This window comes from Triturus cristatus, chromosome 8 (assembly GCF_964204655.1).
Source record: "Triturus cristatus chromosome 8, aTriCri1.1, whole genome shotgun sequence".
Lineage (NCBI taxonomy): Eukaryota > Metazoa > Chordata > Amphibia > Caudata > Salamandridae > Triturus > Triturus cristatus.
Window position 1 is genome coordinate 435,465,396 of NC_140591.1, and position 144,179 is coordinate 435,609,574.

A 144,179-nucleotide genomic window follows, 5' to 3' on the forward strand; every position below is an offset into this window, starting at 1 on the left:
CCTGAAAAATAAAGTACCTCCAAAAGAAACAGACTGGGTTAAAATAGATCGAACACATCAGGAAGCAAAAGAATCAGTTCATGCTTTTTACGAGAGGCTGATACTGGCATTTAAGCAATTCAGTGGAGATGAACACCTGGGTGACAAGGATTTGAGTCATTTTGTATACAGATTTGTATATGGCCTGAGACCTGAGATTAGTGAAAGAATTCGTGAGCATACTGTGGATTGGCAGAGTAAGAAAATAGATGAGATTCTGAGACATGCAAAATACTTCAGTGATGAGATTGAAGCAAAACAGAGAAAGCTGAAAGAGAAAGCAATGTGGGCACAAGTGAAAGTTGCGGAGAGACAGGAAGCACAGTTGGTGGAACAGGCGAATAATGCAGGAAATAATGCAGGGAATAGACCTAGGTATGCAGGGAAAGGAAAGGGGAATCTTGAGGAAGCTAAAAAGAAGTTCCCATGTCACAACTGTGGCCAATTGGGACATTGGAGATCTGAGTGTACCAATCCACCATTAGTGAATAATGAGGGAAAATCCTTAAATCAACAGGTGCAGAACGAGGGGAATAATCAACAGCAGCAACAGCAGAAAGTTGTGAGACAGCAGAGTCAAGAGCCAAAACCGCCGTTGCCGCAGAATAGAGGAGCACAAAAGTATAATCCGGAATCGGGATTCTACAAGATGAGCAGGTAAACAAACCAAGGCGTTCTAACCAGGTACAACAGTACTTGTTAAAGAATGATGGGAGTGAGTCTGAGGGTGATTATTGACGGTGCCGAAGAGAGGAGGAAGAGTGCATACTTGGTGCAACTCTAGAAATAGACCAGGCAGGACCATTTGTGGATGGCAAAATAAACGAAGAAGGTGTTACTTTTTTAGTAGACACAGGTGCGACAAGATCAACTGTCAGGTCAACAGATATTAGAAATCTTCCTCTCTCGGATGAAGCAATCCAAGTAGTTGGTGTAGCCAATACACAAATCAGAACACGTCTTACTGAACCAGTAAGAGTACAAATAGGGAAATTCTCAGACATGCACAGATTTATCGTCTGTGACACAAGTCCAGTGAACTTGTTAGGTAGGGATTTGTTATGTAAGATGAACTGTACAATTTTTTGTACACCAGATGGAATAGCTTTTGAAACACCAGATGAGGATGTTTTGTACCGAATGACTCTAGAACATAGAGAGAGTGAGTTAATTGGTGTATATGCTGTGTTTGATCCGGAGGATTTGCCTCAAGAGCTGAGAGACACAGTGAAAAGGACAGTTTGGGATTTTACTGGAGAGGATGTGGGATTGATGAATAATGTAGATCCTGTGAAAATTTCAGTGAAAGAGGGAATTACTTATCCTAACATTCCTCAGTACAAAATGACACCAGAAATAATTGAGGGAATAACTCCTATAATTGAGAAAATGATTCAGCAGGGAGTTCTGAGAGAACTACTGAGTAGTCCGTGTAATTCACCGATAATGGGGCTAAAGAAGCCTAATGGGAAGTTCAGGATTGTACAGGATTTGAGAAAAGTTAATCAAATTGTGGTGGCATGTTGTCCTATTGTGCCAAATCCATCAGTGATGTTGTATCAGATTCCACATGATGCTGAGTGGTATACAGTGATTGATTTGTGTCATGCTTTCTTTTCAATTCCATTGCATCATGACAGCCAGCCGATTTTTGCATTTAGATTTGGCCAGCGTATTTTAGCATGGTGTCGTATCCCACAGGGGTATACGGAGAGTCCTTCAATATTCAATCAGTTATTGAAAAAGTCATTGGAGAGTTTGATCATGCCTGAAAACTCAGTATTAGTGCAGTATATTGATGACCTACTTGTGGCATCAAAGACACGTGAAGCTTGTGAAGTAGATACTATAGCTTTACTGAATCATCTGGCAGATGGAGGGTTAAAAGTATCTCCAGCCAAATTGCAATTCTGCAAGAAAGAGGTGCATTATCTTGGACACAATATTGAGAAAGGTCTGAGAAAAGTGACTGATGACAGGATCCAAATTATCAGGGAAATGAAAGCCCCAAAGACCCAGAGGGAAGTGAGAATGTTCCTGGGAATGGTGGGTTATTGTCGTCAGTGGATAATTAATTTTTCGCTGATAGCAAAGCCACTGATTAAGCTGACTAAAAGTGAGATGACAGACCCATTGGAACTAGATGGGGAACAAATGGCAGCATTTGAAGAGCTGAAAAGCAGAATGTGTGAAGCCCCTGCTTTGGGTATGCCAGATTATGAAAAAGAATTTGAATTGTACTGCAGTGAGAGAAATGGATGTGCACTTTCAGTGTTAATTCAGAAGCATGGATTACTGAGAAGGCCTATTGCGTACTTCTCATCGACACTTGACCCTGTAGCTGTGGGTTTACCAGGTTGTCTGAAATCTGTGGCTGCAACATGCAGAAGCCTAGAACAGAGTGAGGGAATCATAATGGGATATCCTGTAAGGGTATTCGTACCTCATAATGTGGCAATTCTTTTGACGAGAAGCAGAACTCAGTACATGTCACATAGTCGGTTGACTAAATATGAGAAAGTCATTCTGGGAGCATCAAATGTGACTCTTGAGAGATGTGTGAATGTGAATCCAGCGACATTGTTGCCGGATATTGAAAATGTGGGTGTGAAAACAGAAGATGATCACAATTGTTTGGATGTGCTTGATTACTGTACAAAACCGAGACCAGACATAAGGGATCTTCCCTTGCATGAGAGTGATCATGTGTTGTTTGTGGATGGATCATGCCTGAGGAATGATGAGGGTGTGCTATGTGCAGCATATGCAGTGTGTAAGGTTTCAGAAGTAATGGAAGCGTTATCATTGAAAGGAGTGAAATCTGCGCAGGTTGCTGAATTAGTGGCATTGACAAAAGCTTGTGAAATTGGGAAAGATTTGAGAACGACTGTGATGACTGATAGTCAGTATGGATTTGGAGTTGTGCATGACTTTGGCCAACTTTGGCTACAAAGAGGTTTCTTGACGTCGAGTGGGACTCCAATAAAGAATGCTGAAGTGATTGGGAAATTACTTGAGGCGATACAGCTGCCTAAAGAATTAGCAGTTGTAAAATGTGCTGCTCATGGACAAGGAGATGATTTTGTGACAGTGGGCAACCGTTATGCAAATGACATTGCTCAATATTGTGCTAAAAATAACCAGTCCATTAATCGGGAACGAGAGAGTGAAATGTCTTTTTGTTCTGTGATGTTTACTAATGTCTTAGAGACATGGGATGAAGTGAAACAGTTGCAGGATGAGGCAGAGGAGGAAGAAAAGAAAGATTGGATTAAGGCGGGTTGTGCCCCGAGAGAGACAGACCATGTTTGGGTCTATAGAGATGGCAGACCAGTAATGCCGAATTCCATGCTGTCAGCAAGGGCAAGGATGTATCATGGCCAGGGACATTTGGGAAGGGATTCAATGATTAGGTCTTTTAAGCAAACCTGGTACAATGCAAAGTTCAGGACAATTGCAGAAAGTATCTGTCAAAGATGTTTGATTTGCCAGCAATTTAACACTGGGAAAAAGACAGTGGTGAGTCTGGGAACAATAGGCAGAGAAGGAGGTCCTTTTACAAGAATGCAGATTGATTTCATTGAAATGCCCCAAGTGAACAGACTGAGATATGTACTAGTTGTAGTCTGTTTGTTTTCAAGATGGGTTGAGGCCTATCCGACTAGGAGAAATGATGGAGTAACAGTGGCAAAGTTACTGTTAAGAGAGTTGATTCCTAGGTACGGATTTCCGGTAACGATTGAGTCTGATAGAGGTGGACACTTCTATAATGAACTCATGAGTTTGATTTGTGAAGCATTAAGCATACAGCAGAAGCTACATTGTGCATACAGACCAGAGGCTTCTGGTGTGGTTGAGCAGATAAATGGCACAATCAAGAACAGGATTGGTAAGATGTGCTTAGCCACTGGCATGAAATGGCCGGATGTCTTACCTCTAGTGCTAATGACTATTAGATCTACTTCAGATAGAACTACTGGTTTAAGTCCGCACGAAATATTAATGGGACGTGCAATGCGACATGCATATGTACCTGTCAATAAGTTGATGACAATAACTGATGACATGATTTTGGATTACTGTAAAGGCCTGGCTGACGCAGTTCATTCTGTGTTTCACCAGATTGGAGAAGAAGCTACTACACTTGAGAAGAAGCAAGCTCATGATCTGAGTCCAGGAGACTGGGTGAGGATTAAAGTTCACAGAAGAAGAAATTGCTTGGTTCCGAGGTGGGGAAGACCAAGACAAGTCATTCTAACTACGACGACTGCAGTGAAGTGTGATGGTGTGAAAAACTGGGTGCATGCAAGTCATACTCTGAGAGTTCCAAACCCAAAGGATGGGACTGGTAGAGAGTATTTTGAAGAGTCAGATTCCAGTGATGATGAAGACCCAGAACCAGTGAGAAAAAATCAAAGTTCAGGAAAAGAAGCAGAAAAGGCTTCAAGTTCAAGAGAACTATTGAGAATCTCAGAAAGGAGATCAGATTCTGAAAGAGAGCCTGAAATTCCAAAAAGCAGTGGAGGAAAAAGAAAAGAAAAGAGCAGTTCCACAGAAATTACTCCTGAATCAGAAGAGGAGGAGATTGAAGAACCACTTGAGATTATATCTGAAGAAGTAGGGTCAGAAGAAGATAGAGAGGGACAGATTGCGGAAGACCCCCGAGGAGGTGTAGGGAACACTTCTAATAAGCTAGGTGAAGGGACAAGTAGACAGCAAGAAGATTGCGTGTCGGAGACCCGAGGAGGGAAAGAAGTAGGGAAGTCTCAAATAGTGGTGAAAAAGACTGTGGAGCGAAAGAAAACTGCTGAAGAACAAGAGGCATTTGAAACAGAATCGGATGAAAGTGAGAATGGAAAATCAGAGGGTCGAGTTCTGAGAAAGAGAACTTGGATTGGAGAAAGAAATAATACAGAAACAATACCGAAAAAGGTCGTAAGAGGAGATTTTTGGCCTAACAACAGAGTAAAGAGGCTGAGATACAGACTGATAAGAGGGAATACATCAAAAGCTGAACAAGTGAATGAAGTGTCGAGTCAAAACGAAGTAAGAAGAAAGGAGCAAAAGGAGTCAAGAGAACCTGAGGAAATAAAAAGAATTAGAAGACCCAACCAAAATTACAGATCACCGGAATGGTCTTATGTGGCACTGTCTGAAGAAGGAGAAGAAGAAACAGTGACTCGGGATAATCCGGAGGGGATCTTGAGAAAAGTGGTTGAGGAAAAGGAAGAATCTGTTGGAATCTTAAAAGTTATCCTGACTGACATTGGAGAAGAGTCAGATGCACAGGATGTTGTTGATGATCTGATACAATTTGATGTTGCTGAAGAAGGAGGAGTGAAAAGTGATGAATATCCAAATTGAGTGAACTGAAGAAATCACTTGGAGAAAATGAAAAGGGGAAAGTCTGAAATTCAGCTGTCTGAAGTAATCCAAAGTTTGAGAAATTACAGTAGTGGAGTAGTAGAGGCTAAGTCAAAAGACAAGGTCAAAGTAGTAAAATGGCTAACATAGAGAATAATCAAAGTAGATGTGCCTTCTTAAAAAGATGGTGTAGAATGTGCTGCTGCTGTACTGGATTATTAATGCTACTATGGGGTATTTTAGCTTTATTAGTTACATTTAGAGTTTCAATAGGTACATTTGAGATACATACTGAGAATGAGACAAATGTAGAAAAGAATTCGCACAAAGTAGTTCCAACTAGAATTAGTAATACTTACATGCATAAAGATAGGTCAATTAATGATTTTTCTAGTAATGTTTTTTCAAAGTTGTTATACGAATATGTGAAAACAATGGAAGTAAGGAATTGCTACGTTTGTATGCAATTACCTGCATCCGTTTCAGAGGGTGTTACTTATCACCATTTACCAGCTACGTATGGAATTTCTTGTAGTGTATTAAGTAGTGTTTTTTATTTGTTAGGGAAAATAGATTATAAGATGTCTAACAAAGATAGTATTTTTGGGCACTTGTCAATGAATAAAGAGCTGAATCCAGCTAAAGAAGCTAACATTTTTGGTGAGATTTTTATTGAGAAAGAAGAATTAACATTAGATTACATTTTTAAGAATAATTTAACTTGTAGTTTGGAGAAGAGGAGAAAGCTTTCCTGAACATGGTGGAGGAAAGGAGATTGAGTATGCATGAAAAGGCAGGGAAATATAAAGTGAGTGAGACAATTTGGGACATTGAGATGGGAAAAGAATTGGAAAATGGAGCTAGTCCAACTTTAGCTTTAGATGCACCACAGAAGGGTAAGCTGTGCATTACAAGAGGGAAATCCCAATATGATACATATTTTGTTGGGGCTAGTGAATGTCATGATACATACTTCATTGCAACAGGATGGGGTTTCAGAGGTGGAGAAGATACAATTTTTTCAGGAGTGTATTATGTTTGTGGGAACAAGGCTTATTACAAGTTGCCTGACCATTGGTATGGCACGTGTTATGTGGGCCTGGTTTTTCCAAAGATTTTTCATATAGATAGAATAGAAGATGTAGAACATATTAATTTACTAATGCGCTTCAAGAGGGAAACTTGGTCTGAAATAGTGGGTGACATTTTTGGAGCTTTAATTCCAGCAGTGGGAATTTCTTTAAATGCTAATGGGATTCGGAAACTGTCAACAGTGGTGGATCGCTTATCGACAAATACCGCTGGAGGGTTTCTTTTGGTGAATACGGAACTAATTGCCGTACGTGCTATGTCTATGCAAAATAGACTTGCTCTTGATATTTTATTGGCTAAGGAGGGTGGAGTTTGTGGAATGCTGAAAGTTCAACATTGTTGCACTTACATTCCAGACGAAAGCAAAGACCTGAAGGTCTATATCAAAAATATTACTGATTTGCATGAAGAATTAGTACCACTTGAAGCTGAAAGTATCTGGACTAAAATAGCTAATAAGGTGATAGCTGTTAAGAGTTTTATTGCAAAAATAGGTAGTACTATTATAGGTAAGATATTGTTTCCTTTAACTTGTATAATTGTTGCTTTATTGATATTGAGATTGGTGTGTTTGTGTTGTAAAAACAGGGGAGGGAAAAAGAAATTAATTAAAAGAAATAATGAAAAGAGAAATAAAAGGTTGAAAAGAGAACCACAAGAAATTGAATTAGAAGAATTAAGGGAGAGTGTCTATTTAGAAACAAAGAGGGATGATGAAAGAGTGTCTGGTGTGTAGTGTTGTGTAAGGAGGAAAAAGACATTTCCAATTTCTCCTAAAATGGGACTAAATTTCACTAAAAAATTTTTTTGGGGTTATTTGGTGATAAAATCACCAAAGGGGGGATTGCTGGAGCAGGATTTTCTAATAAAAATCTATAGGGTTTTGAAGCTCTGGTTTGTCTATTTGTCATAAGTTAACATTATTAATTATTAATTACTAATTATTTGTTTTGTGTAAGTGTTTTACTTACCAACATGTATGTATGTATTAACAAGAGAGAACTACATGTGGGAATGCGTATGTGTTGCTATTAACAATGTGCATGTTTTATTAAATAAACGTTGCTGAGTGCTGTTTATTTTAAAGCACGAAACGCTTTTGAATTAATGCTTTTCTGTGTTGCTAAAGCTAGATAATTACATACACATAAGGGTATTAGTGGGGTTAACACTGTTTAATCACTATGCTGTGGTAACGTTGTTTTGTCTCAATTAAGATGGTCCATTTTGGCCTAACCAAACATGTCCGCCGTTTGCAGCCTGGCCTCGAGTGAGAATTTGTGATGAGAAGGCCTTGCTGAATATGACGAGATATTTGATCACAGTCCTTGCCTGGTTAAAACTTTCCGTGAGGACAGCAGCAGTTCTGGGCAGGTTTCCAGATGTATTGGACAGCCTTGGAGGACAAAGGAACTGTTAAGAAAGAACTCTGAGCATTGTGTCATCGCTGAAGAAATGTGGTTGCTAAAGGATACATTTTTATTTTTGGTTCCTGTTCTGTCTTTTTATTTTTGTGATTTCCTGAGCGGAGATTTTCTAAATGTAGCGATGCTATATCCTTTCCTGCTCGCTCTGCTCAGCGGTTCGGCGGACGTGTAAAACATTTAATGTTTCTTTAATATTGCAAGTTTCATTATAAATATACTAGACTAGAGAGGGTCCGTGTCATTGCATTCAGGATTTTGAGGCCCAAACCTGCGTTGGTGAGGATCGATGCTGAGAGGACGGTGACTTGGGAGATTTCTACTGAGAGACTTGTCCTGATGACCCATTCTGACATTTAGCTAGAATAGGTAATTATGAGAAAATGATTTATTCTGATTAATTTCTTTTGACTAATTTTAGATAAAGAATCATAATTTTAAATATGGTGTTGGTGATTATTTCTTGTCAATTATTGAGTATTCTATTTTGATTATTGTTGTATAGATTGTTTAGATTATGACAATTGTAATAGCTAGGTCTTATCGACCTCGGTGTAGTTGTGGGGTTTAGGAGTTTAGGAGTTTTCTTTCTACAGGTTCAATGCTGATGGAGTATTTGAGTGTATGTTAGTAAAATGGGCCCTAGTGTATGGTGAGTGTATGTGCGTGTAACTGTGAAATTACTCTATCCGTGGAAGTAGGGAGATTTTGTACACCCCAATCTGCATCAGTGTCTCTACCGCTTCCTCAACATCGGAACCCACTATCGTCCCTTTAGCAAATTCAGACTGATCATTAAGCAATTTCAGTGGAATTGAACCCAACTCATTACCTTCCCACTCCTGACGAAGGAAGGTACACATGACATCAAAAACATACCTTTGTTTTGGTGCCTCCCACTGTAGGAAGATATCCATAACCACTTGTGGACAGTACTTGGAGGTATTCAAAACCCATCTACGAGCAAGGAGATCTAACACTGCCCGCTCTTCGGGACCAGGGAGCTGACTACGTCTCTGCTTACGTTCAGAAACAGGGGTCATATTCAGTGACCCAAAGAAAGGAGACAAAAGACTAGTGACAGTCTCAGTCATTCGTTGCCGTGCAGAAGGAGAAGAAGTTGACATGAGGACAGGAGACAAAGTGTTTTGAGGTGACAGAGACGTAGGGACAGAAATAGGAGAAGTCGAAGATAAAGGAGTGTAAGGCAAAGGAGTTTGAGGCAAGGCTGGTGTCAAGGCTGGCGGCCCTGGAGGGGGCTGCGCCGGGGGAGGAAGAACCACCTGTGAAGCAACGGGTGGCTGAACAACAACAGGGGGTTGAACGACAACAAGGGGTGCAACAACTGGCGGTAACGGAGATGCAGTAGCACTCTGCACATAAGAGGGTGGTAATCTCAGTAAATGTGACATCAAAGGATCCTTTTCAGGGTCTACAGTCACATTTGAAAGGGGAGGTGGCAAAGCCGGGTAACATTTGTCAATGGCCATGCAATGTTGTCTATCTGACACTTCAATTGCACGATCTTCTTCATCTTCCTTAAACTGCCAGCAGCTTGCATTACCAATATATTCCTTTCCTTCCTATCTCTCTTAGCTTGCTTAATTTCTCGCTGTTTGGCTTCTTTACGCCAAAGGCGGAAAGAGTCAAACATCGCCGGCCGGGCTTTCTTCTTAAATAGCGCAACTTCTAGGTTATCTAAAACATCTGATTCAAAACTACCATGTTGGGGCCATCGTAAAACACCATCTTTCCTTGTATAACGGACCCATACTTCATTAAAGGTAATGGGACCTACATCATGCTTTGAATAGAGCTCATAAGTTGGAGTTCCAACCGGAGGTATCGGACATAAGTCCTCCAATCGGGAATCCCTATTACAACTACAACAAAACCATTTCCTAAATTTGCTAAAACCAGGCATCTTTTAGCTCACTAGTCTTGCTTCAAACTTCAAGGGGTTATCAAAAATGATACACTCGCAAATATATGAACCCCCCGGCTTCGACTATTGCAATGGCCGAATCAAAACCAAGAAACAAAACAAAGTCGTGGGAGCGACCCACTTATACTTAACCAAAATGTCAGTCACGCCACCAGAAGACCGTCTAACGTCTCGCCTTACAAATAATCACAAGAGGGTCCAAGACAGGGCGACAGTCAGGGCAGCAGTCCTTCGCAGCCGTCGGAAAGGGGAAGCCTCGCAGAAAAAAACCTTCGGTCCATGTCGACATGCAGGGGTCGATGAAGTGGCGGCCGTCCTCCAGAATTTCCTCACGGGGCTCCTCACAATCTTCGGGCTTGGACCAGTACCGCTGAAGTCGTCCCACGTTGGGCGCCAGTTGAAGAACCGGGGTTTAACCCAGCGGCATCAGGGGCACGCCTAAAATCTTCGAGTTCACCTGTCTTGGTACACAGAGACGCGGAATACTTCTGGATGGCATCAGAGATCAAGTTTATTAACTGCAGCTAGTAACAGTGATACTAGAAATACATCACGGTGTAAATTCTCAGGAGGCTGCTCATTTTACTAAGGCGAGACGTCTCCTTTTATACCCAATATTCACATTATAAATGTACACCCACTGCACAAAATTCTAGCCAATAAGGTACATTTTCAAACAAAGTGTCACATAACAAAAACTCAATTTACAGTATCCTAACCCAAAAGTTAATTATTAGGAATGTCCCAAATTCAATCTCCACAAGCCGGACAAACCTATAATTGAAAGCATAACCCATGTAAAGAAGAAACATAAAAAAAGAAACGGTAACAGATGCTGAACCAGATAAGGCATTTGCAAGGAAACTAAAAATTAACGATGTCCTGAACATTGATTGGCAATCTCAGACAAAGATCGATCAGGGAAATTGGCTTTGCGGGGTCAGTTTCAGGTGCAGAGGTCAGTTTCTTACAGTTCATTTCAGAGTCAAAAAGAAACCTAGTTAATGTATACATGAACTAAGAAGGCCAGGCCTCTTTATTCGTCAGGCTACCTTCACAGGCCTACGTGAGGGCAACACAAAATGGTGGCACAGAACAAAATGGAGTCAGACTCCAGAATTACAGAACCTCAAGGTGTGGTGGGCACAGTTGCCACCGGGGGCGGTATCAGGGGGGGTATAAATGGCCGGCGATGGAGTCGCCCCCACCACTAGTAGCTGCCCACCCACAGCTGAGGGGCTAGCCAAGGCCGACCCCACAACCTGAGCAGGAGATGCGCTAGCCGAGCTGACCACCCCACCTCAGACTTGCATGATGGACGGGACCCCAGGTGCCCCAACAGGAAGAGCAGGAACGGTACCCCCCCCTATTGGGCGAGCTGGCCAGGGCTAGGCCCGCTCTGACCTCTGACATGAAGCTCCGCAGAGTGTCTGTGAGCTTACCCAGGTCTTCAGTTGTAGCATAGTCCACTGAGGGCGGGCTGCTGGCCGGCGGGGGGGGGCGCTGGTCCAGGTCCCGGGGCCAGGGGCACAAGAAGGGGGGTGGTGCCATGAGGGGGGGCCATGGCCCGGCTCTTCGCTGGCAGCTGTTCAGCTGGGAAGTCTTTGACCGTAGGTGTGTGTGTCCTCTTAGAGCTAGTGGGGCCTGCCTCATCACTGGGCTCGTGTTCTTTGGATGGGACCTCACTGGCGATTCCTGAGTCCTCTGGATTATTGGCCTTCAAAAGTTCGGTGGCCCAAGCCAATCCCTTGGTCTTGGCCAGGTCAAGGAAGGCTGCGATCCGCGCATCTTGGGAGATGCCTGGCTGGGTCTCATCGACTTGGGACCTCTGCGAGAAAAGCGGTCGGGATCCCTGACTATCCATCCTGTGTCCTGCGAATGCCTCACAATGCTCAGGGGTAAAAGGGACGGATCGCAGGTGCCGGTCGGAACGAGCTTCGGAGACACTGTGAGTGGAAATGAAGGAAGAGGTTAAGGAGGTACCCCCAAACCTCCCGAGCACCCCCCCTCCAGGCCCCACACCCCGCATGGGCACAGCAAAGACTCTGCTCTGCCACTCTACATGACAGGACAGGGCGAACAGATATCCCTGCTCACAGAACTACGTACGCTGCTCCTTGTGCCTGCAAATTGCCCCTCCCCCTGTGCCCATACCTGCTGCGTGCGTGTCTCCCCTATGGAATCCGGCGTTATCTGTGCTGATCGTCTCAAGAAAACCTGCTATGGGAGACAAAACCAAGGATGAGGCGCTGAAAGGCATGGTACTGCCCTACAATACCAACGTTTGCCAGTGGCCACTTCCATATGCCAAGATACGGTGGAAGGCAGAAACAGCACCCTACATGGCGAGCCTTAGCACCCAGGAGGCCAGCTAACTTCTGGCCCCCTGTCTAGTTACCTTGACCTTGTCTCCAAACGTACGATCCCGCACTTCTCCTCTAGAAACCTACGAAGTGCCACAGCAGCTGAAAAACAAAACGAGCGGGTAGAGGCATGTTTAATGCAGGAGTCTGCCATGTGACTGTTCCCGAAAGGCCTCAGCCAAGACCAGGGAGAGAGCAATGACAGATAAACAGAAGGAGGAGCGCTCGCAGACAAGAGGCCAAACTACTTGAATAGAGACGAAAGAACACTCCCTGCGGGGGGTACCAAGGAATGGCGTGCCAGGGAGGACCCGTCCCCCGCATGGCGCACGGGACCCCATGTGCACAAAGCAGCAGGACGAGGGGCCCAGGGCGAGGATGCAGGAACCCTAAACACAAGACCATGCAACCACGCAAAGTGAAGGCCCAAGGACGTTAGGCCACATAGACACTCACACCAACCCACCGCACGTCGCGCAGAGGGAAGCACACTGCGAGTGCGCCACCCACACAGGATGGGGCGGAGCAGGAACTGGGGCAGAGCGGAGCTCAGACGCGAAACAGGACCATGGCATAAGCGACTCCTTGACCCCAAAATGAGAAGGACCCTTGCCCTGCGGCTGCATGTTGCACGGGGTGCGAACCCTCAGCCACAGCGAAGGGGACCCAGGCGCTAACCAGAGAGCGAGACACAGCACAAGCCAAGGTGGCTCCCGCCAGTGCAGGATGGGGGGACAAACTCGGGAGCCCCCCCGAAGCCCTGGGAGCGCCACACCCCTGCCCCGAGAGCAGGAGAATTCCACAAAATCAAGCAAAGAAACCCTCATGCTTACTGTGGGTGTTGAACCCACGACGTTGAAATAAGTGTCTCATGCTCTACCACTGTGCTAGCTGAAGAACTGCAATGCACCCGATGGGGGGGCTGGGGGGGCGGGGGAGAGCGGGGACCCGCGCAGACAAGAATGAGGACATGGCGCCGAGCGCCACCTGGCCCCTGCCCCCACCCCCACAGGAGTGCTCGAGAGCCGCGCATGGGAGCCAACGAATCAGAAGACGATGGCATCGCAACTGTGAACAATCTGGCCTTGGTCACGTAAGTTACCAAGCTTGCTGCACTGACTGAAGAAACAGAAACACTGGGGATTGGACACGTAACCTAGAGAGCAAGTGTCTCAGCCCTGACCTAGGCCACCGTGACGTCGTGCTCCGTGCAAACTGCAGCGCTGCCCTGAAAGCGGACAAATAAATACCCCGCTCGAAGGCACAAGAAGTGACCTTGGCGGAGAAGGTACTATGGTGCTGCTGGGATAGAACCTGTGTTCATGGGGTCACACGCGCAGATGGAGCCTCCAACCCCAGAGCAAAGGCTGGCTGGGGACCACGCCGCCTGCCCCCCCCGGCCCGGCCACCACGCGGACATCGGCCGGGCAGGCATGGGCGGAGCACCCCGGGAGGGACCCCAGAGCCTACCCTGGCCCGGTGCCGAATGTTGCAGGCTCTGGGGAAGAGGGAACAAGGGAGGGAGGGGGGGCACCGAGAAGCAGCGCACACTGCGAGCGGGAGGGCCTGCATTCCCTCCCCACCCCCCCGCCACTGGAGAGAACAGGCCAGAGCCCACCATGAAGAGCTGGCACCCAGGGACTCGCACCCACAACCCCACAGCGCGGTCAGACCCTAAACAGTCACTGAGCTCATACGACGCCTAGCCAGTCACCGAGCCATCACTCCGCTGGCGGGAGGGGTGCAAACTCGGACCTGGGTTGGCGTCTGAGTCGCAGCCCTCAGGGCCACACAACCAAAGCCAGGCGGAGTGCACCCCGCTGGTGTGCCCCGAGACCCGGCGTGCGCATTAGAGCAGGGCCCCACAAGGACTCCCCCTGGGGCCTGCTGATCCCTGAGGCGGCGAGCGGGCCATTGGCCCCCGTACAACCTGGTACTGCCCAGGGACGGGCCGGGGGGGCAACGGGCAGCACTCACCGTAGAAGATGAAACACATATGGGAACGACAGGACGGCGGGCGGCGCACAACCCTCGAGGCGTTGTAGACAGCATGCATGGCGACAAAGAGGTCACCAACATGGTGGGGGAGGGATATATATCAAAACGCCCAGGAAGTGACGCTCTTCGCGTCACTGCCAGGCAGGAAGTAGGGGGGACTCCAACCGGAGTCCCTGCCCCCAAGGGGGGCCGGGGGTGTAGGGTGCCCAGCGACACTAGAGCCCGGACCTCTCTAGTGGCCCCCTGTGGGCGCCTCGGTCAACGACAAATTCTGCAGAGTGAAACTCCACCAGCTCTGCCCAGGCCTAGTAATGGCCGAATTTTGATGTGAAGGAGGGCTCACTTTAACCTCCAAACCATTAACAATTTTTTTAAGCTCATATTCAAAGTATTTTGTCCATCTTATTCAAAGTATTTTGTCTGGTTAATTGGGCCTGGAAATGTAGGAATCTGCAGCATAATAATTTAGTGCTAGTGGCTATTTTCCAACAATCTCAGCCACTTTTTTTAATGGTTACCAGACTTGAGCTGCTTACATATCTGTTTGTGCCCCTCTTCCATAAAGGTTTGACATAGTGTTTGTGCAACATCAGCCATGGCTTAAAAATACTCTTATACAATGATAGAAAACGTGTGTGATTTGTTTCTTGTCAATCAATTAGCCAACACAACAAATCACATATCGCTCTATGCCGTTGTTTTGGACAGTTAAAAAAGCACTCCAGTTTGCAAAAATGTTGTGCTAAGGGACATGCATCCTCTGGTGTATTTTGTTCACATTTCTGAGGCACAAAAGTTGCAGCTGCCTCTTTTTGATGTTCTACAGTGACACTGTTGGTTGTTTCTTTGCATGACAACATTTTTTTTTTAAAACAATAACTCATTGTATTTTATATTCCTGTCCCATTTGAATACTCTCATATTTGTTATATGTTAATGATTATTACTCAACTATGTATAGTATTTACTTATAGTTTTATTGCAATAAATAGCATGTCCCAAACTTCAAGTCCCAAAATGCTTTGCAATGTTGCTAAATGTGTATATAAATAGCTAGATAGTGCTGTTGATAGATAGTTTGATATTTATATATTCTAACATTTTTATTATGTGCAACAATTTAACTTCCGGACAATTATAATATATATATAAATTCACTGAAAAAACCATAGGTTTCACACACGTTATAGTTAGGAATTAGCATTTAAAAAACCCTGCAAATTCACTGAAAAAACCATAGGTTTCACACATGTTATAGTTAGCTGTACATTTCACTCGTAAAAAACCAATGAAATTCCCCCATTATAGTTAGTGCAGGCAACTATAACTCACGCGACCGCAATCTTCTGCTGATGATATGTGTCTTTATGAAAAAAAAATATTTGTAATATATGTATAGCTAAAATTTAATGGAAGAAGACATGGGCAAATAAGTGTCTAAATACAGTATTAGCATCAGCAGAGGATTGCGGTCGCGTGAGTTATAGTTGTAGTTATAGTTTTTTCAGTGAATTTGCAAGTTTTTTTAAATGCTAATTCCTAACTATAACGTGTGTGAAACCTATGGTTTTTTCAGTGAATTTGTACGGTTTTTTAAATGCTAAGTTACTTTACGCCATTTGTGGCGTGCGCGCCCACTTAACGCAGTACGTTCCGTGCGCGGTGCGCTTCGCGCACCGCGTGCCCACGTTACGCTAGATGGGCCATGGACGCACGATGCGCTTCGCGCACCGTGCGCACATGGAGGTCATATGATGAGCATCGTTGTGACAGGTAAAATATATGTTTTGTTTATCTATGATGGGCCATGCACAAAAGGTCCCCTTCGGGCACCTTTTGCACACGGGGTGGGGAGAATGTGGATATTTTTTTTTTTAATATTAAATCTTACCGTACGCGTACGGTAAGCGTAATCGGCGAAATTTTCGAAAAAATTTAAATTGTCTTTATTCACTTGGGGGATCGTTGGGGACTCCCTCGACATGGCTAGGTGCTTGGGAGCTGTGTAAACAGCCCCTTTACATGATTTGGACTTTGTTTTTCAACCCCCTGTCAGAGTGCGAGAGAGAAAATGGCGGCCGCCGCTTCCTGGTTTCGACCGATTCGAATGTTTACTAAGATCTAAGGGCCAATCAGAATCGCGCTCGCGCACGCCACCGTACGCGTACGGTAAGCGCACCGTAAGCGCACCGTACGCTGGCTCAGATATATATATTGATTTAAAGGCTATTTTCTCAGAATCTACTGAACAGATTTACACCAAACCTACAAAAGGCACTTCCTTGACCTGAGGACTACCTCTCTGCCAAATTTCAAGTAATTCAGTTCAGCCGTTCGGGCTGTAGCTCGGACTAAAGGTCCTATGGAAAAATGCATGGGAAAAACGCGTTTTGGGACCCCCCTTTTATCTCAGCCCCCGCTTGACGAATCCCCCCGAGACTTTCAGGGTAGGAGCGGAGCGTAGCGCCCCATCAGTTTTGAAAATTTCGCGAGGATTCGTCGACCGGCGCCAAAGTTATTCCAAATAGAATGTTACGGTTTTCCTATGGAAAGAGGGTCCTAACTATAACTACCTACTGGCGACCGCCAGTAGGTAATATATATATATATACACATATATATATGTATATATATATATATATATATATATATATATATCATGCTCAATCCCCGCCTTTACTCCCTTACACTCTCGATCGGGTGCTCGATAGTGCGGTGACGGAAACCGCACGGATCAACAATCCACAGCTCACGGCACAAATAAATGGACCAAGCACTCACAGGAACGGATTACCCAAATTTTTAATGGGTTCTTCACACGACCAGACGCGTTTCAGCTATCGCCTTTGTCAATGGTAGCCGGCACCGGTGTGAGACACACTTAAATCAATAACCACTGTTAAACATAAACAAAGGACACCAACCATGCTTTGGTCATTGGTGTCGGCCATTACTGAACATGTTGTTTGTTACAACAAAGCAGAATAGATAAATCAATCACGTAAATTTGTTTCTACAAACATTTAGCCCTGGATGGGCTTAATTGTGCATACTGCTATTTGTTTAAATGAGCACAAGTTTCTACATGCATAACAACCTTAATTTCCGCCCTGGATGGGCTTAAATTCATTATGCTTGTCAGTATATTGATTAACAGTGAAAGTCAATAGTCACATGTATCTCTATTGAAAGATTGATTCTAACCTTAATATGATACTGGTGCTATTGATACAATGAAGATATATTTACATAAAGAACATGCAGCATAAGTAAGTATAAGCCTATTTGTCTTACAGATGCACTGCCATTTCCTCACCACTGTTGAGACCCCCCGGTTTCTTAGTCTGATTGTCAATAATGTGTCTTGACTCTAACCTACGTAATGATAGCTTCCTGTTTCCCCCTCTAACATTCAAAGGTACTTGATCAATACAGAAAAAGCTTAACTGATCCCTGTTACTATTGTGGCACTCTTCGAAATGTCTGGCCACAGGATAAGTGGGATCCCTGTTCTGTATTGCCCTAAGGTGTTCCAGAATTCTTATCTTAGTGGGATGGATCGTACTGCCGATGTAACGTAGGCCACACAGACATACCAAACAGTACACCGTGTGGCTGGTGTTACAATTCATCAGGCTCTTAATTCTTATGGGTTCTTTAACTCCTGGTATTGAGTATTCTAGTATCTTTTTGCTGTTTTTGCATGCCCTACATTTCAGGCATGGAAAGAAACCCACCACACCCCCAAAAGGTGGAATTCTACTCTCATTCCCACAGTGACTCTGGACTAAGGTATTTCTTAGGGATCTTGCTCTCCTGAATGTCATTAAGGGTACTCTTGAAAGATCCTTCCCTATTGTGGGATCTGACCTCAAGATATGCCAATTTGTTGCAAAGATTTTTCTTATAGCAGAGGCATCTTCTGAGTAGTTGGTGATCATCCTAAGATTGTTAGTTGCAGCAGCCTTAGGTACATTGCGATCCCCACTCACTATAAGATCTTTTCTAGATTTCTTGTCTGCTTTGGATTTTGCTTCCTCCAATATATCTTTGCAATAGCCTCGGGCCTTTAGTCTATTCATGCTTTCTACTGCTGCTTTTTCAAAATCGCATTTGCGTGTGCAGTTCCTTTTTATCCTGAGCAGTTCACCATACGGGATACTACTAATAGTTTTTCTTGAATGGCAACTGCTAGCTTGCAGAATAGAATTTCCTGCGGTCGGTTTCCTGTGCAAAGATGTGCACAGCCTTCCATCCGCAGAAAAGACCTTGAGATCTAAGAAATTGACAGTATCCTTGCTGACTTCGCCTGTAAATCTGAGATTCAAGTTATTGTTGTTAAGGATTTGGATATACTCTCTGGCTGACTGTTCTGTACCGTTATAGATGATAAAAAGATCATCTATATATCTACTCCAGCTTATTACATTGCTGGTCCAGGCCACATTACATTCTGCCCAGGCTACCTGCTTCTCCCACCAGCCCACGAACAAGTTCGCGTAACTGGGGGCGAAGCAGGTGCCCATCGCAGTACCGTGGATTTGTTTAAATAACTGTTCCTGGAAGAAAAAAATATTATTTCCCAGACAAAACTCCACAAATTCCAGTATCATTTTGTAGTGTTCAGCCATATTTATCGATCTTGTACCCAAAAACCATTTGACTGCTTCAGTTCCCTGTAAGTGGTCAATGCTGGTATATAAACTTGATATATCAAGTGTGATCATTACATAGTTCACATCCCAGATTAAATTCTCCAATTTAATCAGAAAGTCTTTAGTGTCTCTGATGTAAGAAGACAGTTTCTTTACAAAGTCAAAAAGAAAATAGTCCACAAACCTTGACATGTTCTCTGTAAGGCTTCCTAATGATGACACGATTGGGCGGCCTGGTGGACAAGTTTCATGTTTGTGCAGCTTTGGCAGATGGTAGAAAGTCGGTATGCGAGGGTGTTCCTCTCTGCCAAATTTCAAGTAATTCAGTTCAGCCGTTCGGGCTGTAGCTCGGACTAAAGGTCCTATGGAAAAATGCATGGGAAAAACGCGTTTTGGGACCCCCCTTTTATCTCAGCCCCCGCTTGATGAATCCCCCCGAGACTTTCAGGGTAGGAGCGTAGCGTAGCGCCCCATTAGTTTTGAAAATTTCGCGAGGATTCGTCGACCGGCGCCAAAGTTATTCCAAATAGAATGTTACGGTTTTCCTATGGAAAGAGGGTCCTAACTATAACTACCTACTGGCGACCGCCAGTAGGTAATATATATATATACACAAGGGCAACCGCCCGAAACGCGTCAGATTTTGTGCATTTTCGATTAAATAAATAACATCTTGCCTTATTCCTGGGATTCGTGGTGTCTCTGTTCGCCAAGTTGGAGGTGCAGCGTCATCGAGGTTGTTGAATATATATATATATATATATATATATATATATATATATATATATATATATATTCACTGAAAAAACCATAGGTTTCAGGGGTGTTATAGTTAGCTGGACTTTTCACTTGTACAAAACCATTGAAATTCCCCCGTTATAGTTAGTTCAGCTAACTATAACTCGCGCGCCCGCAATGCACTGCTGATGACGTCACATATTACATCACTCATGACATGGTCAGTGACATCACTCATGACATCACTGATGACATCTCAAATGACATCACTGATGACATCACTGATGACATCATCCAGTGAATATGTGTTTTTCTGAAAATTAAATATGTTTTATATATGTATATCTCAAGGTCGATGGAAGAATAAATGGGTATATAAGTGTCTAAATGGATGATTTGTTTTTGAAAAATTGATTGTGTAACTGAATGATTAAGTGTATCATAGTGAATACATGGCTTAGTGAGTAATGTTTAAATATGTAAATATCTGTATCAGTCTCTCACTTTGTGTATAAGTGGCTGCATGGGTTGGTGAGTAGCTACATGGGTGTCTATATAGGTTATTAGTTGTTTTTTTGAGTATCAGTCTGAGTGTCTGCATGGTTCGGTGGGGGGTATTACGTAGTGCATAGTTGCATGAATGAGTGACTCACTGTTTGTATGTGTTGAAGACAGCATGTGTGCAGGACTGTATGGGTGGATGAGTGTGTGTATGGGTGTGTTAGTGAGTGAAGGACTGTCTCAATAGTGTCTTTATGAGTAACTAGATATGTTTTAAACTAGTATATGTGACTATTGGTGTATATAAGTGAGTATATGTGAGAGTGAGAGATTGAAAGAGTTCCTGTATGAATAAGTATGTGTTTCTATAAGTGATTGTTTAAAAGACTAAGTATGTGTAAGTTTCCGTAGAAGTAAGTGTGGTGGTGTGTGTATAACTGTATATGCAAGTAAATGTATGTTTGATCCTTTATTAGCATGAGTGACTATGTGTGTGAGTAACTCTATGGATGAGTGGCATTGTGTAACAGGATGTATAGGTGTATGAGTACATATGATGAGTGAGTACATGTATGAGTGACTGTATAGGACTGTTGGTGAATGAGTGGATGTGTATGTGGATCTTAGAATTACTGAAGAGGTTGTTGTAACTGGTATTGGTATGTCCATTGTTTTGAAAATTGTAGTCTCTATTTTTGAATGTGTGTATCAAAGGTTATATTAGGGTGAGAGGAGGTCTGCCACTCTATCACAAGGATGATGTCATCAGTGATGTCATCAGTGATGTCATTTGAGATGTCATCAGTGATGTCATAAGTGATGTCACTGACCATGTCATGAGTGATGTAATATGTGACGTCATCAGCAGTGCATTGCGGGCGCGCGAGTTATAGTTAGCTGAACTAACTATAACGGGGGAATTTCAATGGTTTTGTACAAGTGAAAAGTCCAGCTAACTATAACACCCCTGAAACCTATGGTTTTTTCAGTGAATTTCTGAGGTTTTTTAAATGCTAATTCCTAACTATAACCTGCCTGAAACCTATGGTTTTTTCTGTGAATTTCAAAGGTTTTTTAAATGCTAATTTATAACTATGCTTACAGAGATAGGACATGTGAAGAAAGAAGAAAAGATGCACAGAAAGAAAAAAAAGAAGTGCAGAAAGAAGCAACAGAAGTCCTCAAAGACGAAGAAAAGTGCAGGAAGAAGGATAACGTGCAGAAAGACAAAAAGAAGAGCCGAAAGAAGCCTTGTTGCAAAATCATCCTGTACCCTCAACTTTTTCAGACGGATACTGGTGGTAACTGAGTCTGACTAACCAGTCCTAGAGCCAGTGCTATGTTAAAAGACACTTAGAATACAGTGAAAACACCTACATACACTAGGGAACATTATGCGTTGGGGTCCCCCTGTGATTAGCATGACCTCCTCTGTAAGCCCCTAGTATATAATAGGGCAGGGGGATTAAAACTACCTCTTAGAACAGGCCACAGGGCATTTTTGCACACGTTAACTCAGGCCCCGTCCCCTCCCTTCACCACTGTGTAAACGCGCCCTGTGTCCGTTTTTAGTTGGGAGATTAAGTTCATTTGAATCCTGAGGGTCCCTAGGGTCCAACTAGCCCACTAGGTACCTCCAGTAAGTGCCACAGAGCTGCGTTGCAGAGAGGTGTAAAAAGTGGCACGGCCTGGACCACCTCTCTGCAATGCAGCTCAGTGGCGCTTACTGGAAGCACTTGGTGGGCTAGTTAGCCCCCAGGGGCCCTCAGTATTGAAGGGAAATTATATCCCCAATTTAAAACGTGCCATAGTGCGTGTTTGCACACGTCACCTCAGGCGCCGTCCCCTCCCTTCACCACTGTGTAAACGCGCCCTGTGGCTGTTCTAAGTTGAGAGATTAAGTCCCCTTGAATCCTAAGGGTCCCTAGGGTCACTAGACCACTAGGTACCTCCAGTAAGCGCCACAGAGCTGCGTTGCAGAGAGGTGTAAAAAGGGTCTTGGCCTCAGAACACCTGTCTGCAGCGCAGCTCCCTGGCGCATACTGGAGATGCCTGTTGGGCTAGTTGGCCCTCAGGGACCCTCAGTATTGAAGAGGAATTAATTCCTCAACTTACAACTCACCAGGGGGCACGTTTGCAGAGTGCTGCAAGGAGGGGGCTTCGCCTCCGGCACGATGCCAGTCTTTTATTTATTTTAATTTTTTAAGAAGGGGGGCTGTGTGGTTCCCCTTCTTATTCTAATTTATTGGCCCCGATGACCCCATCCCCCAGGGACTGTCTCCTAATTATATTTTTTTGACACTAACAAAAAGGGTATGCAGTTCCTAATAATAACGCAATGTGTGTTAGAATCACTAGGTCCCAAGGTGATGGTGTGAAAACGGTCTGATTAAGCGGAGTAGAAGGTACTCCTTCTGGAAAAGAAGACCCTCACACACCCAACAAGCGGGTGTCTTGCTTCATCACCGGGTCTTTGCCCCTTATCGGGCCGGCAGTGCAATGCCCGATCAGGCACCCCGAGGGGGCCTTCCTGTCGGAGATCTTTATTTCCAAACGCCGGTGAGTAAGGTGTGTGGGGAAAACGGTTAATTGGGATAACTGGTGTCGGTGCAAGTGGAGTGAAAGGTAAGTGTACTAAAACAGGGTAGGTGATCCACTTCAAACAAATTTAATAAAGTATGGTCAACACCCTGATTAAAAACAATCCGCACATTTCTCACCATTAGGTGTATGAGTGATATGTGCTACAAAAATCAAAGAGGTCAACATGTTTCTTGCCTGGGTTTTAATTAAATGGCAATTCTTCAGGACCAATGTATACGGCTACCTGCACCTTTTTGGTGGTGGCCACAACCTCTAAGAGGTGTCAATGGTGGCCACACGTACAGCACCCTAAAAACGTGTGGTGCCGTGTAAACCAAGAACACATAACCTGTGAAGAAAAACACACAATTAAAAACATTGTTATTGTAGACCGGTTCGAGGCATCTGGTTCAGTTAAGGCAACAAGTGATGTCAAACATGAAACCGTGGCATGCGTCGAATGTGAGCAGATATTAAAAGGACTTTATCGAGGCAAACAGCAGAATCTCATCGGAGGATTTAAACTACACTTCTTAGTAAGCATGATACTATTGGTTGTATACAAAACTCACCCCATTAGGCTGTGGAGACAATGTGGCCAGGGTAGGAACACACTAATTGCTAGTGTCCTAAAAGGGAGGAAGATAGATAAAAACAAAAACAGACAGCAAATGCGTCAGAACAATCCGCATCAAGTGCACTCTAAATAAGGTGGAGAACCCATGTGGTGGGATATCTCATGGGGAACAACAGCATATAGAGTTGTTTGATGTGTATAAAAATATATATAAAACAAACTGCCGGTAGCACACGGACGGAAGCTTGCCACAGTCATCACATAAATTTGGAAATGTTAAATCAGTGCCAACCAAGTACTAATCGCGTAGGGGAAGTCGCTGTCAGTGGTACCTGTATAGCATCCCCCGTGTATGGCACTTAAAAGTAGCAGAACTGGTCTAAGCGTGTGTCAAGGAGTCACACAGCGGTTGTAGCAGCCAGTTATTCGACAAATTTGTACAAGGAAATGGTGATTAGAAAGTAAAGCTGGACTAATCTCAGCGTGAGACACGAGAGCACTAGTGAGGCCGCCGTCAACAGAGAGTGTAGATGCTGAGTACGATCAGTCTCTCCTATGAAGCGTGGTAACAACTCCGGCTCAAAAAGCCGCAAACCAACTCTCCCAATCATGCAGCATTTGACGAGTGGAAAGAATAAAATGTACTCACGGTTGCGTTGAGGTAACGTTACCGTAAACCTAGGACCCCGCCAGCCGCTCAAGTCTGGTGAAGGTCCGGTAGGAAGGCTCACAGAAATGCGAGCCGGTCAGCGTGTTGCGTCACTACGTCTAGGGCGGTCACCGGTGTAAGGGGCGTGGCTACGTCCCAACAACTAGACCGCCACCCGTTGCGCCTGATCAGATGGTTTTTGACGCTGAAAGCGATACTCTGGGGATTTTGTATACAAAAAGGGATTCCACTCACACGCGAGCATGAGACAAAAGGGCGGGGACTCCATTAACCAATACGGTGGTCCCCTCGAAAGGATTATCGAAAAATATTAATTAATGTAAAGTTGTCATGGGAGCATATGGATGACGCGTGCTAACAACAAAAAGACATTACACCCATTAGGAAGGTTTGTTGATGTCTAACTGTGCGCTGCGGAGCTCAGCAAGTGCTGAGCGCAACGTAATCTGATGGAACGCAAAATGGATGCCCGCACCCAGTGTTTGGCAACCCTAATGCTCGGGAAAGAGCTCGCGGCCCCTAAGTATGAGTAATAATATCATTCTTTATTGTATGACCACTACCAGACTCTAAAACATCATGAACAACCAGAATCAAGGGCAAGACCAGCAATGGTTGTTAAAAGTATCATAAAGGTCTTAAAGAGTGTGCATTATATTGTGCAGAGGAAAGGCTCATCGAGTAAGGATATATGTAGTAACATGTCAAGAAAAAACTAGTCTAAGTCAAGTTAGACTACTCCACGGAATGTCCTCATTCAGGCCAGTAGTATCAGCTGTCAATCTCAGGACCCAACGTTGTTCGAGTCTGAAGAGGGCGTTTTTTGACATGTGGGGGTGAGATTCCAGAACCACCCATTTAAATGAGGTGGGCGCATGACGTTCCAAGTTGTAGTGGGTCGTCATTTTAGTGTTGGTCTTGGCGCATCTGAAATTACTTTTGTGTTCCAGCATACGAGTTTTAACAGCACGCGTGGTCATACCTATGTATGGTAAGCCACACGGGCACGTCATCAAATAAATGCAATTTGTTGAGTTGCAATTTGTATGCTTATTGATCTGCCATGTAACGTCATTAGGGAGTACCAACTCTTTACTGATTTGTGTCTGTGGACACATCGAGCACATCCCACAGGGGTAATGACCCTTAACTGGGGGTAGGTTCCATAGAAGTCTCTGGGACCCAATGGCTGGTTTCTTAGGCCTAGTGTGTATTAGAAGGTCCTTAAGGTTGCTCGTGCGTTTGAACGCAAATCTGGGGGCTTCCAATTCTAGATCTCCAGTGTTGAGAATACCCCAGTGCTTTTTAATGATCGCCTTAATCCTGTTCGAATCAGGGGTGAAGGTGGTAACACAGGTTAGGGATTGATCAAGTTCCTTAGTGTTACCGTCCAAGAGACTCTCTCTGTTGTTATTTCTCGCTCGTTTGCGAGCACGAGACACAACCTGTGAGGGGTAGTCGCGCTGAATCAAGTCATTCATGAGCGTTAAGGACTCTTTCTGATAATCAGCCACAGAACTGCAGTTCCTTCTGATTCGTAAAAACTGACCAAAAGGTAAATTTTCCCTTAACGCTTTAGGGTGGTAACTGCTGAATAAGAGAAGGCTGTTCCTGTCTGTGGGCTTGCGATACAGACTAGTGGAAATTGTACCCCCTTCCAGGCGGATGAGTAGATCCAAGAAAGGTACTTCTGTATCAGAGATGGTATGGGTGAATCTCAAATAGGGATTGAGAGTGTTGATCCACGTACAGAATTCTGTGCACTTCATATAGTCTCCCTTCCACAAAACCAGGATGTCGTCGATGAACCTTTTCCAGAGCAGTACATTCCCAGAGTAGGGGTTGGAGGGATGATGTATCACCCTACTCTCGAATGCTGACATGTACATACATGCCAGACTCGGCGCGAATGTACTGCCCATGGAAGTGCCCTGGGTTTGGTGGTACAGTTGTGTGTTATACTCAAAGAAGTTTTGTGTCAAAGCCAGGCTTGCACATTCCATAATGAATGAAACTGGTGTATTGGAACTAATCTCACTGCTGCTTAGTGCATCCTCGATAACTTGGAGGGTCGCTTGTTGGGGTATGTTGGTATACAACGCCTCAACATCTAGTGTCAGCAAGAGATTTATTTCCTGTGGGTATTGGAACCCTTCCAGAAGTCGAAGAATATCAGAGGTATCCTGGATGTAGGAGGGGGTTGCTTTGACCAAGGGCTGGATAAAATGGTCAACGAATTGTGATAGTGGTTCCAGAATAGAACCAATGCCAGAAACAATCGGACGTCCTGGAACAGGGGATATTCCCTTGTGAATTTTAGGCAGACAGTAGAAGAAGGGGATCACTGGTTCTTTAGCTATGAGAAAATTAGCTTCTTTTTTAGTAATCCACCCTTCTAGCTCAGCCATAGAGACCATCGAGCCTATGGTTCGAGTAAGGCGTGGGGTGGGGTCTTCTTGGATGGGTGTGTAATATCTGGTATTGGTAAGTTGCCTACGGCATTCAATATATTTTTTTGACCCCAATCCCCAGGGCCGGCCACTGTTTTTTATTATTTAAAAAAAAAAAATATTTATAGACACATCTAGGACATGCTGGACAAACCGTACGTACCTATCACCATGACGATTTGCGTGATATTCATTAAAAGGCGACTATGCATACAATGAATCCACGTGGAATGTATTTACACCACTAGTGAAGCTCTGACATGTCTGATGCCCTACCGTGCCTAATCCCGGTAGACACCCTTGTCGTTTATTTATACAAACATGGGTAGCTATTGACGGGCACATTTAATACACATGCACACCAAGCCATTCAAAGGGGATTCGATAAAAATTCGACCAAAACTATGCAAGAAACCCCCCTCACGATTAATAAAACACACATCCACTGCCGGATGTGTAATACTTTTTATTTTACTCTCTGGAAAGGAGACGAACATCACTTGAGAGTCACAGCGCGCTCCTGGCAGAGCCCAATGCTGTGTTACACCCACCATTGCCTGCTGAGTGCCACACACCTCTGTGTTGTATTCCACTAGCTAGTGCATATGCTATGACACTCTCTAGCCCATGTGCACTATAACACCACCCCGTGAATGTCATGCCACACTTGTCTTCGCACGGGTTATATTGCCCCATCTAACGTGCCTTCCCCGTTGCCTATGTTATAACGCACAGTGCTATGCCATACATATTACAATTTGCGATCCATATCTTTGTCACAGTGCATATGCAACGTTACACTCCCCAGCACATATTTTATATTACAACTTTAGAGACTAGTTAGGTTACACAACACTGCCCTGTGCATATTACACTCCAAGGCGCATATCGCATAGCACGCGCTAGTGCCTGTGCTATCTCGCGCTCTCCAATGAATCTGTCATTGCGCACAATGTATTGCATATTATATTTCACGCCCGGTTCATCTTATATCACACTTTTTGGTGCATAGTTTATACCATACACTATATCTAGTTTTCATTTTCAATCATGCTCTCAGAACTATGTTCTATATAACACTGTGTTCACCTACCCTTTTCACGGGCATTACATTTTGCGATAGGGGGTGGAGGGTCAGGGGGTGTTTCTGCCAAGTGAGCCCGGAGTCACAGTCACAAACGTCCTCTTCTTCCTGAATAAAAGTGAGATTATGCTGCATACTTGTTCATATTTTAAGTAGTTCGCACAGACACACATTTTAAAAACAATAAAGTTCCTAATACCCGCCTTCTCTGAACAGTTAGCTTGCTGCACCATCCCCCTCCTCCCTATCCTCTGTTGTGTGAATCCATGGACTAGCCTCCTCCCTCCTGCCATGCATGGTCTGATGTGCTGCCACTGCCCTCAATTTAGTATGATGTACCAGTCCACTCCTCCTGACCTCCATGGCCCAATTCTATGTCCCATCATTGACCTCCTGTTTAAACTCTGTGCTTAGCTTGCTGCCCATATTCTCCTTCCCCCTGCCCTTCAATGTCTTTGTGCATGCCCCTGCTCCATCCTTTTTGCCCACCATGTTCCATGGACCTGCCACTCTTATCTACTCTGAGTGTTCTGTTGAGCTGCCACTCCCATCCCACCTGCCTAGCATTGTCAGATGACTGTAACCTGTCCCTGCCACCTCCACCCTGCCTGTCCACATGCCATGCCCCTATCCTCTTCCTCCTGTCCACATGGTCCATTGCACTGCCACACCCTTCTGCCCTCCCTGGTCTGTTGTGCTGCAACTGCTCCTCCTGCCTGCCCCATGCAGTCTGTTGTGAGGCCCCTTCCCCTGAACTTTCTTGTCTGTGCACAGGTCCTGACCCTCCCTTCTATCCTCCATCGTCCTTTGTGCATGCCCCTGCACCCTCCTTCTTGCCCATCATAGCCATTGTGCTGCCACTAACCCTCCCACTTGCCATACATGGTCTTCTGTGCTGCCATGGCCCCTCTCACCTTCCCTGTGTGGTCAGTTAGCTGCCCCTGACCCCCTCCCATCTTCCCTCCATGGTCTGTGTGTATGCCATCACAGTCTCACTGTTGCTCTTCATGGTGTGTCTTGCTTCTAGTGCCCATCCTGCCTGACCTCCATGGCTATCTTGCTGCTCCTGCCCTTCCCCCTTGCCCCCAGCCCTCTGTTTACATGTGCAGACCCCCACTCCCTCCCTCCTGGCTTGTCTGTTCCATTGTAATGCCCCTGATCCGTCCCTCCTGCCCTTTATGGTCTGTTATGCTGCAGCTTTCTCTCCTGTCTGTCCATTATGGTCAGCTAGCTACCATTGCCTCTTGCCCCTCTGTTCTCTGTTGTCCATGTGCATGGTCCTGTCCCCTCCCTCTTGCTTTCTATGGATTATTGTGCTGCACTCCCGTCCCGCATGCCCTGTGTGGTGTATTGTGCTGCTGCAAACCCTGATGCCTGCCCTGCAGGGTCAGTTTGGTGCACTTCTCCATGTCCCTCCTGTCCTCTGTTATCCAAGTCCATGTCCCTACCCCATTTCCTTCCATGATCCAATGTACCATACTTGCGAACATTTTGAACTTGGTAAGAGGGAGATTTTGAAAAAAAACTGGGGTATTGATTTTCCCCTTTGAGTTACATTGAAAAAGAGGAGATTGTAGACAGGAGACAGATCAAATAAAGCCCATTTGAGCTTAAAAACATTGGACGTTTCCTGGCTGAATCGGGTCTGTTGGCATGTATGGTTGTACTACCATTGCCTCTTCCTTCTGCCCACAATGGTCTATTACATTGCCACAGCCTCTCTTGCAAGTCCTGTATTGTTGGTTTGTTGCCCCTGCCCCCCTTTCCACTGCCCTCCATAGTCTGTTGTGCTGCCACGGCCCTTCCTGCCTGCTCAGTGTGGTTAAATTGTTGCCTTTGCACCCTCCTACCTGCCTTCAATTTTCAGAGTCCGTGCCCCTGGCCTCTGCCTCTCAACAGTATCCTAATGAACAACTAGATTGCTAACATTCTATATTTATTACAAAAGTGTGGAACGCCTGACGTCATCTTGATGTAATCAAAACTGTAATACCTAGATCATTTCCTTTAGAAATTACATATATGAGAGGGTCTTATTGGCATCAAAATTATGGTTAGTGCTCTAAAAGACTAAAATAAGGACATATTTTCTGAGTTTTCAAATAGCGACAAAGCACTTTTAAATTATTTGTTATCTTTATGTTTTTTTATCAAGTTGACCACTTGATTAAATGTTGCACTTTGGGGAGAGGATGTGGTGTTACTTCCAGAACTGCAGACTTTGCAACTGGGGACCAGGTTGGAGTTTCTGCTTCAGCTCGACATTCTGTGATTCTGGTCAAATCACTTAGTCTCCCCATGTCTACAACCAAAATGAATTTGTTCTTGTGTGATGTAACCAATGCTCATGTAAAGCACTCCAATACCTGACAAGTCTGCACTATATAACACTGCAAAAACACAAAATAATAAGTGTTTTGCACACTTCTGTCATTGGGCTATATTTGGGCTACATCTGGTTGATTTTGGGCTACATTTGGGCTCTTTTGTCTCCGGTGGCCAATTTGGGAGATTTATTTGTTATGAAGTTTCCTAATTTCCTCATGTACTGCAGTCTCCTCTGTAGGAAATGCTTTCAGTTTTTTACTTTGATTCCATCATGTAGGAATTCAGATATGTCACACATTTGCCATAAATTCTGAATGTTAGTACTCTAGTTGCTCATTAGATCACTGTAGTAAAACTACTGTTCACCATGGAAGTCTGTTCCTGGTATTAAAAGTGCATGTTTCAGTCTGCATGTCAGAATTTTTTAATGAAATAGAAGAGGATTTGAGAAGTCACTCAAAATATGCCCTCATTTTCTTTCTTCAGCATTAATCATAATTTCTATGGCAAAATGAACCCCCTCATTGTGTTCCTTTTTAAATTAAATGTTTTAAGTGTTACCAGTTTATTCCAATCAAGATGGCTTCAGGTGTGCCATACTTTTGTCATAATGAAGACAGTAAGCGCTCTAGTTGTTTTTAAGAACACTCTGGGACATTCTGTCATTGGGCTATACTTGGGCTACATCTGGGTGATATTTGGGCTACATTTGGGCTCTTTTATCTCTGGTGGCCATCTTGGGAGACTTTAGGAAATACTTTCAGTTTTTTACTTTGATTTCATCAAGAAGGGATTCAGATGTGTCACACATTTGCCATAAATTCAGAATGTTAGCACTCTTTTTGCTCATTAGATCACTGTAGTAACCTGCTCACCAGGGAAAACTGCTGCTGGTATTGAAAGTGCATGTTTCAATCTGCATGTCAGAATTTTTTAATGAAATAGAAGAGGATTTGAGAAGTCACTCAAAATGTGCCCTAAGTTTTCTTTCTGCAGCACTAATCATAATTTTTATGGAAAAATGAACCCCCTCATTTTGTTCCTTTTTAAATGAAATGTTTTTAAGAGTTACCACTTTTATCCAAGCAAGATGGCTTCAGGTGTGCCATACGTTTATCATAAGTAGGACCGTTAGCGCTCTAGTTGTTCTTTGGAACACTCTGGGAAGCTGCAGTAGAACACAAAGGAATCAACTGACAGTCTCTGCCCTTGTTTGATGTACATGTTTTACTGAGAATGTCAGACTTCATTCTCACATGACTGAGAAAGATAATGTGAATTTACAGAAAATATGCTCTCAGTTTAGCTTATAGATCACCTTCCAAACCTCTCTGGGAAAAGCATGAGAAAATATTTTTCTCTCAATCATGATATCCCAGCAGAAGGCTTTTTCACATGGTGAAATCACCTTAGAACATACCACAATTCCTAAAATGAGTATGGTACCATCAACAAACGATTTATAATGTAACTAAAGTCTTAAAACCTTCTATTAACTGCAATGCTTTTTAATGAGGTGCTATCATGTATATTGGTCCCAAGATGGCTGCCAACACTTCTTGGATGAAGTGCTGACAGCCAATCAGATCTCAGGATGAGATGTGTGGTTAGGCTCCGCCCACATATATATATGATTTTAATTTTGATTTTCTCAGGAACTACTGAACAGATTGACACCAGACCTGAAAAAGGCACTTCCCTGACCTAAGGACTACCTCTCTGCCAAATTTCAAGTAATTCTGTTCAGCCGTTCGTGCTGTACCTTGGACTAAAGGTCCCTATGGAAAAATGCATGGGGAAAACGCGTTTTGGGACCCCCCTTTTTTCTCAGCCCCCGCTTAACGAATCACCCCAAGACTTTCAGGGTAGGAGCGGAGCGGAGCGCCCCACCTATTTTGCAAATTTGGCGAGGATTCGTCAACCGGCGCCAAAGTTATTCCAAATAGAATGTTGCGGATTTCCTATGGAAACACGGTCCTAACTATAACTATCTACTGGCGACCGTCAGTAGATAATATATATATATATATATATATATATATATATATATATATATATATATATATATATTGTTTTCCAAAGTCCCGAGGGTTTTAGAGGCGCACTCGACAGCAGTTGTTAAAACCAGAGGTTTTTTATTAAGATAGAAAGCCAGCATCTTCCACATGGGGTTACAGTTCTCCTATGTCGACGCGTTTCGAGGCAGGCAGCCTCTTCTTCTTGGACAGCTAAGATGACTGCGCAGACAGCTCCAATCAGTCTTTTAAAGAGCATGTTAAGACCCGTAGTGGATCACAGGTGATACCTTCGTTTAGTACGATGCATGCTGGGACACGATGTCCTAATTGGAGTTCAGTATCGCCGCTAGTAGGCTCCGTGCAGTCATCTATTGTAAAAGCAATTTTTCACATTTTTTTCACCCTTCAGTGGGCCCCCAAATGTCATGTTGACTTATTTAAACTCCATCTGCTGTGCTTTTCGCGGTGGCGGCATGGTTCCTGTACCGCGTAGCCTTCCCTGCATTCAACGGGAATGGTGCAGCCTCCCACGGCCGGGCAGCCGTGTAAATCATTTTGTTTTCCAAAGTCCCGAGGGTTTTAGAGGCGCACTCGACAGCAGTTGTTAAAACCAGAGGGTTTTTATTAAGATAGAAAGCCAGCATCTTCCACATGGGGTTACAGTTCTCCTATGTCGACGCGTTTCGAGGCAGGCAGCTGTCGAGTGCGCCTCTAAAACCCTCGGGACTTTGGAAAACAAAGGGAAGGCTACGCGGTACAGGAACCATGCCGCCACCGCGAAAAGCACAGCAGATGGAGTTTAAATAAGTCAACATGACATTTGGGGGCCCACTGGAGGGTGAAAAAAATGTGAAAAATTGCTTTTACAATAGATGACTGCACGGAGCCTACTAGCGGCGATACTGAACTCCAATTAGGACATCGTGTCCCAGCATGCATCGTACTAAACGAAGGTATCACCTGTGATCCACTACGGGTCTTAACATGCTCTTTAAAAGACTGATTGGAGCTGTCTGCGCAGTCATCTTAGCTGTCCAAGAAGAAGAGGCTGCCTGCCTCGAAACGCGTCGACATAGGAGAACTGTAACCCCATGTGGAAGATGCTGGCTTTCTATCTTAATAAAAACCCTCTGGTTTTAACAACTGCTGTCGAGTGCGCCTCTAAAACCCTCGGGACTTTGGAAAACAAAATGATTTACACGGCTGCCCGGCCGTGGGAGGCTGCACCATTCCCGTTGAATGCAGGGAAGGCTACGCGGTACAGGAACCATGCCGCCACCGCGAAAAGCACAGCAGATGGAGTTTAAATAAGTCAACATGACATTTGGGGGCCCACTGAAGGGTGAAAAAAATGTGAAAAATTGCTTTTACAATAGATGACTGCACGGAGCCTACTAGCGGCGATACTGAACTCCAATTAGGACATCGTGTCCCAGCATGCATCGTACTAAACGAAGGTATCACCTGTGATCCACTACGGGTCTTAACATGCTCTTTAAAAGACTGATTGGAGCTGTCTGCGCAGTCATCTTAGCTGTCCAAGAAGAAGAGGCTGCCTGCCTCGAAACGCGTCGACATAGGAGAACTGTAACCCCATGTGGAAGATGCTGGCTTTCTATCTTAATAAAAACCCTCTGGTTTTAACAACTGCTGTCGAGTGCGCCTCTAAAACCCTCGGGACTTTGGAAAACAATATATATATATATATATATATATATATATATATATATATATATATATATTCCAAAAGCAAAAACAAAGTCGCTCTTACCCGAGCCACCAGCAGCGGCGTTCCACGGCGGGTGGCAAGTCCCAATCAATCAAACAAAATGCTGCTCTCTCTTGCGAAATAACATCATCCCGTGGACTCCCAGTATTGCAAAAAAGCGGTGATTTTATTTTTAGCTTGGCAACAACTCAACACGTTTCAAAGCTTGCGCTCCTTGGTCACGAGTGTTGCCAAGCTAAAATTAAAATCACTGCTTTTTGCAAAACTGGTAGTCCACGGCATGCTGTTATTTTGCAAGAGAGAGCAGCATTTTGTGTGAGGTATATATATATATATATATATATATATATATATATATATATATATATATATATATATTCGTCCAAAACTCGCCCACATATAGAAGCGCACACAAAGGCAGACAAACCCAACAGCAACTGTAGAGTCCTTTATTCCACATTATCGGCAGCACACTGAACATTTCCTCTCTATGTCCCTACGTGTTTCGGAGCTCCTGCTCCTTGCTAACGGGAATGCACCAGCAGTACCAACAGCCCACGTGTCCCTCATAGCTTATAACACCCTCCAATAGGCTCATGATGCTTATGGGATTTGTAGTCCTGTTAGTCAAAAATTATATACAGCCCTAATGGGTCATGCTGGTAGCATATTAAAAGTCAAAAGACTCCGAATGGAGCTTTCAGTGTGTGATGCCGATAATAATCCTCGCAGCCTGCCTTCCTGTACCGGACTCAAGACTCTGAGCCCACAGTCCCCGAAATCCATCACGGTGGTGCTGCTCCTCCGACCTGGACCGGCCAGTAAAAATTCATCCAAAACTCGCCCACATCAATATATATATATATATATATATATATATATTACCTACTGGCAGTCGCCAGTAGGTAGTTATAGTTAGGACCGTGTTTCCATAGGAAATCTGCAACATTCTATTTTGAATAACTTTGGCGCCGATTGACGAATCCTGGCGAAATTTTCAAAATAGGTGGGGCGGTCCGCTCCGCTCCTACCCTGAAAGTCTCGGGGGGATTCGTCAAGCGGGGGCTGAGAAAAAGGGTGGTCCCAAAACATGTTTTCCCCATGCATTTTTCCATAGGACCTTTAGTCCAAGGTACAGCCCGAACGGCTGAACAGAATTACTTGAAATTTGGCAGAGAGGTAGTCCTCAGGTCAAGGATGTGCCCTTTGTAGGTCTAGTGTAAATGTGTTCAGTATGTGCTGAGAAAATAGCATTTAAATCAATATATATATATCTATAAGCGCGCTCCGAGCGCGTACGGTAAGCTTACCGTACAAGCTTAATTCTGATTGGTGGTTACATGACTGTAAACATTGGAATCGGTCGAAATCAGGAAGTGCCGGCCTCCATTTTGTGTGTCTCACACTGATAAACAAAGGAGGAGAACGTGGAAAGGGGGCAACAAAGAGAGTTGCAGACCCCCTAGCGTTTGTCAGGGGGTCCAAGAAGGTCATAAAAGTATGAAGAATACATTTAAAATATTTTTTTTAAAATCACGGGGTGCGCGTACGGTAAGCTTACTGTACGCGTATGGTAGAAAAAAAACAATAAAAAATAGAAGTAAAAAACAAATTTAAGTGTTAAGATATTAGGGGGCTCTAAAAAGAGCCGTTGTGTTTATGAAGTGTTTTTCGGTACCTACAAGTAAGTACCGATGCAGAGTCTAAAGTTCAAGAGGAAGACTCTGTTGCCTTCATCAGTGAAATGTACACCGTCTCCTCTATAAATGCCTTGTATGTTGTAACGCAAGTTGTTGTGGTATATAAAACCCATAACATAGTCTCTGAGGAAAGCAGAAATAGATTTGTTGACGTGCTTTCTTGCTTTGTCAATCTGTGGACAAAATTGGTTGGACCAGTTCCACTTTTGCCTTTGGCATATGTTAGAATATACAAAGGCAGATTGAGGAAAAAGCGACATCAATTGCACAAAGGTGTCCTTAATAAGCATTTCCAGACCTACACCAGTTAAAGTGCCTAGGTCATTTCCACCACAGTGCACAATAATAAGGTTAGGCTGTGGGAGATGTTGAAAGGTTTTCACCAAAGGCAATAATTGGTGCCACTTTAACCCTCTCTGACCAATCCATTTAATGTCTACATTTGGCAAAGCAAGGTCTCTCACCATACCTCTTTTTTCTGCATATTTTTCACTCCAGAAGACATAGCTGTGACCTACAATCCACACTGTGAACATCTTTCAAGGAGATCTGGATGCACTCAGAAGGTGTCTTTCAGTAGAATGGCAATATGAAATGAAAGACAGTTGTAAAATGGAGGCATACATATTTGTTTAAAATAAAAAGAACTCATTGGCTGATTCAAATCTTTTTACAGTAAAAAGTAGGCTGTATGTGTTCATTTTTAGAAGCATGTTTTGTATTGGTTCATAAAATTGTGTTCCCACAGAAGATTAGTTTGGATTTGATGTTAGGTTCGACAGGTGAAGCACTATTGCACTTTGGATTTGAAACATTGTGTGCTGAACTTCTGACCTCTCTCCTCACAGCAGTGTTCCATGAGCTGTTGCTATGGTAGCAGGCAGAAGTCAAGTTGGGGGAAGGGTAAATTTGGAAAAGCGTTGAAGTTTTCAACCAATAGAAATGTGTGATTTCATTTGAAAAAATGTGGGAAGCACTGAGATTTGTAATTACCATGTATATGTGTGAAAAAAGAGAGGGAAACATTGCCATTTACTGGTTCTGGAGAGAGGAGAGAGGTGTAGAGCTCTGATATTCTGACTCTGATAGTATGATGTTTGAGTGCCACATTTCTTTCTCAACTAAGTAATTTTAAAGGTGAGATATGAGTTTGAGAGAGGATGTATGTGGTGATTTTTGATATAAATATTAGAATTGTGATTCTTCTTTAAAAGTTATGTTTTACATTTTGTGGTTTGGGAGATATTTAACTGTCTTTAACTAGTTAAATATTATGGAGTGTGTTTTTACCATAAGTTAAGGTGTACTGGTATCACTGAGGAATACTGTTTTGTGCCTAGAATCAACCCATGAGTCTGTGTCCACACAGGAATTGTTGTTAGAGATTTTAATAGTGATGGTCCGGTTCTGTAAGAATGGCATTTGTAGGAAAGGGGCAGCTTTCGTTTTGTAAATATGATGGTTTCCATTCAGCATAAATCAGTAAGACACAAATGGGAGGCAAATGCTGACACATTTGAAATTGATATCGCAGATTTTGCTTCTAATCATGCAATTGCTGAGCTTGGTCATACATATACAAAACTGCAATTTAACCTTACCACACATGTACTTTTACATACATTACTACAATGTTTAAGCTGTTATGGATGCATGCATGAATATGTCGTTTGCAACTGAAAATACACAGTCTGCATAAGCAGACTGTTAGCACACACCCAACAGTTTATCCTGTACAATCATGCTTAGTATTCACAAGTGAGTGGTGTTTCAGGTAGCAGTGAGTAACGCAAATACATTCAACATCACTAAGGCTGATTTGTTTTGCTGGGGTGTAGTCAGTCACCAAGGTCACACATGTTCATGGTCTCAAAAAGCTGTTTGCACATGTGTTGTTTTCTGTTTCTGAAAACTGTAATGAAAATGTATCAGACTATTAGAGTACTTATCACTTGCAGAAAAAAACAGCAGTAAGTGTGCTTTCAAATTGACAAGCAAATTTCATTTTCTGACAAGAATCACAGCATGAGTCTGTGAGCACACAGGAATTGTTGTCAGAGATGTATTTTGTGTCACTCTGGTTCTTTTAGAATTGCATTGGTAGGAAAGGGGAGGTTTTGAATGTTGTCAGAGATTTTATTTCTGTTGGCCTGGTTGTGTAAGAATGCCATTTGTATGAAAGGGTCAGCTTTTTTGGGGGTACTGTGATGGTTTCTATTCACTATAAATCAGTATCAGACAAATAGGAGGCAAATGATAACACATTTGAAATAGATATAGCAGATTTTGCTACTAAACATGGAATGGGTGAGGTTGGTCCTACATATACAAAACTCCAATTAAACCTTGCCACACGTGTACTTTTACATACATTACTACAATGTTTATGCTGTTATGGATGTATACATGCATATGTCTCTTGTAACTGAAAATACACAGTGTGCATAAGCAGACTCTTAGCACACACCCAGCAGTTTATCCTGTAGAATCATGCTTAGTATTCACAAGTGAGTGGTGTTTCAGGTAGCAGTGAGTAACGCTAATACATTCAACATCACTAAGGCTGATTTCTTTTGCTGGAGTGTAGTTAGTCACCAAGGTCACACATGTTCATGGTCTCAAAAAGCTGTTTGCACATGTGCTCTTTTCTGTTTCTGAAAACTGTAATGAAAATGTATCAGACTGTTAGAGTACTTAACACTTGCAGAAAAAACAGTAGTAAGTGTGCTTTGAAATTGGCAAGCAAATTTCATTTTCTGCCTAGAATCACAGCATGAGTCTGTGAGCACACAGGAACTGTTGTCAGAGATGTATTTCGTGTCACTCTGGTTCTTTTTGGATGTATCCATGCATATGTCTCTTGTAACTGAAAATACACAGGCTGCATAAGCAGACTCTTAGCACACACCCAGCAGTTTATCCTGTAGAATCATGCTTAGTATTCACAAGTGAGTGGTGTTTCAGGTAGCAGTGAGTAACGCTAATACATTCAACATCACTAAGGCTGATTTATTTTGCTGGAGTGTAGTCAGTCACCAAGGTCACACATGTTCATGGTCTCAAAAAGCTGTTTGCACATGTGCTGTTTTCTGTATCTGAAAACTGTAATGAAAATGTATGAGACTGTTAGAGTACTTAACACTTGCAGAAAAAAACAGTAGTAAGTGTGCTTTGAAATTGGCAAGCAAATTTCATTTTCTGCCTAAAATCACAGCATGAGTCTGTGAGCACACAGGAATTGTTGTCAGAGATGTATTGCGTGTCACTCTGGTTCTTTTTGGAGGTATCCATGCATATGTCTCTTGTAACTGAAAATACACAGGCTGCATAAGCAGACTCTTAGCACACACCCAGTAGTTTATCCTGTAGAATCATGCTTAGTATTCACAAGTGAGTGGTGTTTCAGGTAGCAGTGAGTAACGCTAATACATTCAACATCACTGAGGCTGATTTCTTTTGCTGAAGTGTAGTCAGTCACCAAGGTCACACATGTTCATGGTCTCAAAAAGCTGTTTGCACATGTGCTGTTATCTGTATCTGAAAACTGTAATGAAAATGTATCAGACTGTTAGAGTACTTAACACTTGCAGAAAAAAACAGTAGTAAGTGTGCTTTGAAATTGGCAAGCAAATTTTGTTTTCTGCTTAGAATCACACCATGAGTCTGTGAGCACACAGGAATTGTTCTCAGAGATCTATTTCGTGACACTCTGCTTCACTTAGAATTGCATTTGTATGAAAGGGGAAGCTTGTTTTCTGTAAATGTGATGGTTAGCATTCAGCCCAAAACAGTATCTCAGATAGGAGGCAAATGCTAACATATTTGAAATCAACATGGTAGATTTTTCTTCCACTCTTGCAATGGGTTATGTAGTTGCTACATGCTAAAAACTCATATTAACCCTTACCACACATGTAGTCTTACATACATGTTTACAGTGTTTAAGCAGTTATGTAAGGGTCCATTCAAGTCTCTCTTGCACCTGACAGTAGACAGTCTCCAGAACCACACTCTTAGCAGAGAGCTAGCTGTTTTTCCTGTACACTCATGCTTACTAATCAGCACTGTGTGGTGTTTTAGGTAGGAGTGAGGAACGCTAATGCATTGAACATCACCAAGGCTCATTATCTTTGCTGGAGTGTAGTCAGTCAGCCAGGTTACACATGTACATGCTCTGAATAAGCTGTTTGGACATGTGCTCTTTTCTGCCTCTCTAAACTATAAAGAAAATGTGTCAGACTGTTAGAGTAATTAACAGTTGCAAAAAAAAAAAGTAAGTGTGCTTTTGAATTGCAAATGAAATATCGTGTTCTGCCTAGAATCACACCAAGAGTCTGTGTGCACACAGGAATTGTTCTTAGAGATTAAATTCGTGTTGGTTTTGTTGTGTTTTTCACTTGTAGGAAAGGGGTAGATAGTGTTATAAGATTAGAAAAGATCATAACAAAAATAGAAATATATTTAAATTACAAAAAGGTATTTTTTTTTAGTTTCTTTCAGGTATTGCTGCAGAGCAGTGAAGGAAATATAAGATGCCTATAAAATCAAGAAAGCGAAAACAACAGAAAAAACATGTATATTTGAAGACAACTGGAGGACCCAAGTTAGTTGAATATGCTCATGTTGGGAAAAAGAAAAAGTCTTCTGGTAAGCAGACAAAGGAATTCTTTAAAAATATATTTTAAAAAAGGAAAAATTTAAAAAATGTCCCCATTGGAAAAACTGTTTCAAGTAGAAAACAACGGGAGAATAGTGAGAATTTACTAAATGCTAATGTACAAGCAGAAGCTATAAAAATTGACTTGAAAAGAAAATCAGCATTTAAAGAGATCCGTAGGAAAATGTTTCAGAGAAGAGTGATGTCCAATTTGCTAAAGGATGTGAAAAAATATAAGAAAAGAGCTAAATTTTACAAGAGAAAAAAAGATATTGAAGCCATTGTAGCTAAGGCTTTAGAATTAAAAAGAAAACTATTCATTTTAATTTTGAACAGGATGCGTACATTAGAAAAAATAGTCAATGTAATGAAGTCACAAAGCAAAACGAAAAGAGTAGTGAAAAGAAATAACTTTTGTAAAGTGTTTTTAGGAGAATGGATGCATAGTTCAAGTACTGAACCAGAGTTATCTTCAAAGTAATAGTTTGCTGCATGCAGTTGACACCACTGGACGAGCTTATGAAGTAAAAGATGGTTGTATAATGGAAAAGGAGAAAATGGTTCCAAGAAATGAGGAAGAAGTGATTGCGGATGAGGTTATGGAGAGACGTCCTAAAGCCCCAGTGTATACTTGGAATTGTAGTAGTATTTGTACTTTGCGACAGGAATCTATTGATAAATTACGTGAGTTTTTAAGAGAATATAGTAAAAAGAGTGTTAAACAGAAGATTAAGGTGCTTCAAGGACTAGATCCATGCAGAGTGAGAGAGAATACTGGTTTGCAAGGACACTCTCTGGCTTGTCTATCTAGGAAAGTTTGTCAAAGTGTTTTTCACCATTTTAGGATGCTGGCAGTTCATCATACTGAAATTAGAAAATTTGTGAGAAGATTGTATTTTGCTAAAAGTCCAGCACTAAAGTTAAATGAGTTGAATAAGGCTCTGTTCCGTGGATCTGTATCAGATGTTGAGAAGGTTACTGATGAAATTCAGTTAAGTTACTTTGGTCCGGAACAAGAAAGTGCAGGGAATGACACAGTTATTGAGGAAAATGTGGAAGAGAATGTAGAACCCTCCGTAAATAAGAAATTTGAAGATCAAATAACAAAATTTGCTATCATCTCTAATGAAAGACCAAATATTACTTGTATTTGTTGCCGGAGAAGCCATTATAAAATCCAAACAAGGAATGTTGATCTCTACAAAAAAAGTGAAGAAGAAGATAATTATAAGTGGAAGGATTTTGCAACATATATATTTGATTTGGGTGAAGATCATCGTATTTGTAAATACTGTTACAACAAGTTAGAAGAAAATAAAATGCCAGCTAGAGCTGTACATAATAATTTAGAATTGGTTGAAGTTCATGCAGAACTTTCTGATTTAAATACGAATGAGTCTATACTCATTCAATGTGTTCATCCATTCCAGACCATAGTACGTATGGAGCCAAAAACAGGCAAAAAATATGGAAACTATTGATACAGATACTTTGGAAACTGAACCATTAGTTATTCTGGTTAATGGTGTACCTACAAAGAGTAAGAAAATTTGGCAGGAGCTGGTAGATGTACGGAAAGTACAAAGAGCAAATTTATATTTGAAAAGGAATAATAAATGGTATGAATCAATTTATATAGATGAAGATGAAGAAGATTTAATAGGAGACACAGACACACCAACTGGGCAAATTGAAAAAGTGGACAAGTCAAAAGAAGAAGAAATTTATGAACATTTCAGCATACATCCTCTTCATTCAAAAGAAGTTATGGCAAACACCATTGATCTATTTCAGATGAAAAAAGCCAAAGGAACTCCCGTAAGTGTATGGGAGGAGAGTTTGGAAGCTCGTTGTTTTCCCCAGCTGTTTCCTACAGGAGAAGGTGGACGATATGATGAACGTCCAGTACAGATTCCTGCTTCGGAGTGTCGGACTACAAGATTATATGCAGAAGATCCCAGATTTCGTCAAAGTATTCCTTATTTGTTCCATCTTTTATTTGAAAGTGACTTGTCTGCACTATCTTATGCAGTAAATCACATTTTAAAAAGTGGAGTACATCTACATAATGTGTCTGCTAAGGATTTTATGAACAAAGTGCAGCAGCGAGATGATAATTTGGAATCACAATTGATCAATCTGATGGCTTGTCAGCGTGGGACAAATGAATATTGGTACCGACGCCATGGAGAATTGAAGTGCATGTTACGGAATTTAGGAACTCCTACATGGTTTCTCACCCTAAGCTGTGCTGAGTACGCTTGGTATGATCTTCTAGATTTTCTACGAGAGGCAAATTCAAACATTAAAAACATCGAATACAAGACAGCAGGAGAACTGTGCTCATTGGATCTGGTTAATGTTTGCAGATATTTCAATCATAGATTTGAGGCTATGATGTCCTTCATCTGCAATAAAAAAAATCCACCTCTTGGAGAAGTTGTGGATTTCTTTTGGAGAAAAGAGTACCAAGCAAGAGGTGCTCCTCATATTCATATGCTGTTGTGGATCAAGGATGCCCCAAAATTTGGAACAGATGCTGATGAAGCAGTTTTATCTTTCATCGAAGAATATGCAACATGTGCTATACCTAAAAGCACAGAAGAGAAAAAGTTAAAAGACCAAGTTTTACGTTTCCAAAGTCATCGGTGTGGAAAATACTGTCGACGGAAGTACAAGAGTAAAGATAAATTCTACACAAAATGTCGATTTGGATTTCCACGACCTGTTCTTTCAAAAGGAAGAGTCAACAGTTTTATGTCAGCTGTGCGACATACTATTACAAGAAAATCTCCAAAAAATACGTACAACCTAAGAAGAAAAGAAGAGTCAAAGTATATAAATGACTACAACCCAGTCATTTTATCCATGTGGAATGCTAACATGGATATTCAGTATGTGGCAGAAAATTCTATTGCTGTTGCTCGGTATGTCACATCGTACATTACTAAATCTGAGAAAACGGAATTGAAGGAAATGTGGGAAGAGATTTCTCACGAGAAAACTGTCAGTAAGAAACTATACAGTTTCAGTTTAAAGATGTTATCGCATCGAGAAATTGGATCCTACGAATGCTCAGATAGGTTATCATCTGCAAGTCTGTACTCGAAATCCAGAAGAATAATTTGGGTAAGTTTAGGCCTTGCAGCAATGCGAAATCGGGTACTAAAATCTGTTGCAGAAATTGAATATTTGGCCGAGAACGACCCGGAAAGTACAGATATTTTGAAAACAAACATGTTGGACACGTATTACCCAAAAAGAAGTTGTCATCTTGAGAACATGTGTTTCTATGAAGTGCTGCAGAACTACATTTTTTCACGGAAAGCCACAGAAGACATCAAAAATGGAAAATATAAAGTCATTGGTGAGGAAGGATGTTTGGTGAAGCAAACAAAAGGAAGTTTGATTAATCATAGGAAGCTGAGTTGCGACACTACTGACAAAAAGGAATTTTACTACTTGGCACTTTTACAGCTGTTTAAACCATGGCGTACAGAGGACGAACTACTTGGAGAATTTGAAAGCTATGAGGATTCATTCAATGCATGTAAAGATACGATTGAATGCAGTACTTTCATAAATTATGTCCAAATGTTAAATGAAGAAATTGAACAGGAAGCAACAATTGCAGCTGAAGTAGCTAGAGACAGTTCTCAAGACAGCCAAAGTTCTGAAACGCTCAGTCAAGATCCCCTAGGACAACCAATTGTAGAAAATGAAGCTGCAATAGCCATGAATGAAGTTGAAACGTCTATGAATCAAGCTCAAGAAGATTTAATAGACTTACCAAATTTGGAACAACAACTGAATGAAGAACAACAACAAATTTATGAAGAAGTCAGAAAAAAAATTGATCACGGATTACTACATGAAAATAAAGAGTGCACATGCACATCATTTGAACCAATCAGGATGTATGTGAGTGGACAAGCTGGAACTGGAAAAGGTTTCCTAATTAAAGTCATCAGAAGCTACCTACAGCAAAAAACTGATTCAACTTTGTCTTGTGTTGTTACTGCTCCAACTGGGTTAGCAGCATATAACATAAAAGGAATTACCTTACATCGCTTGCTAATGTTACCAGTGGAGCATGAGAACAAAATAGAATATCACAAGCTTACAGGAGAAGCATGCTTCGAAGTTTCAAGAGTGTTGAAGAAGATGCAAGTTCTCATTATTGATGAGGTAAGCATGGCATCAAACTTAATGCTTGCCTTTGTGCATTTAAGAATGCAGCAAATTCTAAAGAGAGACTATGACGTGTTATTTGGTGGAAAACATGTTATAGTTTTTGGGGATCTTCTACAGCTTACTCCAGTTAAAGGACAACCAGTGTTTAATACTGTGACACATGAAGACACAAAGAAGTCATTAGGAAGCATTGGTAATGAGAATATTTGGTCGTTCTTTGAGTACAAAGAACTTACTACCAATATGAGGCAAGCAAACGATGAAGATTATGCAAGTATTCTGAAAGATATCAGAATTGGACTACTGACAGAAGTTGGCAAAAAAGCATTACAGTCGGTTGCTACATAATTTATTTCCAAAGGAAGAAATAGTTGCAGAGAAAATATACAAGAACATTGCAGAAAATAATACTGTAATCTGCTTAATGCCAACACTACCTGAATGCTCGATATTCAATGAGGAACTTTTGAAATTGGAAAAGGAAGAGATTAAGAAAATGGAAGCAGTTGACAAAATTCAGCATGAAGGAATTACTATTACATTAACAGGCAAACTGCAAAATAAATTGGATTCTCTAGAGAAGAACATTTCGAAAACAGCTGGATTAGAAAAAAATCTATATCTTTGCATCAACTGTCGAGTATTTTTAAGGAGAAATTTGGATGTTGAAAAAGGTTTAGTGAATGGAGCTATGGGTAAAGTTGTGGGTTTTGTGAAATACCAGAAAAAAGATGGAATTGAATTTTTAAAAATAAAATTTGATCAGATTGCAGAGATTACAGATATTAGTCATTGTTCAGTCCGTTTTTTGCTTGTAAAAGACTTATATGTACGTAGGAAGCAGTTTCCATTTTCTCTAGCATATGCTGTAAATATTCACAAGTCTCAAGGATTAACTGTAGATAGTGCTTTTGTGTAAACATTGGATCTACTGTGTTCAAAGAAGGTATGGCATATGTTGCTTTGTCACGAGTGAAAACATTATCTGGTTTATTCATGATAGACTTTGATGACTCAAAAGTTAGTGCAGATGCAAATTGTGTAAAGGAGTATAATAGATTAAGAAGAACCTATGCTCCTCATTTAGGTCAGTATCCTGTGTTGGAGAAACGTGTTGTTTCTCGGAAAAGGAGATTTGAGAATATCTGTAATGAGGATGTAGAGAAGAGAAAACAAAAAGAGACTCATGTGATTGCAAGCAAACAGAAAAAGGATAATGTTGAAGAGGTTGTTGGTTGTCATTTTGAAAATAGCTCTGGTGTCAACTGCTACGCAAATGTAGTGCTAAATGTTGTATTTTATCTTGAAAATTTGCAAGAGCAGATAATAGTAAATCATGATAAAAGATTCTGTTCTGTGCTAAGTCTGCTTTATGAGAAAGTGAGTATTGATAAAAATAAAATAGAAAGTGCTAATGAAATTAGAAATCTTTTAGACGTATGTTCAGGACGTACACAGTTTACTCAAAATGTCCAGCAAGATGCACAGGAATTCTTGATGTATGTCCTTATGGTACTGGAAGATGAAGGCATAGATATTGAGAATATGTTCGGTCTCTCTTATAAATGGGAACATACTTGTGAAAACTGTTTCTACACATGCAGCTCTAATGTTGATTCAGAAAGGTTTATCTATTTAACATTGCCAGAAAGTAAATCAGTGAGTTTTAGTAAATTAGTTAAAGATGCCAATCATAGCATGGAATGCTGTGAATGTAAATCTGACATGTTTTCAACGTTATTTTTAAAGAAATATGGACAGTATGTAATTTTAATGATGCAACGTTGTAGAGCTGATGGTTCAAAATTGGACACTTTAATAAAGAAGTTTATAGGACAGCAATTATCAATTTCAGGAAAAACTTTTGTTACAGTTGCAATAATTTTCCATGATGGACCTACGATAACTTCCGGTCATTACACAGTTTATCTTAAATGTGAAAAAGGCTGGACACTGTGTAATGATTCTCAATTGGTTTTTAAGCAATGTTTGCCTTTTGATTTAGCAAATTCCTATTTAATTTTTCTGAAACCAAAATTTTTGATAGAATTTGCAACATCTGTACAAACCATTTTTGCAATTTTATTGGATTACCATTGGAAATTTCATCAAAAAAGGTTTTAAAAATTACCATTTGGCCTAAAGGAAAGGTAACAATTTGTATTGTGGACTTCTTTGACACATATTACTTTGGTGATTATGCTTATGCAACAAAAATTTTAAGACGATATTTAGTGCAAAAAGTTATTGTTCTTAGATGATATTTTTAAAAAATATGTAACATTTCTATAAAGGTATGTTTTAGTGAGAAGAAATTCTGGGCTTTTTTCAACAATCTTTCAGATTGTTATTTTTTTTTGCCCGCTGTTAAGTGATGAATGCTATTGCTTTCACGATTTACAGTGAAATTCAATATATTCTGAAAACAGCAAAAAAAGGGCAAAAAATTGTTTTAAATATGAAATTATGTGTACTGTATTCTAAAATGTATTATTAAATATTAATACTTTTTTCTTTTTTTTCAGATTGAGAATTTTTTATTTTTTAAAAAAAAAACGTTTTTTCTAGCAATTTAAATGAAACATTTATTAATAAATATGTTATTTTTTTGGTCAGGTAAGTGTGAAATTTCTGTATTTATTACACATTTATTTTCATGCTTCCTTTTTTTCACTTCTCCTCTCTCTGCTTTTCTCAATTCTGTTTACTCCCTTCAAGGACCTTGTAGGGTAAAAAAAAAAAAAAAAAAAAAAAAAAAATACGCGTACCGTACGCGTACAGTAAAAAAAAAAAATTCATTAAAATTTTTTTTAAAAAGTTGTGAGGTAAGGTTGGCTCTTAAAAGAGCCGTTGGGTTGATACAGGGACAGAGGAAAGAAAGAATGGGAATATTAACAAGGACCACAGATGTGCTGGTCTATCTTATTGTTTATTAGGGAAACACTGCTCTCCCCATGAACAATTAGACCATAACATCTGGTGCACCTCATTTGTACCTTCAGAAATCGAGGGTTCATTTCCAGAGGAGCAGAAGAGGGTGATGCTCCCACCGCAGAGGAAGGGCTCGGCTGAGCTGCCGAAGATGTACTTGGCTGAGCTTCTGCGGGTGTGCTCGGGTGACTTTCTGAAGGATTTGCTTCAGAATGTCGAGCAAAAGTCCTGGGATGTACATCCCTAATGTGTCTCAGCATAGTGTGGTTACCAAAGGAATACTTCTTCCTAGGGTTACCTCTAGATAAGACACGCTCACAAAGTCTGCAAGTGACTAATGTAGCATTTACCTTTTTCTGCCCCTCTGGAAAAGTAAAATACTCCCAAACAAAAGAATTCTTTTGTTTCCTCCTTCTCTGCCTGATGATGCTACTGCCCTGCTCACTCTCAGAAGAGGTCTGCTGCTCTGCCATTGTATCCCAAAGACAATTCAGCTCCTTCTCCTAAGAAATCACAAGCAGTAATGAGGGGAATGGGTGTGGTGTAGGAAGATTCCAGAACTGAAAGTAGTTTAAACCAATCAAAAGTGTTGTTTCTTGATCACATGGCCAACCGTACGCGCACGTTAAGCTTACCGTGCGCGTACGGTAAAAGTACGCATGCGCGTACGAAAGACACGCGCACGCGCATTACAGGCTCGCTCGTACACTTCCGCGTAACGTGCGCGCGCGCCTGCGCATGTGAAACATGCGCTTACGCGTCGCGTAGGAAGTACGGACACCTACGCAAAATGCGTAAGCATACGCAAACAGCGTAGAAATATTACGTACAGTCACCGTACATAAAGCGACCCGGTAAAAAAAAAAAAAAAAAAAAAGGTTTGTTGAAGATATTAACTATGTTATACAACTATATCTAACCTATTATTTTAAAAAGGTGAATCTTTATAAATTGAAGAATGAATTAAAACCATGAATATATACATAGGTGACATCACTCATGACATCAGTGATGTCACTGACCATGTCATGAGTGATGTAATATGTGACGTCATCAGCAGTGGATTGCGGGTGCGCGAGTTATAGTTAGCTGAACTAACTATAACGGGGGAATTTCAATGGTTTTGTACGAGCGAAATGTCCAGCTAACTATAACATTTGTGAAACCTATGGTTTTTTCATTGAATTTGCAAGGTTTTTTAAACGCTAATTCCTAACTATAACGTGTGTGAAACCTATGGTTTTTTCAGTGAATATATATATATATATATATATATATATATTCACTGAAAAAACCATAGGTTTCACACATGTTATAGTTAGCGGAAATTTTACTGATAAAAAACCAATGAAATTGCCCCGTTATAGTTAGTGCTGGCAACTATAACTCACGCGACCGCAATCCTCTGCTGATGCTAATACTGTATTTAGACACTTATTTGCCCATGTCTTCTTCCATACATTTTTAGCTATACATATATTACAAATATTTTTTTTTATAAAGACACATATGTCATCAGCAGAAGATTGCGGTCGCGTGAGTTATAGTTGCCAGCACTAACTATAACGGGGCAATTTCATTGGTTTTTTATCAGTAAAATTTCCGCTAACTATAACATGTGTGAAACCTATGGTTTTTTCAGTGAATTTGCAAGGTTTTTTAAATGCTAATTCCTAACTATAACGTGTGTGAAACCTATGGTTTTTTCAGTGAATTTGTACGTTTTTTTAAATGCTAAGTTACTTTACGCCATTCGAGGCGTGCGCGCCCACTTAACGCAGTTCGTTCCGTGCACGGTTTTTATCAACTTTAATAAGCCCTGTACATTTGGTGGCCTTCGGCCACCAAAAGCACAGGGGGTGGGGTCAATGTGGATAGTGTTTTTTTTATTTCTATTTTATAATTTCATGTTGCCAAAATCTCGTTTTTTTTTCAAAAGTAATAAGCCCTGAACATTTGGTGGCCTACGGCCACCAAAAGCACAGGGGGTGGGATAAGTGTGGATAGTGTTTATTTTTTTTATATTTTTTTACCGTACGCGTACGGTAAGCGTACGGTAAGCGTACACGGCGAAATTGCCGAAAAAAAAATAAAACCGTTTTTGCTCTTGGGGGATGTTTGGGGACACCCTCAACATGACTATGTGGGAGGGAGTTGTCAAAACAGCCCCGTAACATGTTTTTGGGCATCATGTTTGATAAAAAAACACTCAGTGCGAGAGACAAAATGGCGGACGCCGCTTCCTGGTTTCGGCCAATTCGAATGTTTACTAAGATCTAAGAGCCAATCAGAATCGCGCTCGCGCACGCCACCGTACGCGTACGGTAAGCGTACGGTAAGCGTACCGTAAGCGGTCTCATATATATATATTGATTTAAAGGCTATTTTCTCAGAATCTACTGAACAGATTTACACCAAACCTACAAAAGGCACTTCCTTGACCTAGGGACTACCTCTCTGCCAAATTTCTAGTAATTCTGTTCAGCCGTTCGGGCTGTAGCTCGTTCTAAAGGTCCTATGGAAAAATGCATGGGAAAAACGCGTTTTGGGACCCCCCTTTTATCTCAGCCCCCGCTTGACGAATCCCCCCGAGACTTTCAGGGTAGGAGCGGAGCGTAGCGCCCCACCTATTTTGAGAAATTCGCGAGGATTCATCGACCGGTGCCAAAGTTATTCAAAATAGAATGTTGCGGATTTCCTATGGAAAAGGGGTCCTAACTATAACTACCTACTGGCGACCGCCAGTAGGTAATATATATATATATATATATATATATATATATATATATATATATATATATATGTATGTGTATGTATATATATATATGTGTATATATATATATATATATATATATATATATATATATACACTTTTGCACAATTGCACTTACCACTTCCAGTTCCAGTGGCTCCTGTGCTCTAAGTGTCAATTGAAGATGCACCACTGATTGCTTCTGTGTGAAATGTTGTTGCAATTTATTTTTTCCATCGCAATAGGGTTTACAACCTCAATCTCACTTCTTCTGAGGTACAGGTTGTGACTCCAAGTGAATTTATACAAACCCCAATTTGCACCTAAATACGTATTTTTGTATATTCTAGGACACTGAATGAGGCCTTTCCAAAATGTTTTTCCTTTTCAGCCATGCACTCCTCAAGTAGCATTTTAAGTTCAGCATCTCAGCACTTGCGCTTCCTTTTTCTGCTGGAATCCTGTTCAACTTCATGGCATTTAATTATCCACTCAAATTTGACAGTGTTAGGACCTACTCCAGAAACCTCCTTGCTCTGCCTTTTTACTTTCTTGTTTTCGGATGTTATCATGAATAGACATGGGAGCTTTTGCAATTTGCAACTGCTATTCGCTATTTGCAGTTCGGCTTTACCAATTCCTTATTTAGAAATGCCGAATTACTATGATTCTTTAACACTGGAGGGTAACTTTTCATACATTCTAAATAGGAAATATCAAATTAGTATAATTCGCATTTTGAGATTTCTTATTTGTGTCTTTCAATACATGAGGCCTGAAGTGGTCGGCCCATAAGTTCTAAGCCTGTACTAGAGTTACAACCTGATGGTTCATTTTTGCAGCATAAAAGCATAGAGGGGAGACAATTTGTTATTAAGGCCAATCAATTAAACAATGATCCTCGTGGAAACATTGTAACCACAGACAACCACGTAAGGTTATTTTGATTTATTACAAAGTCAAAAATAACTGAACATAATGACACCTCAAGACGAGATGTAGAAATACATCAGAATCAGCATGAAGCCAAATCTGCGTATCCAATTGAGACGATGTAGCATGAATAATACAATTAATTCAAGAAGCAGAATGCAGAGGATCTGAAAGCATGAATCCAGGTTTCCCTGCATTGAGGGTTAATGAGTAAAAAGCAATAATCTATCCCTACTCTAACATTAAAGTGACACTCCTACATAAGCATTTTCAGGAAGGAAGGTAAAAAGTGTCAACATGTGGAGTCTTCCTAAGAAGTCTCTCCACCATTGATGGGTAATGTAGCATAAAGCTACTAAGACAGAGCTTGTTCTAAGATGCCCTCATTCTGAAGGCAAAGAAGAAGGGGGGAACTCTCCCTACTCCCAACATCACATTATGCGTAGGTAATTTTATGGCATGACACGGAGGCCAATATTATGCAAATCTCCTTTATTGCGCAGCTCACAGCAGCAACAATGAAGAGATCTAGAACTTCAAAAACATTCCAATAGGATATACAGTCCATGACAACGCAGACATCTCCCTTCTTTGTTGCTGCTGCTCACAAGATAAGTACCTATCTTTCTCTACTCTTGATCTTAATCTCTAATTGCTCTTGATATGCTTTTTGGCTGTTGCGAGTACTTGTTATTGTTATGTTTGTTGGCTGTTCCAAGTACTTGGCGATTTCCCTATCCCCTGCGCACGAGTTTATTTGCCTACTCTCTAGACACCCTTCCCTGGTCGGGCCTGGATCCCCTTTCGTGCCCTTTCTAGGTCTCATAGGTGGGAACTGAACCCCTCTTTCACCTTCGCTTCACTCGTTCTCCTTTTTTACAAGATGTCCCCCCACCTCGTAACCCTCGGATTCTGATCTCACTTACTTTCCCCCTGCCTTCCCTCGGCTCGCTTAGGCCGAGGAAAGCTTCCCGTGTTGATCCCCTCACCGCTGAGAGCTGAGAGTTTCTCACTCGGGACCGGCATCTTTCAAACGCCGGTCCCGTGTTGTTTTTTCTCTCTCCCGTGTTGTTTTTTTCGCAGCGTCTAAATCCGCATGCGGACCGGCCCCTCTAACGCCGGTCCTTTGGTCCGTTTTTTAAAAGCATTTCACATGGGACCGGCATCTTCCAAACGCCGGTCTCGTGTCTAACATATAACCGCCGAACTTGCACACGGACCGGCTCTCCCTAACGCCGGTCCGTTTTAGTAACGCGCTGTTTTCTCCCGTCTCCGTGGCGACTCCGCGACCTCACCCGAGACTGGGGAGGCCGCGCTGGGTTGCCACGGAGACGGGTCACGCCGGAGGTCTCCCGGAGACTCCACTCCTTATTTAATTAACACTTAAATCTTTTGGTTAAGCCATTTCTTACCGGATTTTCTTCCGGATCACCCCCAACGTCAGAACAAGTATAGTAAATAAAAAAAAAAAAAAAAAAAAGGGGGACACAAAGGTAGGACAATACCCCTCGGTCCTAATCCAACTCTGTTAAAATAATAGAAGGACAAAAACCTTTTCCCCTCACTAGAAAAAGGACTTACACAACTACCTCATTTAAAGGAAAGACCCTTAGCACACGATTGAGTTTCCATAACAACCTAACAACCATTTTGTCCTTTCTGCTTGACAGTTGATTTCTCTCAGCTATGTCCTCAGATCCCCAATCGAGCTCTATGGAGGATAAATTAGAGGGGCTTATTATTAAAGCCTTGGATAAGGTTATGGAATCCCTGGATGACACAATTAATAAGAAGCTAGAAAAAATAACTAAAAAAGGGTGTCCGTCCACAAGCTCTCAAGAGGAGCCCACTAAGACTACGACAGTGCAGAGGAAAAGACAACTTAAATTGAATCACCCTGAAGGTGCCAAAAAACAGAGGAGCTCCAATCCTACTCTCCTGACTTCACGCTCTGGCGGTGACCATGACTGTGCCTCGGGCACAACAGATGGGCAGTTCAAAGGCCCTAACCTTCCTATACCCATCGATAGTGATGATGCTCTAGAGGATGAGATTGACCTCTCTTATTCCTCAGACTTCAATTCTGAAGAGGAAGGCGAAACCAGAGATAGTCTGGGTGAGGCTTCAGGGGCCTCAGGGTCTAAAATGGGAATCCTTGACCCCTTTGGGGAATATATGTTCGACCCCCTCCTCATCAAACATCCTCTTTCTCCGGAATGGGTCCCCTCCCACCACATCGGAGAATACCTATCCTTCTGGCTTCGTAAAGAAATACACAAAGAAGTCAGATCTAGACTTAGATCCGAATGTCCTCGCCCCTCTCTTCCGGATAAAATTACCGCGACTCCTGATATGGACAGCAAGGTAGTGGCATTCATTGCCAAAACCGGTAGAGATCCGAGAAAAGGCCTTGATAAAGGTCTTAAGTCTTGCCAAGACAGACTGCTTGACATTACGGGTCCACTCACCAAAATGTTCGAAATAGCCGAAGGGGCATATTTGAATAATAATCCCATAGACCCAAAAGAGCTGCGCCAATGGGCGCAAAGGGCGATTTGCCTTTTGGGCAATGCTAACACTGCACTTTCCAACGAAAGACGAAAGAGTGTATTATTGAAAATCGACCCAAAGCTAGTCAAACTGGCTAACAAGGAAGGGGGAGCTTCCTCTCAGGGCCTTCTCTTCGGAGAGGAATTTATCAAAGATATGGCGAAGTATGTAGGAGTCTTCAACTCCATTCAAAAGTCCCAAAAGGACATCAAACGAGTCTTTAACAGCAGAGTTTTTACCCGGGCCGGGAGGATGCGGGGTCGATTCCCCGGCCGTGGAAATTTTTCATCAAGACCCTTCGCTGGACGAGGAGGGAGATTCCCTCAATCTGGCTACACATCCCAGTCCTCCTTCTTTCCCCAGAGGCAAAGATTCCGTGGAAGAGGCTTCAGAGGGGAAAGAAAGCCCAAAGGTTTCTCAACAGGTAAGTCCTCCCAAAGACCCTTCAGATATCCCTATAAAGGTGGGTGGGAGACTAGCCCTTTTCTCTGGAAACTGGAACATGGCGACTCAAGATCCTTGGGTTTTAGACACTGTAAGAGGTTCAAGATAGATTTCATAGACTTTCCTATTCAAGAGAGACCGCCACGAAAAATACGTTTCTCGGAGAGAGACTCCGAATTGGTCTCCCAAGAAGTAAAAGACCTTTTTGCAAAAGGTGCTATCCGGGTAGCTCAGGAAACAGGATTTGTAAGCAATGTCTTTCTAGTAGAAAAGAAGGACAAAAAGATGAGACCAGTCATAAATCTAAAAGACCTGAACCAATGGGTGCTTTACCGCCATTTCAAAATGGAAGGAGTCCACCTTCTCAGAGATATCTTAAGAAAAGGGGATTGGCATACCCGTTTAGACCTGAAGGATGCTTATTTAACCATCCCAATTTGCCCACCGCATCAGAAATTTCTCTAATTCTTTTGGGATGGAAATCTGTGGCAGTTTTGCGGCCTCCCCTTCGGCCTTTTATCGGCCCCTTGGTGTTTCACCAAGGTTCTTCGTCCCATAGCGGGTTGGCTGAGAAGCAAGGGAGTAAGATTGATTATATATCTGGACCACATTTTAATAAAGGCTCAGTCCAGGGAAGTTGCTTCACAACATACAAACCTTGCCATAGAACTTTTAGAACACCTAGGTTTCGTTATAAACACCAAGAAATCTTTGACAACTCCATCCCAAGATACACAGTTCCTGGGGTTCTCAGTAAATACAGTCGAGGCAGTATTAAAATTACCAGGGGAAAAACTCAGGAAACTCAGGAAGGAGTTAAGAAGAATTCTAAAGATGCACTCGTTTCCTTTAAGGACTTTAGCAAGGATTTTGGGTCTGCTGTCTTCGACTATCCAAGCCATTTACCCGGGCCCACTTTATTACCGAGCCCTCCAGAGACTCAAGGCGAAAGCCCTCGGGAGGAATATATCCTATTCCCAATTTGTTTGCCTAGACTCGGACTCAAGGAAAGAAATACTCTGGTGGTTGAGGAATGCAGAGGCCTGGAACGGCAGAGCAATCTTTGGGGAAGAACCGGACTTAGTAATAGACTCGGATGCGAGCCTTCAAGGTTGGGGTGCCACATGTGGCAACTCTTCAACAGGGGGACTTTGGACTCCAAAGGAGAAGGAACTTCACATCAACTGCCTGGAACTTCTGGCAGGCTCCTTAGCAATCCAGAGTTTTACCAAGGGTCTGATGAAATGCTCTGTCATGCTTCGCATGGACAACATTTCTGCCGTGAGATACGTGAACAAGATGGGAGGCCCACGTTCCAAAGGTCTCTCCGATCTGGCCAAGAATTTCTGGGCTTACTGCCTCAGCAAGGGCATTTCAGTCATTGCCGAACATAATCCAGGTTTGAACAATGGGGTTGCAGACTGGTTCTCGAGGAATTTCAAAGATTCGAGCAACTGGAAACTGAACAGGGATGTTTTTCTAAGCATCCAGTCGTTATGGGGTCCCTTTGGAATAGACCTCTTTGCAGACAGAGTCAACACTCAACTCCCCAATTTTTTCAGCTGGAGACCGGACCCGATGGCCTTGGGGATAGACGCCTTCTTTCAAGACTGGCTTGGTCTGAGACCTTATGCTTTCCCGCCCTTTGCCATGCTTCCACGCCTTCTCCTTCAGATTCAGAGAAACAAAGAAATAGTGGTAGTAATAACCCCCCTCTGGAGATCCCAGGCTTGGTTCCCCATCCTGTTGGAAATGAGTGTGGATTTTCCAATTCTCATTCCTTCCTTCGACGAAATAATCACAGATCCTCAGGGCGCGTGTCACCCCCTAGTTCTTCAGGGACTCATGTCTCTGATGGCATGGAAGATTTCAGGAGACAATGGCAGCTCCCGGGACTTTCGGAGAGCGCTTTCAAACTCATGTCTGAATCCTGGGCACCTGGAACAAGGAAAGCCTATAGACTGGCTTGGCGTAAATGGGTTTGTTGGTGCCTTCGACGGAATTACGATCCCATTTCAACTGATATAGTTCAAGTTCTCAATTTTTTGGCTGAAATCTTTGCCTCAGGTCTGGCTTATTGAACCGTTAATGTCTATAGATCGGCCATCGCTGCAGGTCACTGCTTGATAGATGGTACCTCAGTAGGTCAGAACTTGCTAACTAAAAAACTTATGAGAAGCATGCGTGTTTTAAATCCACCTTTACCCAAATATTCTAAACTATGGGATGTAAGGGATGTCCTTAGACTAATTGCCGATTGGGGTGAGAACTCCATCCTCTCACTTAAGAAGCTACCCTATAAACTCACTGTTTTACTTTGCCTTGTTTCCTTCAGGCGTACGTCGGACGTTAGAGCCTTGGATATCTCTTCTAGGGCTTATCAACCTGAGGGAGTTTGTTTTTTCCTTAAAAGACAAACTAAAACCATGTCCTCTTCTGTCTTCCACCCCTTCTTTCCCCAGAATGAAGGTTTATGTGTGGTGAAGTGTTTGTTGGAGTACGAAAAGAGAACCTTAAATTTAAGGGGTTGTGCGGATCAATTATTAATTTCTCACAGGTTTCCACATAGAGCAGTTTCCTCTCCCACTTTAGCCAGATGGGTTAAGGATGTTATGAAAGAAGCTGGGATTGATATCTCTGTTTTTGGTGCTCACTCCCTTAGAGGAGCCTCAGCTTCAAAAGCTTTTATCCTGGGTGGTGGCCTTCAAGATATCCTTAAGGCTGCCGATTGGTCAAATGAATGCATTTTCAAAAGATGTTATTTTAAGCCTGTTCCAAATGTTATTGACAATGTTCTGAACTCACTTTGAACTTGCATAATATTGGCCTCCGTGTCATGCCATAAAATTTAGATTTTTCACAGCCTGCTGGGCAGAAAATCAGGATTTTATTAAAGTCACGGAGGCTAAGATTATCCCTCCTCTACTGTTCCCTCCCTGGGAATATAATTTATTTGTTTCTGTTTTTTCAGATTAGAATGTTCAAGAGATCTTCCGGTTGCCTTCATTAAAGATTCTTCAAGGAGTTTATTAAAGTTGTTATCTTCAAGGAGTTTATGAAGTTGCTATCTTGTTCGCCGCACAAAGAAGGGAGATGTCTGCGTTGTCATGGACTGTATATCCTATTGGAATGTTTTTGAAGCTCTAGATCTCTTCATTGTTGCTGCTGTGAGCTGCGCAATAAAGGAGATTTGCATAATCTTAGCCTCCGTGTCTTTAATAAAATCCAGATTTTCTGCCCAGCAGGCTGTGAAAAATCTAAATTTTCCCAAGATCCATTGCGGATCACGCCAACTGCTCTGGATACAATCCTGAAGGTATTTTTCCATGGAACAACGGTGTTCTTTCCTCGCTACAATTTGCCCTTGGTTCCCATGCCTACTCCTATGTGAAGCACAACGACCTTCCTTTATCAACTAAAGCTATACAATTGTAACTTATTGTCTCCTTGCCTGACTAGTAAAACAAAGACATTATTCTAGCTAACAAGAGTGCTTCTTTCACCTGCAACACAAAACGTAAGAAAGAGCAAATTCCACAGCACACATAAAAATTAGACTTGTTAATTCTAAAGCGAGAGTTTCCATGGAACTGCATGTCAGGCCTACAAGATTCAGCTAACATAAGAAAACATCATTTGTACTTTACAAAATTGCATAGAAATAAGGCACTTTCAATTACTGCATTCACCTACATGTAAAAGAGGCAATTAATAAACACAGTACATAAATGAGTGTCAGTTTCACAGCACGAGTTCTTCACGTTAATGTTTTCTGCTAAGTACATTCACTTTCTACGTTAATTCTCCATGTTACATTTCAATGACCTAAGCACATTATGTTTCATGTTAATATATTTCAAAATTCTAACACTTCATTTTATCACAAGAGATTATATGCGGGTGCCCTTTAAACGTGGTTATAATGCACCCTTACAAGTAAAATGTGATTTCTACTACATCAGGCCCACTATCTCCTAAAGTCATATTTGCCATGTGCTCATTAACAGAGAAGATGACAAACAGTGTGTACTATACAAGGAAATGTTATTCAAACATGTTACCGTTCTCCAAATAGAGGCAAGGCAGATTTGTAAAGGGAAACATAGAGCCATGCTTTCAGATTAACTTCATTGGAAAAATTGCTGGAATTTAATTTGTAAATCAAAAATACCTTTGCATTCAGCTGACGGCTAGGGTTGTGTGATGGCTGCACTGTAAAGGACTTGAACGCTTCTGCAACAACATTCTATTCATGACACAAGTTGCATTTATCTGGCACTACAAGCATGTGTTTGGTGACGCAAGCTGCTTCCTGGTGCTAGAGGACTGAGACATAAATTGAACAGTAGGAAGTTCCAAAGTCTGGCAGTTGCCACCAAAAATGCCCTGTCAATCTGCAGGGGCGGCTCCTCCATTAGGGCAGAGGGGTGTCGCCCCACTGCTTTCTCGCGAGCGAGAAGCAGAAACATAAATTGGTATTTTAAATACCATTTTATGTTTCTGTTTCTTGCACTGCGAGAAAGTAGAAGGGTATGCCTGGTGGGGGGCGGGCGGGCGGGTGGGCGGGTCAGGGAGGAGTGAGCAGAAGGGTATGCCAGGTTGGAGTGGCTTGCCCAATGCTGTGAGCCCTGACTGTTTGGTCGGCCCTCTGGGGGCGACCAAACCAGTCATGCGCACTCTCTGCCTTTTCTCTATTTAGGCTGCATTCAGCCTATAAAGAGAAAATGGCCTCCCCATAGGTGCCCGGCTGGGAGCTGTCCCCACCAATTACAACGCTGCCATTGCAACGTTGTGATTGGCTTAGGGGAGCGAGGCTGCCTGTGGCTGCTTCCTGTTGGGGAAACGCAGGACGCGGCCAGGAGGTGAGGCTCTGCAGGACCTGGTAAGGTACGTTTTAAAAATTTGAATTATATAACCCTCCCCGCAAACACCCGCTGCGACCTCTACCCGCGAGACATGTCGTCCGTCAGGTAGCGCTGCAGTGGACTTGGTCGGTTAAGTACTGATTAGTCAGTTAAGTACATAATTTGGTTTGAATTGACAATATACCTTGTTCAGTTCATCTTCTCCCCGCTGCGTACTGTCTTTCCCTTTCGCTCGCAGCCTTCGGCACTGGTTGTTACTGTGTTACATTGCTGAATAGTTTTTGCTCAGGAGAATATCGTAAAGAATAGCCGAGACATACGATGGGGGAGGGAAGGCGTGGGGGCTGTGCCAGTCAATCTTGAATTCATCACCAAGTTTTAAAAATTGCTGAACGTGTCTTATATTGCCGCTACCTCTTGTGACGCAGTTCATTTGAAATTCTTTACACGGTGAAATGGTGAGCCTGCACTGTGTAACATTGCCACCGCAGTCTGCAGAACAGCTCAAGAAATGGCCTACATCCTGATCATCAATGACGTCGTTATTTTGTTAGTATGCAAACAATACCCGTTCCGTTCCGTGCTCGGAGAGCAGACTGTTTTTGCAATGGGAAAGTGCTGCTCGCCAGCACCTGCTGCACCGTTCTTCATCTCATTTTTGTTTAATTGAAGTCCAACTCTTCTGTTCTTTGCACTACATGTTGAACAAAAATAGACAAACTATCTCTACTCTGTTTTTTTTATGCAGCAAAACAAGGCCCTGGTATGTTAAGGCAGCTAAATTCAGGGTGAAATGCAATTTCCATACAATCAGTCTCTGCTCCCGGATGAAGCAATGGCCCGGGCCAGTGTGGCATGCATACATACCGTCCCATAGCTGTTGTATAGATTAAAAGGTTGGGCCCCGAGTAGTTCACACGCACTCATCCAGCACTTGGGAACCCAGGCACCAACTCGCGCGCTCAGGAGAAGGTGAACTCAGGGTGGCATGCACTAGCACCCATCCAGCATCGCGGCCATGGCACAGTGTAAAATGTATAATAATTATAATGAGTCAAAACATTAATTGGGTTTTGCTCTGTGGCTGGCTGAATGTGCTGAACTGCTAGCATGTGGCGCTGCCAGAGTTAAAAAGTCAATAAAACTGCAGTACAGGCCCCACTCACTCAGCATGAAAGTGGTAAGAGCACAGTATGTTGTTGGTGGTGCATTTGGGCCACACTGTCCCAAATATTGTTCTAATTGATGGTTCGGTAGCATAGAGCGCTGTCATTAACATATAGTACATATCCCCTATCCATAGCAATCACCCCCACATTTGCACATATACCATCGTGCAGTAACGTCTACGCCATTATCACGCGAACCCTCTTTATTGATGTCATAACTTCACTTTCACAATTGCTTTATTAACGCTCTATGGGGCATATCAACAACAACCGGCGATAATTATCGCTCAGCGCTCTTAGCATGAGGATAATTATCGCCGGCTAGCGTGAATTTTTATCGCTGAGATAGCGTGCTATTAGCAACGCTTATCTCAATAGCGATAAAAATCTACACGCTAACAGGCTAACGTGAGATTATCGCTGGAAACCCAGCGATAATCACACGTTACCTTGTTGATAGGGACAGGCAAACTTAGCCATGATATCCTCCTTCCATAGGATATCATGGCTAAGTCTGAGAGGGGCATATCAACAAGGGCGTTATCTCTGCTTATTTGGCTTTAAAAGCCAAAAAAGCAGAGATAAAACTAGCGCTCTATCAACAACAGGGTGCTCTAGCACCCTTTTACTCTACGCTTCCCCTTGCATCTCTAATGAGATGCAAAGAGGGCGTTCCAGAGTAAAATAATAGGAGAAATGTCGCTAAGCGACATTTCTCCTATTATCAAGAATGTCGCTAACCCTGTTAGAGACAAAAAAAGCAGCGCTAACCGCGGTTAACGCTGCTTTTTTACGTCTGCTGATTTTCAGACTTAGCCATGATATCCTATGGAAGGAGGATATCATGGCTAAGTTTGCCTGTCCCTATCAACAAGGTAACGTGTGATTATCGCTGGGTTTCCAGCGATAATCTCACGTTAGCCTGTTAGCGTGTAGATTTTTATCGCTATTGAGATAAGCGTTGCTAATAGCACGCTATCTCAGCGATAAAAATTCACGCTAGCCGGCGATAATTATCCTCACGCTAAGAGCGCTGAGCGATAATTATCGCCGGTTGTTGTTGATATGCCCCATAATTAGCAGACGTAAAAAAGCAGCGTTAACCGCGGTTAGCGCTGCTTTTTTTGTCTCTAACAGGGTTAGCGACATTCTTGATAATAGGAGAAATGTCGCTTAGCGACATTTCTCCTATTATTTTACTCTGGAACGCCCTCTTTGCATCTCATTAGAGATGCAAGGGGAAGCGTAGAGTAAAAGGGTGCTAACATGCAAATTTGCGTGTTAGCACCCTGTTGTTGATAGGGCGCTAGTATTATCTCTGCTTTTTTGGCTTTTAAAGCCAAAAAAGCAGAGATAACGCCCTTGTTGATATGCCCCTCTGTTTCTCAAATGTGTGTGAAAAAGCACCATTTGCCCACTCTCTTTTCAAACCCCCACCCCAAACCCCTCTTTTCACGGTCGGGCTTGCTCGCTTGCGAAAGAGAACTCATCGCAAACTTTTTCAAGCCACCACTTTGAAATGTCAGCAGCCGCCACTGGTCATCTGAGCAAACTATACGGTGGGAATGTGAAGAGATTTATTGCCAGATCTAAAAGAATGGGTGGGGACGTACAATTTTAATTCAGAGGCTAGGAACGGTGGTCACAGTAGGTCACTTTTCCAATAAGGCCTCATGATGATCGTGGATAAAAGGCATTGAAATTAATTTATGAGATTGAGAAAATGCATTTTATGCAGTTGCATGTCAGAATATCGGCAGAATATCAGAAACAAACATAAATATTTACATTTATGTTAAGTTTAGTAAATCATTATTTACCTATTTATTCTTACCTTCATAAAATTTGGTAGTTGATATTTTGGCTTTAATATTTTTGCAGGAGCTTATTATACCCACAATGTTCGGGTACCATTCCCATAAGGGCAGTACAGAGTCATGTGAGGAAGCCAGCACACGAGACACATTATTTAGAGAGCTGAATGAAATTTGCAAGAGAGATACGTAGGATCTGCAAAGTAGGGCCAGGCAGGAGTTAATCTGGATTTATATCACGAGAGAGGCATTATTTGATTTACTGGTAATGTGTAAGATTTGATACCATATATCGTGGAACATAAGGGATGTTTGGGACTTTTTTTAACTTTACATGGTAGGAGTATGAAGCAGGATGAATTGTGTTTGTAAGAATATTATTTTAGATTATTTATGTATTTTTTAAATCTGTTTTTAATGTATTTTAAGAGATGATTGTTATGTCTGTAGATTGGCAAAAAACAAACAATAAATACATTTGAAACACTGATTAAACTTACTTTGCATGGATAGACAAAGAGGCTGTGTGAGGAAACACGAAGTGTAAATATATTATTGGGAACAGAAGAACATATTTTATTTAATTCTGCCTATTAAAGGTCATGACTTGAGAGGGACATATTTAAATGTGTAAGAGATAGCACGGTTGTGTGAGAGATCATGCCTCTTTAGAGAAACTTTATTGGAGCACTGAGTAACTCACCATGCAAGAGAAATGTATGTGTTCCGGCAGATATATGCAGCTGGTCTTAAAGCCATGCCAAGTACCACACATCAGGGGTTAGACTAACACATTTAAGTACTGGTGTCTGGATCACTGCACTAAAATGCTAATATCATGCATAATTATAACTTCTCTATGAGCAACCAGCGCTGTAGCTCCGTGGGGTAAATAAACTCAGCAGCCAGTGTGCCTGCTGTGCTGCCTAAGGCAGTTATTATGAGCCAGGCCCAGGTCCAGGAGAGGTGTCTGATTGCTATGGAAATCGTCTTGGGTCCAGCTCAGTTGTTTACTGGCACTGAAATCAATAATCATTTTTCACATTGCCTGGCGCTGGGTCAGAAAGTTGTTTGATTGCATGCTCATCCAAAATGCAGTCTCTCAGCAGAGCACTTGTCAAACTTGTGTCAATTGTAATCATCATTATGTATAAGGGAAGTACACTGTTGTCGAAATTTTCACAGCAGCAAACTCAGTAAAAGGAAACACTGTATTTACCGGTATGTAGAGAAAGAGCGAGAGAGAGAGTGTGTAAGGATATGACGTATGAGATATATAGATAGTAGATTTAAGAAAAATGTTGGAAGAAAAATGTCAGAGAAAGAGAGAGACTGCAAATGAAAGGGATGTGAAGGGGAGGACAGGAGTGATTCAAGCACTCCAAAGACTGCCATCCCTTCCACGGATCCAGTAATATTTAATTCACAGTTTAGTATACTCAGAATACAAACATTTTCAATTGTATTTATTCACATCAAAATGATAGATAGTACCCATGAGTCTAATAATGCTAATAAGCATTGTCAACACCAATAGGTTTGGCTTGTTTTATATTTATTATTGTTTGATATGTCTTCATGCAGTAACAGAAAATTAACAGAGGGACACTCAAACACTGGTTATTGGTTTGATGTACTCAAGCGAGAGTGTCACACAGTGGCAGGCGTGTTGGCAGTGTGGCGGGGCGGGGTAAGGGGTGGAATGGGGGCAGGGGGGGAATGGGGTGAGACAAATAAAAAACATAAAAAAGATACTTACCTGCTCCCCGCAACGCGCCCCTCTCTTCTCCAGGCACAGGCTCCCCGAGTTCACAGCGGCCAGTCCTGACGCTGCTTTCATGCTGCTGAAAACAGCATCAGGATTGGCCTGAGCGCTGATGATTTGTGCTCCCAGGTAGACTGGGAGCCTGTGCCTGCTTCTCCAACCCAGTAACGCAGCTGGGGTTGGAGAGAGCTTCAGTGCTCATGACGGTTTGGCCGGCCAGAGACGGACGGCCAGACCACCATGCGCACTGAATACGAGTGCCCAAAACTCTGCCTCCAGCCTGTCATCACCCTGGCCCCGCCCCCAAGCCAAGGGTTTATTATCGTTTTATTTTTCATTATTTCGGCTGCTGGCAGGTGGGGGGACGCTCTTCCGCCATAGCGGAGGAGCCGCTGATGGTGTCACACATTTAGAAAATCACTCATACATCAACTGCAAAACATGAAAGCAATCTGAAACCTAACCTAAAGCCTTGGTGTCTTTAAAGCCACTTTCATGGCTAGGGTGGCAAGGGTACACTGCACCCATCTCAAATGTTGCCTTGTACAAGCTCCTCACAGTTTGACTAAGTCCACATCTGTAATACCAAAAGTAAAGGAGTGTTCATGGCTGGTTCTTGGTTTATGACTGCTCATGTCTGGTTCCTACAGCCGGTGGCAGCCCTATTTCTTTTTCTACATTATGATGTCAACTCTGGAACACAGCACACAACTGAATCACAAAAATAGCGCTTCAATGATTTTTGTTCGACACTGGAATAATGCCCTGAGCTAACACACTTGGATAGAATCAATAATTGGCTGTAACATGTAAATTGAAATCATGAGAATTCCACATTGATTAAATATTGTTTGACATAGGGAGTAAAATGGGCAGTATTTCTGTCATGGTGCCTAAAGAATACCACATATCTAAATACTACACAATCAGCACAAGAGACAGAATCAATAATAATCTAGTATTCTGATTGTGTTATCTACACAAAAAGTGGGAGGCAAAACTGGTTGTATAGCCCATATATCTCAGAGACAGATTCTGAGATAATTGTACCCAATTATTTAACAAGAACCTTTCTTGCACACCATGCATTCTTTACAGGAAACCCTAACTCTTATCAACCAATGACACCCCCTTCAAGTCTAAAATTTCAGAGGTATGCTAAATATTTTTTTCTCCTTCCAGACGTGTATGATTCTGTGTCTAGTTAAATTTGTGAAACTTAGTTAATTTTCTATCAATTTTATCAAAAATACATATCACTGACCATACCATCATCATAGTGGCAAAAGCGTCCCCCTATTTGGGATGTTACTCATGTTACCAAAATTCATTGCAAAAAGGAAACATGCGAGGAGCTGTTGCTACATTATTTATGCAGAAACAATACCAGCTATTGACGTAACCCTATCTGTAGTATTGTATCCAAGCATTCATGTAAAACTTAGAGAAGGATTTGTGTATAGTACACAACATGGCAGGCTGATCATTGGTGGAATGATCTTGTGTTGGGAGTTAGGTCTACTGACAGGCCTGTTGGTGCCGGTATAATTTAAATGTTTCTTGCTAAAGAATTACCCAGTTCTAAGCAGTAGTATGTCATGTTACGTTACAGACCGCGACTGGCATGCCCTTATACCATTGTACGTTGTCCAGAGGATAATATCCACCTGGGTGTGGCATAGTCCATTCTCTCTCCTTATCGCGTCTGTTATTCCAACTGTTGCGGTTCACGTAGTGATGTAGGAACCTGTCCCTTATACTACAATTACATGGTGGGCTCATTAGATGCAGAGAAAGTACTAGAACACGCTCTGATTTGTTATTTTGACAATGGTATTGTTTTCTGTTTTAGGTCATTAACTCGTGATCTACCTACACCTTTACTTCTATGCGTGTGTCGCGTGCGATTTGGTGTATAATTAGTGCTGTACCGTGCACGTCCTAAGGTGAGCATGCAGGCTCTCAATAGTACATAATTTACTGACCAGAATTAGTCATGATATTCAACCTTGACTCCCGTACTAATGTTAAGTCCTGGTGGCTATAATATATATTTTTCTTTTTGTTTCGATTATAGTAAGTGAAAGATTTGAAAATTTGAAATAAGTCTCACGTACATCATTTACTTTCCTCGCTTGCAAGGATTATTTCAGCAAGTTAGAAGGTGACTTTTTCGTTTTATATTATTTATAAATAACTTAAGGCATAACCCCCTCTTGGAAGTGAATAATGGATTATATTTATACTTACAGGATTTCAAAATACCTTTTTTCACGGAGGACTATCCAGATTGACTAGTATGATAAACTGGCGAATTTATCAGGTTATGATTTGTAGACTGTTAACGAGTTCGGTGATTTGGGTGCTTTACAGTCCTTTGACTCCTTCCTCTGATTCCTTTTTCTTTAGTTTCTTTAGTTTTACTATGAATTCAGTGTGGTGTTGTTTCTGCTCCCATTTTTGGTCTTACTTTCTTCAAACCTTGGTGATGGACACACTTCGAGGTTTACACACGGATGTTGGATTGTTCTTCTCTGTTATAGACTCGTTTTTTAATTGTTTGTTTTCTCTTTGGGTTCGCAGCCCTGAAGAAGTCTTTTGTGTGTTACGACACACGACAAAACACGTGTTGGCTGATTTTTGTGATTGTACCATTCCATCAAGCTGTGTCTTGGAAATACGACCTGATTGAATTGTGAATACTGGATACCTTTCTTAACTATATAAGACTAAAAACATTAACCTTTTGTGTGCTCGGGATAGACCCTTTGTTCTTGTTATATCCCTTCCCTTGTGGGGATTTATGAGGTTGAATTGGTAACCAACACCTCTCTCCCTTGAGCACCAACCTCTACTTATTCGTCTATCTCCACACTGCCCAATACTTTAGTTGAGCGCCCGGCCCTTTGGTTTCTTGCCTGGTTACCAAGTAGTATTTTTTAAGTTCCACTAACTCCCTCTGGAATACAGGGTCACAGTGTTACTACTGTAGATGGGCATCGACAGCCCCTCCTGGCATATGGGGTTGCTAATCCTAAGCTGCACACGTGCTCTGGCCCGATGGGCACATCATCAGCAATGTTCACGTTGCGGCAGTCTCTCCTTGCACATAGGGTTGTCGATTCTTAGCTGTACTCGGGCTTCGGCCCAATCAGCACAGCATTCACTACCGTTCACTTCATAATGGCCCTTCCCCTGCATACGGGGGTCACCGACTTTGTCCTGGTCATGGTCAATGACCATATTGGTTTAGCAGCTGTTGCCTCGCAGCGGGAGTTCACTTGACAGGATTCCCTAGTGGACCTTTGGACCCCACTCCTTCCAAAACTCTCCTCTTGCCAACACACTTGGTGCAGCAACTGTTCCCTCATACCTCGCAGCAGGAGTCCACTCTGCAGAGTTCTCCACTGGACTTTGCTCCCTCTAATGTACTCCTCTTCCTTTCAGTCCACACTTGTCTTGGCAAGCAGGCAGGCAATGGTGCTCCAGGCTCAAGGGCACATAGCCTTGGATTGCCTGGGTGATGTCCCTTCACCCAGTAGGGAGACCAGAAGGCCTTGGCTCCCAGTCCTTGCCACAGGCAGGTGTCTTGCAGAGCTTTCCTTCCTCACCCAGCAAGCCTGGCTGCTTGGCAGATGGCAATGTTTGGGATCTCAAACTCTCCTTATAGTCTATTTCCAGAGACCAAATGTGATTTATGTTGGTGGTCTGCTCCTTTTTAAATGCCAACTCCTTTGCCCCCTTGAAAGCAGTCTGTCACAGCAAGAGTGACTCCAAAGCTGATACACACAGGCCCTGGGAGTGACTGGAGTTCACACCTGGATGTCAGCCACAGTAATATGTGCATCAAAAGGTTAGCCCAGGGCCCCAGCCCTCCTCGTTATGATTCTCCTATCAGCTCCTTCCTGAGATGTGCTCAGGCCCAGTCCTTGTTACCTCTCACTGAATCTAAGAGCACTCTTTGAAATTTGAGGGGAAACCTGGATCTCCCTTCTCCAGTATGTGTCCCACCCTGCTTACAGGTTTGCAGCAATACACAAATCTGTCAGGGGGACTTCTCCTCTCCTCATGTTTCACCATGCAGGCCTTAGTCTCCCAAAATGGAAGCCAGGGGCCCTCCATGTACAGAACCATTCACAGCGCACATATACACACACTGCACAGCACTGTATCCTTCTTGTACTGTACCACTCATAGGCACACATACATCCAGTGCATACATTTAACATGAATGCATTGCATAGCACTGTATCCTTCATGTATGGTGCGAACCATAGTCACACATACATCCAGCGTATGCAATTAACAGGCACACAATGGGCAGCACTACATCCTTCATGTATTGGACCATTCATAGGCATAAATACTCCCAGCACGTGCAGTTAGCATGCACTCACTGCACAGTGCTGCATTATCCCTGTATTGTGTATCTCGTAGGTACACATACAGCCAGTGCAGTTGCACCACTCATGTGCTGCGCAGCACTTCACACCAACACTGATGTAGTCCAAGGGATGAATTAAGCAAACAGCAGTGGAACTTTAAAAATGAGTGAGTCTGTAGGCCTCAATCGAATGACACAGGTTTAGAAGGGTCTGTTCACTTATACTGACCACTACACAGTATGCTGCCACCAACATGCTTTTGCTGCTTAACTCCAGTTAAAGGCAGGAGCCTTCCACCACTATGAGGGTAGCGTTTTGGGTGCCCCTCCCAGTCCAACAAGGCTGCAATCCATGAGATAAGGCAATGTCATGGCGCACACACATGATCCAAGTTTGTCTATGACAACAAAAATCAGCTTTGGGGATCCAGACATTGAGACAGTCAGGACACTCAGGGCAGGGGGGATGCCCATTACTTTGTGGAGGACTTTTCCTTCCCAACACCATGGCTTGGTTGGCAATACCTGTTTGTATGTCCCCTCTCCTTGAGCCACCCAGTCTGAGATTTCCTCATCTTAAAAGAACAATCAAAATGAGACTTGAGAAAAAATTGTTTTTCAATGTTTTCATTTTTAAATTAATGAGTTGTACTCACAACAAAATATTTTTTTAAAACACTTCAATCATGGGGCCTAGTAAAATAAAATCATACTTTTACATCAGGCACTATGGTACATATTTCAGTGGCTATAGTTGACTTGAGCCAGGAATTATATTTATCTGTTGAGATATGGAGAGCAAATGTTTTGTACCCTGAGCTAAGAAGTGGTAGGTGAAATTCAATGGGGAGTCAGGAAGACCATTATACTGGGAAGGAGGTTGCATTAAAAAGAGGGAAGATCTAAAAAAACTAAAGAAAAGATGGATATCCAGAATCAATCCAGTATCAATCGACCCCCGACATGGGGCCAAAACATTTTTCTAGACTTTTCTAGTAGTGTGCAGAAACACACTCAAAAGTTTCTCTCTAGTCCAGTCGTTCTAAACCTTTTGACATTTGTGGACCTTCACTTAATCATTATTGAAACCCAAGGAACACCACTGAACCATTATTGGAATCCGGGGACCCCCCACTGAGTAATTACTGGAAGCTGAAGACACCCGCCTAAGCAGTTATGATGATTTTAATTGTAAATATAATACACAAAAATACAGAAACAAGCATGCATGAAACAAATATACAAATCATGAAATATTTAATTTAATTCACAATTACAAAAAAAAATCTACATTTTAATTTAAGAGGGAAGGTTGGAGTTTTTCAAAATTCATTTTAAGCTACCCATCATCCATACTATGTCAGTGTTTTAACCTCCAATTTCAAATTCATTCATATTTACAGACGTTTTAGATTTTTCAACACATTTTGTGCTTCTTTATTTATATACAAGTTATTAATCAGTTAATAATATTTATTTTTCTAAGCAGTAGTAGTACCCCTGAGTAGGCATCGCAGACCCTCAAGGGTCCCCGGACCACAGGTTAAGATCTTCTGATCTAATGAACAATGCCAAGGTACAAAAATCCCTTATTTACTGAGGGAGAATTGGCAGTCATGGTGGAGGAAGACTAGAGCATAAAAGCTTGGAGCCCAAGTGCAAAATACACCCCTATCTTAGAAAAGGCAAATGTGGACCAGAATAGTTGACAGAGTGAATGCTGCAGCAAACAACCTGCACATACAGAAGGAAATTAGGAAGAGATGGAATGACCTGCAAGTGGGGGTGCGTTCCCTGGCATCCAAACGTCACCTGGAGGACCAGAGGACTGGTGCTGATACTCTCAGGACCCCAATGCAATTGTATCCTTGGGAGGAGAAGGTCTTGCAGATCCTACATCCAGAAGGCTTGACAGGAATACATGATGGATTGGAGTCTGGTAAGTTACACTTTACAAAGTGTCACTAAACCTTAATGTCCTGTTTGTTCTCAACTCAGCTGTTGCCAATATTTTCTGCACATTTTTTCCCAACATAAAAACCTCAAAGTAGCAGTATGAGATAATTAGGATTGCTTGTGTGAATGTATTGTGCTGCATCTAAAATCACAGGTTCCAATCTCCATTACATGTCACATGATGGTATGGTGCCTCTAAGTGTTAGAACACCAAATAACCCATTAACCATATGTGAGCAATTTTGCAGTGTCTGTCCCATTTCAACTGCATATATATATATATATATATACATATACATATATATATATATATATATATGAAGCTGAGCATCTGTACCACCAGGGAGGGCAGCAGCACGAAGAGCGGCGTGAGCCCGAACCACCAGCGGTGCCCCCGCAGCAGGTAGTGCGCCGCCAGCCACAGGTCCGAGGCCCCGTCCGAGAAGAAGACCAGCAGCGCCAGCAGCACCCAGCAGCACCCACAGGCAGTCCCGCAGCCGGTACTCCCGCGGGACCCGGGCCCCCACCGCCGAGCCAGCGCCGCCGTCCGACTTAGCGGCCATGATGGAGAGAAGAAGGGGAGAGACTTCCGGGGGGGCCGGGAGAGGTGCGGGGATGGAGAGCAGGGGAGGAGACAGGATGGGTGGAAACAGGAAGACAGGAGCGGCGAGGGGCAGGCCGGGGAGGGGGGAGAGATGAAAGAGGGGGGAAGGGACACATCGCAGTAAACACAGAAATGAATTGGGGGAAAATGTAATGCCGCTGGCTTACGCTTCTGCTCAGGCACAAATCATCTCTGCTCCGCAGAAAGCATAATCTTTAAAAAGGCCAATAGCGGGTGAGGAGCGGGCATGGGGATGCACGGAGACAGAAGGTTTTCAGCGCGCTTCTTGCCGGATGGAACATTAGGCCCAAATGCCTTTGATCAGCCATCATAATTCAAGATGCATGACCCATTCACGCGCGGCCGCCAGGGCCAAAACTTATTTTCTGCGTCGCTTTTCATTGCAACCGAGTCCCCTAAATTAATGTGCTCACTCTACCAAAGCGGTTGGCGAGGGCGACAAATAGCATTTCCTTCCTGTCGACGCTGATTAGAACCCACACTTCGGTTGTCTCGCGGTTAAGATTGATGACCTGTGAGAAGCCGCGGGAGAGCAGGGGAGTGTCGCGAAGTCTGGATCGATGGTACGGTCCACGCTGCGTGACCCCTTTGAAAGGTCATGCTGCGTCCAACCCTGTGTTACAAATGGCAAGAAACAAGCACACCACTGCCTTTCTCAGAGGTGAAGCAGAAATGCCTCGGAGAAAGGCAGCGGCATTTTCGGATTCGGGGGCGTGTTTTCGGATTCGGGGGCGTGTTTTTCTTTTTCTCTCCTCTTGCCATTGGCTGGAGGAGAGAAAAACACGCCCAGCGAAAAGTATCGAAAAAAAACGCCCCCGAATCCGAAAAGGACGGGGCCTGTTTTGTGAGACAAACCTCTTCTCCAATGGCTGGCCAGCGTTTAAGAGGCCAGCCAATGGAGAATAGGAGAGAAGAGGGGCGGGTTCAAGCCCCTCTTCTCCAAGTCATTAAATCTCGCGAGCGAGACTGCGCAAGTGCAGCCTTCGCTAGCCGAGACCTAAAAACGAATCCATGATCATTTCAGACAATTAGGGTTGTATGTAAGAAAGATTAAGGGAGAGGGGCCTGCAGTACAGAGGGGATTCTCCTACATAGGTTTTGCTGGACAGTATTAATTGGCATGTTTTAGAACTTCTGGGCAAAGACCCAGCTTGTGAATACATGGTTAGTCATAAGATTGGTCCTTCCTCGGCACCCACAAGAGCCCTTTCCTTTGGCCCCTTAGAAAAAAATGTCCACTGGCTCAAAGGTGGGAGAACATTTCAACAAACAAAACTCTAGTCTGTTTCCATAACCTGCCACCTCCCATAATATAGTGCCCCTGAGTTCATAAAGATACATCATAACCCCACAACTTGGGCATAAAAAAGCAACCGATTTAATGAGAGGCTCAAAGAGACCAGAGCTATGCCCAAGCGATCCTGGTTTGCAAATTTCAATCTTAATTTTCGTTCCAAAAAAAAACAAAAAAAAGAGGACAGGATGGGACCCTCTGTTGCACTAACCTAGTCCAATACAGTTCAATGCGCATAAAAAGAACAGCATCGTCATGCGAGACCACCCCATGCACCAATGGTGTAGGCATTTATTCTCCATGCCAAGCATCCGAACAATCAAGGTGAAGACGCTTACATTAGATGTTGATGGCAACTCACCTGATAGGAGTCCTTGCGGGGGCTGAGTCCCATCTCATCCATCTGTGGGGAGTTCATGATCACCTCAGTCATTTCAGCTGATCGCAGGTAATCAGGGCTGCATGGGGCAAAGAAACATACCTTCAGCGGGGCAGTCACACACTAAAAACCAGATGTTAATTCTGATACAGGTTAGTGACTGCATACCTCTAAGCAATGCTACTACCGAACTACAGAAATCACCCAGACAAACCATGCATAACCACTACTTCTGGCAAAAGTTGGCTGAAATTGGAGTGCTGCCCTGGGGAATCTACATCGTCCTTCACCCTTCGGATGTGCATGATCAGTTCTCGGCCACTTATTCCTAAGAAAGAGCTGAAAGTAGATCAGCCCTAAAAGAGACTCTTGTCTGCTATTAGACAACAGGACTAAAATCCCCAGCAATGTTTGCCTGAATGATGAACATTTTGAATAGAGCACTGGTTGAGTCAAGATGGGGGTGGAAAGCCGAGCCTCGGGCTGCTTTACTCGAGTAGCCTCGGTATTGAGAGATTCTTTATGCAACAGTCTCTGGACTATGTATACAAGCTGAAATACACCACAGTAATTATTCAATAAAGAGATTCCACATTAAATGGACAGCAGGCGTCTCAATGCTAGTAGACTTATCCTAAGCAGCTCTCATCCAAGAATTAAATATTGCTCCTTCGGCATATAAGAGCCACCGCTACAAGGAAGGAAGCTGCACATGAGAGCCAGATCTGTGCAGTGCTCTAAACAGACGCCGAGGTACAATGCAGAACTCCAGCCCATGGACAGTCGTAGCCAACATCGAACTGGACCTAGCACGGAACCTGGGTCCCAATAGACCAGGCAGAGTAATTAGTCCAAAAAGAATTTGTGACCCATGGATAGATTGGAGGCATGTTAATCAGGGCTGGGAATTTATTCTCTCAAGACAAACGCATCACCTATAAGAACTATGTAAATAAAACCTGTAACAACAGGTGCAAATCCATAAGGAAACAAGGTAGATTAAATCCCAGCCTGGTCAAAGTCCATGTGCATGAAATTCCAAGTACAGTCTTCAGAGCACATCTTTTCTGAAGATACCCCTAGTTGCTCTTGTGGAGTAGAAAACCATCAACAGAATAGCGTGTGCTGCCTTGATGCACTGTGCAGTTCACTGAACTGGCTACAGATGCTTCTGGGTTCAACATGCTCACAACATGGCTGCTCTGCACTGGTTTAAGAAGGGCGTCTGTTCTTTTGCAACAAGTATATAACGCCATGGCAGTAAATGCATGATCCGTGTAAGAGCTGGGGTGAAAATCCAGGTGTGATGAGGCGAACCACAGTCCTGCTGTGCACAGGTGATCCGGGTGCACTTCAGTTGTACTCGCCCAACAGTGACCCAGGAGAGCCACGATCATTAAGAACAGTATCCCAGGCGTGCTCGCAACCCGGCGGTCCAAAGGCCTTCATTTCCGCAGGGTGGGCACCCGGAGTGAGACTCCAGATATGTAGTGCCTCGTGGCGCTGGCAATGCAGTATAATATCCATCAAGGAGGTACTTTCATGGTGGTGTTGTAAATGGAGGTACAGGATCACTTTGTTACTTTAAACATCCTCAGGACCTCCCTCTCCATCCGCTGACCAGAAAGGATTTATCCAGGTGAATCGGCTGTGGGTGGCAAAGGAGCCCACGTGCAAACTTCGTCGAAATAAACAGACACATGCAACTGGAAGGCAGTCAGCAGCCTTTGTAAACTCAAGCCCCGTGTTTGCCAGCCAGCCAGTGCGCTCCATGCCATGCAGCCAGCTTTACAGCACATCAAAACATCCTCCCAAATGCGCCAAGGACTCGCTTTCCCTACAGCACACGCCTGTTAAAGGTGACCTGAGGACGGCACGCGCCTGTTAAAGGTGACCCGTGGAAGTGGACGGCCGCATTCTGGCCTCGGCCCCCACTCGCATGCGGCAGGTAATTGCGTGAATAAGTGAGCCATTGAGAAGCTCTTAATGCCTGGCTGGGCATCGAGCAGGCCACTCATGCGGGGCTCCGCACAGCAGCCTAGCCAGGGTGCCATGGAAGGCAACAATAATCTGGGTTAATTGGGCCTCTGGGCCCCGGCGCCACTGCACCTGCTGCACCGCCGCACATACCTGCTTGCCCTGAAAGGCGGCGATAAGGAGACAATGTGTGACTGCAGCCCTAAGCCCGTCTACTACCAAACCCAGGAACGGGACCATTTTTCCTCGATTACGTTTTGGCCCATGGCAGCTCTAACGCCCGTTACTCGGAGCGCTGAGAAACGGGGCGCCATGAAAAAACATGCTACAATTTCCAAAAGTACACACCGTGACGTATCCACAAGCTGCTCAATGCAGCAAAATTCACAGCTGGCTGCTGTCAACACGGTTTGCTGCAGCCTTAGTGCGTGGCTTCTATGAACCCACATTTAATCCAACTATGACGTGGCAAGCACGCAGGGGAGAGAACAGCGAATAGCATACGCGTAGCATACGCGTTCGGAGCACCGCGGGATACGGGTTGTTAGAAAAACATGTACACGCTGTCCCCGTCGCAAAAATAAACCCAAAAGCGCCAAAGACTGCCGGGGAGGGGCCATGCGGTTATTCAAATCGTAGGACAACACCCCTTCTGCGCCCACCACTGTGGTCGGGGCCCAACCTAAATCCACTCCCGCGGAAAAATTAGCAATTCAGCTCACAAAGTAGGTAGTCTTGTTTGCGGGTCAGCTTTCGCGAATTGGGTACAAATAGAAAAGGTGTTCAGGTCACTATTCAAATTAGTGCGACGCGTCCGGAGCTCAATGAAAAGTGACACGAGACAGTGATGCCATATTAAGGAAAATAGGGTACCCCTTTGAAAGGTCATGCTGCGTCCTACCCTGTATCACAAATGGCAAGAAACAAGCACACCACTGCCTTTCTCCGAGGGGAAGCAGAGATGACTCGGAGAAAGGCAGCGGCATTTTCGAATTCGGGGGCGTGTTTTTCTTTTTCTCTCCTCTTGCCATTGGCTGGAGGAGTCAAAACCATGCCCAGCGAAAAGTATCGAAAAAAACACCCCCGAATCCGAAAAGGACGGGGCCTGTTTTGCGAGACAAACCTCTTCTCCAATGGCTGGCCAGCATTTAAGAGGCCAGCCAATGGAGAAGAGGAGAGAAGAGGGGCGGGTTCAAGCCCCTCTTCTCCAAGTCATTAAATCTCGCGAGCGAGACTGTGCAAGCGCAGCCTTCGCTAGCCGAGACCTAAAAAGTGCATCTGGGAAGGGCTGTATGGGGGAGTTAGAGTGTGTATGGGTGGGTTGGTGAGTGAATGAATATTTCAGTGGTATATGTGTGAGTAACTACATATGTTTTAAGACAGTATATGTGAGTGTTGGAGTATATAAATGACTATACATGAGAGTAAGTTATTTGAAGAGTGGGTGTATAAATGAGTGTCTGCTTATAACAGTGATTGCATAAGAAAGTGAGTATGTGTTAGTATCTGCATAAATAAGTGAAGTGGTGTGTGTCTAAATAACGGAGTTGGTGTTTATAAATGTATACATGAGTAAATGGGTATGTGATAGATTCTTTGCATGACTGACTATGTGTGTGAGTAACTGTATGGATAAGTGGCGGAGTGTGACTGTATGTATAGGTGTATAAGTGCTTATTATAGTACTGTATTGATGATTAACTGCATGTATAAGTGACTGGATGTGTGTAGACCTAGGAAATAGTGGGTGGTATGTAGGATCTGGCATTCTTGTGTGTATGGTTTCGAAAATAGTAGTCTATATTTTAGAGTGCGTGTATCAAAGTTTATATTAGGGCATCAGTATGTGCATCAGAATATCACGTGGATGATGTCATCAGTGATGTCATCAGTGATGTCATTTGAGATGTCATCAGTGATTTCACTGACCATGTCATGAGTGATGTAATATGTGACGTCATCACCAGTGCATTGCGGGCGTGCGAGTTATAGTTAGCTCAACTAACTATAACGGGCGAATTTCTCTGGTTTTATATGAGTCAAATGTCCAACTAACTATAATGTCCCTGTGGTTTTTTCAGTGAATTTCTAAGGTTTTTTAAATGCTAATTCCTAACTATAACGCCTGTAAAACCTATGTTTTTTTCAGTGAATTTCAAAGGTTTTTTAAATGGTAATTCCTAACTATAACTTCTGTAAAACCTATGGTTTTTTCAGTGAATTTCAAAGGTTTTTTAAATGTTAATTTCATATTTTAATATTTATAAAACCTATATTTTTTCAATTTTTTGTAATATTTTTCAACTCTATTATCCTTCTTTTTAAATTTGAAAAATTCTGTAATTTTTTATATCTTCAAAAAAAAGTATGCATTTTTTTTTTTTCAGAAAACTAGACTCCCATACCGGTAGTGTACCAAGCTCCATCACCACGCGAATCATATCCTGCGTAACAGCATATACGTATAAGGTCGCGCCAGCTCCTAGTTTGGCATGCGGCAGGTGCGCGGTACCAATACGCGTGTTACATCATAAACATATAGGGTCGTGCCGGCTGCGCGTTCCGTATGCGACGAGTGCACGCTGCCAGGCCCTGTGTTATGTCATAGACGTATGGTATTGCGCCGGGTACGCTATTCCCTCATTTATTTATTAATGTCTCAAAACTATATCTAAATAAGTTTAAAGTGTATATGAGAGCAAGCGATAATCTAAAATATTTTCCACATTTATATATTTCTAACTGTAATAAACTTATATTATGGTAAATATATTTTCTCCAAATCACATCGGGTGCGGCCTCCTTGCGCGCTCTGTGCGCGATTGCTATGTGACCTTGAAAAAAAGCTTTTGATTGGCTCACAACATTTCCCATTGTAACAGTTGGAGGACCCCACCCATTTTAGTAATTCTCTCTACACTGTTTGATGAGAGACACCTCTTCTGCTTACAGAGCTTTTTTGAAAGTTTTTTGCTGTGTACACATTTCTTATAGTACACACAACATGCAACGATCATCTTGATCAATAATCATGCTCTGTACAGTAGCCTTCCACGTGTGATAGCCATGCATCTGAAATGTTACATCAAAAAACAAATGTGTGTTACACAATGCCCCTGGTGTGTGTGTGTGCACACATTATTGTGCTGCCTTTCGGCCTGGGTATTGGTGGCTCGAAGGGGTATCATCAGCCACGTGCACATCCTAGATCACATGTAACAAACAGTAAAGAGTAAAGAGTAATGTGTAGATTTGTGTTGCAGTATGCTCTGTTGACAGGCTTTACCAATATAGTAGTGTTTCATATGTGAGACTTTCAGCTTTACGTTTGACATGCATTGCTTGACTGTAATGAGCGTTATCACTGTATGACGTAACCTCACTGCTGATCCTCCCTCCATCCGAGCACATTCACATGTCTGCGCTTCACGATAGCAACACTTTCAATAATACCGATTGCGTGTCTGCGCATATCAATCAATCAATCAATCAATCATGGCATTTATAAAGCGCGCTACTCACCCGGGAGGGTCTCAAGGCGCTGGGGGAGGGGGTATGTTACTGCTCAAACAGCCAGGTCTTGAGCTGCTTCCTGAAGGAGAGATGGTCTTGGGTTCGCCGAAGGTGGGTGTGGAGGGAGTTCCAAGTCTTGGCTGCCAGGTAGGAGAAGGATCTTCCTCCGGCGGTGGCTCTGCGGATGCGTGGTACGGTGGCGAGGGCGTGGCTGGTCGATCGTAGCTGGCGGGTGGGCGTGTAGAAGGTCATGCGGTCGTTGAGGTACTTGGGGCCCAGGTCGTGGAGAGCCTTGTGTGCGTGGGTGAGGAGTCTGAACGTGATTCTCTTGCTGATGGGGAGCCAGTGCAGGTCTCTCAGGTGTCCTGTGATGTGGCTGTGTCGGGGGAGGTCGAGGATGAGTCGTGCGGAGGCGTTCTGGATGCGTTGGAGTCTTTTTGGAAGTTTGGCTGTGGTTCCGGCGTAGAGGGTGTTCCCGTAGTCCAGTCGGCTGGTGACGAGTGCCTGGGTAACGGTCTTCCTGGTTTCATTGGGGATCCATCTGAAGATCTTGCGGAGCATGCGCAGGGCGTTGAAGCATGAAGATGAGACGGTGTTGACTTGTCTGGTCATCGATAGGAGGGAGGAGTCCAGGATGAAGCCCAGGTTGCGTGCGTGGTCCGTTGGCTTGGGAGCGGTGCCCAGGGCCGGGGGCCACCAGGAGTCGTGCCAGGCGGAGGGTGATGATCCCAGGATGAGGACTTCCGTCTTGTCTGAGTTCAGTTTAAGGCGGCTGTTCCTCATCCAGTCGGCGACGTCTTTCATCCCTTCGTGTAGGTTGGCTCTGGCGGTGGTGGGGTCGTTGGTGAGGGAGAGGATCAGCTGGGTGTCGTCAGCGTAGGAGATGATGTTGAGGTTGTGTTGGAGTGCGATGGCTGCGAGGGGGCTCATGTAGACGTTGAAGAGGGTTGGACTGAGTGAAGATCCTTGTGGTACACCGCAGATGACTTCGGTGGCCTCGGATCTGAACGGGGGGAGGCGGACTCACTGGGTTCTTCCGGCGAGGAATGAGATGATCCACTCCAGTGCTTTCTCTCAGATTCCGAAGTTGCTGAGGCGCTTCACTAGGGTGCGGTGGCAGACGGTGTCGAACGCCGCAGAGAGGTCCAAGAGGATGAGGGCCGCTGTTTCCCCGTTGTCGATCAGGGTTCTGATGTCGTCGGTGGCTGCGATAAGGGCGGTCTCGGTGCTGTGGTTGGCCTGAAACCCGGACTGCGAGGGGTCGAGGGATTCGTTCGTCTTGAGGAAGGCGGCAAGCTGTCTGTTGACGGTCTTCTCGATGACTTTGGCCGGAAAAGGAAGGAGCGAGATGGGACGGTAGTTCTTGAGGTCGGTGGGGTCCGCCGTTGGTTTCTTCAGGAGGGCGGTAAGCTCGGCGTGCTTCCAGCTCTCCGGGAAGGTGGCAGTGTGGAAGGAGGAGTTGATGATGTCCCGGAGATGGGGTGCGATGATGGCGTCGGCTTTGTTGAAGACGTGGTGTGGGCAGGGGTCGGTTGGTGATCCGGAGTGGATGGAGTTCATCGTGCGGGTGGTGTCTTCGGTGCTGATTGGGGTCCAGTTGTAGAGGGTGGTGGTGGTGGGCATTGGTTCGGTGATAGGGTGCGTGGTCTGTGCGTCGAAGCTGTTGTGTATGTCGGTGATCTTGCGGTGGAAGAACGCGGCGAGTGAGTTGCAGAGGTCTTGCGAGGGCGTGATGTCGTTGTTTCCGGCGCTGGGGTTGGAAAACTCTTTGACGATGCTGAAGAGTTCCTTGCTGTCGTGGGCGTTGTTGTCCAGTCGTTCTTTGAGTGCCGATTTCCTGGTGGCGCGGATCAGCTGATGGTGTTTGCGGGTGGCATGCTTGAGGGCGGTCCTGTTGTCTGTGGTCTGGTCGAGCCGCCAGGCTTTCTCGTGGGTGCGGCAGTTCTTCTTGGATTCCTTGAGTTCGTCGGTGAACCAGGGGGTTTTCTTGCTGCTGGGTCTGCTGGGAGGGTTCTTTAGTGGTGCGAGGTCGTTGGCGCAGGCGGTCAGCCACTTGGTGAGGTTGCTGGCTGCTTCGTTGGGGTCCGTTGTGTTGGTGGGAGTGTTCTGGCTGAGGGAGGCGGTGAGCTGCTCGGCAGTGATCTTGCTCCAGCTCCGGCGGGGAACCTGTTGCGGGTGGTGGTAGGTTGTAGTTTTTCTGAAGCTGAAGTGGATGCAGCTGTGGTCGGTCCAGTGGAGTCCGGTGGCGTGGCTGAAGGAGATGTGCTTGCTGGATGAGAAGACGGGGTCCAGAGTGTGACCGGCATAGTGGGTGGGAGTGTTCACCAGTTGCTTGAGTCCGAGGTTGGTGAGGTTGTCCAGCAGGGCGGTGGTGTTTCTGTCGTTGTTGTTCTCCAGGTGGAAGTTGAGCTCCCCTAGGAGGATGTAGTCGGCGGAGGGCAGGGCGTGCGGGCTGATGAAGTCTGCGATGTCTTCGCTGAATTGTGTGCGTGGTCCCGGGGGTCTGTAGATGAGGGTGCCTTGGAGGGTGGTCTTTGGGTCAGTGTGTATCTGGAAGTGCAGGTGTTCGGCGGCGGTGAAGGTTTCGTCGGAGTTAGTCGAGATGCGGATGGTGCTCTTGTGTACGATGGCGATGCCTCCTCCCGTCTGGTTGACGCGGTCCTTCCGGGTGATCTTGTATCCGTCCGGGATGGCTATGGCGATGTCGGGTGCTGAGGAGGCGTTCATCCAGGTTTCGGTGAGGAAGGCGATGGCCGGTGCTGTCGCGTCGAGCAGGTCCCAGAGTTCCACGGCGTGCCTGTGGACGGAGTGGGTGTTCAGCAGGATGCACTTCAGGTGGTTGCTGCTGGTGCTCGACTTGGCGGGGGTGGTGCAGGTCCGGAGGCAGGTGAATCGGCAGGCTTGGCAGGTGAAGGGTCCGTGGGTGCGTTTCGGGGTGGCTCGGTAGCAGGCAGGGTTCCGGCCGGCATTGAGTGCGTTGAGGGTGGCGGCGGCGTAGGTCTGTCGGGTAGTCTTGCATCGGCGGGGGCCAGGGAAACTGGTGCTGGGCGAGGTCCAGGTGCGGACGGGCGCAGACGGGCTTGCCTTTGCCGCGCCTTCGGCGCACAATCGGCGCGCCCGCTGCGCGTGACCGCTGCGCGTCCGCGCGGTCGCCATTTAATGCTAAGTGGGAGGGAGGGGCAGCTGGGAGGCGGGAGCGGGGAGGACACAGAGCAAAAGGGGGCGTGGCCGCGTGAACGGCGGTGGGGAGCGGGGCGGGCAGGCACAAGGGGAAAAACCAACACTCACAACTACAACAGTTTAACAATTTGGGCACAATCTACTACAAAATACAATCACCTAGATACGGCGAACAGCTGGGGAAGGCAGGCAGGCAGACGGCACAACGAGGCTGCGAGCAGCAGCGAGGGGCACACACACAGCTGGTGGCCGTGCGGCGCGTGGGTGTCCTGAGAACAGGTCACACTCACCTGCGCCGCGCGGTCGCCATTTAAGGACAAGTGGGAGGGAGGAGCACCTGGGAGGCGGGAGCGGGGAGGACATGGAGCAAAAGGGGGCGTGGCCGCGTGAACGGCGGCGGGAAGCGGGCAGCGGGGCGGGAAGGCACAAGGGGAAAGACCAACACTCTAAACTACAACAGTTTAACAATTTGGGCACAATCTACTACAAAATACAATCACCTAGATACGGCGAACAGCTGGGGAAGGCAGGCAGGCAGACGGCAAAACGAGGCTGCGAGCAGCAGCGAGGGGCACACACACAGCTGGTGGCCGTGCGGCGCGGGGGTGTCCTGAGAACAGGTCACACTCACCTGCGCCGCGCGGTCGCCATTTAAGGACAAGTGGGAGGGAGGAGCACCTGGGAGGCGGGAGCGGGGAGGACATGGAGCAAAAGGGGGCGTGGCCGCGTGAACGGCGGCGGGAAGCGGGCAGCGGGGCGGGAAGGCACAAGGGGAAAAACCAACACTCAAAACTACAACAGTTTAACAATTTGGGCACAATCTACTACAAAATACAATCACCTAGATACGGCGAACAGCTGGGGAAGGCAGGCAGGCAGACGGCACAACGAGGCTGCGAGCAGCAGCGAGGGGCACACACACAGCTGGTGGCCGTGCGGCACGGGGGTGTCCACCAGCTTGACAACGACATGTGATGTTGTCCATTCAATGTTTTCGGACAGCATCTCATTAGCGATAGTTGCCGCCCTCCCGGTACTTGCTACATTAATGTAAATTGTGGATTGTACGACGTCAAAACTGCAACAGGGACACACACATAAGTACACTTCCTGCCCAGGCAGGAACTGAACAACGCCCAGGTCCCCAGAATAATTATTCACACCCCTACGCTGGCCTGACGTACTCAAGCCCAGCCCACTTTGCGTACGTATAAATAGGCTAACGATGACGCCACATGTCCCATTTCTTCCACACTGCTTCAGGTGATAAGGCCGCATCCACCTCGCATATCACAATGCGCAATGAAAATAAGGGATCCATGAGGTGTACACCATCCTCGCAATCAAAACTCTATCTGAATTGTAAACCCTGCTGGCTGTCGTGTTTGGACACACACCAATGACAGCAGGTGAGCAGTGGGGCCTGGGTGCACAGGAGCTGCAATTGAGCGCGTTGCGGCGGGAGGGATGGGGTGCATCAGCCTGTGTGCACAGGTGCAAACATGCGATGTTGCTGTGCTTAATTATGTGATCTCTGAACTCATTCAGTGACATCTCTGTCTCATTTTAAGGACCTGCTGGACCGTACTGTAGGCCTGAGCCAACGGGCAGCGCTGCCCTACAGACACGTGGCGTTGGCTTTTGGTGCACTGTAGTGAGCTGACTACTAAGTGTACATGCACACAGGCTTACGCCACTGCATTGCACGCACACATTATGCTTCTAGCATGTGCTCTGTTCCTTTGTATGTGAACATTGACATAACATATTATTATTTAACCTTGTGTGTTCTCGTACACTCCAACTCCTCTTTGAACCACGATTACCACTAACAGTTGGTAGATCGTACTTCAAGAAGGAAGGATGCACTCAACTGGTGTTCTCTGACAGCAGGTGAGCAGTGGGGCCTGGGTGCACAGGAGCTGCAATTGAGCGCGTTGCGGCGGGAGGGATGGGGTGCATCAGCCTGGGTGCACAGGTGCAAACAAGCGATGTTGCCGTGCTTAATTATGTGATCTCTGACCTCATTCAGTGACATCTCTGTCTCATTTTAAGGACCTGCTGGACCGTACTGTAGGCCTGAGCCAACGGGCAGCGCTGCCCTACAGACACGTGGCGTTGGCTTTTGGTGCACTGTAGTGGGCTGACTACTAAGTGTACATGCACACAGGCTTACGCCACTGCATTGCACGCACACATTATGCTTCTAGCATGTGCTCTGTTCCTTTGTATGTGAACATTGACATAACGTATTATTATTTAACCTTGTGTGTTCTCGTACACTCCAACTCCTCTTTGAACCACGATTACCACTAACAGTTGGTAGATCGTTCTTCAAGAAGGAAGGATGCACTCAACTGGTGTTCTCTCGTAAGCTTGAAATAAACCTTCATTTACTTTAAGACGTTTCCACCATTATATTATTTCTCCCTTTTCAGACACTGAGTTAGTTGCACGAAAAAGCACGCAGCAGGTGCTCAACCGGTAATGATGCTCTGGCCTTTCTGACGCCTTCCATCGTGGTATCAAGACTCCGTCCCACACCGGAGACCTACTGTGCCACCCTGAGAGGTACCCCGGAGTCGGAGCTCGCACCGGCACGTCGTTTGACACACCGGTTGTGGCAGGTGAGCAGTGAAGCCTCGGTGCGCAGGAGCTTCATTTGAGCACAGTGCGGGGGAAGGGGCTGGGGTGCAGCACCCTGGGTGCACAGGTGCAGGCAAGCGATGTTGCCGTAGATAATAATATAATCTCTGGCCTCATTCATATCTCTGTTTCATTTTAAAGACATGCTGGACCGCACTGTTTCTCGCGGACCCCAGCATCCCACACACACGGGTGACAGGAGGAGAACAGTGAGGGTCTGGTACAGTTGGCCAACGCTCTGTCTCCTCCTCCCTCCTCCTGTTCTTTTGTCTCTCCCTCCCCTACTCCCTTCCACCCACTCGCTCTCTTTCCCATTCTTGCTTTCTTCCTTTCATTCTGACTAGCTTTCTTTTTTCTCTTGCAGGTTTTGTACGCTGCTTCCGGAGGAGTCCCAGCCACTTCTTTCATGTTTTACTGTTGTTTGTTCGAATAAAGTTACGTTTCCATTTATTTGTGTTGTTTTAATAAAAGTTAGGTTTGTTACCAATAAATAAGTGTGTATGGGTCTTCTTTTTCTGACAACACTTGTCTGTAGTTTATTGTGAAAATCGGCGGTTGATTAGAGGTTATGAGGGAAAACATTTGTAATTTTGCGGTGCACCTACCAAATATAAACCAACAGACTATTACATAAATGAAGCCTGGGTAATTCTACAACATCAAGGGTTCTATGAGTGTATCACTTTATAACACCTTGAATACTGCCCGTGTGATTACAGAACCAATAAGGCATTGCCTAGGTCCACCGAGGCTTCAAGGACTGGCGAGGCCCACCCTGCATATTTAAGCAAAGACCCGAAGGTTGCCGATCCCTGGTCTTGAGTTGGCCTCGAAGCCCCCTGAACAATTTGTAAACAATACCCGGGGAGGTGTCGATCCCCTAGGCTGCGAAACATCTCTGTGCCCTCCTGTGACTAATTTACATGTGAGATTAAGGTCCCCAGTGCTGCAGAGACCCCGCAATATAATAATAGGATTGGCGCCGGAACATTACCCACCAGTGGGCTCATTTAAATGAACGGGTGAGACCCCACTTCATTTTTTCCCTCCATTTTTACCATTCGGATCCGCTTTATTGAAGCGATACGAGGTTTTCCTCCTCTCGCTTCAACGAGGCAAACAACAATTTACTATCACAGGGTGGAAGCCATGCTGCCGCCCTGTAATAGCACACTAAAATGTCCCGCGGATGCACACTCCGGGACATTGTATGAGCTGCGACTGGGAGGTGGCGCTCCATAGGGCCATGATGCATTGGTTACTGCATAACTACAGAATTAGTATAAACGCATACTAACACTAATTGCACATGTGTAGTACAGCAACCAGAGTGTAGTAAAGAGGCAGAGAAAGCCCAAAATCAAAAAATAAAAATCCTACCAGAGGTAGGATCACATAGTTCGGTGAGCCGGCGACCCTGGGATGAGTAGAAACAGCTTCACCAAGAAAACGGGTCTTCAGCAGAACGCAAGCAAGCTCAAAATCTTGGTGAGTGCTGCCTTCATTTTACCTTCTCCCGCTTGTCGCCAAATTTATGTAGTGAAGAGGAAGACAGCAGTGGATCCAATAAGTAGATTTATTGCAGGAAAAGAAGACAGCCACCAACTGGACCAGACAGCAAGGCAACCGTCTTCTCCAGCACCGTGTACAAACTCCCCAAGATTCCCCTCATGACAGCCCTACATTCTAACATTACATACTCACATTATAGTAGCATTACATACTAACATTCCACTATGACTTACATTGGAATACTACACAGAGCACATGAATATACAGTAATGAGCTCATGGTTTCATCCACGAGTCTTGAGACCGGTAGGGGTGAGTAGTTCGCTTCCCAATCCCTGTATTGTATAAATGCAAACTAACACTACTTCCACAGGTATGCTACAGCGCCCATAGCACATCACTTTACAGCAATGAGCTCACGGTTTAATACCCGAGTCTTCAGACCAGTAGGGGTGAGTAGTTTGCTTCCCACTCCCTGTATAATATAAACGCATACTAACACTACTTACACAGTTATACTACAGTGGCCAGTATGCTACAGCGCCCAGAGCCCATCACTTTACAGCAATCAGCTCAGTTTGATCCCCGAGTCTTCACACCAGTAGGCGTGAGTACTTCGCTTCCCACTTCCGGTATAGTATAAAAGCACGGTAGAGGTCAGTAGTTCGCTTTCCACTCCCTGTATGGTATAAACGCCTGCTAACACTACTTCCACAGGTATGCTACAAAGACCAGAGCACATCACTTTACAGCAATGACCTCACGGTTTAGGCTCTCGGTCTCATACCGAGTGTAGCAGCATCTCATCTCAGCTGAGCAACACCGCACTATCAGTCTGGTAGGAGTGACTACTTCGCTTCGCACTCCCCCACAGAGGTTACAGTGCTCTTATCCTCCTGTTTCCTACTCTTTTCCCCCTTTTTCCCCCTTACTCATTTCAACAGAATTACAAAATGGCTGCCAACACTTCCTTGTTGCAACAGCTCGCAGCCAACAAGCAGCAAGCTTGTGCTCGTAATGCCACAGCCAATCAGATGGCAGAATTCCCAAATATCGACATCTGCAAATTGTGATATTTCTCCAAAACTACTGAACGGATTTACACCAAATAAACAAAAGCGTGCTTTCTAGACCAAGACCCTTCTCCGTGCCAAATTTGAGGTAATTCCGTTCACCCGTTCGACCTGTAGCCTGGTCTAAAGTTTCCTCTGGAAATTAAGATGGAGAAAACACGTTTTGGGACCCCTGTTTTTTCTTGGACCCCTTGCGAATCACCCCCAAACTTTCCACATAGGAGCTGATATGAACAAAGAATTAGTTTGGAAAATTTCATGAAGATTCATCAAACGACGCCAAAGTTATAAGCAAAACAAAAAATGCTCTTATATATATATCAAAAACAATCTTCTACTATTGGTGAAAAAGAACGTCCGAGACACCCAGGGATGATTTAACAAGTTTTATTCAGGCAAAGTTATGCCTCACCGACGCGTTTCGCTTCTCAGCTTGGTCACGGTACGGTTGAAGCTTCAATACTGCCATTTTTTAAACACACATGATCAGCAAAATTGACTACGGACGACATTTCAGTCACAGTGTTACATGCGATAGTAAGCGCCATATTTAAAAGTCTAATTGGAATGTTGTTCTTATCCCAAATAAAACAAATCGTGTGTAAACAATAATCTTAAGCACAATCCATTAACATTTTTCATCATGTTAAATACACAATGCATTTCTTGTTCTCATATTTCATTCATACAAAAATATTTAAACTGCGCTAATGGCGTCGTGAGACACAATGTAATGTCAGCAATTTGGACGCATTACATTTCAACAGGAAGTTTCTGAATTTAGGCAAGCGCCTGATAAACGTGTACTGAAAATTAATTAATATTAGCAAAAATGATGCACAGATATTATAGACATCATTGATACAAGGTAAAATCCAGCCCAATTTTGCAGTGTCTGTCCCATTTCAACCATACATATATATATATATATATATATATATATATATATATTACCTACTGGCGGTTGCCAGTAGGTAGTTATAGTTAGGACCACGTTTCCATAGGAAATCCGCAACATTCTATTTTGAATAACTTTGGCGCCGGTCGACGAATCCTCGCGAATTTTTCAAAATAGGTGGGGCGCTACGCTCCGCTCCTACCCTGAAAGTCTCGGGGGGATTCGTCAAGCGGGGGCTGAGATAAAAGGGGGGTCCCAAAACGCGTTTTTCCCATGCATTTTTCCATAGGACCTTTAGACACAGCTACAGCCCGAACGGCTGAACAGAATTACTTGAAATTTGGCAGAGAGGTAGCCATAAGGTCAAGGAAGTGCCTTTTGCAGGTCTTGTGTAAATCTGTTCAGTATTTCTGGAGAAAATAGCATTTAAAAGCATATATATATCTATATGCGCGCAGGGTGCGCGCACCGTGCGAGCACCCTAACGTGCGCGAGCGTAATTCTGATTGGTGGTTACATGTTGGTCAACGTTCGAATCGGTCGAAATCAGGAAGTGTCGGCCGCCATTTTGTTTGTTTTCAGTGCGAGAGTGAAAAAGGAAGGTGGCGAACGTGAAAAGGGGGCAGGGTAGAGAGTTCCTGACCCCCTAGCCTTTGTCAGGGGGTCCCTGAAGGACCCCGAAGGCAAAAAAAATTATTTTATTTTTTTTAAATCGCGGGGGTGCGCGCACAGTGCGCGCACCCTGAAAAACACAAAAAAAAAATTTTTTTTACAAAAAAAAAAAAATTATTCGCATGGTGAAAACCCAAAAAAAAAAAAATTATAATTTTTAATATGTAGTTTATTGTAAAATAAATATATAAAAAAAATAATACATAAATAAATTAGCATTTAAAAAACCGTACAAATTCACTGAAAAAACCATAGGTTTCACACACGTTATAGTTAGGAATTAGCATTTAAAAAACCTTGCAAATTCACTTAAAAAACCATAGGTTTCACACATGTTATAGTTAGCTGGACATTTCACTCATAAAAAACCAATGAAATTCCCCCGTTATAGTTACTGCAGGCAACTATAACTCACGCGACCGCAATCCTCTGCTGATGACGTCAGATATTACATCACTGATGACATATGTGTCTTTCTGAAAAATAAATATTTGTAATATATGTATAGCTAAAGATTAATGGAAGAAGACATGGGTAAATAAGTGTCTAAATACAGTATTAGCATCAGCAGAGGATTACGGTCGCGTGAGTTATAGTTGCCTGCAGTAACTATAACGGGGGAATTTCATTGGTTTTTTATGAGTGAAATGTCCAGCTAACTATAACATGTGTGAAACCTATGGTTTTTTAAGTGAATATATATATATATATATTTTATCTACTGGCGGTCGCGAGTAGATAGTTATAGTTAGGAGCGTGTTTCCATAGGAAATCCGCAACATTCTATTTGGAATAACTTTGGCGCCGGTCGACGAATCCTCGCGAAATTTTCAAAACTAATGGGGCACTACGCTCCGCTCCTACCCTGAAAGTCTCAGGGAGATTCGTCAAGCGGGGGCTGAGAAAAAAGGGGGGTCCCAAAACGCGTTTTCCCCATGCATTTTTCCATAGGACCTTTAGACACAGCTACAGCCCGAACGGCTGAACAGAATTACTTGTAATTTGGCAGAGAGGTAGTCCGCAGGTCAAGGAAGTGCCTTTTGTAGGTCTGGTGTAAATCTGTTCAGTAGTTCCTGAGAAAATAGCATTTAAATCAATATATATATCTGTAAGCGCGCTCCGTGCGCTTACCGTAAGCTTACCGTACGCGTACGGTGCCGTGCGCGAGCTCAAATCTGATTGGTTGTCACATGACTGTAAACATTCGAATCGGACGAAATCAGGAAGTGTCGGCCGCCATTTCGTGTGTTTCACACAGAAAAAAAAAGGGAGATATCGTGAAAAGGGGGCAAGGAAGAGAGTTACAGACCCCCTAACATTTGAAAGGGGGTCAAAGAAGGACACAAAATTACGAAAAAACATTTATTAATTTTTTTTAAAAATCGCGGAGTACGCGTACGGTAAGCTTACCGTACGCGTACGGTAGAAAAAAAAAAAAAAAAAAGAAATAAAATTCAGATTTAAGTGTTTAGATATTAGGGGGCTCTAAAAAGAGCCGTTGTGTTAATGAAGTGATTTTTTAGTGGTACCTACAAGTAAGTACCGATGCAGAGTCTAAGGTTCAAGAGGAGGACTCTGTTCCCTTCATCAGTGAAGTGTACACCATCTCCTCTATAAATGTCTTGCATGTCGTAACGCAAGTTGTTGTGGTAAATGGAACCCATACCATAGTCTCGGAGGAAAGCAGAAACAGATTTGTTGACGTGTTTCCTAGCTTTCTCAATCTGTGGACAAAAATGATTGGACCAGTTCCATTTTTGCCTTTGGCATATGTTAGAATACGCAAAGGCAGTTTTAGGGAAAAGTGAAAACAGTTGTGCAAAGGTGTCCTTTATAAGCATTTCCAGACCTACCCCAGTCAAAGTGCCTAGGTCATTGCCACCACAGTGCACTATTATGAGGTCAGGGTGTTGGATTTGCATGAAGTATTTCACCAATGGCATCAATTGGTGCCACTTTAACCCTCTCTGACCAATCCATTTAATGTCTACATTTGGCAAAGCAAGGTCTCTCACCATACCTGTTTTCTCTGCATACTTTTCACTCCAGAAGACATAGCTGTGCCCTACAATCCACACTGTGAACATCTTCCAAGGAGATCTGGATGCACTCAGGAGGTGTATTTCAGTAGAATGGGAAAAAGAAATGAAAGACAGTTTGGAAATGGAGGCATACATATTTTTTTAAAATAAAAAGAACTCATTGGCTGTTTCATACCATTCTACACTAAAAACTAGGCTGTATGTGTCAATTTATAGAAGCATGTTTTGTATTGGTACAGAAAAATGTGTTACCAAAGAACAGTACTATGGATTTGCTGTTAGGTTAGAAAAGTCAAGCACTCTTGCTGTTTGGAAATGAAACATTGTGTGGTGAACTTCTGACCTAACTCCACACAGCAGTGTTCCATGAGCTGTTGCTATGGTAGCAGGCAGAAGTCAAGTTGGGGGAAGGGTACTTTTGGAAAAGGGTTGGTTTTCATCCAAAAGAAATGTGTGATTACATTTGAAAAAAAGGGGGAAGCACTGAGATTTGAAATTAACATGTAAATGTGTGGAAAAAGAGAGGGAAACATTGCCATTATCTGGTTCTGCTGAGAGGAGAGAGGTGTACAGAACAGAGATCCTGGCTCCGGCTCTTGCTCTTTGGAAATGAAACATTGTGTGGTGAACTTCTGACCTAACTCCACACAGCAGTGTTCCATGAGCTGTTGCTATGGTAGCAGGCAGAAGTCAAGTTGGGGGAAGGGTACTTTTGGAAAAGGGTTGGTTTTCATCCAATAGAAATGTGTGATTATATTTGAAAAAAAGGGGGAAGCACTGAGATTTGAAATTAACATGTATATGTGTGGAAAAGGAGAGGGAAACATTGCCATTATCTGTTTCTACTGAGAGGAGAGAGGTGTACAGAACAGAGATCCTGGCTCTGATAATCTGCTGTTTGAGTGCCACATTTCTTTCACAACTAACTAATTTTAAAGGTGAGTTATGAGTTTGAGAGGGGATGTATGTGGTAAATTAAGAAATGAATAATAGAATTGGAATTCCTTTTGTTGAAGTTGTGTTTATCATTTTTAATTTTGGGAGAAATTTAAATGTAAGGAACATGTAAAATATTATGGACTATGTTTTCACCATAAATTAAGGTGTACTGGTATAAATGAGGAATACTGTTTTCTAATTTAATTTTTTGGGTGGGTCAGGTAAGTCAGAAATGTGATGATCCCTTTTTTCCACTTCTCCTCAAACAGATTTTCAGTATTTCGTTATTAATCCCTCAAGGAACTTGTAATGTGGTAATTGGTTTATAATTTTTTTACGGTAAAAAAAAAAAAAAAAGTTTTTAAGAAAAAATTAAAAAAAGTTGAGAGGTAAGGTTGGCTCTTAAAAGAGCCGTTGTGTTCATGCAGGGACAGAGGAAAGGAAGAATGGGAATATTAGCTGGTAGGACAAATGTGCTGGTCTATTCTGTTGTTAATTAGGGAAACACTGGTCTCCCCTCGAACAATTAGACCATGGCAATTTGAGCACCGCATTGTAACCATCGCAAATCGATGGTTAGTTTCCAGAGGACCAGAAAAAGGTGAATCTGCCCCCACAGATGAAGGGCTCAGCTGAGCTGCCGAAGATGGACTCGGCTGAGCTACTGTGGATGTGCTTGCATGACTTACTGAAGGGTTTCCTCTAGTATGTCGAGCATGTGTCCTAGGGTGTACATCCTCAAGGTGTCTTAACATAGTGTGATTCCCGAAGGAATACTTCTTGTTAGGATTACCTCTAGAAAGTACACGCTGGCACAGCTTGCAAGTCACTAAAGCAGCATTTACTTTTTTCTCGCCCTCAGGAAAAGTAAAATACTCCCATATAAAAGAGCTCTTCTGTTTCCTCTTTCTCTGCCTGATGGTGGTGCTGCTAGCCTCACTCTCAGAAGAGGAGTGCTGGTCTGCCATCGTATCCCAAAGACAACTCAGCTCCTTCTCCTAAGGGATCACAAGCAGAAATGAGGGGAATGGGTGTGGTGTAGGAGAGTTCTAGAAATGAAACTACTTTAAACCAATCAAAAGTTTTGTTTCTTGATCACATGACCCACCATGCGCGTACGTTACACTTACGGAGTGCTTACGGAGCGCTTATGGTAAAAGTACGCATGCGCGTATAAAAGACACGCGCACGCGCGCATGCGCATAACAGGCACGCCCCAACACTTCCGCGTAACGTGCGCGTGTAGCGTACGCGCTTACGCGCCGCGTACACAGTACGCACGGCTACGTAAATTGCGTAACCATACGCAAAAAGAGTAGAAATATTACGTACATTACGCAAACCGTACGCTTACCGTAAGCTTACTGTACGCGCACGTAAAAAAAAAAAAAAAAATGGAATAAAAGAATCACTATGTTATACTAATATATCTTACCTGTTTGGTAAAAAAAAAATGAGAAAAAATAATATATTTTTAAAATTTAAGCATAGTGTTTAAAGAGAATATAAAGTAAAAAAAAAAAATGTCAAAAACCTTGCAAATAAAAAAAAAAAAATCACACCTTTAATATAAGAATTTGTATTTAAAAAACCATACAAAATCACTGAAAAAACCATGGGTTTCACACACGTTATAGGTAAGAATTAGCATTTAAAAAAACCATACAAATTCACTGAAAAAACCATGGGTTTCACACACGTTATAGTTAGGAATTAGCATTTAAAAAACCTTGCAAATTCAGTGAAAAAACCATGGGTTTCACACACGTTATAGTCAGGAATTAGCATTTAAAAAACCTTGCAAATTCAGTGAAAAAACCATAGGTTTCACACACGTTATAGTTAGCTGGACATTTCACTCGTAATAAACCAATGAAATTCCACGTTATAGTTAGTGCAGGCAACTATAACTCACGCGACCGCAATCCTCTGTTGATGCTAATACTGTATCTTTAGCTATACATATATTACAAATTTTTATTTTTCATAAAGACACATATGTCATCAGTGATGTAATATCTGACATCATCAGCAGAGGATTGCGGTCGCGTGAGTTATAGTTGCCTGCACTAACTATAACGTGGAATTTCATTGGTTTTATACGAGTGAAATGTCCAGCTAACTATAACGTGTGTGAAACCTATGGTTCTTTCACTGAATATATATATATATATATATATATATATATATATATATATATATATACATATATATATTACCTACTGGCGGTCGCCAGTAGGTAGTTATAGTTAGGACCCTGTTTCCATAGGAAAACCGCAACATTCTATTTTGAATAACTTTGGCGCCGGTTGACGAATCCTCGCGAAATTTTCAAAACTAATGGGGCGCTACGCTCCGCTCCTATCCCGAAAGTCTCGGGGGGATTCGTCAAGCGGGGGCTGAGATAAAAGGGGGTCCCAAAACGCGTTTTTCCCATGCATTTTTCCATAGGACCTTTAGACACAGCTACAGCCCGAACGGCTGAACAGAGTTCCTTGAAATTTGGCAGAGAGGTAGTCTACAGGTCAAGGAAGTGCCTTTTGTAGATTTGGTGTAAATCTGTTCAGCAGATTCTGAGAAAATAGCCTTTAAATCAATATATATATCTGAGCCAGCTTACGGGACGCTTACCGTGCGCTTACCGTACGCGTACGGTGACGTGCGCGAGCGCGATTCTGATTGGCTGTTAGATCTTAGTAAACATTCGAATCGGTCGAAACCAGGAAGTGGCGGCCGCCATTTTGTGTGTTTCACTCAGAAAAAAAAGGGTGATAACTTGAAAAGGGGGCAAGGAAGAGAGTTACAGACCCCCTAACATTTGAAAGGGGGTCAAAGAAGGACAGAAAAGTACAAAAAAAACATTTATTAATTTTTAAAAAAAATCGCGGGGTACGCGTACGGTAAGCTTACGGTGAGCTTACCGTACGCGTATGGTAGAAAAAAAAAATAAAAAAAAAAATAAAATTCAGAAATAAGTGTTTAGATATTAGGGGGCTCTAAAAAGAGCCGTTGTGTTTATGAAGTGATTTGATTTTTTAGTGGTACCTACAAGTAAGTACCGACGCAGAGTCTAAGGTTCAAGAGGAAGACTCTGTTTCCTTCATCAGTGAAGTGTACACCATCTCCTCTATAAATGTCTTGCATGTCGTAACGCAAGTTGTTGTTGTAAATGGAACCCATACCATAGTCTCGGAGGAAAGCAGAAACAGATTTGTTGACGTGCTTTCTTGCTTTGTCAATCTGCGGACAAAATTGATTGGACCAGTTCCATTTTTGCCTTTGGCATATGTTAGAATACACAAAGGCAGTTTTAGGGAAAAGTGAAAACAGTTGTGCAAAGGTGTCCTTCATAAGCATTTCCAGACCTACCCCAGTCAAAGTGCCTAGGTCATTGCCACCACAGTGCACTATTATGAGGTCAGGGTGTTGGATTTGCATGAAGGATTTCACCAATGGCATCAATTGGTGCCACTTTAACCCTCTCTGACCAATCCATTTAATGTCTACATTTGGCAAAGCAAGGTCTCTTACCATACCTGTTTTCTCTCCATACTTTTCACTCCAGAAGACATAGCTGTGTCCTACAATCCACACTGTGAACATCTTCCAAGGAGATCGGGGTGCACTCAGGAGGTGTAATTCAGTAGAATGGTAAAAAGAAATGAAAGACAGTTTGGAAATGGAGGCATACATATTTTTTTTTAAAAAAAAAGAACTGATTGGCTGTTTCATACCATTCTACACTAAAAACTAGGCTGTATGTGTAAATTTATAGAAGCATGTTTTGTATTGGTACAGAAAAATGTGTTACCAAAGAACAGTACTATGGATTTGCTGTTAGGTTTGAAAAGTCAAGCACTCCTGCTCTTTGGAAATGAAACATTGTGTGGTGAACTTCTGACCTAACTCTACACAGCAGTGTTTCAAGAGCAGTTGCTATGGTAGCAGGCAGAAGTCAAGTTGGGGGAAGGGTACTAGGCTGAAGTCAAGTTGGGGGAAGGGTACAGTTGGAAAAGGGTTGGTTTTCAACCAATAGAAATGTGTGATTACATTTGAAAAAAAGGGGGAAGCACTGAGATTTGAAACTAACATGTATATGTGTGGAAAAAGAGAGGGAAACTTTGCCATTATCTGGTTCTGCTGAGAGGAGAGAGGTGTACAGAACAGAGATCCTGGCTCTGATAATCTGCTGTTTGAGTGCCACATTTCTTTCACAACTAACTAATTTTAAAGGTGAGTTAAGAGTTTGAGAGGGGATGTATATGGTAAATTAAGAAATGAATAATAGAATTGGAATTCCTTTTGTTGAAGTTGTGTTTATCATTTTGTGTTTTGGGAGAAATTTAAATGTGAGGAACATGTAAAATAATATGGACTATGTTTTCACCATAAATTAAGGTGTACTGGGATAAATAAGGAATACTTTTAGGGTTTGAGGTTCCAGTCAGTAATGCAAAAACATTCAGCATCACTAAGGCTGGTTGCCCTTGCTGGAGTGTAGTCAGTCACCCAGGTTACACATGTTGCTGGTCTCAGAAAGCTGTTTGGTATTGCTCTTGTGATTTTACATTTGCATTAGATGGAAAGGGGGAGCTATTTTTTTATGCAGAAGCAGACTCTTAGCACACACCCAGCTGCTTATCCTGTGGAATCATGCATAGTATTCACAACCGAGTGGGGTTTGAGGTTGCAGTCAGTAATGCAAATACATTCAGCATCACTAAGGCTGGTTGCCCTTGCTGGAGTGTAGTCAGTCATCCAGGTTACACATGTTGCTGGTCTCAAAAAGCTGTTTGGACATGTGCTTTTTTAAGAATCTGAAAAGTGGATTCGAAATGTGTCAGACTGTAAAAGTACTTATCACTTGCCAAAAAAAGAGTAGTAAGTGTGCTTTCAAATTGGCAAAGAAATTTCGTTTTCTGACTAATATGAAAACATGACTCTGTGTGCAAAGAGGAATTACAGGCAGAGATTTATTGCGTATTGCTCTGGTAATTTTACAGTTGCATTAGTAGGAAAGGGGGAGCTATTTTTTTGTGCAGAAGCAGACTCTTAGCACACAGCCAGCTGCTTCTCCTGTGGAATCATGCACAGTATTCACAACCGAGTGGGGTTTGAGGTTGCAGTTAGTAATGCAAATACATTCAGCATCACTAAGGCTGGTTGCCCTTGCTGGAGTGTAGTCAGTCACCCAGGTTACAGATGTTTCTGGTCTGAAAAAGCTTTTTGGACATGTGCTTTTTTGAGAATCTGAAAAGTGGATTCAAAATGTGTCAGACTGTAAAAGTACTTATCACTTGCCAAAAAAAAGAGTAGTAAGTGTGCTTTCAAATTGGCAAAGAAATTTCGTTTTCTGACTAATATGAAAACATGACTGTGTGCAAAGAGGAATTACAGGCAGAGATTTATTGCGTATTGCTCTGGTAATTTTACAGTTGCATTGGTAGGAAAGGGGGAGCTATTTTTTTGTGCAGAAGCAGACTCTTAGCACACACCCAGCTGCTTATCCTGTGGAATCATGCATAGTATTCACAACCGAGTGGGGTTTGAGGTTGCAGTCAGTAATGCAAATACATTCAGCATCACTAAGGCTGGTTGCCCTTGCTGGAGTGTAGTCAGTCACCCAGGTTACACATGTTGCTGGTCTCAAAAAGCTGTTTGGACATGTGCTTTTTTGAGAATCTGAAAAGTGGATTCGAAATATGTCAGACTGTAAAAGTACTTATCACTTGCCAAAAAAAAGAGTAGTAAGTGTGCTTTCAAATTGGCAAAGAAATTTCGTTTTCTGACTAATATGAAAACATGACTCTGTGTGCAAAGAGGAATTACAGGCAGAGATTTATTGCGTATTGCTCTGGTAATTTTACAGTTGCATTAGTAGGAAAGGGGGAGCTATTTTTTTGTGCAGAAGCAGACTCTTAGCACACAGCCAGCTGCTTATCCTGTGGAATCATGCACAGTATTCACAACCGAGTGGGGTTTGAGGTTGCAGTCAGTAATGCAAATACATTCAGCATCACTAAGGCTGGTTGACCTTGCTGGAGTGTAGTCAGTCACCCAGGTTACACATGTTGGTGGTCTCAAAAAGCTGTTTGGACATCTGCTTTTTTAAGAATCTGAAAAGTGGATTCGAAATGTGTCAGACTGTAAAAGTACTTATCACTTGCCAAAAAAAAGAGTAGTAAGTGTGCTTTCAAATTGGCAAAGAAATTTTGTTTTCTGACTAATATGAAAACATGACTCTGTGTGCAAAGAGGAATTACAGGTAGAGATTTATTGCGTATTGCTCTGGTAATTTTACAGTTGCATTAGTAGGAAAGGGGGAGCTATTTTTTTGTGCAGAAGCAGACTCTTAGCACACAGCCAGCTGCTTATCCTGTGGAATCATGCACAGTATTCACAACCGAGTGGGGTTTGAGGTTGCAGTCAGTAATGCAAATACATTCAGCATCACTAAGGCTGGTTGCCGTTGCTGGAGTGTAGTCAGTCACCCAGGTTACACATGTTTCTGGTCTGAAAAAGCTGTTTGGACATGTGCTTTTTTGAGAATCTGAAAAGTGGATTCAAAATGTGTCAGACTGTAAAAGTACTTATCACTTGCCAAAAAAAAGAGTAGTAAGTGTGCTTTCAAATTGGCAAGGAAATTTCGTTTTCTGACTAATATGAAAACATGACTCTGTGTGCAAAGAGGAATTACAGGCAGAGATTTATTGCGTATTGCTCTGGTAATTTTACAGTTGCATTAGTAGGAAAGGGGGAGCTATTTTTTTATACAGAAGCAGACTCTTAGCACACACCCAGCTGCTTACCCTGTGGAATCATGCACAGTATTCACAACCGAGTGGGGTTTGAGGTTGCAGTCAGTAATGCAAATACATTCAGCATCACTAAGGCTGGTTGCCCTTGCTGGAGTGTAGTCAGTCACCCAGGTTACAGATGTTTCTGGTCTGAAAAAGCTGTTTGGACATGTGCTTTTTTGAGAATCTGAAAAGTGGATTAGAAATGTGTCAGATTGTAAAAGTACTTATCACTTGCCAAAAAAAAGAGTAGTAAGTGTGCTTTCAAATTTGCAAAGAAATTTCGTTTTCTGAGTAATATGAAAACATGACTCTGTGTGCAAAGAGGAATTACAGACAGAGATTTATTGCGTATTGCTCTGGTAATTTTACAGTTGCATTAGTAGGAAAGGGGGAACTATTTTTTTTTATGCAGAAGCAGACTCTTAGCACACAGCCAGCTGCTTATCCTGTGGAATCATGCACAGTATTCACAACCGAGTGGGGTTTGAGGTTGCAGTTAGTAATGCAAATACATTCAGCATCACTAAGGCTGGTTGCCCTTGCTGGAGTGTAGTCAGTCACCCAGGTTACAGATGTTTCTGGTCTGAAAAAGCTGCTTGGACATGTGCTTTTTTGAGAATCTGAAAAGTGGATTAGAAATGTGTCAGATTGTAAAAGTACTTATCACTTGCCAAAAAAGCAGTAGGAAGTGTGCTTTCCAATTGGCAAAGAAAGTTCGTTTTTTGCCTAATTTCAAACCATGACTCTGTGTGCACACAGGAATTGTTTTTAGATATTTAATTTGTGAAGGTGTTATTGTGATTTTCACTTGTAGGAAAGGGGTACTTAGTATTTTAAGATTTGAAAAGATCATAAAAAATGTAGTAATATATTTAAATAAAATAAAGACATTTTTTTTTTGTTTTTTTCAGGTATTGCTGAAGAGCAGTGAACAAAATTTAATATGCCTACAAAATCCAGACTAAGGAAAAACCACAAAAAAAACTATATTTGAAGACAACTGGAGGACCTAAGTTAGCTGGAGATGCTCATGTTGGGAAAAAGAGAAAGTCTTCTGGTAAGCAGACAAAAGATTTTTTAAAGAACATCTTCAAAAAAAGGAAAAATTTACAAAATGTCTGTACTGGAAAGAATGTTTTAAATAGAAAAGAACAGGAAAAAATTGAGCATTTAGTTAATGCAAATATACCTTCAGAAACAATAAAGATTAACTTAAACAGAAAAACAGCGTTTAAAGAGATACGTAGAAAAATGTTTCAGAGAAGAGTTATGTCCAATTTGATAAAGGATGTGAAGAAATATAAGCAAAAGGCTAAATTTTATAAGAGAAAAAAAGAAATTGAAGCAATTGCAGCTAAGGCATTAGAATTAAAAAGGAAACCATTCATTTTAATTTTGAATAGGATGCGTACATTAGATAAAATGGTTAATGTACTGAAATCACAAACCAAAAGGAAAAGAGAAGTGAAAAGAACAAACTTTTGTAAAGTGTTTTTAGGAGAATGGATGCATAGTTCAAGTAGTGAACCTTTTTTTAATGAAGAGAGTTATTTTCAAAGTAATAGTTTGCTGCATGCAGTTGACACCAGAGGTCGTGCTTACGAAGTGAAAAATGGTTGTATAATGGAGAAGGAGAAAATGGTTCCAAGAGATGAGGTACAAGTGATGGCGGATGAGGCTATGGGGAGACGTCCTAAAGCCCCAGTGTACACTTGGAATTGTAGTAGTATTTGCACTGTGCGTCAGGAATCTATTGATAAATTTCGTGAGTTTCTAAGAGAATATAGTAAAAAAAGTGTAAAACAGAAGATTAAGGTGCTTCAAAGTCTAGATCCATGCAGAGTGAGAGAGAATACTGGTTTGCAGGGTCATTCTCTGGCTTGTCTATCTAGAAAAGTGTGTAAAAGTGTTTTTCATCATTTTAGGATGCTGGCTGTTAATCATACTGAAATGAGAAAGTTTGTGAGACGGTTGTATTTTGCTAAAAGTCCAGCAATAAAGTTAGATGAATTGAATAGGGCTCTGTTCCGTGGATCGGTATCAGATGTAGAGAAGGTTATTGATGAAATTCAGTTTTGTTACTTTGGTCCTGAACAAGACAGTGCAGAAAAGGACACAATAAATGAGGAAGAAGTGGAAGAGAATGTAGAACCCTCTGTAAGTAAGACATTTAATGATCACATAACAAAATTTGCAATAATCTCTAATGAAAGACCAAATATTACTTGTATTTGTTGCCGCAGAACTCATTATAGAAAACAAACCAGGAATGTTGATCTCTACAGAAAAAGTGAAAATGAAGATAATTATAAGTGGAAGGATTTTGCCACATATATATTTCTTGAAAATTGTTTTGAATTGGGTGAAGATCAGCGTATTTGTAAATACTGTTACAATAAGTTAGAAGAAAATAGAATGCCGACCAGAGCTATACATAATAATTTAGAATTGGATGCTATTCCTGCCGAACTTTCTGAATTAAATACATATGAGTCTATACTTATTCAATGTGTTCATCCGTTCCAGACCATAGTGCGTATGGAGCCAAAAACTGGTAAATTACCTCCTTCAGATTTACTGAGAGGTTTAAAAGGAAGAGTGGTGTATTTGCCTTTGGATTTGAAAAAAAATATGGAAACTATTAATGCAGATACTTTGGAAACTGAACCATTAGTTATTCTGGTTAATGGTGTACCTACAAAGAATAAGAAGATTTGGCAGGAGCTGGTAGATGTACGGAAAGTACAAAGAGCAAATTTGTATTTGAAAAGGAATAACAAATGGTATGAATCAATTTATATAGAAGAAGAAGAAGAAGATTTACAAGAAGACACAGAAACACCAACTGGACAAATTGAAAAAGTGGACAAGTCAAAGGAAGAAGAAGTTTATGAACATTTTAGCATACATCCTCTTCATTCAAAAGAAGTTATGGGAGACAATATTGATCTGTTTCAGATGAAGAAAGCAAAAGGAACTCCTGTGAGTGTATGGGAGGAGAGCTTGGAAGCTCGATGTTTTCCCCAGCTGTTTCCTACAGGAAAAGGAGGACGATACGATGAACGTCCAGAACAGATTCCAGCTTCTGAGTATCGGACTACAAGACTATATGCAGAAGATCCAAGATTTCGACAAAGTATTCCTTATTTATTCCATCTTTTATTTGAAAGCGACTTGTCTGCATTATCATATGCAGTAAATCACATTTTAAAAAGTGGAGTACATTTACAAAATGTGTCTGCTAAGGATTTTATGGAGAAAGTGCGGCACCGAGATGATCATTTGGAAACACAACTGATCAATCTGATGGCTTGTCAGCGTGGGACAAATGAATATTGGTACCGACGCCATGGTGAATTAAAATGCATGTTACGAAATTTAGGAACACCAGCATGGTTCCTTACTCTAAGCTGTGCTGAGTACGCTTGGGATGATTTACTGGATTTTCTACGAGAGGCAAATTCAAACATTAAAAACATCGAATAAAAGACAGCAGGAGAACTGTGCTCATTGGATCCGGTTAATGTTTGCAGATATTTCAATCATAGATTTGAGGCTATGATGTCCTTCATCTGCAATAAAAAAAATCCACCTCTTGGAGAAGTAGAGGATTTCTTTTGGAGAAAAGAGTACCAGGCAAGAGGTGCTCCTCATATTCATATGCTGTTGTGGATCAAGGATGCCCCAAAGTTTGGAACAGATACTGATGAAGCAGTGTTATCTTTCATTGAAGAATATGCAACATGTGCTATACCAAAAAGCACAGAAGAGAAAAAGTTAAAGGAGCAAGTTTTACGTTTCCAAAGTCATCGGTGTGGAAAATACTGTCGACGGAAATACAAGAGCAAAGATAAATACTACACTAAATGTCGATTTGGATTTCCTAGACCTGTTCTTTCAAATGGAAGAGTAAACAGTTTTATGTCATCTGTGAGACATACTATTACAAGAAAATCACCTAAGAATACCTACAACCTTAAAAGAAAAGAAGAATCAAAAAATATAAATGACTACAACCCAGTCATTTTATCCATGTGGAATGCTAACATGGATATACAGTATGTAGCTGACAATTCCATTGCTGTTGCTCGATATGTAACGTCTTACATTACTAAATCTGAAAAAACTGAATTGAAGGAAATGTGGGAAGAGATTTGTCACGAGAAGACTGTCAGTATGAAGCTGTACAGTTTCAGTTTAAAGATGTTATCGCATCGAGAAATTGGATCCTACGAATGTTCAGATAGGTTATCTTCTGCAAGTCTCTACTCGAAATCAAGAAGAATAATTTGGGCAAGTTTAGGCCTTGCAGCAATGAGAAATCGGGTACTGAAATCTGTTGGAGAAATTGAATATTTGGCCGAGAATGACCCAGAAAGTACAGCTATTTTGAAATCAAACATGTTGGACACATATTATCCCAAGAGAAGTCATCATCTGGAGAACATGTGTCTCTATGAAGTGCTGCAGAACTACATTTATTCACGGAAAGCCGCAGAAGACATCAACAATGGAAAATATAAAGTCATTGGTGAGGAAGGATGTTTGGTGAAGCAAACAAAAGGAAGTTTGATAAATCACAGGAAGCTGAGTTGCGACACTACTGACAAAAAGGAATTTTACTACTTGGCTCTTTTACAGCTGTTTAAACCATGGCGTACAGAGGATGAACTACTGGGAGAATTTCAAAGCTATGAAGATTCATTTAATGCTTGCAAAGACAGCATACAATGCAGTACATTCACAACTTATGTGCAAATGTTAAATGAAGAAATTGAACAGGAAACTACAATTGCAGCTGAAGTAGCTAGAGACAGTTCTCAAGACAGCCAAAGTTCATGAACACTCAGTCAAGATCCCCTAGGACAACCAATCGTTGAAAATGAAGCTGCAATAGCCATGAATGAAGTGGAAACGGCTATGAATCAAGCTCAAGAAGAATTTATAGACTTACCAAATTTGGAAAGACAACTGAATGAAGAGCAGCAACAAATTTATGAGGAGATCAGAAACAAAATTGATCACGGATTACTACATGAAAAAAAAGAGTGCTCATGCACATCATTTCATCCAATCAGGATGTATGTAAGCGGACAAGCTGGAACTGGAAAAAGTTTCCTAATAAAAGTCATCAGAAGCTACCTACAGCAAAAAACGGATTCTACTTTGTCTTGTGTGGTTACTGCTCCAACTGGGTTAGCAGCATATAACATAAAAGGAATCACCTTACATCGTTTGCTATTGTTACCAGTGGAGCATGAGAACAAAATACAATACCACAAGCTAACTGGAGAAGCATGCTTGGAAGTTTCAAGAGTATTGAAGAAGATGCAAGTTCTCATTATTGATGAGGTGAGCATGGTATCAAACTTAATGCTTGCCTTTGTGCATTTAAGAATGCAGCAAATTCTAAGGACAGACTATGACGTGTTATTTGGTGGAAAACATGTCATAGTTTTTGGGGATCTTCTACAGCTTACTCCAGTTAAAGGACAACCAGTGTTTAATACTGTGACACATGAAGACACAAAGAAGTCATTGGGAAGCATCGGTAATGCAAATATTTGGTCCTTCTTTGAGTACAAGGAACTTACTACTAATATGAGGCAAGCAAACGATGAAGAATATGGAAGTATTCTGAAAGATATCAGAATTGGACTACTCACTGAAGCTGGCACAAAAGCATTACAGAGTCGGTTGCTACATAATTTATTTCCAAAGGAAGAAATAGTTGCAGAGAAGATATACAAGAACATTGCAGAAAAGAAAAGTGTCATCTGCTTAATGCCAACTCTGCGTGAATGCTCAATATTCAATGAGGAGCTTTTGAAATTGGAAAAGGAAGATATCAGGAAATTGGAAGCAGTGGACAAAATTCAGGATGGAAGAATTACTATCACATTAACAGGCAAACTGAAAAATAAATTGGATTCACTAGAGAAGAACATTTCCAAAACTGCTGGATTAGAAAAAAATCTATATGTTTGCATGAACTGTAGAGTATTTTTAAGGAGAAATTTGGATGTTGAAAAAGGTTTAGTTAATGGAGCTATGGGAAGAGTTGTGGGTTTTATTAATTATCAGAAAAAAGATGGAATTGAATGTTTAAAAATAAAATTTGATCAGATAGAAGAAGTTATAGACATTTGTCGTTGTACAGTTCGTTTCATGCTTGTGAAAGACTTATATGTACAAAGGAAACAGTTTCCGTTTTCTCTAGCATATGCTGTAACTATTCACAAGTCTCAAGGATTGACTGTAGATTGTGCATTTGTGAACATTGGTTCAACTGTGTTCAAAGAAGGTATGGCTTATGTAGCTTTGTCACGAGTGAAAACATTATCTGGTTTATTCATGATAGACTTTGATGACTCAAAAGTTAGTGCTGATACAAATTGTGTAAAGGAGTATAATAGATTAAGAAGAACCTATGCTCCTCATTTAGGTCAGTATCCTGTGTTAGAGAAACGTGTAGTTTCTCGTAAAAGGAGAAATGAGAATATCTGTAATGAGGATGTAGAGAGGAGGAAAAAAAAGAGGAGTGATGTAATTGCAAGCAAAAAGAAAAAGGAAAATGAAGAAGAGGTTGTAGGATGTCATTTTGAAAATAGCTCTGGTGTCAACTGCTACGCTAATGTAGTGCTGAATGTTGCATTTTATCTGGAAAGTTTGCAAGAGCAGATAATAGTAAATCAGAGAAAAAGATTCTGTTCTGAGTTGAGTCTCCTTTTTCAAAAGCTGAGTAATGATAAAACTCAAATAGAAAGTGCTACTGAAATTAGAAAACTTTTAGATGTATGTTCAGGATGTACACAGTTTTCTCAAAATGTACAGCAAGACGCACAGGAATTCTTGTTGTATTTTCTTCAGGTACTGGAAGAAGAAGGTGTACACATTGAAAATTTGTTTGGTCTCTCTTATAAATGGGAACATAGTTGTGAAAACTGTTTCAATACATGTGGCTCTAATGTTGATTCTGAAAGGTTTATTTATTTAACATTGCCAGAGAGTAAAACAGTCACTTTTGCTAAATTAGTTAAAGATGCTAATCATAGCATGGAATGCGGTGAGTGTAAATCTGACATGTTTTCAACGTTAATTTTAAAGGAATACGGACAGTATGTAATTTTAATGATGCAACGATGTAGAGCTGATGGTTCAAAATTGGATACTTTAATAAAGAAGTTTACAGGACAGCAATTATCAATTTCAGGAAAAACTTTTGTAACAGTTGCAATAATTTTCCATGATGGACCTACTGTAACTTCTGGTCATTACACAGTTTATCTAAAATGTAAAAAAGGCTGGACAATGTGTAATGATTGTCAATTGGTTTTTAAGCAACGTTTGCCGTTTGATTTAGCAAATTCCTATCTAATCTTCCTGAAACCTAAATTTTAGAGAGAATTGGCAACATCTGTACAAAACAATTTTACCATTTTATTGGATTACCATTGGAATTTTCAAATTTAAAGATTTTTAAAATTACCATTTGGCCTAAAGGAAAGGTAACCAATTGTATTGTGGACTTATATAATTCTTAATTAATGTTTCGGAAAACAACATTTTAGAGAGAATCGGTAACATCTGTACAATTTAAATTTTTGTATTTTAATGGATTACCGTTGGAAATGTAATCAAAAAAGATTTTTAAAATTACCATTTGGCCTAAAGGAAAGGTATCCAATTGTATTGTGGACTTAATTAAATCCTAATTAATCTTTCGGAAACCAAAATTTTAGAGAGAATCGGTAACATCTGTACAATTTAAATTTTGTTTTTTTATTGGATTTTCGTTGGAAATTTAATCAAAAAATAATTTCAAAAATTAACATTTGGCCTAAAGGAAAGGAAACTAGATGTATTGTGGATTTATTTGAGATATATTATTTTTGAGATTATGCTTCTGTAAGAAAATTGTCAGACGGTATTTTAAGAAATAGTTTTTGTTATTAGATGATATTTTTAAAGAATTATATTTTGCATTTCGATAATGTTATGTTTAACTGAGAAGAGATTCTGGGCTTTTTTTAAACAATCTTTGAGATTGTTATTTTTTTTTTGCCCGCTGTTAAGTGATGAATGCAATTGCTTTCACGATTTATAGTGAAATGCAATATATTCTGAAAACAGCAAAAAAAAGGCAAAAATTAGTTTTTGGAAAATATGTAAATATGTGTACTGTATTATAAAATGTTTTATTAAATATTAATACTTTTTTCTTTTTTTTCAGATTGAGAAAGAAAATTTTCGAAAACTTGAACCATTTTTCTAGCAATTAAAATTAAATTTTAATTAATAAATAATTTTTTGAGTGGGTATGGTAAGTCAGAAATTTCATAGTCCCTTTTTTCCACTTCTCCACAATCACATTTTCAGTTTTTCATTGTAATCTCTCAAGGACCTTGTAATGTGGTAATTGATTTTTAGTGGGTTTTTAAAAAAAACAAAAAAAAAGTTTAAAAAAATATAAAAAAAAGTTGATAGGTAAGGTTGGCTCTTAAAAGAGCCGTTGTGTTCGAACAGGGACAGAGGAAAGAAAGAATGGGAATATTAGTCGGTAGGACAAATGTGCTGGCCTATTTTATTGTTAACTAGGGCAACACTGGTCTCCCTATGAGCAATTAGACCAGAACAAGTGGCGCACCGCATTGTAACCCTCGCAAACCGATGGTTAGTTTCCAGAGGACCAGAAAAAGGAGATGCTCCCCCCACAGATGAAGGGCTCAGCTGACCTGCCGAAGATGGACTCGGCCCTGCAGATGATGGACTAGGCTGAGCTGCTGTGGATGTGCTTGGTTGACTTACTGAAGGGTTTCCTCCAGTATGTCGAGCATATGTCCTACCGTGTACATCATGAAGGTGCCTTAACATAGTGTGATTCCCGAAGGAATACTTCTTGTTAGGATTCCCTCTTGAAAGTACACGGTCACAAAGCTTACAAGTCACTAAAGGTGCATTTACCTTTTTCTTGCCCTCTGGAAAAGAAACATACTCCCATATGAAAGAGCTCTTTTGTTTCCTCCTTCTCTGCCTGATGGTAGTTCTGCTAGCCTCACTCTCAGAAGAGGTCTGCTGTTCTGCCATCGTATCACAAAGACAACTCAGCTCCTTCTCCTAAGGGATCACAAGCAGAAATGAGGGGAATGGGTGTGGTGTAGGAGAGTTCTAGAACTGAAAGTAGTAAAAACCAATCAAAAGTGTTGTTTCTTGATCACATGACCCAACGTGCGCGTACGTTACGCTTACGGTGCGCTTACGGTAAAAGTACGCATGCGCGTAAAAAAGACACGCGCACGCGCGCATGCGCAAAACAGGCACGCCCCTTCACTTCACTTCACACGTAACATGCGCGTGCAGCGTACGCGTTACGCGCCGCATGCGCGTGACGCACGCCTACGCAAATTGCGTAACTGAACGCAAACAGCGTAGAAATCTAACGTACTAAAAGCAAGACGTGCGCTTACCGTACGCGCACGTTAAAAAAATACTAAAAAAAAAGAAAAGGGAAAAAAAGATTCACTATGTTATACTACTATATCTTACCTGTTTAGTTTAAAAAAAAGGTGAAAATAAAAAATATATTGTAGAATTTTTAAAATTTAACCATAGTCTTTAAAGAGGATATAAATTTAAAATAAAAATATGTAAAAAACATTGCAAAAAAAACGATAAATAAAAGAATTAGCATTTAAAAAACCTTGCAAATTCACTGAAAAAACCATGGGTTTCACACAGCCGTTATAGTTAGGAATTAGCATTTAAAAAACCTTAGAAATTCAATGAAAAAACCAAAGGTTTCACACATGTTATAGTTAGCTGGACATTTCACTCGTAAAAAACCAATGAAATTCCCCCGTTATAGTTAGTTCAGCTAACTATAACTCGCGCGCCCGCAATGCACTGCTGATGACGTCACATATTACATCACTCATGACATGGTCAGTGACATCACTCATGACATCACTGATGACATCTAAAATGACATCACTGATGACATCACTGATGACATCATCCTTGTGATAGAGTGGCAGACCTCCTCTCACCCTAATATAACCTTTGATACACACGTTCAAAAATAGAGACAAAAATTTTCAAAACAATGGACATACCAATACCAGTTACAACAACCTCTTCAGTAATTCTAAGATCCACATACACATCCACTCATTCACCAACAGTCCTATACAGTCACTCATACATGTACTCACTGATCATATGTACTCATACACCTATACATCCTGTCACACAATGCCACTCATCCATAGAGTTACTCACACACATAGTCACTCATGCTAATAAAGAATCAAACATACATTTACTTGCATATACAGTTATACACACACCACCACCACACTTACTTCTACGGAAACTTACACATACTTAGTCTTTTAAACAATCACTTATAGAAACACATACTTATTAATACAGGAACTCTTTCAATCTCTAACTCTCACATATAATCACTTATATACACCAATAGTCTCATATACTAGTTTAAAAGATATGTAGTTACTCATAAAGACACTATTGAGACAGTCATTCACTCACTAACACACCCATACACACACTCATCCACCCATACAGTCCTGCACACATGCTGTCTTCAACACATACAAAGAGTGAGTCACTCATTCATGCACCTATGCACTACGTAATACCCCCCACCGAACCATGCAGACACTCAGACTGATACTCAAAAAAAAAACTAATAACCTATATAGACACCCATGTAGCTACTCACCAACCCATGCAGCCACTTATACACAAAGTGAGAGACTGATACAGATATTTACATATTTAAACATTACTCAGTAAGCCATGTATTCACTATGATACACTTAATCAGTCAGTTACACAATCAATTTTTCAAAAACAAATCATCCATTTAGACACTTATATATCCATTTATTCTTCCATCGACCTTGAGATATACATATATAAAACATATTTAATTTTCAGAAAAACACACATTCACTGGATGATGTCATCAGTGATGTCATGAGTGATGTCATTTGAGATGTCATCAGTGATGTCATGAGTGATGTCACTGACCATGTCATGAGTGATGTAATATGTGACGTCATCAGCAGTGCATTGCGGGCGCGCGAGTTATAGTTAGCTGAACTAACTATAACGGGGGAATTTCATTGGTTTTTTACGAGTGAAATGTCCAGCTAACTATAACATGTGTGAAACCTTTGGTTTTTTCATTGAATTTCTAAGGTTTTTTAAATGCTAATTCCTAACTATAACGTGTGTGAAACCCATGGTTTTTTCAGTGAATATATATATATATATATATATGTATATATATATATATATATGATTTCTATGCAGGAGTTCAAATTTATGATCAATGACTTCCCCATAATTCCAACACTGTATCTTATTCCAAGAATTCATAAAGGGATGAATCCAACACCTGGGAGACCCATTATCTCGCCAATTGGTGGTATGAGCGAACAGATTACGCAGTACGTGGGCTATTTTTTGTAAATACATGTGCAAACACTCCCATCGTACATAAGGGATACGAGTGACTTCCTTGACAAGATCCAAAATATCAAATGGGAAGAAAACCTTTTACTGATTATGATGGATATAGAGGCGCTCTATACAAGTATTAACCACCAAATTGGATTAACAGCTGTTAAACACTACTTGGATAAAAAGCCTCTGACTTTTCACAATCATAATGTGATGCTTAAAGAAATGATTAAGTGGTGCTTGTTTAATAACTTTTTTATGTTTGATAACAAGTTATACTATCAAAAACGTGGGGTGGCCATGGGAGCCTGCTTCTCCCCCAGCTACGCGTGTCTTCATGTTGGCTGGTGGGAGGAGCAGGTTCTCAATGGATCTTTGGCCAAGACATGTGAGGAACATGTACTGTATTGCTTAAGATACATCGATGATGTGTTTCTGATATGGAAAGGTGACTTGGAGAGTGCAAAATCATTCATAGCAGAATTAAACACCAACAACATCAACCTTAGATTCACCTCACATATAAGTCAAACACAGGTGCCATTTTTAGACACCATCATTTATGCATCAGGAGACAAGCTTGAGTCCACACTATATAGAAAACCAACAGCGGGAAATGCCACCTTACATGCGTCGAGTTCTAACCCCAATCACCTCATTAGGAGCATCCCCTACGGGGAACTCCTCAGACTAAAAAGGATTTGCAGCACCAAGGAGGATCTCAGCAAATGTACTCAAGAGGCTCTGGTTAGATTTAAGGCCAGAGGATACAGTGATACCACTCTCAAGGATAAAGAGATAAAGCTGCATTGAGAACAAGAGAATATTTATTGGGAACAGAAACCAGGACTCCTGTAACAAAACACACTAGCAGGGGAGAGGGAGATATGGCTCCCCGTCTCATCACTACTTTTAATAGACAACACAGACAGTTGAGGGCAATTGTTAATAAAAACTGGCCCATACTAAAAACTGATGCGGTAGTGGCGCCCTGCCTTCCGAGCAACCCTTTGATTACCTTCAGACATGCAGTGTCCATGAGGAACCAATTGGTTAAAAGTAGCCCCGAGACCACATCCAGCAATACATGGCTCCAACCTAGAAAAGGCATCTATACATGCACCTCTTGTAGGGCCTGCATATTTGGTATGAATCGAACCCACTATACTACACCGTTCAGTCCAAAAGAAATACAGATAAGGGGGCACCACACATGTCGTACAGAGTCTGCGGTGTATGTACTCACATGCACTTGCGGTCTTAATTATGTGGGCAGTACTAAGCTCCAAGTACATGCCCGCATTCTCCAACACCTAAGAGCCATCATAAACAACGATGCAACTTATCCAGTGGCTCGCCATTTTAAGGCAATACATAATAATGATCTCCAGTGTTTAACTTATTTTGTGATTGATGCCATCCCAAAGTTACGACGGGGTGGCAACAGGGAAAGAATGCTGAGATAACTGGAGACACGCCTTATAATAGAATTAGACAGTAAGGCCCCCTTTGGTCTGAACACCACAGAAGATCTGTACACGTTTCTATAAATGCTCATATATAGCTTTGGACTTTTTTGACATGCATCCAGTTTCTTTTATCATATTTATCTAGTTATTTATTTATGTACTCTGGGCCTATTTTTTACCTCAGGACCACATATTTATTAACTAATTATGATAATATTAACCCGTTTATATAATTAAATGACACCTCTTTCAGATATCTAAGTATCTACATGAATTATGAATAGGTTTTTAACACGTTTTAGACTTTAGCATTTTTTCGCACATCATTGGTACTTTTGCACTTTTTCAGCAATTTATAGCACACTTATGAGGTATTGTTTACAGGTAGCACTCTCCAACTTAGGGGGTTAATCATGGTATTTGTTTACAGCACACACAGATTTATACAGATATTAATTGTATCCACATTCTATGATTCAATTTAACAATCCCATGTATAGATCAGGCGGAGGTTTTTCAGACACTGTTATTCCAACGCATCAGTAACATTAACCTGGTGATATATCAGCCAAATATTTTATATACTTTGGTACATTTCAGATTGCATTTAAGCAGTTATTGTGGGCACATATATTTATTTAAGTTATGTATTTATACAGTGATTACTCATATTTATTTATATATTTATATATATGTAGTTATTAATATACTGTGTGTGCCCAATGATATTGCCAGGTATTATCTAGGTTTTAACTAGTTTCATATGATCTATGTTATGGTGAGAGCATTTTGATGCGGTATCAGTTGATAACAATTTAGGATACGGAGCTGTTTTAAGAGATCACTGAAACAGTCTGAAATTACGATAATGCAATTGCAATTATAAGCCGATATGATCATACTGACTATTGAATACATGTGGAAATTGAGATTCATTTTATAAAATGTGGTAATCTGCTACGTTGGTTTATGTATTCAAACATTGACCATATGCACTTTCTTCATTATTACATTAGGATTAAGTCTGTCTACCATGTTTATGTATCACATGAAACGGGTCTAGCAATTTAAAAATACTTTTTCTGCAAAGCCAGCCTTATGTGATCAAGGCCGTTGTACCGTCCGAAACGCATCATGGCAGGCAGAAGAGAGAAATAAAAATACATTTCATTGTCACGAAGTGGAGTTCGCCCATTCTTTTTCACCATAATTGGAGGTCAAGGAATGTTTGGTTTTGATCTATGTATATATATATCCGCGGGTATATTACACTAAGTGTTGGGAAGTTGTCTTTGAAATTACTGCAACTACCAGGATGCCCTGTTTCTGTTTTGTTCAAAGAATATTGCTCATTCTCTCTTGTCCAATATATTTCCACATATGGTAAAGTGTAATATAGTGATCAATCCTTATTCAATGCTCTCTTCTGAAAATGGTTTGTGTTGTTTTACGAATGTTGTCCTGTTCTTCTAAACCAATTGAACTGCTGTCATGAGTTTCACAAACCAAACTGTGTTGACCCAAAAATTATAAGGTATGAAAATTACTATGCTGAATATAAGTAGTAATTGCAAAAATTTACTCTGCACTGTTCGCTTGATGACTAATGCAAAACATCCATCCAAGTTCTGGTAATATCTATTTTGAAGTTAGCTAGGTCTTGGAATGATCAAATACAGATTTCACCTATCCGCTGCGTTGGGTTGAATGGTTGGGAGATGTTAGGTATACTTCCTAATCACCGCATGAACATTTCAGGACATCTTATTACCTGCTTATTTAAAGTTGTACTGTTTGAAATTGCAAAAAGTTAGGGGAAATGTTCAATACCATTGAAAGCTATAATCGTAACAATCTCTATCTTTTTTCTTCTTCTAGGTATCTACAGTGTTTGTCTCAAAAGATTTGCATGTATAATCCACACCTTTACTAATGCAAATGTCCTCAATTTCTCAAGAGTTCTAACTGGCAGAGCACATGGGCAGGAATCTGCCACTGAAGAGACCTCCACTCCAGCCCAGGATCAAGCCTTCAGTGAGGACAACACTCCTGGTAATCTGGATGATGATGAGGATCCTGGTCCATCTGGCCACCCTGGGGAGATGGCTCCAATGAGTCTCACTGGGCCCTCACCAACACCTCTCACCCCAGTTGCAACAACTCACCTATCCAAAGCATCCACTTCCTGTGTTGCTTCCACTGTAACACCAACGTGTGTCCCAAGTCCTGGCTAATGCTGAGACCAGAGCACCATCAGCTTCAGCTCAGCCAGGACTCAGTGGGATGGGGCACACTAGGCCAAGGGCACAGGGAGGTGGGGGTAGGGGTTGTGGGAGGGATTTTGTGGGCCAGCATAGTGAGGCCACTGGGGTCACTCTCACCCAGACCACCAACGACCATCATCAGAGAACCTATCATCAGTCCCAAGACATGATGGGCCAGTACTCACGAAGCTCTGGGAAATGAAGCAGTTATAGAGAATGCTCAATATTCAGATGGGGGCTCACAACTCCAGTATGGGATCCCTGACTAGGGAGCTGCAAAACATTTACACCCATATGTGCAGGGCTTCCACAGCACCATCTACCCCTTCCCTTGGTCAAACAATGTCTGGCCTATCTACATCTACGTTACGTTACGTTACCTACTTAGCCCCACCTAGGTGCCACTTCCATTTAAATAGAGAGGGTGTCCTTCCATTACAGTGCACAGATGGAGCGCGACTCCCCCAATTGGGTTAGCACTCCCCTAAATAACCGCACATTTGCACGCGCATGTTAGCAACTTAGACATCCAATTGCACCATGGAAATAAATAGAGAGAGCGCTACATACACCTGCATGTGAGTCTTTCTTCCATATCCTCTACTACAGGTACCTCCTCGAGACAACAGGAAGCGGAATACACCCGTCACTTGTGCCCAGGCCTGAACACCTGACACAGCTAACAAGCAACACCTGGCGCTTTCCACAGGTATTTAAACGCTTTCTACACTGAAGCTCATTTCTCACGGAGCCTCTGCCCGGACAACAGGTTCATTGAGGGTCCAGCGACATTGTACAGTAAGTACCTGTACTCGACCAAGCTAACGGTACAGCCACCTTTCATGCTGCCCTCGGCCGTGTCTGTGTGTGCATCCTTTTACCGTTACCTTGTTGGGTGCATACTAACCCCCTCCCCCAACAGCGGTTTCTTTTTTTTCCCCCAATTTAGAGTGCACATGGTCCTGGCCCCCGGCTGAGCTCCATGCTGAGTTGTTCGCTACAATCAGGTGTAAGCAACTCCACTTTACTGTTTTCACCAACATTGGTTACAGTATATAGGCCTAATTTCACACACAATAACGCATATTGTAAGACCGGCCACTTTTTCACTGGCCGCCACTGACGCTAACACTACCGCCTTGTCCGTGGTCACCTCTAGGCACCTAGCACTGCCTCACTAAAAGCCTTTAGCCCACTACTAGGAGCCTTTACTTAAATCTTATGTCTGTCCCTCCCCCCCTTTTTTTTACCCCCTACAGGTACAACCCGAGAGGAAACACCTCTTGCACATATAAGCACCGTAGCATGTGCTTTACACACAGGGCACTGACAAACTCATAACTACCCCTGTAATACCCCACACATATAAGGTCCTGACGAAAGCCAGTAGAAGAAAAGGCCTGGCTGAAACTAGTTGACCGCACAGGATGTCGGAGGCCATAAGTCTACCGTGCACGTCCCACAGCCTTTGTTTTTATCGACTGCCTGGGGCCCACCATTAAAACAGTCTTTGGGACACCCAGGACAGTATTTTAAACCTCACTCAGAGCACACTCACAGCACCCTCACGAACCAAAAAAACCAGCTCCGCAGTAATCTGGCGTCGAAGCACACCTGAGGTACACTCGGTACCTCGGGTGGGGCCCAATGATGAAGCATGCCACCAACTAGGTTGGTGGGTGAGGGCCTCCATAAAAAACCTAATGGTTTTTTTTCCACCCGCAGACATACAAACAATTTAAACCAGAGCTAGTTCTCATTGATTACTAACACATAAACTGGGGAAACGGACTAGCCTCTCTAGTTCTCCTCTCTCTTTTTGATTATAACATTTCCTCGACAGCGCACAGCTGTGAGAGATTGTCTAGAACATGGCCAAAAACCCTGGCCTCACGTTCTCTGAAACTGAGATCAGCGAACTCCTCGCTGATCCGCCACTCACACTGGACATTAACATCGCCCAGACCATAGCTCAAACCACCGACTGGGACGCACTCACAGAAAAGAAAAGGAACAAGATCAGGACCATTCTACATGGAGTGATCCTAACTCAATACCTACGAACAAACAGAGCACCTAAAGGTATGCTAGTCAATAATGCGCCCAGGATCTTCCTAGATGATACCACATTTAGGAAGGACTGGGCCCAGATAGCTTGGCACTGCACAAGAGACTGGTTGGTCCTCATAATCAAAACTGCCAAGCGCCTTTCGGACGCAATGATCATCGATATACAGGCCACCGAATCACATTTAAAAACTACCATAATCTTGTTCAAAAAGAAACTGGAAGAATCTAATAATGAACTGAATGAGTATAAAGAGTACTTGACCCAAGCAAAGATAGCAAAATTTGATAAAGATTTAAAGAAATTCAATTACTCAAAAATTTACCCTTACACAGCGGATGATTATGTTGCCCCTCTAAGACAAGACAGAGGCTCAGATTCATCGGGGGCCAACACCTCAATGTCCAGCGACTCCAGCTCAGGATCTGTAAAACAAAAAGGAAATAGAGGCTGGGCCGCCGCTGGCAACAACCATGGGGAAGACAACCACAGCCCAGTCAGGCCTATGGACCCCTGTTGTTCAACCACTCGCAACAGAACCCTTACTTCAGATGGCCACGCCTGTGAACTTCTATGGCCTACCCCACAGACCGCCTTTTTTAGGGCAGGGCGGCCGAAAAAGAGGCCGCAGAAGAAATACACAACAGACACCCCATGTACACTGGACAGAGGAAGACGGACCGGTCAGCGCCAACACCCGCAACAAGGGCAAGGAACAACAACCAAGCACCAGCCGCTAACCAGGGAATTAGACACACCTTCCCTGGTCTTCAACCTATCCTCCATAGATTTAACGACTACTGAAGAAAAAGTACTGAATAAAGGCTTCTCCTTTGTCCCTACCAAAAGAGTTGACAAATTCCTTCTACACACTGAACTAGCTGAGTTCTTCTGGAAGCTGAAGCTCCGTGCCTTTTTTGAAAGACAGGACACCAACAATGACACAAGGGAAACCAATGAGACGGGTCTACGACCCAAATCAACATTCATGCCTCCACCTTGCAGTATACCGGCAGAAATCATTGCCTTCGAGCAGGCCGTCTACAATGAAGTAGAGAAAACCAACCAAACAGAGACTTACAACAACCTATCTAAAGAAGAACGGGCAGCTCTGAAAACCCTCCGAGACAATGACAACATTACCATCAAACCCGCCGACAAAGGCGGAGGAATTGTGATTCAGGACACCCAGGCTTACCGAGCAGAGTGCCAGAGACTCCTCCAAGACGACCGCAAGTACAGACGCCTTGACAGCGACCCTTCCAATCAACTCAAACTTACAATCACCAACTTGGTGACTACAGCTGAAAACAATAACCACATCTCCAAACAGGAGGCCACCTTCCTCTGCAACACACAAGCCCGGATACCGTATTTTTACACAGTTCCGAAGGTACACAAGGAAACAAGACCAGCCCCGGGACGTCCGATTGTCTCAGGCTGCAACTCACTCCTAGAGCCCCTCTCTAGGTTTTGTGACTTTTTCCTTAACCCTCTAGTACAAGCTGCAACCACTTACATCAAGGACACCAAACATCTTCTGTCCCTCCTTCAATACCTGGATTTTAACCCCACAACCCAGTAACTTGTGGGACTGGATATTGAAAGCCTGTACACAAGCCTGCCTCAAGACAACACCCTCAAGGTCTTAAAAGAAACTCTGACCATCTCACAATGGGAACACACTACACCAAGAGAATTTGTCCTAGACTGCGCCAGACTGGCATTAAAAGAAAACTTTTTTGAATTTGAGGGCACATACTATCTCCAGACAAATGGAACGTCCATGGGCAGTATTTTTGCTCCCAGCGTGGCGGGACTATACGTCTACCACCTGGAACAGTCACACATCCTCGAGCCCAACAACCCATTCACGGAATCAATACTTTTCTGGCGTCGATACATTGATGACGTCCTCATGATATGGGAAGGCTCAGGGGAATCCTTAGAGAACTTCCAGACCTGGCTCAACACACGTGATCCCCACCTACGCTTCACGTACACCAGCAGCAAAGACCAGTTAGCTTTCCTGGACCTACTGATCAAGGCCGCCAATAGTAAACTGTCAACCACCACGTATTATAAACCCACGGCAAGAAATTCACTACTGGCCTTTGATAGTTTCCACCCACGACCACTAAGGGAGAACCTGCCCTATGGCCAATTTCTACGCATAAGGCGCAATTGCAGCAATAAGGAAGACTACAACACACAGGCCACAGACCTCTCCCACAGATTACAACAACAGGGTTATCCAACAAGGATCATCAACAGGACCAAAAAACTGGCAAAGAACCAGAATAGAGACGCCCTCCTGGAAACACCAACCCGTCAAGAAACAACAACACCATTGACCTGTGTCACCACGTACAACCCTATCTCCAATATAGTGGCCAAAATCGGCCAAGAAAAATTGGAGAATCATCAACACGGGCAAATGAGACTGGGACCTGCCCCTTTTTGCCTATAAAAAATCAAACAGCCTACGGGATCAACTCATCTCTACGTGGCCGAGAACCACGGAAACCATCACCAACCCCACACTGCACCAAGTGTGTAACCTCCCTAAAGTTATAGGTCACTACCCCTGTGGCGACTGCAGTATCTGCCACCTCACGACACATACCAAAACCCTCGACCTGGAAACCAGAAAAACATGGCACCAACGTAAGCACACGAACTGCAATTCAACCAATCTAGTGTACTTGATTGAATGCCCATGCCAGCTCCGTTACGTGGGTATGACCACGAGAAAAATACGCACCAGAATTACTGAACACAGAAGTACGATTTGGTGCAAGAAGACTATCAGCAAACTCACAGACCACTTCCTTAGGTTTGGACATACCACCAATGACCTCAGATGGACGTTCATTCAACAGATCCCTGCCCACTCTACAGACAACAAGAAGCAGCTATTGTCCAAAGAACAACGCTGGATCTACAGATTGTCCACCCACACGGAGGGACTGAATGATAATATTCCGTGGAACAGCCTCAGCAGATGAGGCCCCCCACACTTGACAGATCATTTCCACTCTCATCAACAGGGCCTGCCTAGGGCACGGGATGACCATGTCCCAACACCAAACGTCCTCTGGGCGTCATACTGGCTCAAACATCCAGGTGGTGACCTTCTCACTCATAGGTCCTTCACTACACACACCACATAGTGGGTTCATCACCCTTATTATTATTTTTTGCAGGACCAATATGCAATAACATCCCTGCACATTAACGTACGTTACCTACTTAGCCCCGCCTAGTTGCCACTTCCATTTAAATAGAGAGGGTGTCCTTCCATTACAGTGCACAGATGGAGCGCGACTCCCCCAATTGGGTTAACACTCCCCTAAATAACCGCACATTTGCACGCACATGTTAGCAACTTAGACATCCAATTGCACCATGGAAATAAATAGAGAGAGTGCTACATACACCTGCATGCAAGTCTTTCTTCCATTTCCTCTACTACAGGCACCTCCTCGAGACAACAGGAAGCGGAATACGCCCCGTTACTCGTGCCCAGGTCAGAACACCTGACACAGCTAACAAGCAACACCTGGCGCTTTCCACAGGTATTTAAGCGCTTTCTACACTGAAGCTCTTTTCTCACGGAGCCTCTGCCCGGACAACAGGTTCATTGAGGGTCCAGCGACATTGCGCAGTAAGTACCTGTACTCGACCAAGCTAACGGTACAGACACCTTTCATGCTGCCCTCGGCCGTGTCTGTGTGTGCATCCTTTTACCGTTACCTTGTTGGGTGCATACTACCCCCCTCCCCCAACAGCGGTTTTCCTTTTTTTCCCCCAATTTAGAGTGCACATGGTCCTGGCCCCCGGCTGAGCTCCATGCTGAGTTGTTCGCTACAATCAGGTGTAAGCAACTCCACTTTACTGTTTTCACCAACATTGGTTACAGTATATAGGCCTAATTTCACACACAATAACGCATATTGTAAGACCGGCCACTTTTTCACTGGCCGCCACTGACGCTAACACTACCACCTTGTCCGTGGTCACCTCTAGGCACCTAGCACTGCCTCACTAAAAGCCTTTAGCCCACTACTAGGAGCCTTTACTTAAATCTTATGTCTGTCCCTCCCCCCTTTTTTACCCCCTACAGGTACAACCCGAGAGGAAACACCTCTTGCACATATAAGCACCGTAGCGTGTGCTTTACACACAGGGCACTGACAAACTCATAACTACCCCTGTAATACCCCACACATATAAGGTCCTGACGAAAGCCAGTAGAAGAAAAGGCCAGGCTGAAACTAGTTGACCGCACAGGATGTCGGAGGCCATAAGTCTACAGTGCACGTCCCACAGCCTTTGTTTTTATCGACTGCCTGGGGCCCACCATTAAAACAGTCTTTGGGACACCCAGGACAGTATTTTAAACCTCACTCAGAGCACACTCACAGCACCCTCACGAACCAAAAAAACCCGCTCCGCAGTAATCTGGCGTCGAAGCACACCTGAGGTACACTCGGTACCTCGGGTGGGGCCCAATGATGAAGCATGCCACCAACTAGGTTGGTGGGTGAGGGCCTTCATAAAAAACCTAAGGGTTTTTTTTCCACCCGCAGACATACAAACAATTTAAACCAGAGCTAGTTCTCATTGATTACTAACACATAAACTGGGGAAACGGACTAGCCTCTCTAGTTTTCCTCTCTCTTTTTGATTATAACATTTCCTCGACAGCGCACATCCATTGGAAGATCTTGCTGAGCATGTGGAGGGTGAGGATGCAGGCGGAGGAGATGGTGTTGATCTGCTGTTTCATGGTCAGGTGGGTGTCCAGGATGATTCCAAGGTTGCGTGCATGGTTGGTGGCAGAGGGTGAGGGGCAGAGTACGGCGGGCCACCATATATCATCCCATGGAGAGGACTTCTTTCTTAAGATGATGACCTCTGTTTTATCCAACTTGAGTTTGATGCAGTAAGACTTCTTTCAAGTGGTGATGTCGGTCATGGTTTGTTGGAAGTTGGCTCTTGCAGAGTCAGCGTATACATAACCCCTCTGAAGTCAAACACTGTCCCTACCTTTGCATAGGCTGGAGTAGAAATAGTAAATGTAACCCCTCTAAAGTCCAACATTGTCCCTAATGTTGCTTAGACACGAGTGGGAATAATCAATCTGACCTCTCCGAAGTCCTACACTTTTCCTACTGTTGCTTAGAGTGGACTGGGAATAATTATTCTGACCTCTCTGAAGTCCAATACTTCTTCTATTAGTGCTTACACTGGAGTAGGAATAGTAAATGTATTATATCCAAAGTCTTACACTTTCCCTACTGTTAATTAAACTGATTGGGAATAGTAAATGTAATCCCTCCTAATTGAAACACTTTCCCTACTGTTGTGTACATTGGTGTGGGAATGGTAAATATTACCTCTCTGAGATTTAACACTTTCTGTACTATTGCTTAGATTGGAGTGGCAGTAGTAAATATTGCCCCTTCAAAATCCAATACTTTCCCTAATCTGGGTTAGACAGGATTGATATCAAGTCTTTTTTACATTGTTGTTAAATAGTTTTTATTTATTTTCGTGTTTTTTGAAGCGTTTGATATTTTTTGAATTTTTTTTTTATTTCAAATTGTTTATATATTTATTATAGTATTTCAATTAATTATTATTATCTTATAACATATTTCCTATAATTTATTTTTATTGTTCATATTATTTTTGTCATTTTTTAAGTTTTTAAAATATTGATATTATTTTTGTAAAATATATGTATATATACATATATATGTATATATATATACATATGTATATATACATATATATGATTTATTGATTTAGTTTGAAGTAATAAAGCTATTTAGCTATTTTCAAATGTTCATTTTGATATTCAAATTAGGTAAAATATAGTTTACTGTTCTTATTTGAAATAAAATACATTTCAAATTTGGTTAGTTATTGTTGGTATAGTTTTATATATGTACAAATAGACTTAAAATGTTTTAAAGTAATGTGTTTAAAATAGTGAATAGTGCAATAGTTTAGAAAATTATAATATAAACTAAATATGTTTAATGACGTATTTACACACACACACACACACACACACACACACATATATATATTTTTTTTTTCACTGAAAAAAACATAGGTTTCAGGCACGTTATAGTTAGAAATATGCATTTAAAAAACCTTAGAAACTCACTGAAAAAAACATATGTTTCAGGGACGTTGTAGTTAGTTGGACCTTTCTCTTCTGCAAAACCTTAGAAATTCTCCCGTTAGAGTTAGTTCAGCTAACTATAACTCGTGCACCCACAATGCACTTCTGATGATGTCACATATTACATCATTCATGACATGGTCAGTGACATCACTGATGACATCACTGATGACATCATCCAGTGACTGTGTGTTTCTGTAAAGTTTAAATATATTTTATATATATATATATGCAAAGGTGTATTGAAGATTGAGTGGGTGTATAAGTGTGTGGATGGAGGATTTTGTAGGTGTGTTATTGATTGTATAAGTGAGTGATTAAACGTGTCTTACTGAATGCATGGGTTAGTGACTAAACTGTGTGAATGTCTGTATCAGTCTGCCTGTTGCTGTGTTTGCTGATGCATGAGTTGGTCAGTAGCTACATGAGTGTCTATATGGGCTATTGATTGGTTGCCTGATTATTTGTATGGGTGCCTGAGTGTGTGTGTGGGTGGGTTGGAGATTTGTGACTCTGTGCATAGATGTGTGAGTGGTTGATCCACTGGGTGTATGGGTTCATGAGTGCATGTGCAAACAGCTGTATGGGTGGGTGAGTGTGTGTATATGTGTGTTGGTTAGAGAATGAATGTCTCAGTGGTACATGTCCAAATAACAACATATGTAAAAGGCAGTGTATGTGAGAGTTGGAGTATATAAATGACTATATGTAAGAGTCAGTGATTGTCAGAGTGGCTGTGTAGATGAGTGTGTACTTGTATCAGTGATTGTTTAAGAGAGTAAGTATGCGTTTGTTTCTGTTTGAATAAGTGATGTGGTGTGTGTATAACTATATAGGTCAGTAAATGGAAGTGTGATTGATTCTCTGCATGACTGCCTAGGTGTGTGACTAACTCCATGGATGAGTAGTGCTGTGTGAGTGTCTGTATAGGTGTATGAGTGCTTATGATAGTGTTGTATTGATGAGGGACTGCATGTATGAGTGATTGTATGGGTGAAGGAGTGGATGTGTGTGTAGACCTAGGAATTAGTGAGTGCATATGTAGTAACTGGTATTGGTGTGTCGATGGTTTCGAAAATGGTAGTCTGTATTTTAGAGTGGGTGTATCAAAGGTTATATTAGAGTGTGAAGAGATGCATCTGATTTTCATGGGGATGATGTCATCAGTGATGTCATTTGAGATGTCATCAGTGATGTCACTGACCATGTCATGAATGATGTAATATGTGACGTCATCAGAAGTGCATTGCGGGTGCATGAGTTATAGTTAGCTGAACTAACTCTAACGGGGGAATTTCTATGGTTTTGTACAAGAGAAATGTCCAACTAACTATAACGTCCCTGAAACATGTGTTTTTTTCAGTGAGTTTCTAAGGTTTTTTAAATGCTTATTCCTAACTATAACGTCCCTGAAAAGTATGTTTTTTTCAGTGAATTTCTAAGGTTTTTTAAATGCTTAGTTCTAACTATAACGTGCCTGAAACATATGATTTTTTCAGTGAATTTCAAAGGTTTTTCAAATGTTAATTTCTACCTATAACATAGCAGTCACGTTTGCACAGTGGTGGAGAAAGGTGAGCGTGGCCTTCATACACATTTTAGTAATCCCACTGTGTGGGATTTAGCAGAAGTAACAGGAGGGATAGTTAGCCCCCAACGTCAACCTTGGGGGCCAACTACCCCTTTTATTACCTCCAGTAAGTCCCACACAGCAGGATTGCTAACTTGTTATATCAGGCCCCACCCCCTCCCTGCAGCACTCTGCAAACACGCCGCCTGGCACGTTCAAAGTTGGGGGATTAAGTCCCCTTAAATCCTAAGGGTCCCCTGGGTCCAACTAGGCCACCAGGTACCTCCATTAAGCGCCACTGAGCTGCATTGCAGAGAGGTATAAAAAGGGGCATGGCCTCAGACCACCTCTCTGCAATGCAGCTCTGTGGCGCTTACTGGAGGTACCTGTTGGCCTAGTTGGCCCCTAGGGACACTCAGGATTCAAGGGGACTTAATCCCCCAATTTACAACGTGTGCACACTTGACATATCAGGCCCCGCCCCATCCGTACACCACTGTGCAAACACGCCCCCTGGCGCATTCTAAATTGTGGGATTAAGTTCCCTTGAATCCTTTCGGTCCCTGGGGGCCAACTAGCCCACCAGGTACCTCCGGTATGCGGCCAACCAGACAACCCTCACGCAGGCTGCCAATCTCACATCGCACACAACCTTTGGTGTGTGTGGTGTAGGGTTGGCCTTCCGGCCCCCGGAACCCCATCTCCTGGGGCCAAACAAAAAATATATATTAAGGGGAGGGAGCATGCAGCACCCCTCCTCATCCCTTAATAAGCCCAGAGGACCCCATCCCTGGGGTTGAATGTCATTAAAAAGGGGAGGGGGCCACGTGGCCCACGCCCCAAGCCTATTGCAGCACTGGGGGACCTCATCCTCCTGGGCCTCTCTAAATTATAGGTGGGTGCCCACCAGGGTCACCCAACAAACAGCACTTAGATTGAGGGGAGGAGATGCACGGGCCCCCTCCCCAAGCCACCTTAGGCCTGGTGGACCCCAACCCCTGGAGCCAAATTCAACAAAAAGGGTAATGGACACATCGCTACCCCTCCTTGAGCCATCATAGCCTGCGGGGACAACCATTTCCTGGGGCCATACCTTACTAAAAAAGGGAGGGGCACACGGACCCTCCTCCCAGAGCCTTCTCTGGCCCCAGGGACCCAATCTCCTGGGCCTGTATTTTATTAAAAAGGGGTGGGGGCCGTGCAGACCCCCTCCCAGAGCCTTTGTAGCATATGCCTTTAAAGTTTGTATGCATGATAACAAAATGCTTAACATTACAATCTCTGACATAAAAAAAGCATATTACTGGGGGGGTGGAGCTTGTTCGCGACCAAGATGGCCGCTTGAGCCGAGAGCTCCGTTACAGCGTGGAAATATATGCTAAATATCCGACAGGTACGAGAGTCCTTCTCTATCAACCGTGGCTTTCCTGCTACCGGAGGAGTATGGGACCGTGACGAGCCGCTTCCTGACTCAAGAAGTGCAGATACTGAGGAGCGGCGGGCCACAGAGAGTCGAGGCCTTGAACAGCTCCGTTCCCCGCTCTCGCACCGCGCTGAGGAGCGCTCCGAGCGGGGTGTCCCAAGAGCGTGGAAGCCACGGGTCCGTGTGCAGCGGCAGCCGCAACGATCTAGCTGCGCTGGCTGTGCCGCTGAAGGAATTTCATAGTGATCGCGGTTAGCGGCATTACAGGGGACTGTGGGGAGCCCTTGTGCTGTGTGGGGATTCCGAGAGACATTGTGCTGATCCCGGCGAAGTGGTTTAGGAGCAACAACGGCACCGTGAAGGTAACCGCTGAGCCTCACCTGACCCCGTGCAACCAGCTCATGAGCTGCTTGCTGTGGTGATCGGCCCCGGCGTTGCAGGGACCCACCGGGGGCTGCGAGGTGGATGCACAACGCAACTCTAGGAAGGCTCTGGGAGCAATACACGTGGTGCTGCGAGGACACTGACTGGACTTGTGCAGGCTGCCTGGACCCACACTTACTACTTCAGGGGTACCCCCATGAGCACCATTGCCTGACCTTTTCACCCAACCTTTGCGAGGGTGTTATTATTGGTATCGATGATAGTGCTGTGCTGCTGAGTGGGGCCCCAAGGGCAGCCCTCCCCAGAGGGCTCCTGGGTGTTGGGCGGCACGGGGTTTCCGGGTGCCTGACCTCCCAAATCGATTGATGAGCTCAGTGTGAAAAGGGACGAAGGGTTTTTACTCTCCTGAGGTGACGGGGCAGGTGGAATATATATTCTGACACGTGCAGGTGCTGTTGTGGCCTGACTATGAAGCAGAGAAAGATGAGAGTGGCCCTGGACGCCGAGGTTTGACAGTGGCCTTCGGACGGGTGTGCGCGATTGTGAGCCGGAGCACCTGCACGGAGCTCACATCTACGGTGAGCCCTTCTCGCCCCAGCCAGAGTTCCCTGGATCTTCTGTGCCGCGCACCTGCCCAGGGGCCTCAAGGTCTGCGCGTGGGTGGCCTGTTGGGTCAGAAATGGGCAGAACGGACAGGCCCCAGCCGAAGCTCTCCTTTGACCAAAAACGGTCTAAGTCACACGACGCTACTTCTGACGGAGAGGCAAGCATGCATAAATGCGTGGCAGTGGAGACACATCAGGTTATCCGTGGCATGCTGATAGCGATGGAAAAGAGTCTTCAGAGTGGGATTTCCTCACTAGGCACTAAGATGGATGCCCTGTCCTACCGTATGGATCGTATGCCTGAGAGACTAGATAAGCATGCAGAGCGTCTTGATATGTCGGAACATAGAATAACTGAGGTGGAAGAATCCCAAACTACTCTAGATACCGAACATAAGCAGCTTAGCAGGGTAATGCGCGTCCTGCAAGACAAAACGGAGGACCTGGAAGTGCGCTCTCGGCGCTGTAACCTGCGTATTACTGGCCTGCCGGAAAATACCCCCACTGGCAATATGGAACAATTCACTGAGAAACTCCTTGTGACTTTGCTTGGTGATGATATCTTCTCTAACATGTTTGTGGTGGAAAGGGTGCATCGATCTCTGGGCCCTCGCCCTCCTCCAGGAGCTCCGCCCAGACCGATTATAGCTAAATAGCTTAACTATCGGGACAGGGATGTCGCTTTGAAAATGGCAAGGGACAAGCAACCCTTGCGGTATGAAGGCTCAACAATCTCCCTGTTCCCAGACTTCACCATATGAGTCCAGGAGGCGCGTCGCCAGTGTGCCCCTATGAAAAAGCAACTTGGCGACCTTGGCATTGATTACGCTATGCTCTATCCGGCCAAGCTGCGGGTTACCAGGCAGGGGCGGTCTCACTTCTTCACAGACCCCAAGGCTCTACAGAAGGTGATGAAAGACAGGTCTAAGGAGCAGAGTCATGATTCTGATCAACAGCTGCTTGGTGAAGCGGCAGGGGGCACCCTGGATGATCAGGACCGAAGGAGGGGCTCTATAAACTGATGATAAGTAACATTTTGGGGATTTGCAGGATGCAGTTATGTAGGTTATCGTGCATACTCTGGCCCTTACTATAAGGTGGGCAGACCAGACACAGATGCTGCTAGCTTTCTTATGCAAGTGGGATTGTTGATGCCTTTTGCTCGTACTTGTACCCTACTGGTTGACGGTGTGCGGAGTACGGTTCAATATGTGCTGTATATTTTTCTCGTTACTGAGGAGCGAGCAACATCCGCCCACGTGTGTATCACACCTAGGGGTCAAAACAGGTTTGTTATTTGAGGGGGAGGTGGGACATTTTTTGTTGCTTTGACCTGAGTTGGGTTTGGGCACTGGGATGGGTTTGGTTCATTCTGGGCAATATAGTTTATGCTTTTGTTTAGGGACCGTAAACGATCAGTTACATCAGGGCTAGTTCGGGGGGTACCTGATGTGGCTGGGGGTAGGGAAAGTTATGAGACTCAGGTGGTGTTTGATGGAAATATATGGTAGTCTGTATGAGATATGTTACAGCATTACTATCCACACGACCCTAAATGGCTACAATGACTGACGGACAGATGCACACTGCGGAAGACAACAGGGACATTAAGTTTGACACTCTCAGGACTATTACATGGAATGTCAGGGGACTCAAAGACCATAGAAAAGTCAGTAAAGTATTGTCCTATCTGTCTAGGCACACAATAGATAATGCGCTGCTGCAGGAGACGCATCTGCTGCCTAACTTACCTATGTTGCGCTGCAAGGGGCTGCTAGGGAATGTACATGACGCCGGTTTCACTACGCACGCGCGGGGAGTCCTCACATGGGTTAATCCAAAGTCCTCCCTCACTCTTAGCCCAGTGTTTACGGATAAACCCGGCAGATATGCGGTCTCGAGATGCTGTGGGAAAGGTTAGGACCTACTCATTGTCAATGTATACGGTCCCAATTTTGACAATCCGACCTTCTTTAGTACGCTGTCTGATAAATTGAGTACCTTTGCAATGAGAGACCAGCTTTGGGAGGGGATTTCAATCTGGTACTGAACCCCACACTTGATAGGTCGGGACGTCCGGTGAGATATGTCATGGCGGCGGCCAAGAAGTTGGCTGCGGTGATGATGCGGTTCAGACTTCGCGATGTCTGGCGCACAACATTTCCTAGAAAGGGAGGTTATACTAATTATTCTGCCTATCATTCTCTACATACACAAATTGATTATTGGTTAGCGGCCAAAACACTTGGTGACAGGGTGCGTTCATGCCAGGTTCCGGCTCGCAGTCTGTCGGACCATTCGTCGATATTATTGGTTATAGATACCCCAACTAAACATATCCCCCCGTTCACATGATGGTTCCCACCATACTCCCTGTTAGATGTTGCTTTCAAGGAAGAACTGTCAGAGGCAATAGACACGTTCTTTGATGTCAATGTGGGTTCAGTCGAAGATTACCAAGTAGTCTGGGAATCCTTTAAAGTTTATATCAGAGGGGTTACCATCTCTAAGCATTCAGGGGTGCTGGGCTCCATAAGGAATCGATTGTCAGATTTAGAAAGGAAGATCAAGATTTTAGAGAGACGACAATTGTCGGACTCAGAGGGCTCGGTCGGAGGGGAACTTACAGACCTGCTAGAGGCATATCATACGACTGCCTATGACGAAATTAAGCACATGGGTAAATACCCCACTGCCCAAATATATGTGAGGGTGAGAGACCAGGGGCATGGCTGGCACCATTACTTAGAAAAAAAAGAGATAAGGTGGTGATTACAGAGATTAAATCCACGGAGGGTGAGCTCCTAACGGAAGTCTCAGACGTTGCTGATCGATTTCGGCAGTACTACGCTGAATTGTATTCTTCTCGCCACACTGCTTCTGAAGACGAAATTCTAGATTACTTGTCACACATTAAATTACCATAGTTTACTGATAGGCACAGGGAGTTCCTCATGAAACCCATTGAACGTGAGGAGATACTACTTGCTCTCTCAGGTATGAAAGCGGTCAGTGCCCCTGGTTCAGACGGTTTAACTGTCCACTTTTACAGGGCCTTTCTGGACCTATGGCTGCCGCAGCTAATCACCCTGTTTGACGACATGTGCATCACAGGAACAATGCCACCTTCAATGAACGAGGCGATTATAGTTGCGCTTCTCAAGCCAGGTAAACCCCTCGAGGAGTGCACCTTATACTTACCGTTCTTATTAAAAAATTTGGACACGAAAATCTTTGCAAAAATATTAGCGAATCGTCTTATCCCCCTGGTCCCGCGATTGGTAGCGCCTGAACAGGTGGGATTCATTCTAGGTATTAACCTGACATATAACTTGCGAAGGGTGTTTGGGGTAATGCAACACACAAAGCCAGAGTCGCCGGCTGTGGCGGTCTTCTTGGACATAGAGAAGGCTTTCAACTCGGTTGAGTGGCCTTTCATGACAAAAGTGCTGACCAGGATGGGGGTAGGCCCAACCTTTATACAATTATTGGGTACGCTGTACAATAACCCTAAAGCCTGGATCAAGATCGGTAACACGGTCACTGAACCCATAAGTATCACAAGAGGCACGCGCCAAGGGTGCTCCTCATCCCCGTTGCTATATACATTAATTGCGGAGCCCCTTGCGCACTACGTACCATCAACACAGAGGCATTATCTACCCAAGTTATAAAATCATATTATCTACATATGCGGACGACACCCTTCTGTATGTCAGAGACCCAGAAACCAATTTGTCAATTGTTTTGCGTGAGGTAGTGCGCTTTGGCACCTTGTCTGGTCTGCAGGTTAATTGGCCGAAATCTATCATCTTTCCCCTGACGCCTAGCACTCCTCAACTAGACCCAGAATATCCCTGTGCACTGGACCACGGATGCGGTAATGTATTTAGGTGTTAGGCTGCACACGGACTCAGAAATAATATTTAGGGAGAATTATGGAGTGACTTACAGTAAACTGGAGGACGATGTGGAGAGGTGGATCAAACTCCCACTGTCCCTCCTGGGTAGGATCTCACTCATGAAGATTGTGGTTCTGCCGCAACGGCTGTTTTTGTTTTCCAACATCCCCATTGTGCTTCCAAGGGTATTTTTTAATCGACTCACCACTCTGATGACACGTTTAGCCTGGGCAAGTAAACAGCCGCGGGTTAAGTGGCAGACATTGGTATTGCCCTATCACATGGGAGGACTGGGTACTCCAGATTTTGAGTTATACTACAGGGCAGCACAGCGGACGCATGCATAATATTGGATGCATGGCGCCCAAGACATCCCCCACCTTTGTATAGAAAGAGAAGTGGCCACACCACGACCATTACCAGCGTTGCTGTTCACAGAGTGGGATAGGAGGACAGGCTTTTTGGACTCGATTAACTCTACAGTGCATGCTTGGCACTGCCTATTGCAGCAACAAGCGCATGCCATATTATATTCACCTCAAACCCCAATAGACTGGTGTTTATGATTGAAGCCCTGCAAAGATAAGGGGGTTATACTAGCATTACATACACTGGGCATAAAGACAGCAGTCGATTTATTCAAAGACCGAACGGCTAAGAAGTGGGAGGATCTTATCCTGTCAGACTCAGAACATACTTTGCTGAGTCAGTTCCAATTCCATAGAGTACGCAGAGCCCTGCGGGAGATGCTGGGGGAGGAATATCAGGAACCGCCAGAATTGTTAGTCTTATCACAAGTAATAGGCGCCAAGTCCCCAAAACGTACAGTATCTGCTATTTACAACACGTCTATGGCTTATAGAGCAAATCATTACTCTAAAGCTTTCCTGGCGTGGCAGCGGGACCTTAATGCGGAATTAACGGACGACATATGGGCCTACTGCTGCGCTAGCACCAAACGCATATCACTTAATGGGAGGCACCGGCTGGTTCATTTCAAATACCTTAACAGGGTATATTATACCCCCGAGAGGCTTCATAGATATGGACTGAGGGAGGACTCTAAGTGTGACCATTGCTCGACACCAATGTCTTTAAGGAACTTAGACACATCATAAAGATACAGTTGTACCCTGACCCTTTGCTGGCCCTACTGGGCTACTCCAAGCTGATTACAAAAGGGGTACGCGGGTTAGTCGACATGGGGCTACTGATAGCCAGGCGCAGGGTTGCCATTAACTGGTTCCGTGGACCAGTTCCTACGATCTCGCTGTGGTCCCGCGATATGATGTATTGCTGCACCCAGACGGAACTTTACAGTGACTTACTACCACCACGTAGCATACCGAAGAATTTCAGGGAGTTGTTCAAAACTTATTCAGCGACAGCTACTGAGGGGGAGACTGCTACTGAGGACTGTGCACAGATCTGAGCGGACGTGTTGCTTAATCGCTGCAGAGTTGAGTTACACACGGAGTTCCCTGCCTCGCCGTTCATGGTTATTTTGTTGAGAGGGCCCTAGATAGGTACGGTGGGGAGAGCTGAGGTGACCTAGCAGGTCTTTGTGACAGTAGTGGGTTTGGTCCATAACATTAGGTGCATATTGTTTGTCATTAGTACAATGCTATTTTTCTGGTCTTTTAAAATTTTGCAGACAACACATGTATCATGCACTTCGGAGTCTCACTGTTGTTTGTTTTCCGGAAATCAATAAAATAAATTTTAAAAAAAGCATATTACTAAAGCAGAGAGGTCATTATAAACGTAACATTATATTGACTACAAATTTGAACTGCACAAACTGTGAAAGTAATACAATTTTATAATTAGTAGATGACCAGGTTTTTAATTATCTAACTATAAGGCTAAGTGTTATTTTATTGCTAAAAGTCCAGGGAAACATAGGGCCATATGTATCACAAAAGAGTTTTGCGATTCTCAAATTGTGATTTTTAGCGAATCGCAATTAGAGAATCGCAAAATGCAATGGATGTAGGATTTGCTAAAAATGTTGCGAATCCTACATATTCCTTATTTGCGAATCGCAAATTGAGATTCACAAATAAGGAATACCTTCCCATTCTTTCCTATGGGCTAGGAGGCCCATAGAAATGAATGGGAAGACATTCTCAATTTGTGATTACCAATTAGAGAATCGCAAATTGAGAATACAATTTCAAGGCTGCAGGGATGCTAAAAGGACATCCTGTTGCACCCCTGAAATATGCATGTGTGCACATTTTGCGCACATACATGCCATAAGGGCATGTATGTGCGACATATGGCACTTTTAAAAAATCAAAAAAGTGCTTTTTTAAAGAAAATCACAAATTACCACCAACTTGAATTTGGTGGTAATCTGCAATTCCTTAAGGTCAAATAGCAAATTTCATGTGCTTCCAGAATTGCATTTAAGGAATCGCAATTTGCAATTCCTTAATTGCATTCGCAAAATAGAGAATCGCAAATTTTGCAATTCTCTATTTTGCGATGGCCTTTTGGGATGATACATCCCAAAAGGCTTTTTCCAATTCGCAAACAGGAAAAAAAAGGCTTGAGACATATGGCCCATAGTGTACTAATAAAAGCCAACTTAACACCATTACACATTTCCAATGGTGAATTACTATTTTCTGCATGAATTTAAGACTTTATATTTTGAGTTTAACAACAAACTAAATGGTATCCAAACTAATACTATAGATCAATTTTAAATACCCTTTAATTTACCAACCATTTCACTAAAAGACATCACATATTACATGCTGATATCTCTATTGATGTAATTCAAACTACAATCGACTCTCTAAAATTGGTATGTATCCTTTACCAGATGAAATGCCAGCCAAATTCCAGAATCGTTTTCTTCCCACTTAATTTTTATATTCATGCCTTTATTGACAATTCATTTTGCAACATTTCAGTATCTGGTTAATTTTGTTGAAGCTTTAATCATAGTTGTAGCCAAACCTCTTGAAGATGATACTTCCATCTCTTGCTATTTTGTTAATTAATTGAGATTATAAAGTGTGTGCCAAAAACCTACCAAATAGTCTATGAAAGATGATAGCTGATATTATTCATCCTCATCAAAATGTACTTCTGAAGGGTAGACTATCATCACACAGCAAAGGACGTGTTTGTCATGTTTTGGCTTCCACTCGATCCACCAATTCTCCCACTAGATATTTGGAATTGGGTGCTAAAAAAGCAATTGATAAGGTTAATTTACCCTTTTTTTCAAATGTATGGAACATTTCCCTAAAATGTATGAATATCATCAAAGCTTTACATAGTAAACCAATAGCCTGAATTCATGTTAATGGAATCACTTCCAACTCATTCAGTCTTTCCAGAGGCAGGATACAAGTATTTCCTCTATCTCCTCTTCATTTCTTATAAGCAATTAAACATTTACTTTGTTTTATTCATAATTCAACTGAAAGTAATAGTATAATAATTTATATTTTTAGAGTTAGAGCATCCACTTATGCAGATGACATCCTATTGATTGGCAATAATCCATCTATTACCATTCCGGATATTTTTCAATGTATTGAATTCTATTCCAAGGGTTCAAGTTACACTTTAAATATCAATAAACTAATATCAATAAAATAAAAACATTTTTTTTCCTGGGTTGATGATTGCACTCCTGATATGATATATGGTGCCATTAATGCATGGTGCTCTAATACCGTTAAAACATAGAAGTCTTGTTTCTTATTTCCATCAAAAAGACAGCGCTCCTAAATTATGTTTTCCTCTCAAAGATCAGAGATTTGACAGATGGTCATTCTTAAGTTGGGGGAGCAAAACGTGAAGCTGTTACGATTATTATTGTAACTCACACAAAGTATAGAGTAGCAGGGTGGCAAAAAGGAAAGAAGAATGTGGCAAGTGTGGGCACAACAAGTATATGGACGAAAACCCTCACTCACCCGAGGGTGACATGCTTCATCATTGGGTTCCTCTAACACACTCACAAAATCCAATTTACTGCCTGTTGAGGGACGCCTGGGAAGCGGATTTGCGCCAAACTTGCCTGCAGAAACTTTCTGAGGTCGCGCTGCTGGTGGGAGCTCCTCCTTGATCGACGGAGTGTCCAATAGCTCCCAGCGTGCGCTAGACCCCACTCTAGTTTGGCTGCCTGCACCGGGGGACTGCGAGGACCAGAAGCCTTTGCTTCCATCACCTGGTGCCTCTTCCCCCGGCGGTAACGCCCATCACCTGCTGTTCTCTATTTATCCTTCGTGACACCCGCTTCGCGGGTGCCACTCACAAAATCCAATTTACTGCCTGTTGAGGGACGCCTGGGAAGCGGATTTGCGCCAAACTTGCCTGCAGAAACTTTCTGAGGTCGCGCTGCTGGTGGGAGCTCCTCCTTGATCGACGGAGTGTCCAATAGCTCCCAGCGTGCGCTAGACCCCACTCTAGTTTGGCTGCCTGCACCGGGGGACTGCGAGGACCAGAAGCCTTTGCTTCCATCACCTGGTGCCTCTTCCCCCGGCGGTAACGCCCATCACCTGCTGTTCTCTATTTATCCTTCGTGACACCCGCTTCGCGGGTGCCACTCACAAAATCCAATTTACTGCCTGTTGAGGGACGCCTGGGAAGCGGATTTGCGCCAAACTTGCCTGCAGAAACTTTCTGAGGTCGCGCTGCTGGTGGGAGCTCCTCCTTGATCGACGGAGTGTCCAATAGCTCCCAGCGTGCGCTAGACCCCACTCTAGTTTGGCTGCCTGCACCGGGGGACTGCGAGGACCAGAAGCCTTTGCTTCCATCACCTGGTGCCTCTTCCCCCGGCGGTAACGCCCTCTTACTCCCCCTTTAAATTAAACCATACTTCACGCAACGCGGGACGCGCGCGAGGAGAAGCGCGAGGCGAAGCCCGGGCCAAGGGCGGGCCCGTTTCAGCCCGTTACAGACTGTGCAGGACTGGACTGGGCCACGGTATTTCTATTTATGTCTTCATGTCTATATTTGTCTCCGTTTACTTGCTGTCCTGTGTGGTCATAAATTAGTGGGAACTCATATTCTAGTGTAACAGTGACACCAGTTCTGCTTGCGACCCACAAGTTATTGCCCCTGTGACGCAGAGTGCTCAATCATAATTATGTCCAGAGTCACTAGAAGCAAAAAAATAGACAAAACCACCGATATAACGGGTCCACTTGACCTATTTCTACACAAGGCCAATGCAGCCATTGACAATACTATCCAACTGATAGATCGACGGGTGTCTCACGAATTAGAGATGGCCAGAAAAAGATCGTCTATGGGCCCGCTGGCCTCAGCACAAACCCCTATACAAAAGGGGTCGACTATACCCCTGCTGAATCAAACAAGTGCACTAGTTCACACAGTTTCAAACACTGTGGATTTGTCAGCAACACAGTTGTCACTAGGTTCCGATTCTGATTCTAGGGAGGATCTGGAAAAAACACCAGATTTACAATCCCTACATAATTATGAAACGGCCACAGAACTAAACATCACGGGGGCTAGGGAGGGCGCCATACATAAGAGGTTAAATAAGGGGGCGAACCCACATGTGCATCAATTAGTTCCACCAAATGGTGGGATTCCTAGCAACCTGAATATAGACAGCAACAACACCGTACTGTTGCAAACACCATCACCAACTAATAGTGTGATTCTAAATACGCCCCCACGGAACATCACGCCACTGGAGAACCTTGATACATTAGGCGCAGTAGGGGGCATACAAAAACCTTGTACCTCATGTGTGATACTACACGACTTTCTCACAAACAGCATGGGGGAACTGTTAAAATACCATCTGAAACCCCTGGAGAAAAGCCTAAGGGTAATTGAAAAACAACTCGCCAAACTAAATACTCCTGCATTTATGCAGAAGTCACTTAGTACCTTAGACATGGGCGAGGGGAAGATCAAACAACCAAGTAAATTGGCCAAATCGGCTAAACCAATTCAACCATCTACAACACCAGCCGCTTGCCCAAAGTCCTGTGGACCAGATAAAGTAGGGAACATCCTGACCACCAAAAACGTCAAACAGAATCCACAAAATATTCCTAAACCCCAAACTGCAGAGGGAATGGGCCAACTCGTCACCACTAGCGATAACGCACAACCCACCCCAGCTCTAGTAGCCCTAAATACTCAGCTAGCAAACCTAAAGGAGAATACACAAAAACTCCAGAAATCTCAGCCCTCTCAAGCACAGGGGAAACAGAGGACGGGATTTAGACCTAGACGGCCATTCCATCTTCCACCTGAGGCCACCCCGTTCACTGTTGTCCTAACAGGGGTCTCAGAACTAATAGAGGGAGCGGATGAGTCCCAGTGGTCACTGAGAAACAAAGTTCTGCAATGGCTTAGCCAAAATAGACCTATACAGCCATCGCATTATAACAGAATTAACTCAGTTAGAAGAGTGTTTTGGATCGGGGAAACTAAAAAAAGCTTACAGGGTGACTGCGTTATAGTCAACTGTGACGATCCTGCTATGGCTGACTATATCTCTTCCTGGCCAGCACTTGAAAAAAGGGGGGGGGTGGATGTACAGCGCCTTTCCTATTTTTATCCTCCGTTAAATACCCCGAATTATGAAAATAAAACTGGATGGGAGGATGCTCAGGACTGGCCTTGGACACAGGTGGGGTACACTAATAGAAACAGAAATAGGAATAACAATAATAATGGATGGAATAGAGGCTGGAATTCCCGCCCCTGGTACCATAGTAGAGGCAACTCAAATTTCGACTACTGGGAGGGGGTTCCCATGAGGAACAGATTTGACTGTCTAGACATGGTCGATTGACCAATAAAGCTCACCACAGGGGTTTTAGAAGTCACTGCTCCCCTACATAAGATCCATGACGTCCCTTCCCTAGTAGAAAATATTAACCCCGTGATGCCAGAGATTACACTAGTGCAAGACTCGTCTGGAGGTAACCGACTAAGCCAGCAGTTAACAGAAAATTCCAGCAGGTTACGGACTGAGAACGGAACTGGGATAATAACTGAAATTATTAACATAAAACCATATCTGAGTACAGTAGATAGGACCAAGACCCAACTCGATAATGAGATCGAAGCCTTGCAAGAGGGCATGGTCTCACAACTTAGGCAGGAAGAACCCTGCCTCACCACTGAGGGGTTTCATCTGCTTAAGATATCTTCCTGGAATATTGCTGGGCTTGCGAAAAAAGCGCGTGACCAGCTATTTTTAACTTTCATGGAAAAGCAGGATATAGTCTGCCTACAGGAGTGTTGGGACCCATATGAGACATCAGTAGAGGGTTTTAGTACTTTCTACGTTCCCCCGATCCAGGGTAACCGAGGCAGGGGTTCGGGGGGACTTTGTATTTTTACCTCTAACCTCTGTAACATAGAACAGAACATGTACGAGGCAAATGGGCCAAAAGCAGGTGTAGGGAGTTCACTACTAGGATTGTCTTTTAAATTAAATGGGCGCTCCTTTTTTCTGATAAACCTTTATAATAATATGCCAAAAGTAGAGGTAAAAACTCTAATAGCGGAACTGGATTCATTGCTAACCAAAGGCGGTCAGGTGGCAGACTGCTTAATCATAGCAGGGGATTTTAATTGTCATTTATGTCCCTATAGCCAAACAAAAAAATGTGGCATTTTTGACTCACAAGGGGATCCCACCACACATTTTGAACATTCCCTAGCGGGAAATCTGCTAAATCAATTCATGCATGAATGGGATTTGGCTTTTGCAAATGAACTTTGCCAGCCACCCGTAGTGTTTCAAACAACCTTCTTTGGTCATGGGGCAGGTACTGTAATAGACTTCATCCTGGTCTCAAATAGGAACCAAGGTTGGGTGGGTGGGTTTGAAACGGAGGGCCTAGCAATAAGTGACCATTTTCCCATTAGCACTTCCCTTAAATTAGGGAAACGGGGCACGCAAAAAATAACCACCACGGATATATTGCATGGCCGTTCAGTGGCACTGGCCAGGAAAAATGGCTATGCCATTAAATGGGCAAAAATTGAACCCACGAATTTTCTGAAAGATCTCCTACTGAAAGAAACTAGTCAATTTAACACCTGCCTGGAACCAAGCATTAACCCAGAACAAATAATACAGGCATTTGATGAGATTAAAGCAGAAATAAACGCCAAGCTAACTAAAAAATTAAAGGCAAGGGAGGAAACGAGAACATATGGCTGGTTTAACCGAGCCTGCACAAGTGCCCACAAAACACTTTTACAGGCTTTAAAGACTATACCCAGGGATAGCAGACAAGTCAAGGAGGCTAGACAAGCTTATAAGCTGACTCTCCTGACAAGAAAGAAAGAACTCAAAAATGCAGCTTGGGAAGCCTTGATAAAGGCAAGCGCACTAAGGGATAATACGTCCTTCTGGAAAGAGGTAAACGCCCCCTTTTTTCTAGATAGGAAGGTAGATTCCATGGAAATTGGCATAGCTGAAGATGTCTGGGTCAAGCATTTTACTGCTCTTTATGAGAAAGACTTACTTATGTCGACCTCACAAGAGGAGTTGGCTGAGGGGAGGGAGATCCTTTTACAACCACAGGGAAATTTCCCACTAAAAGTAATGTTCACCCCTGCAGACCTGGAACAAGCGATTTCCCAGAGTGCAAGCCTAAAAGCTCCAGGGCCTGACGGTGTACCCATTGACCTATTTAAAGGGAATGTAGATCTCTGGGCTCCCTTACTGGTAAATGTTCTAAATGCTTATACCAATTTGGGTTTCCCTAAAACATGGAAGGAAGCGATAGTCATTCCAATATTTAAAAAAGGAGATAGACAAGACCCAAAATGTTATCGCCCAATTTCTCTGTTAGATAATTTAATGAAGGTTGCTGGCAGGGTGTTACTAACCAAACTACAAACCTGGTCCAAGACTAACGGGATACTCTCAAAATTCCAATATGGTTTTAAGTCGGGGGTGGGAACCATAGAGCAGGGTTTAAACCTGTCCCTTATAATAAACAAATATATTGGATCAAAAAAAGGGAACTTGTTCCTGACATTTGTCGATTTAACTTCGGCTTTCGATTGTCTGGATCATGGAACCCTGTGGAAAACCCTGACTAATATGGGGATAGATAAAAACATCCTAACTTTTATACAGGAACTTTACAGAGATGCAGGAGCTACGGTGAGATATGGCAAAAATGGCGAACAAACCAGAAAATTCCCAATTGCAAAGGGCGTTCGCCAGGGTTGCATCCTTGCACCGTTTTTATTTAATTTGTATATAAACGAGGTAGCAGACTCGATGAACGACCTGGAGGTGGATTACCCCAAGATAAACGGACTCGCAGTCCCGTTATTGCTATACGCTGATGATGCGGTGATTATGGCCCGCACTCAGCGGGGACTCCAAAAGGCACTAACAGGCTTTGCAACTTTCATGAGCTCTAGAGGCCTTATAATAAATGTGGGGAAAACTTTCACGATGTCATGTACAACGAGAAAAAAAGTACCAGACTGCAAAACCTTTGTTAATAATTCAAAGATAGCGATGTCGAAAACTTTTTCCTATCTGGGTATCATTTTTAATAATAGGGGGACATGGCCTGCCGCGGTTACCTCACGAAACCTGGCTTTTGCCCGCGCAATAGGGGCGGTTAAGCAATTTGCTAAAAAACTGGGCGGGAAACCGGTAGACACACTACTTAAGATCTATGCAGCTAAATGTGTGTCCACAGCTGTTTATGGGGCGGGGATTTGGGGACTTGCAGATAGTTCCGAAATTCAAAGGGTGGAGAATGCCTTCCTGCGGTACCTCTTAGGAGTCCCGCGTTCCACATCTACTACTATCTGCCACAACGAACTGGATAGATTTCACATTAGTGACATTATAAAGATAGCGCCAGTGATGTTGTGGCATAAGATCTGGACACGCGAGGACACAACCTTTAATAGGGAGGTAATTCAGGATTGCCTGCAGCAAGGAAATGGCGCTAAACAACCTTGGCTAGCCTACGTTAAAAAACTCTTGAACTCCATCGGCAACCCAGAACTCTTTTCAGACCCAATATCATGCGCCCAAATCCCCAAAAAAGCACTAAAAGAGACGTGTCTTGGCCTATTGGAGGAGAGGAGATACTATTTAGATGGGAATAAATCTACCATTATAGCCCACCGCCAGATTTTGCACGAACATGGTTTACATCCTTATCTAGCGCCAAATATCTCCCCTTACCATAGAATGCTGTTGGCTCGTCTGAGGACAGACTGTTTTTTCAGGTTAATAACGTTCCCTACACCGAATGATTGGTCAGTGAAAATGATTAATTGCCCGTGTGACGGAATAGCCACCCAGTCTAACATACATTGCATATTGTTCTGCAAGTACTATCAATGGGGTAGGAAAAAACATCTTTTGCCTCTGTTAAAACTGTGGGGCCTGAGAAGCTGTAAAGCAGCCCTCCACAGATTGTATCTGCTTCAAGACGAATGTACTATTGGAGTGATGATAAAATTTCTGTCGTTTATTATAAAATGCAGAGGGTTTATGAGAAGTGACTAGAAGGCTGAGGGTTTGTAGAAGTATTATTTTGTGCATAATAACATCATATAATACATAAATATGTCATATTTACCTCGACCCTTCTATCACCTTTTAGTATGTAAATAACACTGTTTTAACCGTATTTTTGTAATGTTTGCTTATATGGTGTTTTGTCAAATACCGAATAAAGCTATCTTTGAATTGAATTGAATATCCATGCTTTCTTCACAATTTTCTAGTATTTTCTGTAGAAATGTCAATAGAATTATATCAAAATGTATTTGAAAAACTAACTTGTGCAATAATAAATTATAAAAGCTGGTAAGACTTATGGCTGCATGAGTTAACCAGATTCTCATAAATACTATGATTCTTTTTCAGTTAGACAAGGATTTCTATGGCTTAACTTAAATCTGTCTTATTCACAGTGACCTAAGATTGACACAACACAATTAAACCATATCTATTACCTGCTGACTAAGAAATAGTGAAATCAACAATGTGCCTTTAAGTAATATAGCTGGCAAAGTAGCTCTTTTAAGAATTTGATACACTTTTCCTCTTTAGTATTACATTTTCCAAATAAAATGTCACTGTGGCACAATTTCTTTGTGACTATGGGCTCGATTTAAATGTTGGCGGAGAGGGAACTCTATTGTAAAGGTGACGAAGTTCCCTCCACACCAACATTATGGTCTGCCCTTCCGGCCTCATGAACCCCTTGCAAATTATTCAAAGTTAGATTGCTTGGTAACTCATTATGCTGGCACTGTAAAACTAGGTCTGGATTGCTTGTTTCCTTATTATAAGAGCGCCCACTTGTTATGAAATTGTGAAACAAAGTATGGAATTTTTACTTTAGATTTTTGATCTTATAGATGCTATTCATATAAGCTGATCAATTGCAAATCATTTTCATTGTCACACACTTTTCCTATTGTATAAATGAAATTATTTGATTTTCTTAACATTTCTGCTATTAGGTCAATCATATCAAATCAGAAGGATATTAGTCCCCTTTCTATTCATACTTGTTGGGTATGTAAAAATAGTTGAGAGCCTCTTAATACTTATGTTATCAATTTATCGTTACGCAAGCTTTGTTATTTATTAGACTTACCATATTTACTTTTTGTAGATTGTAAGTAGCTCTTTGTTTCATTTTCTCCTTTGTTCACTATATTTTGTCAAACTTGGATATGGATCACAATGTTAATCCAATTTTCTGGTTGACTATTTCATTGTTCTCCTTGTTATTAATTTTTTGTTTTTCTTGCTGTGTTGATAAAATTTAGATAAATATTTTGAACAAGAAAACTGGAAAACACCCATGTGCCTCACAGGATTTGGTGAACGGCAACCATTTTGAGCATTGAGCAGATACAGGGACCAGAAAAATGTTTTCTTCTGGTAATTTCACATTAGCATTTTAGTATGAGTGAATGATGGAATTATTTACTAATTAAGAATATTTTAAAATCTACAGCATAGGAGATAATTTAAAACATGTAAACCAGACCACTACAAAATGTGTAGATGGGACCAGTTAATTAAATACAATTTCTTTAATTGATAAGGCTGTTTTAGGGATCGTTCCTCCCATAATGTTTTAAAAGTAAAAAATACTGGTAGTCAGGATCAAAATGACTGACAGTGTATGATATACCATACTGAAAAGGGTCACCAAATTTGGTGCAGACTTACTATTATGACTTGTAATTATGACTTATGAGACTGTACTTGTCCCCAAATAAATGTGGAGGCTGGTTACTTCATGTACAATGAATGGTACAGAATTGTAAGACAGTTGAGGCTCTTTGGGGTGAGATTTGTCTCAGTAGTAGCATGGCAGAATACAAATGCTTAAAAAAAGATAGGAATGTAGTAATAGTGAATACAATTTTGGGTAATCAAATTTCACAAGGTGAAGAAGCAATTGGTTTCTGAAAAGACTGATGCTGAGCAAATTGTAAACTGTAAGAATAGGTCAAAACTGTGTGTACCTTGTGATCCCCAACCAATATGCAGAAAGGAAAAATAGTGCATTTGAGGAAATCTGGGAGTCATTCCTGGAATAAACCGAATCAAATGATACAAAATTCTTAGTCATCTACATGTTTTAGAGGTAAGCTCCATTTGGCTGTACACAATTCAGTGGTGTTTTTGTTAGCATGCATGGTTTTTCTATGGTGGCCAACAGACAGCTTTAGCTATCTCACCAGCTTTATGTAATAAAAGCAATCATAAACAAAACATACATACAAATACACATAATTAGTGTGGCTTTGATTTAGTTTTCTTCATCAGTTGATCTGTGCAACATCCATTAGCATTTTGCAGGCCCCTCCTCAAGATATAGCATGGGTCAATAGGTCAGCCTACTCCCAACATTGGCTGTCCTGCACTGTGAGCTCCCTCGTCCCATTTAAAGATCAACCTAAAATGAAATGCACATCAGTGCTAGGATTGGTTGGTTAATACTCAACTGTGGAAAATATTTTTGCTTACATTACTTATCATTTTTCATGTTTTTTTATTCATGCTTGAAATCCAAATCTAACTAAACATTTTGTTTACTTCAATAAGAATCATATTTTCTCTGGACACCCCTTAAACCTAAAAACTATTTCTATGCCTGATTTAAGGACACCTGTCTTCTAAGAAGCACCCTTTACACTTCTAATAAACATTTATGTAATAGATATTTATTTTTTAATTTAAAAACAATTTTGCAAGCATACGGGCACCCTATTTTGATAGTGGCATGTTTTCTTTCATTTCATCTATTTATTATGGAGCATGTGTTTGAAATAAAGCCATTTAGGAAAATGAGCCATCGCACCAGCTTACCACAGAAAGGTTTCTCTTCTTAATGCCTGTTTTGTATATGTATTGATTTTTGTATTCATTTCTTCTCAGCCCATATGCATTATGTATTGTTTTGTATACTGTTTTGTACTGTATACTTCAAAAATATTTTAAAAATATATATTTACAAAATAATTTGCCCAAAGCACCCGTGGTACTTACACTTGAATGTTACCTCTCCAAATTTCAGGGACAGAAAACCACAAATAACAAGATTGAAATACGGGTCAGCCACATGTTCTAATTACACAGAAGAAGAAAACATCTGTTCATTGTGCTCTTGCTGATTTTGTTCAGGTCATCAATTCAATGTCATCCATTATTGATGGTATTGGGATATTGTTGTTTAGCCAAACAATACAAATTCCAACTTGTGCTGTGTTAACCTTCTCATCTTTACAAGTGCAATGTGTTTTCAGCGCATAAGGTCTTGTGTTAAATTCTAGCTGATCTCATTCCTGTATAGGGGAATGTATAGAGCTCCTTCATTTCATTGTTTCTTTTATCACAGGTAAGCAAAACCACTTATCCTTAAGTATTTTCCACATACAACTTCATTACTTCAAATCAATTGGTATCCTCTTGGGGTCTATGTATTTACCATTGCATCCTCTTTATTTTATACATTAGGCACACTATCACTTTTATGTCATGCTTAACTTCTACTTAAATACAGTTTGTGAATTAATCTGCTCAATTTACTTGGTTTTATCATCATAGCAATGCCTTAATAGCTGAAAGGAACAGATTTATGGATGAAAGTAGACATTCCTCAAAAACATTAAACCAGTCTCAACTCGGAAAGCCCGACATGGAAAGCCTGTGGGAAACCGGCATTGTAATCCCAATGGCGGAAATGCCGTCTTTAAGGGATTACGTGCCAAATCCGATTGTCCGGCGGTATCCTTGAGCTCGCCAGAATCCAGCCGGAATGACCTGCTGGTTTCACACCCGCCCACTGGCATTGTAATACAGCGGTTGAAAGTGAAACCTATGATGTCGGTCGGAAAACCTCCAGCCAGAAGCTTTCTGACTGACATCATAATAAGGCCCTGAGTGTGCAATTTGTAATCACTTTTTATCATCAGTTCCTTAATACATCTGAGCCTTAATAAATACATCTGTCTCTCAATCTTTTGCGTAACCGCTGATGATTTAAGCTGATAAGATTTTTGGTACACCATTAATTTTTATATAGCCATTTACATACTGATTATGTTGTTGTAACTCAATAAAGATTTGTTCCATAAATGTACCACCAATTAAAGCACATGTTACAAAGAAAACATCATCTCAGAAACGGGAAGAGACTCTTATGTGGCACATTTAGTTCTATGTCTTTAAAGGAGATTGGGGGATCTGAAGTAAAACAATCACCAAATTCTAGATCGTGTTCTATTTGGGCCCAGGTTGAAAGATGGGGGGCTTGTCATCTGAAAGCCGGTGGATTCCTTATCTTGCAAGGAAAGAAATTTGGTATTTGTAGAAATCAGGGGAGTTGATTGTCTTATATGTCCTCCATTTTAAGATAGAGATCCTAGCTTTTTTTCTATCAGATGAATTCAAAAGTGAGATTTCCAATGGATTAGAAAAATCTCATAGGCAAGGGCATGGGAAACACGCTGGTTATAAAGTTTATTTATGGGGTGACCATAGTTTTTGTAGATTCCACTCTCTGTCACCGTGTTATGAATTTGGGGGACCTATTTTCTATTAGGGATTAGTGATCACATAGAGCAATTTTTCAAAATGCATTACAAAGTCTACTGCTATGCTGCTGAAACAGATTCCTAGATATGTTTCTATTGCCATTAGAGACCCGTATTTTTAGTATGATAGAGTGGCAGAGATTATTCTAAGGGAAGACTTAGGGCCTGATTACGACTTTGGCAGTGTAGGAGTGGCCGCCACGCCAGTGCCCCGCTCAGACTCTGCCAATATCGACTGCCGCCCGCCAGATTACAAGTAATTTCATTGTCTGGTGGGCAGACGGCGTGTTGGTTCTGCGGCGGTGCAGTTCCAAGGCTCATATGTGAGGCTTTGAACTGCAGCACCAAAGAGCCGTGCAGGAGCTGGGGTGCATGCACCAAAGAGGGGCAAACCATGTTCCCACCTACATGTATCCCCAGGCCCTAAGGCAACAGGGGGCTCTGTAGTGCCCCCTGAGTTTCCTAACGTCCAGCATTTTCATGGCGTAAGCACCGCCATGAGG